This window comes from Hibiscus syriacus, unplaced genomic scaffold (genome assembly GCF_006381635.1).
Source record: "Hibiscus syriacus cultivar Baekdansim isolate YM2019G1 unplaced genomic scaffold, ASM638163v2 tig00000764_pilon, whole genome shotgun sequence".
NCBI classification, from domain to species: Eukaryota; Viridiplantae; Streptophyta; class Magnoliopsida; order Malvales; family Malvaceae; genus Hibiscus; species Hibiscus syriacus.
The window spans coordinates 1,050,945-1,195,123 of NW_024061820.1; the positions used below are offsets into that span (position 1 = coordinate 1,050,945).

At 33.9% G+C, this 144,179-nt stretch overlaps 11 protein-coding genes, 1 long non-coding RNA gene, 1 other non-coding gene and 5 pseudogenes across 17 annotated transcripts; 11 read left to right on the plus strand and 7 right to left on the minus strand.

The window, feature by feature from the left end:
• Positions 1-7,717: 7,717 nt before the first annotated feature.
• On the plus strand, positions 7,718-14,264 carry LOC120215828 (protein RIK-like). Of its 2 annotated transcripts, XM_039213377.1 has the most exons (12): positions 7,723-7,951; positions 8,604-8,817; positions 9,440-9,541; positions 9,653-9,687; positions 9,775-9,850; positions 10,048-10,179; positions 10,271-10,348; positions 10,842-10,935; positions 11,079-11,196; positions 11,299-11,833; positions 13,493-13,727; positions 13,875-14,264. In XM_039213377.1, the coding sequence occupies exons 1-12, from the start codon at positions 7,875-7,877 to the stop codon at positions 13,994-13,996; spliced, it is 1,818 nt and encodes a 605-aa protein (XP_039069308.1). In that variant the 5' UTR covers positions 7,723-7,874; the 3' UTR covers positions 13,997-14,264. The 2 variants fall into 2 exon arrangements, with proteins under 2 accessions (XP_039069314.1, XP_039069308.1); XM_039213383.1 differs by lacking the exons at positions 13,493-13,727; positions 13,875-14,264 and adding an exon at positions 12,746-13,272 and having other exon boundaries at positions 7,718-7,951; positions 9,638-9,687.
• A 1,248-nt stretch (positions 14,265-15,512) lies between these two features.
• On the plus strand, positions 15,513-16,209 carry LOC120215844. Its single transcript, XM_039213389.1, has 3 exons — positions 15,513-15,745; positions 15,846-15,954; positions 16,127-16,209. The coding sequence occupies exons 1-3, from the start codon at positions 15,558-15,560 to the stop codon at positions 16,169-16,171; spliced, it is 342 nt and encodes a 113-aa protein (XP_039069320.1). The 5' UTR covers positions 15,513-15,557; the 3' UTR covers positions 16,172-16,209.
• A 716-nt stretch (positions 16,210-16,925) lies between these two features.
• On the plus strand, positions 16,926-17,797 carry LOC120214831. Its single transcript, XM_039212635.1, has 2 exons — positions 16,926-17,497; positions 17,590-17,797. The coding sequence occupies exons 1-2, from the start codon at positions 16,926-16,928 to the stop codon at positions 17,795-17,797; spliced, it is 780 nt and encodes a 259-aa protein (XP_039068566.1).
• Positions 17,798-23,024: 5,227 nt separating this feature from the next.
• LOC120214448 lies at positions 23,025-24,533 on the minus strand (annotated as a pseudogene).
• Positions 24,534-28,284: 3,751 nt separating this feature from the next.
• LOC120215855 (F-box protein At5g39250-like) lies at positions 28,285-30,527 on the plus strand. Its single transcript, XM_039213393.1, has 3 exons — positions 28,285-28,369; positions 29,323-30,188; positions 30,224-30,527. Exon 2 carries the CDS (start codon positions 29,422-29,424, stop codon positions 30,169-30,171), a length of 750 nt encoding a protein of 249 aa, XP_039069324.1. The 5' UTR covers positions 28,285-28,369; positions 29,323-29,421; the 3' UTR covers positions 30,172-30,188; positions 30,224-30,527.
• Positions 30,528-56,203: 25,676 nt separating this feature from the next.
• Positions 56,204-60,500, plus strand: LOC120215866 (probable galacturonosyltransferase 14). Its single transcript, XM_039213401.1, has 6 exons — positions 56,204-56,754; positions 58,177-58,232; positions 58,343-58,498; positions 58,711-59,301; positions 59,411-59,713; positions 59,965-60,500. Exons 1-6 carry the CDS (start codon positions 56,544-56,546, stop codon positions 60,247-60,249), a joined length of 1,602 nt encoding a protein of 533 aa, XP_039069332.1. The 5' UTR covers positions 56,204-56,543; the 3' UTR covers positions 60,250-60,500.
• A 198-nt stretch (positions 60,501-60,698) lies between these two features.
• TRNAC-GCA lies at positions 60,699-60,770 on the minus strand. Its single transcript has one exon. It is a non-coding gene; the product is annotated as a tRNA-Cys (tRNA).
• A 3,791-nt stretch (positions 60,771-64,561) lies between these two features.
• On the plus strand, positions 64,562-66,255 carry LOC120215892 (membrane-anchored ubiquitin-fold protein 2-like). Of its 3 annotated transcripts, none has more exons than XM_039213436.1 (4): positions 64,562-64,639; positions 64,969-65,252; positions 65,487-65,648; positions 65,734-66,255. In XM_039213436.1, exons 2-4 carry the CDS (start codon positions 65,120-65,122, stop codon positions 65,787-65,789), a joined length of 351 nt encoding a protein of 116 aa, XP_039069367.1. In that variant the 5' UTR covers positions 64,562-64,639; positions 64,969-65,119; the 3' UTR covers positions 65,790-66,255. The 3 variants fall into 3 exon arrangements, with proteins under 3 accessions (XP_039069367.1, XP_039069360.1, XP_039069355.1); XM_039213429.1 differs by lacking the exon at positions 64,562-64,639 and having other exon boundaries at positions 64,960-65,252; positions 65,734-65,824; positions 65,916-66,255; XM_039213424.1 differs by lacking the exon at positions 64,562-64,639 and having other exon boundaries at positions 64,960-65,252.
• Positions 66,256-66,401: 146 nt separating this feature from the next.
• On the minus strand, positions 66,402-68,695 carry LOC120215877. Of its 2 annotated transcripts, none has more exons than XM_039213410.1 (6): positions 68,315-68,689; positions 68,076-68,225; positions 67,489-67,747; positions 67,187-67,405; positions 66,965-67,107; positions 66,402-66,748 (listed from the first exon to the last, which is right to left on the minus strand). In XM_039213410.1, exons 1-6 carry the CDS (start codon positions 68,618-68,620, stop codon positions 66,449-66,451), a joined length of 1,377 nt encoding a protein of 458 aa, XP_039069341.1. In that variant the 5' UTR covers positions 68,621-68,689; the 3' UTR covers positions 66,402-66,448. The 2 variants fall into 2 exon arrangements, with proteins under 2 accessions (XP_039069341.1, XP_039069345.1); XM_039213414.1 differs by lacking the exon at positions 66,402-66,748 and adding an exon at positions 66,760-66,804 and having other exon boundaries at positions 66,912-67,107; positions 68,315-68,695.
• Positions 68,696-69,562: 867 nt separating this feature from the next.
• Positions 69,563-83,425, plus strand: LOC120215933. The gene is made up of 3 exons (XR_005525001.1): positions 69,563-69,573; positions 72,360-72,367; positions 83,303-83,425. It is a non-coding gene; the product is annotated as an uncharacterized LOC120215933 (long non-coding RNA).
• Positions 74,806-76,562, plus strand: LOC120215915 (annotated as a pseudogene).
• Positions 81,076-83,400, plus strand: LOC120215924 (annotated as a pseudogene).
• A 1,591-nt stretch (positions 83,426-85,016) lies between the features above and the next one.
• Positions 85,017-87,914, plus strand: LOC120214841 (annotated as a pseudogene).
• Positions 87,915-89,482: 1,568 nt separating this feature from the next.
• LOC120214459 (vesicle transport v-SNARE 11-like) lies at positions 89,483-92,056 on the plus strand. Its single transcript, XM_039212350.1, has 6 exons — positions 89,483-89,565; positions 89,665-89,790; positions 90,916-90,974; positions 91,063-91,251; positions 91,350-91,520; positions 91,821-92,056. Exons 2-6 carry the CDS (start codon positions 89,697-89,699, stop codon positions 92,010-92,012), a joined length of 705 nt encoding a protein of 234 aa, XP_039068281.1. The 5' UTR covers positions 89,483-89,565; positions 89,665-89,696; the 3' UTR covers positions 92,013-92,056.
• A 7,466-nt stretch (positions 92,057-99,522) lies between these two features.
• Positions 99,523-101,545, minus strand: LOC120214467 (pectinesterase 31-like). The gene is made up of 6 exons (XM_039212359.1): positions 101,268-101,545; positions 101,093-101,197; positions 100,613-100,690; positions 100,226-100,413; positions 99,978-100,151; positions 99,523-99,886 (listed from the first exon to the last, which is right to left on the minus strand). Exons 1-6 carry the CDS (start codon positions 101,511-101,513, stop codon positions 99,724-99,726), a joined length of 954 nt encoding a protein of 317 aa, XP_039068290.1. The 5' UTR covers positions 101,514-101,545; the 3' UTR covers positions 99,523-99,723.
• Positions 101,546-122,037: 20,492 nt separating this feature from the next.
• Positions 122,038-122,686, minus strand: LOC120214851 (pectinesterase 31-like). The gene is made up of 3 exons (XM_039212655.1): positions 122,532-122,686; positions 122,419-122,448; positions 122,038-122,200 (listed from the first exon to the last, which is right to left on the minus strand). The coding sequence occupies exons 1-3, from the start codon at positions 122,684-122,686 to the stop codon at positions 122,038-122,040; spliced, it is 348 nt and encodes a 115-aa protein (XP_039068586.1).
• Positions 122,687-127,660: 4,974 nt separating this feature from the next.
• On the minus strand, positions 127,661-129,879 carry LOC120214862 (annotated as a pseudogene).
• Positions 129,880-139,294: 9,415 nt separating this feature from the next.
• LOC120214476 (probable calcium-binding protein CML46) lies at positions 139,295-140,016 on the minus strand. Its single transcript, XM_039212369.1, has one exon. The coding sequence runs from the start codon at positions 139,876-139,878 to the stop codon at positions 139,321-139,323; it is 558 nt and encodes a 185-aa protein (XP_039068300.1). The 5' UTR covers positions 139,879-140,016; the 3' UTR covers positions 139,295-139,320.
• Positions 140,017-144,179: the final 4,163 nt, after the last annotated feature.

Here is a 144,179-nt window from a genome sequence, read left to right on the forward strand (position 1 = left end):
TCTTTACTGGCTTGTGTAGCTGCTACATATTCTGCTTCTGTTGTGGATGTAGCCACAACTGACTACAATTTTGAAACCCAGTTTACAGTTCCACCAGCAACTTTGAACACATATCATGTAGTAGATTTGCTTTTATCCAAATCCCCTGCATAATCAGACCCATTGATAAGTAAGTTTGATCCTTCGTAACATAATGCAAAATTTGAGGTTCCTTTGATGTATCTCAGGATCTTTTTTACTGTATTCCAATGTTCTTTGCCTGGATTTGCCATGTACCGACTAACCACTCCCACTGCTTGTGCAATATATGGTCTTGTGCATATCATAGCGAACATTAAACTTTCCACTGCCGATGCATACGACACTCAAGACATCTCCATCCTCTCTTTTTCACTGCTATGACTCATACTGGAGGATAATTTGAAGTTAATAGGAAGATGGGTAGAAATTAGCTTACAATCTTGCATGTTGAATCGTGATAAGAGCTTCTTCAAGTAATTCTTTTGTGAAAGCCAAATATTTCTATTACTTCTATCTCGGTGAATTTGCATCCCTAGAATCTTGTTTGCTGATTCCAAGTCCTTCATTTCAAATTTCCTAGCCATTTGTGCCTTCAATTATTCAATATGATATTTGTTGGGTCCTGCAACCAACATGCCATCCACATGCAACAACAATATAACAAAATTATTATCACCAAACCTTTTGAAATAAGCACAAGGGTCTGCAATAAGTCTGTTGTATCCAAGGCACATAATGAAGGAATCAAATCTCTTATACCAACACCTCGGCGTCTGCTTTAGATCGTACAGAGATTTGTTCAACCTACAAACCAAGTTCTTCCTTTCTTCTTCTTCAAAACCTTCAGGCTGGAGCATGTAAATCTCTTATTCAATATTTCCATGAAGAAAATTTGTTTTAACATCTAGATGCTCTAGATGTAAGTTCAATGTAGCACACATTACCAAGACTACTCGAACTGTTGTTAGTCGAACTGTTGTTAGTCGAACCACAGGAGAAAAGATTTCATTGAAATCAATACATTCTTTTTGAGCATATCCTTTGACCACCAGTCTTGCACGATACATCTCCACTTGATCATCTCCATTTCGCTTAATTTTGAAGACACATTTGTTACCAATTGGCTTCATTCCTTGTGGTAGTGGCACAAGGTCTCATGTATTATTTTTATGAAGGGTTTCAATTTCTTTTTGCATCGCTGTAACACCCCAACCCGTACCTAACCCGGATACGAGTCCGAGATGACACATTGACTTTTTAAAACCAAATTCTTAACAAAATACAGAACATTTGGACTTATTTTAATAAAATACGATAATATAATGTTGAATTAAGCTCTTTATAACCAATTTAAAAAATACGTATTTATGAACATTACTATATTGTATGAACAGTGCCATGAACATCAATGAACAATGTCGTGAACAGTAATGAACAGTTAAAAAATTTGAATATAAATTGTGTATCGATGCACTGCTACAGTACTTCCGTAAAACGTTCATAAAACTCGTAAAAATTTAACCGTTCATTACTATACATTTACATTTACATAAATTCGTTTAAAATATTACAAAACTTGATCAGAGCATAAATACTTAAATTACCGACTTGGTTTACATGACAACCTATTTTCACATAATAAGACATACTACTTAATCTACTTCTGATCTGACTTTCAAGTGGAGATATGTTGTTCTGCTAAGCTTATCTTTGATCTTCCTGCTTCTCAGTACCTACGTGTAAATCGCTTACACGCTAACTCATAGACTTAGTGAGACATATAAATATAATAATAATGCATTCCTTATGAATATAAACATGCAATCTATACATTCAATCATGTCATATACAATTCAATGTAAACAATAATAATATGGTAACATATAACTATAATAATGCAATTACCTTTGATAACCTTTTATAGGCCCATATACATTTCTGAGAACTCAAGGTATTCGAGTACATTGAGGTTGTGCACTATTATTGTCACCACAACTCGTATGGGGTCCCACTAGGGGCATATGAATTTTGTCCCGAATGACCTATGTACTGTATTTGTCCCGAATGACCACTCCTTAAGAACCATATACATATTCCAATGGATCAAATATGTCTCAAAAGACCCTATAAATATTCCAAATGATACATATATGTCCCAAAGGACCACGTAGAATCCTCGACTCTTGGCATGCCAACTATATCTATAGCTCTCATATCGTATACCATGGGCATTATTCTTATGTTTCATATGTTCATGTACTCATGTCATTTCTCTTGTGATCACATAGCCCATATCAACTATCATATCACATGTGCATTTGAATCTTTTCACATATATCATTTATCAAATCATATGAACATATATACTTTATGCATGTATCATAATAATTATCATGTATGCATGCTCATAACTATTGTACTATGAAAATCAACATAGGAATTAGACTTATCACAAGTCTTATTCCATTGTACCATATTTATAGTATGCACTCACCTATATATCTTTGCCTTTTCCTCGATCGATCTTACTTGTCACTTGTTCCGGAACTTATTTAGGCTCAATATCTACATAAATATAGTTTTCAAGACAATTATAAGAAGCCTAAACCTTATAATTCGATACTAATAACTTGAGCTAATTTAATGAACCCAAAAATTCAGTTTTCCTTTAGGGGTGTACCGATGCACTATGGATGCATCGGTACCCAAATTAGGTTCGAAATTCTCATGCATCGATACACCCCTTAATGCATCGATGCACCTTCAAAATTTATCTTAGTGTATCGGTACACACTCATAGTGCATCGATGCACCTGCCCAGAATAGACTATTTCATCCGAAAATCATCAACACTTCACCCAAATTTTCATGTATAAAATCCTTATTATGCTACTAAATTCATCTATAACAACTTTAACCAATTCTTACCATTCCAACACCTTATAATCTTCCACATTTCATCCAAATTCTTAAGGCTAAGAATCATACCAAATTTTCCTTGTTATCCAAACTTTGATTTAACACTTATAACTTCTTATTCACACGTATGACATGTCAAATTTAGTTTTAAATTCAACTTATCAAATATATTCCAAAAACTCACTTAAAACCCATTTTCTTTAATCTTTCATAACTTCTTCATCTTTTGATTATAAGATAACTTAAGCTTTCCTTAAGCTTAGTTATCATCTAATGATCAAAACGCAATCTTAAAATTAAAAAATAATTAGCTAAACCGAAAACTTACCTTTAATGGATACCTACGGGGAGAAGAAGAATGAGAAGAAGATAAGCTTCCAGATGCTCATTCAACCCCCATGCTTATCTCTTAAATAAGAGATAAATATCTTTTTCATGAAAATATCACCTTACCCTTCATACTTTCATTCCTCACAATTTAATCCAATACCAGAATTTATCACTTTAAAATTCTGAACTTTTCAATAAATTCTACTTTAATCGCCAACTTTTGAATTTTTAAAATTTGGTCACTAACCCATAGTTTGAGATGTTACAATCGCCATCATCCACAGTGAAGCATCTGAGCTGTTTATTGCCTACTGGTATGTTGATGACTCATCGTCATCTGTTAAAAGGCAATATGCAATATTTCATTCTATAACATAATCTGAGTGCCAATTGGGACGTTTTTTCACACGATCTGATTGACGAGTTATTGGAGCTTCAGAACTCTCTGGTTCTGTTCATCATGTGTTGGTTCTGCTTCAGAAGAATCTCCTTATTCAAACTCTTTTTCCACATGTATCTGTGTAGTCTATGACTTTTCAGCGCTATGATCGTATTCTTTTCTTTGTAGTTTATCTTCTACAAATATAACATCCCTGCTGATGATCACTTTGCGGGCAATGGGATCCCACAAGCGATACCCTTTACACCATCAGCATACCCCAAGAATTTGCATTTCCTGGATTTTGGATCCAGCTTTAAAATTTCTTGGGAGTTGTAAATCACGTACACAATACTTCTAAATACATGGAGGTTTGAATAATTAGCTGGTTTACCAGTCCACATCTCCATTGGTGTCTTTAGCTCTATTGCAATTGATGGAGCTCGATTCACCAAATAACAGGCGATATTGACTACTTCTACCCATAATGATTTTTCTAGGCCTACATCCCTCAACATTGCTCTTGTTCTTTCTAACAAGGTTCTGTTCCGCTCTGCCACTTCATTTTGTTGAGGAGTGTTCGCCACTGTGAACTGTCTTTTGATGTCTTTCTTCCTACAAAAGTCATCAAATTCTTCACTTGTGTATTCTCCTCTATTATCTGTTCTAAAACACTTGATCTTATTTCCATAATCAAGTTCCACCCGCGCTTTGAAGTTTTTGAAAGTGGAAAACACATATGACTTATTCTTAATAGGGTACACCCAACATCTCCTGGAGTAGTCATCAATAAATGAGACAAAATATTTTGCTCCGCCTAGGGATGTAACTGGTGCTTGTCATACATCAGAATGAACCAATTCTAGAACACTTTTGCCTCTAGAATTTGATGTGTTGAATTTCAACCGGTGTTGCTTACTTGTTATGCAATGCTCACACAAAGTAAGTGATATATTTGTTAAGCCTGGAAGTAGCTTTTGCTCCACAAAGACTTTTATTCCTTGTTCTGACATGTGTCCAAGTTTCTGATGCCATAACATTGTAGAATCTGAACTACATGAGGCAACAGAGGCTTTTGCTTCTAGCAAAGTCTCTCCCTTCAGCATGTACAAGTTTGCAGTTATATTTTCGCCTTTCATCACCACAAGCGCTCCACGGAACATCTTCATGATTCATTTCCATGTTTCAATCTTGCTTGCATTATTATCCAACAATCCATAAAATAATAAATTTTTCTTCAGGCCTTTCACGTGTCATACATCTCAAACAACTTTAATTGTTCCATCATACATATTCAATTTGATGGTTCCCACGCCAACGATCTCTAAGGCATGATCATTGCAACTATACACAGATCCTCCTAAGACAGGTTCATAATGATGAAATTATTCTCTTCTTGAGGTCATGTGATATGCTGCTCATGAATCAATGAGTCATGTATCTGCAAATCTCTTTCTGCCTTCCATGGTGGTTGACGCTTCACAACATAGAGCATCTCCATCGTCTGAAGTGTTTGCGGCATTGTCTTGTGGATTGGAGTTTTTGCCTAGACTCCAACAATCCTTCTTCAAGTGACCATTTTTCCATAATTGTAGCACTTTAAATTCTTTTTTCTTCTCGACTTTGATCTACTATGTTTGTGACTGATGCTTTGGCCACGTTCTGTTGATCTCCCTCTCATCGTTGTCAACGTTTCTGCTTGTTGCAGATTTACTTGTCTATCTTCCTTGTTTTTGTGCCGATTTTCTTCTTGTAGAACAACAGTTGCAACGTCATCGAAGACTAGACTTGTGACATTAATGTTTGTCAAGTTGATGATGAGTTGATCATACGAATCATGTGACTTTGAAGTAGAAGTTCAGCACGTTCTTGTTCTCCTATTGTACATCTTAAGGATGTAAGTTGAGAAAATAAATTGTTCAGCGTGTTTAAGTGCTCCGTCACTGAAATAGATTATGGCATCCGGAGAGTGTACAATTTCCTCTTAAGGAAAATTTTATTGTACAACGATGTGGCCTCGTACAGTTTGGTGAGATGATCTCATATCTCTTTAGCTGTCTTCTTCTCTTCTATGCTTGACAATACTTTATCTGCTAATGCTAGATGAAAGTTTGTCATATCATTCCTGTCCATTTCGATTTATTTGTTGTCATCTGTGAAATCTATCGGCCTTTCACTGATAGCTGCTAGACAACCCTCTTTCCTCAGGATGTCATTCATATTTAATTTCCACAATGAGAAATTTCTCCCATTAAACTTTTAATATCAAGTTTCGTTGTCATAGCTTCTATTACGGATAGCTCCCACTATTTCACTATCGTAAATAGTTCTTTTGAACCTTCAAAGAATGGGTAATATTTTCTTACTTTCTTATGTTGGAGGATCTACCTTTTGGTGGCAACCACAAAGACAATAAGTAGATATTACACACTCAAATCTGGCTCTGATACCAATTGTTGCGGAATACGACTATCGGATAGAGCAAAATCACAACTGATAATTTGAAAAAATAAAAATAAAGATAAAGAAGACACAAATTTTACGTGGAAAACCCCTAAATAATATAGGGTAAAAACCACGGGCAATGATAGAAGAATTTCACTATGAGAAAATATGAATTACAATTTCTCTCGATCTAACAAGGAGAAAACAATAACAATTCTCTCTTGATAAAAAGGAGAAACAACTCTCAAGAAAACTCTCTAAATTCTCTAGTATTGGGAGAAAACTAGAATGATTTGGGATGATTTTGAAGTTAAATGAGATATGGTATTTATAGTTGAAGCTTAAGGACTAATATTGTAAATACCCTAAAATGTAGGCACTAAATTACAATTATCTCTTACCAAATTTTAACCATATTAGCTGCCACTTTTGACTATACATTTTCGGTGGAATTATATATATATATTTTCCAACTTTCACATTCCACTTGCACATTTGGTTGAATTGATTTTCAACATCTTTGTCTACTCCATATCTGTCACAATCTCTTCATTTATTCGAGAATTGGTAACGAAACTCAACCTATTGGTTCTGTAATTCTCCCACCCCAATCCACAATTTCCCTGTTAGAAACTTTCTGGATCCGCAGATAGTCTAGTGCTTGAGCTACTCCACAAAATATATTACGCCTTGTTTTCCAAGTCATGTATGAATTCTCTGAACCTACCATCTCGATGTGGGATATGAATTTGTCGAGGCTTCCGTCCGAAACGGATCATAAACTAGTTCATTTTTTTATAACATCATTCAATCAGTTTCACCAGGTTCTTATGATAGAGATTGTCTATACAAGTCACTTAAACCAGGAAATCTTGCTTCTCATGACGTGAATTCTTCGAAATTCTTTTCACAACCACTGTCTTGTTGCCAAAGGTTCCTTTTATAAACAGTGTCAAATCCTCCCTTCCCAAGCTTATTCATCGAATTGTAATTTCGTGTCACGAATTCGAGTTCCTTCAAATTGAGTTTCTGAGGGGCTATAGATGAGTTTTGAATCATTAACTCGATATCTGGATCTTCAACCACGACTAACACTCTCTTGTGCCCATTTTTCTTATTACATAATTTGTAGAAGTAGAACACAAATGATCAATAGAGATGCGAGAGATCCAAATCCATAAATAATTGACTTCTCTTATTAACTTGGCAAGAATCCACTGTCGGTGAAGCCGAAAACCCACACAAACATCTTTGAGAACCGTACTCAAGGTTTTATGTTAGGAGGTAAACTTCTAAAATTCTAAGGGAGAATAAAATACGTACACAATTATTTAATCTCTAGACAGAGAACAATATTCACTTTAACTATTAAGATTACTTAATGATTTTAATATTATTTTAATTTTAACGATAAAAAATCTATTTGTCATGATATTTTTATTGATTGATTGAATTATAATATTTTAAATAATATGTTTATAAGTAAACTATTAATTGGGTAACTAATTCAGTAATTTTAAATTTAGCGATGGTATAAATTACATTTGACCGATAATATATTACACGTGACATTAACGCGCCATTAATATCAGCTCTCACCTGCCCCCATCAGTTTAGATTCTGCGCGAAAGCTCCAAACTTTTTCCGCCAATATGATGCCCCAATTGAAATCAAATCCCTGAAAATAATAATAAAAAGCTCGATCTTTAATTAGAAATTTGGAAGATAACAACACCGATTTCCTTTTCTTTGATTGAAATTCTGAAAATTTTGGAAAGAGATGACGGAGGACGGTGGCGCTAGGGTTTCTTCTGATGACCCGACTGTAAGCAACGGTGCTTCACAGACAAGACAAAGGTATATAATTCATTTTTGTTCTCTCTTAAATTTCAATTCTTAAACCCTAATTTTTCCAAGTACTCAATTTCATTCAATGACCCGACTGTAACAGACAGTGAGTCACAGACAAGACAAAGATATCGAATTTCTTTTTGTTTTATTGTAAATTTCAATTCTTAAACCTTAATTTCCCCATTGATAGTTCTTTTTTTTGGAATTAATCAAAGGAATTATTGAATTTCATGGTTCAACTGGTTTATTGGAGGTAAATAAGTCATCTCAAAAGATGGAAAATGTTGTCAATTCCAGTTGAACGAATTGAAGTATTTATTATTTTTGCCTAATCGAGGTATTAGTTTAATGATAATTACAGAGGTAAAAGAAAATATAGTCGGAGCAAGTTATTGTCCCGGGACTATCAAGCATAAGAGCATCTACCGTGATTATCATTTCTTTGGGGGAGGGGGTGTTTCTTTTTTAATCGGATTCTGAAAATATTTATCATTAAATTTTTAGTAATTGTACTACATCTGTCCTTTCAATTTGCACAACTCTCATAAATACTTGTTACCAAACAAATTATGGAATTTCTTTATGTAGTTTGATTTTTATGTAGCAAAATAAGCCATGCCTTGCAGTTACAATTTTTAATAGTTGGATTATTATGTAGGAAAAAGAGAAAGTGGGATCAGCCTGCAGAGGCTTTTGTTTCGGCTGGATTTGCTATCCCATTTACCAACATGGGAACTCTTGCTGGCATGCCACCTCCTGGCGTAGCTCCAGTAGCAGGCACCTTTCTGCCAAATATACTTGCTGCAAGCGGTGCAGCTGTTACCCCATTTTTTCAACAGCATGCTGCTCCAGTGGTACCAAAACAAAATCAAGTACGGAAAATAGATTATGGCTTTGCTCAAAGAAAATTCATTGTCACCTGACATGTGCATGAGGCTTGAGGATGATGATTATGGCAATAGTTTGTTCTGTCTTATAAAATGTCATTTACAAATATATTGCTTTAGGTGTCAGTTGTTCTTTGCTATTTGATTGCATTATCACTGATAACATAGTACTTAAAATGAAATTTTGTACATTGATAAGTTTGGGTAGTCAATATACCTGAGTCCTGACTTGTGAGAGCATAAATGGTTTCTTAACTAAAAGAGCTCTATTTTTTGGATTTAGTATATAAGCATATGGACTAAATATATTTAGCGGGATGTGTACTGATTGTTTCTTCCCTTCCCTCTTAATTGCTGCTAGTGTATTTTTATGGATATTTCTGCCTGGATGGTTACATATTTGCAATTTTGATCTGGTCATTCAATCAAAATGTAGTCATAGGCTATCCCAAGAAGTCTCATATAGTCATATGCCCGGGAATTTGTATTTTTGTCTTTTTTAATGATTTTTCTGTACATAAACATGCTAAAGTGTTTTTTAATTGTATATTTTCAAAATTTTTAATTGTATTATTTAATTTTGCATCTTGTTTATACAATTTTATAGACTAAGATCCAGGATGAATTAGTGATTGCTAGAGAAATTGTAATAAATGATGCGGAATCTTCTGTTCGGTACAAGCTCACAAAGCGCCAGGCACAGGAAGAGGTGAATGTCTTTTTCTTTGCTCAACAATATAGAAAAAAGGGTTTTTTGTTGATAAAATAGGAGATATAGTTCTTTTGTTAAATTTTGATGAGGAAGTTCGTCATCTTTCAGATTCAAAGGTGCACTGGTGCTGTGGTGATAACTCGGTAAGTTTCATTAAGCGGGTGTGCAGAAGCTTTTGAACAATTATTTTTCGTGTTGTCCTTTTATTCCTTGACATGATTGGTATGCAGGGGCAAGTATCACCCACCAAATGCTCCACCTGATGGTGAAAAGCCTCTCTATCTTCATATATCTGCCGCCGCTCATGTAAGTGTATTCTCTTCATCTTTCCAATCATTTTGTTAGTCATATAGTGAAATTTCTTTGTCTTCATGAAAGCTTTTGCATATATGCTTTCTTCTATTGTCAGCTTGTGGTTGACATAAAAAATAACATTAAAAAACTAAATAGTTGGTCTATTTAAAGAAAAGAAATTTACTAAACTTGTTTAATTATCACTGCAGTTAAAAGAAACAGCGGAGCGAATTTTAGCAGTAGATCGTGCGGCTGCAATGGTTGAAGAACTGTTGAAACATGGTCAGAGCTCACAGGCAGTGCCTTCCCCTTTTAAGGAAGCTGTTATGAACGGTGTGAAGGTATGCTTCAACTGCAATCCGAATTTTATTAAGCTGTGGTATTTAGATAATCGATTACAGGATAAATCTCTAATGACACCTGGTTTCTCAGATGTTGAGCACATGTGTATATTTGGGCTTTGATGCAGACCCATCACTAAATGTTGCTGCACGTATTCGTGGACCAAATGTGAGATTTTCATCTACTTCAATTTTTCACTTTCACTAATCCTTTAAAGGGTCATACGCTGCTCTCATATGTTATCTTGATGTTTTGTTATGCCTAGTTAATGGTCATGTTTTTGTTCTATATAATCTTATAACTGTCTGTGAACTGTAGTTGCTCTTCTATTCTACTACTAGATAGTATAATTAGATGGTGATACAATCTTTGTATAGTTAAATGAAAATCAGCTATCTGATGTTAAGGGTGTGGTCTAATTCACCTTCCCGAAACAAACCTTTCACTGCAAATCCTCTTACTAATGTGCACACATCTGTTATTTGTGTCTTGTACTGATTTACTTGTTTGAGTATTCTGTTTAATCAGTTTGTTTAAAGTTTTTTTTTTATTTCGTTCATTAAAGATGAGAGATTCTAACGTTTGAAGCTCTCTCTCACATCTCCATGCAATTGGGGGAGCATGCTTTTGTGTTGCTGGTGGTTCGGTTTTGTACTTGCAGGACCAGTATATAAATCACATTATGAATGAAACAGGAGCAACTGTCACGCTACGAGGATGTGGTTCTGGAAACTCTGAGAGCCTGAAGGGTGAAGGTACTTTTATGCTGTGTAAAATACAGCTCCCTTTTCTTTTCTTATTTCTTTATAATTATAGGCAAATCTAAGGATTTATGCTGTTACTCTATGATTTTATTTTCCTAATATTATAGTTTTATCTGGTCTTCTTGTGATTGCAGAAACACAGCAACCACTGCACTTATTCTTGTCCAGTAACAATCCTAAAAGTCTTGATGATGCCAAGTGTTTGGCAGAGAATCTCATGGACACTATCAGCCTAGAGCTTGGTGCATCCAGGTAATCAGGTTTCTGTTTTGCTGAGGGGTGGTGATTGTAATTTTATAGTCTTCTTGTTGTCATTTTGAAATGGAGTAACCTGTTTCTTTCCATCTATTTTAGGATTTCTTCAAGTAAGGTTTATGGTGCAGTTCCACCTCCACAGCAGTTGTTGACTGGAGTTCAAAGTTCTACAACCGAACAAAACCTAAATGCTAGTTCAGCTGCTGGTTTGACGTCAATTCCAGTTCCTGCTCCAGCTTCACCTGTTTCAGTCCCTGGAGTCACTACTGGTTATTCTCAAGGGATTGCTGTGGGGCTGCCTAATTCTGGGCCAATCCAAGCAAATTCAGTTGGTTATCCACAGCCTTTGGTGACTAGAGGGACAAGCTACATTGGATATGGTGGTATATACCCCCAAGCAACACCATTGCAACAGGTAGCATTAGCTCTTAGACAACCATCTCCAATCTCATCTACTGTTGTACCTGCAACGTCTGTAGCAAGCACGGCTGTTCCTATAATGTCATCTGTCAGTACGGTAACCAAATCAAGTGTTAGTTCTACTTTACACATAGAGAAAGAGCGACGGCCTCCACAAAAGCGGAAGTTCCAGGAGTTACCAGCTGGTTCAAAGGGCTCTTCAAGACTCAACCAGGTACCAGTACATTTTCTGTTAGTTTCCCTTAAAGCGAAGCTATGACGTATTACAAATTAATATTATTTGAGTGCCATAATGGCCAAAGATAAAGTCTTACTCAATTCTGGTTTCTTGGTTCAAATAGTGTACAAGTTCTGGTTCATGGCAGTCTGCTGTAAGTACTATATTCATTTAGAAATCCTAGGGCAAAGAGCATTACCACTCGCAGTTCTTGTACTGAATTTTTGTTTTGGGTAGGGGGTAGGGATCTAGAATTTGGGCTTCTCTACTTGGAAAATGGCTTTTGTTTAGTGTTGAGTTGACTACTAATAATTTAGGACCATTTGTGATTGAAAGTGGTCTGGCTCATGCCAGATGGTCTACTCTACTTAATAAATGTTGTTAATGCAATTAGAAATTTAGAATTCTGATACGTATCCTTGAATTGGCTTTGACACATTTTTGAAGTTTGAGCAAATTTTATCTTAGATTAATTAACTTTATAATTCATTATTCATTTAAAGTAATATTTTTTTATTAGTCCATGGCTCGAAGCTTTCTATTTAGAGTAGAAGTATATTTGTGAGCGGAGGCATTTCCATGTAATTGGTGGGTAATGTTAAGGACAATGGTTCCATTTTGCAACCCTTTGCATATGTAGTTCTCAAGTCAATCAGGTTTGTCTGCATATGTGGCCATACATGATGTCATGATTGCTACATGTACTGATTCATGCTACATTGCTACTTTTCCCCTTATGTTTATGCATTCACCTGCTTCAGTTGCAGTTTCACCCTTGAATATGGGAATAAACATTATAGAGAGATGGGAGACCTTTGCAAGTGAATGGGATTAAATGTAGTACTTTGCATTTATGCTATTGGATTTATGATTATATTTTCTACTGACTTTCTCTGCTTATCATTCCAGGTATTTTCTCTGACATTCTAGGAAGCTAATAGGCTGATACCGGACCTCTGTTAGGGCCATTGGTTTGTATGTTTCACAGGGTTTTCAGTTCCAGAGGAGAAATTTGATGAGTTTTTCCTGCTTCAAAACCATGATCAGGGACCACTTCAAGAGTTTTTTACTCTTCGATTGGGTGTATAGCTTCATATCATGCAGTTTGCATTTATGTCGTCGTGTCTTCACATGGTTAGCGTTATAGAATGTGCAAGCTGAAGTTTCATTTAAAGGCTCTTTGGTGTCATTATGGTGTAGCATTTTTGTTTAGGATTTAACATTAAATCGGAAGCTCCTATTGAAAATGCATGAAATACATTTTATTAAGTACATAAGCTGACAACAAACTTTGTGCCACTGCAACCATTATTTGTCCACAGTGACACTGTACATGACATCTGACATCTGACACCTTTTATTTTTGCATCTCGCCACAAACTACCTTAGTTCTTGATTTGAGAATTTCCAGGCACAATGTTGGCGTATAGCGTTCTTATATCTGTTCAGTGAAGACATCAAGGGTCAAATTAACTAACTAAATCTTGGTCTTTCACTAATGCCATGTCATTTTCCCCCTGATACAGGACCTTTGTAAAGATTCTGTTGTACCCTTGAGATCCTAACCTTCTTCTTTTTCCAGATATTTCTCATTAACTATTATATTACTTCTATTGAGAAATTAGGCTTGGATTGTTTCTGTGCAACTCATTGCAGGTATATGAATCTTCAAATCCAAACAAGCCATTGGGAGACTTAAGAGTGAGAAATGTATCAACTATGCCTGCTCCAAAGAAGCTGATTAATCCATCAGCCAATGGAATGCCACCACCACCTCCAAAAGCCGTGATGCCTCCGCCACCTCCACCCAAGTTCACGTCATCGAAACCACCTGGGAAATTGCATGACAAGACCAAAGATAACAATAAAGCTAAACTTGATGCTGTCCCTGGTAGGGTTGATTCCTAAACTGGCTATTTTAAATATTTATCGATCTAAATTTACTTTCCTGTAACGAATAGTTCTGTGATGTTGACTAATATCTAGTAAATGGTTTCTTGCATTGGGCAATTTATAATACGTACCAAAATTGTTTCAGACACGCTGATGCAGTTAATGACATATGGGGACGAAGATGATGATTCCGAGGAAAGCAGTGAAGAGTCCCTAAATAGTAACTCCAATGCAAATGGAGTTCGAAAACCATTCTGGGCTTTGTGAGTCCTCCGTCCGAAGGCTTCTATCAAGTCGGTAACAAGCACATGTTTTGCTTTGATTCCTTTGTTATCGATACTCGACGACTACTTATCGAGTGCAAACAAGGTAAAGTAACTCCAAACTATGGCATTGAGATTGTGTTGCTGCATTTAGAAGTTGAAAATCTGATAGAATTTGTGTTGTATATTGGTTGTAGTTTGCCATAAATGTAGTCTATTTGTTCCTTTAGTGTCTTGATGAAATGGGAGAATCTGTCCATCAAAGCTTTGAACTTGTTTTTTTATTGTAATGAAAGCTTTCATTCATTTTGGTGTCAAAAAGTAATAGTAACTTGATCAAATGTCAAAGCCATATGATCAGTTGGTTTGCCTTTTTCATAATCTCAACCCCTCATTTGCACTATCGGTGTACGGATTCATTTTAAATTGATTCAACTATTAATATATTAGATTTTTTTATTAATGATTGGTTGATATAATGAGTCTGAACATTATTGAAAAGGATGATATTATATTTTCAGTGTTAGTTTTTTCCTTCTAAAAAGTGTATTTTATTTTAGGATAAATTATAAATTTCATCATCCAATTTTATTCTCACTAAAGTTAAAAAAATCAATTTACTCATTGATTTTTTTATTTGCTTCTATTTTGGTATTTCAAGTGTTAAATCATTTAGGAGGGTGATATGCAAGCCACGTTGTTAGTGTGGATTTTTTTTTTTTTAATGAAATTCTTGTGTTTGTTATTTTTATTTATTTAATCTTCTAAAGATAATTTTTATAGTTTCATCCTTATGTTATATTGACACTGTAATTATCATTTTTTGGTGTGGTCTTCGATTACTTAAGATATTAATGCACTTGTTTTATTTTTTTACTATTGTCAATTTATATTTTATCTAAATCATTTTAAAACTCATGAAATTCAACTATAAACACAAAACTTGTGAAATCTTAAACTACTTTGATCTATAATACCCACCATCCAATTACCGTAAAATCAAGATATACAACTTGCTTCTTCCTCCTTCACCTCTTTGTCATTGAGATTTAGAAGAATATGATTCATCATCGAGAAATCAAAGGAAATTCGAAACTAAAAGTTTTTTCATTAAAAAAATTAAGAGATCATTTCATATTTTTAAAAGAAAAATATCCACTCATATTTCATGCTGGAGTGACCAAAATAAGAATAAATCGAAAGTTTAGTGAGTAAATTGAAAATGGTTAAACTTTAGTGAATAAAACAAGAGTAAGAAGGAAGTTAGTGATGAAATTTCTAACTTACCTTTTATTTTATTTACATTTTGAATTTAGATAATATAATTTAAAAATTAGACCGATTGCAATCACTCCCGACTTTCCATTTTATTTATAACATAAATTCACTCTTTAATTCAAAGCTTTCAATTCAATCAACCCATTTCTTCAACCCCACTTAAATTCACGTCTTTGTATTGATCTCGTTTCAATGGCGGAACAAGCGATGGAAAAGCCTTTTTAACACTTCAACTCGATGAGAATGCTCAGGATTCAGCCAAAGATTTGCAAAATAAATGCTTTAAAATGGTCGAGCAAGTGATCGAAAAGCCTTTTAACAGTTCGACTCTGACTGAAAGTGGTGGATTAGAGAATACCCCACCGCTCCAGGACCAGAAACGCGACGAGAATCCTCAAGACTCGGGCAAAGACCCGCGGAAAACATGCACCCCAGATAGGCTCAAACTCTCCAAAGCCTTCAATTATCCTGAAAGGTATGTATCTCAATATATATATATATATGGTTTAAAATCATCATCTGTTTTATGAATTTCTATGTGTGAATTCTTTGTTTCTTTTACTGGTTTGATTCAGGTACAGAAGTCCGACTGATTCCATTATGTCGCCTGTTACTAAAGGTATTCTTGCAAGAAACAGGAAAGCTGGAGGTTCACTATTACCACCTAGTATAAATCAAACCAAGGTAATGATACTCTGTTCCTGAGCGACCATTTTCAACCATTTCGTACACCAGAGATTTATTGCTTGTGAATTCAATAATCAACATGTTTATAATTTTGATAGGTGAAGTGTATATGACATGAGTAGTTTTATTCTTTTTTTCAAGTTATTTATTGTGTTATTCGATGTTGCAGATTCATGAATTGCCTGCTCAAGATGTTGGTCTTTCTCAGAACTGAACAACTCACGGTTGCTGTTTTAAAAAAACCAGATAGATTCTTGAACCTGATGAATTTGTCTGAAATAGTGTGTTCATGTCAAAATAAATGCTATATATGGGATGTAATCTTTTTCTTTTAATGCATTATTTTCCCCTTTCATAGTCTTCTTTTAAAAAGTTACAACAAATACATCCACCAGATAATACATCTAATAAAATAACTATAACCAAAATCAATCATTATAATAATTAAAATATATTTAGACCGAACGACTCATTTTTTTTTTACTAAGCTAAGGTGATTACATATTAGTATCTGTTTTAAATGCTCTCGATCGTTTAACAATGAAAGCTCAATCACCCTTATAGTCGCCGGTGCTCGAACCTGCCTCTAAGAACCCCTAAAATATCAAAATTCTCCCAAAATCAACTACTATCAAACTAGATCATTCTGGCTCAAAATTCTCATTGAACTGAATGTTGTTAATAAGATGGACTAACAACTTTCCAAAGTATGAACCCTATTGTTTTGGTTTAAAGTGAAAACCGAAGAACCTAACTCGAAATCTTCTCTTTGCCTTCCGTTTTTAGGTTTTTAACAGCCCCTTCATTCATAGTTTTCGTCTTTATTCTCGCATCTTCATTAGCTTCTCATCATAAATCTTTGAGTTTTGAGTGAGTTTATATTGGCGTTTGATTCATTTAATATCGGAAAAATATGTGTTCTGTCATAATTATGTGATGTTTGTTGTTTTCATTTTGTAATGCAGAAAATGGGAACTGATCATAGAGTTGAAGTTAAATCTCTTTCAAGGAATGCAAGCTTTTCATCTTCTCCTCGGAACGGAAACCTCAAAAATTCCGAACTCATCGAGTCATCGACGCCCTTAAATGTTCCGCCGACTAGTTCAAATGAGCAGTCCTCGGAACAAGCACCGGCAGGGTGCGTACGGAGTCGGATACCGTCGTCCATTTTCAGTACTCAACCTGGAACACCAACGGAATGGAGCATTGCTTCAAACGAATCATTGTTCAGCATTCATGTTGGGAATAACAGCCTCTCCAAGGAGCAATTTCTTTCGTTGTATAAATCCGGAGAGTTAACCAAGTTGGACGAGCAGATCATTGCCCAAGGTGGCGCGATGCCTTCACTGAAAGAGCTAGAAGAGATGGCGGCTGCGGAGGAAAATGCAGGAAAGGGTTGTTCTGGAGCCGAAGAAACGCCGAAGACGGTGGTCGGAACAAGTGAAGTTGCAGAGGATGATGATGGTCACAACAAAGATGGCAATGACGACAGCATCTCTGGTCTTTCTGATGAGAGCACTTTTTCCTTTGCATTCCCTGTGTACGAAAAAAAAAAGCCACCATTTTCTCCACTCGAAAGCTTGCATTTTTTTGCTTATAAGTTGCATGAATATATCAGTGAAATCGTTTCAGGTTGAATGGAACCGAAGATGAAAGGCTGAGCTCGGTAAATATCCATCAATACAACCAACAATTAAAGATACAATTGTATCTAGTAAAGCAGCAGCAAGAGAAAGAGCCGGAGCCGGAGCAATGCATTGAAGAAATGAAACCAAAAACTCCACAAAATGGTAGAAATCAAAGCTGGTTTTCCTGTTTCCGTTGCTGCAGATATCCATGAGTTTTGCTTTAAAAGAATATTCTGCCTATCTGCTCATTCAATGGCGGATTTTCTATCCTTCCAAACAATCTTTAAACATTTCCCAGAGAAGGGAAAATCCATTGCGTGTAGTAACAATGCTATATTAATTGGTTTCTGGTGTTGAATAAAAGAAATTTGTGTTGAGATTTCGTTGAATAACCATTCATTTTCTTTGTTTGTACATTATAAATTTCAACATTGATATTGGGATCATTTTGATTCTTAATTTTTAACGTCCAACATTAGTCACCGACATGATTTAACCAACTGCTTATAAAATATTTTGTTTATTAAATTATCATATAATAAAACTATCATCACCCATATTATCCGGATATTGGTAATATTTTTAATGGACTTTATGATTTTATAAAATTTACATATAATATATAATTTTTTTTTTAAAATAGTTTTAATATTAAATATAATTTAACCAACTGCTTATATAATATTAATATACTTTTCGTAGAATAAATATAATTTTAATTTTAGTATATAATTTTTGTGAATATAATAGTGATATATAATTTTTGTGTTAAATGTATAGTTGTTTCATTAACTACATATTAATATAAGGTTTTCGTATTATATAATATTGATGTACATATTAGTTAATATGTTTTGATATGCATGTAATATCCATATTAATTACAATATATTTTGCATGGTAGAATATAATATACTAATATAATAAAGTTTACTATGCTAGTCCATTTTCATTTTATAGAATGATAGATCCAATTTTGTAAATAAAAAACTGCATTACATTACATATGTTGCCCATTTACAAAAATTTAAAGGCTTAAATTTTAAGCCTACTTTGTGCAAAAAATTATGAAAACCCTAATTTTTTTGATGTAAAATGAGAGGGAAAATTTTGACTTTTGACTTGAATGAGAATAATGCATTAAATAGTGAGGCTCATTACATTTATGATGGTACAAGTTTCTAGAAATGTCACGACATTCATCCAAGTGAAAGAAACACAAATAAATTAGAACCATTCATGAAGACTTCATCCAAGGGCTACGGGAGTGCTACGTCATCATCGGAAAGATGTCATCATCGGAACGTTGCCAGCACGACAAGAACTACCTCGCCATCCTCCATGCTCCCATTGTTGTTATTTTGCACCGAAAAAATCATAAAAATTGTTAAAGCGAGAAGGGAGTTTCTAGCATCTAAAAAACGACATTTGTTGGAAGAAACAATTGTAACAAACTTTGAGCGGGATTAATAACAAACCAATGTCATTTATTAGTATAAATGAACACTAATCACACTATAATAAGGGAGAATTAACAAAGCATCAACTACACTCAGGCAAATGAGGAAAAACAAGTGAAAGGTAAGAAGTATACCCTTGTCGGACTCTCGCCGGAATATCATCGGAAGTTCGGGATTGCTTGAAGGCTTGCACCGATGGTTAGCTCTATTTATTGATTTGGTCCTTTATTTATTTCAAATAAAATGGAGATTTTGAGGATAGCACTGCCGTGCGTGAATATTGCCGGTGGCGGAGTGGTAGCCGGCCCAATATCGGTGACCGGAGGACATTGGATGTTTGGTGGTGGTTTCGGGTAGTTAGGAGGTTGAAGTTGGGTGGTTTCTCTTGAAACTGGGTTTAGTGTTAGGATATATGAACACTTTAGAATTTGTGGAGGTATTCTTGGGATTTTAAGTTGTAGATCTAAAAAAAACAAGTTTGAGTTTTATTTTGGTGTTGATTTTGGATCAAAATGAAGAAAAAGGGATGAACAAGGATGATGTTCTTGAAAAATATGATTTTGATCTTGAAAGAACAAGTTTTGGGGTGGTTTGAGTGTTTGTATTGGATAAAACAAGGTTATAAGATGAGTTTTGGTATGAATGTAGGATGAATAAAGATGAACATTGAAGAAAGGAGAGAGGAACAACTGAGAGAATTGGGAGAGAGTTTTTTTAGGTGAGAATGAGTTTTAAAATTTGTGCTTTTATTTTAGAAAGAAATTTTGGAAAAATTGCCTCATAAATTCCCTATTGTACCTGTTTTTTGGTTTGGAGATGTGACATTTCATTTCATTTATTTATGTCACCGTCAAATTGCAACTTGTGTACTTTAAATTGTTTTTAGTGCAATTCAGTCCCCAAATTGTTCCATGTGTTTTCAAATGTGTTTATTTCTGGTATGTATACATTATGTTTTTTAATTCCTATTTTTTAATTTGTTTAATTATATGCTAAAGCATTTAGATTTTAGGTTCTTTAGTTTTAGTCACTTATTAGATTTAATTAAACCTTTAAGTTTAGTTTTTAAAAAAAATTTAGAAACTCATTTTTAACACATAATTGATATTAATTAAAAACATTTGTTTGTTTTCTAATATTAAAAAGGGCGCTCCTAAAATAACTGGACGTTCAATTTTAATATTAGTAAATAAATAAACATTTTCAAGTTGTTACTTAAAGTTAAATTAGGTCCCATTAAAATTATCAATTCCTTTTTCCTCAATGATTTAATTAAGTTTTTAATTCTTAGTTTTTTTGTTGTTGCTAAAGTCATTATTTTTTATCAAAAATTTAATGTCATTCTTTTAAACATTTTTTCAATCATAAAAAATCCCCTAAACACAACTAGGGAGTTACTTTATTCGTTAATTAAAAAATAAACAAATTGTATCATATTTTTAAATTTTCTAAAATATAGAAAATGCCAACATTGTTTCAAGTAGAATATAATAAATAATTTCCTTAACACAACTAGGGAGTTACTTTCTTCATTAATTAAAAATAATAAGAGACATTTTTAATTTCTTAGAAAACCAAATAATTTTCTAATATTCTTATTAAAACATAAGAAATAATTCTCTAAACACAACTAGAGTGTTGCTTTCTTACTTAAATAGAAATAAATAATAATAATAATAATAATAATGTTTTTCTCTAAAAAACTTTTAAATATTTTGAGGATTAAGAGATTATAATTCAAATTCTTAAATTTCTAATAACAGGACAACAATATAATTGACGGTACCGATTTTGGGTAATGTGGGGTGCTAATTGTTTCCCGAGCATAATTGACTCCCGAACCCAGAATCTCTTAAAACGCAGACCACTCGTGTCTTTTTAAATTTTTTATTAAAATTATTTAAAAGGGCGATTTCTTGGATTTTCAACCTATCTAATCTCAAATGTGGATGTCGACTCTAACCTTTTCCAAATATTTTTAATTTCCGTCAAACACGCGACTCCTCAAATTCTCGCCGAGCGAAGAAGTTTGTCATGACAAAAACGAATCATTTTTTGACATATTCCAAAATGGCGCCATGGGATTCCCCAACTCTGCCACAACATTCGACTGCAAACCCATATCAGATAAAAGACATGATCCGATGCATTAATCCAATGAATCAACTCCTTCAGCTGTTCAGGCATAACCGGGAATAATCTTTCAGCTAACTTCACTACCTGCTTCCTGCTGTGTTAACAAAGCTGATTTTGATGGATTGTTTGGCCAAGTTTCGGGAGAGTTTCATGAGAGGAATGACATGGCCTTGGTCTGGATATGGGATAACCAAAACATGTGGTTTTCCCATTTCGTCGACCGTTTTTTCGTAGAATTGAGAGCTCGCAATCTGATTTATAGAAACAATATTGAGCCATTATCCATTTCCAATGTTGATCTTTGTAGGAAGTTCGTTGGAGAAGAGGTTCGTACTGTTTTCTTACAAAATAATGTTATTGTCTAACGTCATAATACCCTTAAAATTCTGTGTCTTAAATAATATCATTTTTAACATTAATACATGAATCAATACGATGTCATTTTGTCCATGTCATCTTGTCTAAAAAAACATGCATTATTCTTGGATGCTTATGAACCCTCTCTCTTCTCATAAAACTTTGAACCCTATCCTTGTTTAATACATGATGCAAGAATTTTAAATTCTCCGATTCTCTTCCAACTCTCGAAACTTACGATGGAGGTAAGAAAGTAAGAAGAACACGTTGAAGAGAAAGAAATTGAAGGACATGGTGATGATTCAGAAGGGATTTTGCACTATAAATTATAAATACATTCAGAAAATAATCAGGCGAAGAGATTTTGCTAACAACAAATGACACACCATAACTAATTCTGATTGGGATTAAGAAGGTCAATCATAGATTAAATTAAGATATTTGTTAGTATGTTGAAAATCGAAGAAGTAGAACACAATATCAAGATCTACTGCTAAAACTGAATATAAAAGCATGACTTTGACAATAACTATGTTGGTAGAATTGAAGGTTCTGATAAAAAGAAGCTGGGGATTGAACATAACGCATCATCCCTTGTTAGGATGAAAGCATTACAACATCAATGTAAAACAATAGTAAAAGAACGAACATCAAAATTTAATGTAAAAAAAAACCCTTTTGAAAATAAATATGGATTGAAGAAGAGAATTTTCACTAACATATAAGGAAGACATGATTTGAGGAAAGGCAACTTGATATCTAATCTTAAAAATAATGTTATTTAAACGTTCAATTACTTCAATTAAGTAAACTTTGGTGACCAAAATCCAAACCCTTCAACAATTTAAGAACCGCATGTACTGTTTACCCTAAAAAATTTATGTATTAAAATGAACAAAAACTGATAATTTAGGTACTAATGCGTTAAATTTTTAACGGTGAGGTACTAAAATAAAACAAAAGCTAAAATTTAAATATAATTTTAAAAAATTAAAAATTTATATAATAAAATAGACTAAAATTAACAATTTAAATACTAAATACATAGTTTACCATATATTTTAATATCTCCCGCTCAAAATGAAAGATCGTACTTGTTTTCCATCTTAAAATGAAATTTGTCACTGTATTCTATGGTCATTATAGAAGTACAATTCAATAATCACACACACATACATATATATATATACACCGACAACAAAAAGTCTTAATCTTATTTTTAATTCTTTTTTAAATGAATCATAATATAACATTAAAAAAATTAATTCGTTTTTAAATTAAATCATAACAATTAATTATACAAAACATAATATATCACAAAATTTAAGAATATGTAAAAAATCACATAAAACAAAATATCATGTGCATAAATTTATAATATAAAAATTATAATCATAAATTGTTGGTTTCACTGAACCAAAGAAGTCAGAGTTCTGAGCACATAGAGAAGGAAGATTATTGTCAACCATGATCGTTCCTTCAGTTCTTTCAATTTAATCTTTCGACCTCTCAATATTTCTGACATATTTGTTGCTATCTATGATTTCAACCACCCAACAAAATCTTTGAATATCTGATCAGAACTTCCACTTTCAGCGACACTTTTGGTAACCCTTTGCTTCAGTTCAACAGCTCTGGTTCTGATATCATCATCACCGACCAATTGTTCCACCTTGCTTTAAATCTCTTCTTTTCCGATTATCCCTCTTTCATCCCTTTCGAACTTCAGTCCGATCTTCCAGATGTCGCAAATGTAGCTCTCGTTCAGGAACTGGTCTGCAAAGTAAGGCCAGCACAAGAAGGGAACCCCATTGCTTACACCTTCAATGGTGGAATTCCAGCCGCAGTGACTTATAAAGCAAGCAATCGAAGAATGTTCCAATACTGCTCCTTGGGGTGCCCAACTCACCATCTTACCTCGATCTCCCACTCGTTCGATAAACTCCTGTGGGTAAACATGGTGTTTTCCCTCTGTAATATCTTCTCTGACGACCCAAAGAAATGGCCTGTTGGTGAGTTCAAGCCCCAAAGCCAGCTCTTGGAATTGGATTTCACCGAAAACCGTGAAGCTACCGAATGCAACTTATATGACTGAAGCAGGTGATTGTTGATCGAGCCATTGCAAACAAGTTGGATCCTCGTGCCAGAAATTCCCCGACAAGTTTCCGAGCCGATCGGAGGCTGGAAGAGGGCCGATGGGTAGGACTTTGGGAACCAAGTTGAACCCCTCAGGCTCCAATTCCAAACTTGAGTTGCAAACTACCCAATCTGCTGTTTCGACAGCTTTGTTGTTCCCCCATGAAGTGTGGAACATGATTTTCTGTGTTGAAGGAGAGGTATCAATGTTAAGCCACAGAAACTTGGCTGGGTGTATAACAGGCGTCATAGGTGGCAACTGAAACATTTTATCTTTCACAAGTGGAGTGCCTGAAAAACACATTCAATATTTATTTTCTCCATCAGCAATATCCAACAGTACTACAAACCAGTTAAAAATAAAGACAGGGTCTTCCCATTTTCATCAATCAATCCATCGTCAATATACTTTGGGATACCTAGAAGCACCACTAGTTGGAACACCGAAGCCGGCCAAAATGCGGCCATCGAAATCCCCCAACTCCACCGCAACATCAAGTACAAACCCGATGCTTAAATCAGCTAAAACACACGAAATCTTGTCTTCATGCGATGCATTAATCTTATGAATCAACTCCTTCAGGTGTCCCGGCATAACCTGGCCTAGTCTTTCAGTTAACTTCCCCTTCTCCCTCCTGTCTTCCCCATCTTCCAAAGCATTGGGTACCGAAACTAGCCGAAGTAAGCCGTTTTCGGCGACATTCTTGCCGAATGCGTCAATGACTCTCTTGTGATTAAACTCTGTGTTGACAAAGGTGATTTTGATGGATTGTTTGGCCAAGTATTTGGAGAGATTCACGAGAGGAATGACAAGGCTTTGTGCTGGACATGGGATAACCAAAAGATGTGGTTTCCCCATATCCTCGTGTTTTCTGTGTGTGTAGAATTGAGAACTCCCAATCTGATTAATAAGAGCAATGTGTGGTCATTATTCATTTCCAAAGTTATCCTATTGATTTCGGATTCATACTTAAAAGCTGTACGATAAATTTTATTTTGTGTTAAACTATGTTAATCGAATTTGAACAATTATCGAGTACATAAATAATTACGGATCTAACCGTGAACTCAACTAATGGGAAAACGAACCTTGTTTGTTTGGTGAGGAAGACACATAATTGTAGAAGAAAGGCAGGGTATTTTGTTAATGGAAAAGGAAATGTTGAAGACAGCACGCAAGCACACAACGAAGAGAAAGACAACCGAACTGGATGAAAATAGTGTAAAACACTCGTTTTTGTCCGGATCTTTTTTTATTTAATTTTTTTTTTATTATTATTATTAATGTTATTATTATTATTATTATTAATAATTACATATTACAACATTTTGCAGGTCAATCCCGAGGCCCAAACCAGAAGTCCACTGGAACCCAAATCACTGGCACAATCCAGCAGATAACCCTAACCCTAAAACAAATTAGGATTTTAAACCCTAAACCAATCTCCAGCCGCTGCCACCGTTTAGACTTCCAGCCGCCGCCGTGTGACTCTTCAGATTCCAGCCGAGCTTCACCCCGACAGCTTCTGACGCCGTCGTCGTCCTTCCTTGCACCAAAACAGTAACAACATACATCCAACAGTGACGAGAATCAACATCAAGTCAGAGAATGATTATCCTAGAAATATAGGATATTATTATCTTATTTTTGAGGCCTCACATCCATCGACAAATCAACATGCAAAGCAAGATAAAAGGAAGAGGATAGAAGGATAAAGGGGAGCATTCGGTGAGAAACCATTCGGGGAAAATGAAAAATATAGAGAAAAAATAAAATACCCATTCGAATCCCAAACAAAAAAAACAGAAAACTAAAAAAAAGGGGGAAAAACAGAGGCATTCGGGTTTTGGGGGGAAAACCAGAAAAAGGAAAAAATAATAGAAAGAGGGAGAGGGAACTTACCATTCATCACCGTTTGTGGTCGTGACTCTCATCGGGAGAGGAGGAGCTTCATTGAAGGTAAAAATGGCCATTATTTTTGCACCAGTTTAGGGATTAGAGGGGTTTGGGTTTTATTTTTGAGTTAGGGTTATTGTTAGGGTAGATGTTGGTTGGTGAGAGGTATCGATTGGGGTCCCTGATCGTTAGTTTTGTATCCCGTGGCCACTGTTTCACGGTGGCCGGGGCTTTGGCTCAGTTTTCCTTGGTGGCGGGGAAGAAAAGAAAGGGAGAGAGAGGGAAAATAGAGATGAGAGAAATGTGAGAGGCTTCAGTCGAAGATCAAATAAAATAGGGTATTTAAACAACCCAAAACGACGCCGTTTAGGTGCTTTAGGGCAACTCTCAGCTCGTCGTTTGGGTAAACCACGTAGGGAGGGTCCCTATTTTGTACACGTTTCATTTCACGTTTCATTTTAGTCACTGAATGAAAATTTTCATTATTATTCGGGTTTTATTATTTGTTCTTATTTTATTTTAGCCATTAAAATTTGTTAGTATATGTGGTATATTTATACTGATAGCCCTTGATTTGTCATTTGATTCCATTGTTATCCTTCATGCATACCAGTTTGTAAAGTTATGTATTTTGTGCTTTGGTTATTATGTTCAGCCTTGTATTTATTTTAGTCACTATTCCTGATTTAGTATTGACTATTTGGGGTTTATTTTTAATTGATCTGGGTTGTTTCTTCCTTTTAGTTTTTTAGTCCCTAAATCTACTATTATGGATTTTGATATTTTATTTTCATTTTATGTAGTCATACATAGTTTACATATTATTATATATTAATGAAATTCCTATATATAGGAGTATTAAACATGTTAATAAAATGAGTTCATTAGAGTTTTCATCTGTATGTATGTTTACTTATATGTATATCATTGCACCCTATATGCGTATTATTGTTTCATGTATTCTTTGTATGGTAGGTAGTTTATTTACCTATGTTTCAATATGATATATTTACCAAGTATTATTATGTTTTCATGAACAAGTATATATATGTGTTTATGTAAATAAGATAAATGTTAGTCATGTTGGTATTAAATACATTATATTGTTTAAATTTTAATACGTGTATATATTCTTTGTTCATTAAATGCATCTCAATTAATGTTTAAATATATATATATATATATATTCCTTTGTTAGTTAGTGTCAATCGAATATTTTCAAGAATACGAATTCGTAGAATTGGCGTGGAAAGTATCACTTGATCGAAGTGGTACAATCCGATACGACGTTTGAACGAAATGAGCCTTAAAATAAATCTATTTTATTTTATTAATTAAATATTTTATGTGAATGATTCAATGTTTTTATTAATTTATTTTTATGCAATTATCGATATTCATTTGATATTCGATTTTTTTTATATCAATGAGGAGAGAATATTTTTTTACTGTTAAGAAATAGACGAGTTAGCTTTCCCAATGGAGGATTGCTTATCTAGAGATTTCTTTTCAAGATAAAGAATTTTCCCTAATAATATAAATCATTTGAAGTAAATTAATTATATTTCAATAAATGGATCTTACTTTAAGTATCGATTCAATTCATAATTTTCATCATTACGACAACGTGTAAGCGACATAGTACCAATTTTGGGCGTTGTGGGGGTGTTTATCTTTCCCCATGCGTAACCGACTCCCGAACCCGTTTTAATAGAATATTTGTAAATGCAGACCAGTTTTTTTTTGTCTAAAAATAATTTTTATTAAAAAAAATTTTAAAAGACGTTTTTTAGGTATTCGACCTATCTACTCCAAAGGTTGATGGCGACTCTATTCAATTTAATTCAAATTAATCCAAAATCGCCCAATTTTCAAAATAAAAGTCATAATTGTTTTTTAAAATAATATTTAATTGTTTTACCTAAAAAATGGTTATGACAAGTAGCAAAGGAGTTTACCCCTGGAAGCAGAGCATTGCATATTTGGCCTAATCCATCTGCAACAACATTACCACCTGCTCGCCTTGTTTGCATTAAGGAATTTGTTGTTGTCCTTGAAATTATAAGTTTGAGTATAATGTATGTCTATAGATATTTATTGTCAAATAATTGTGAGTTACTTTTAAACATATAGTATCTACAAAATTTCACTACATCAGTTTTCTTAACATTATAAAAAATAGTTTATAAAAGTAATTTTGGGAGTCCAAAACAATTAGTGTCGATGATGGCTGATGTTGGCCGACAATTATGACGATGAGTGGTGACCGATGACATGAGATTTTTATTGAATTGAAAGATAAAACTAATATTTTATCTAAAATTTAGATGTCAAAATGATATTTTGTTTAAAGTTTATGATTAGATTAATATTCTTATTTAAAGTTCAAGGGTCAAACTAAAATGAGTGAACACATCAGTGATTAAAATGTAATAATCAATAACATAAGTGATTAAATTTTAATAAATCAATAGTGTAAGTGACTTAATATAATTTTTATAATTTGATATACAAAATGTAGAAATATAAAAGTTAAGTGACCAATCCAATAATTTACCCTTTGATTAATACTAATCCATAAGCAAATTATTTATTTTGTTGGAGGCTTTGTCTTATCAATTTTTTACTAACCCCTCTCTCTCCCTTATATTATTTGTTCGGTCTTTCTGTTACTTCTTTTTCTCTAACCTTCGGGTTTTTTCATGCCTATTTTTCAACGCCTTAATAGTAATATAAATAATAAGAGACCAAAAATCACATCTCCTGAAATATCTCTCCAAATTCCACCAATAAATCAGGTAAATAATAACTCTTACTAGTTAATATGCTGCGAATCTCCTAGCTTCGTTGCCTTTTTTTTTTCTCCATCTGTGGTTTGTTGATTTCTTTTTTCTCTCCGTTTTTCGTTCTTTTTTGGTGAAATTTTCGCGTATGAATTAGAAAGTTTGGATTTTTTTCATATCATGTAGCGGTAGGGTTTGTTTTTGTTTCTGGGTCTGTTTTACATTTAGTCTAAGTTATGTTTTTTCCCTCGATGTACTATTTCTAGGGTTATATTTATGAATATGGGTGGAATTTGAATTTGGGTTTTGTTTTAGTTGTTTGAAGTAAACTTGGGTTCTGCTGGAAATTTTGAGCTCATAATTATCTGAGTTTTTGAGGTTTAATATTGTGAATTGTAGAGCTCGAAAGGAATTATACGGCGTAGAATAGTCGTGCTCAACCCCAAATTGGCATAGAATAGTCGTGCTCAACCTCGAATTGGCGAATTATTATGTCATTGAAGTGTTAGTTTTGGTAAATTGAATGCTTTAAAATCACTTTCTGTGTGTGTTTTGTTCTGTGCATTTGTGTATGATGTATCTGGCTAGTGGTAAAGTTAATCGAGTGGGTCTAAGATCATAGATTTATGTTTCGGTGTCCATGAAGTTGACATTGTAAAATTCCATTTGCATTTAGAGGTTATTGATCCGGTCTGGTTGTTTTCAAGTAAAATACATTTTTCGGGAAGAGAATTTGTCTTTCTTATCCTTTCACAGACTTGTTTAGGACAGACCTTGTTTCCTGAAATAATGTTTTAGTTTTGAACACGGTTGCAATACCCAATATGTCATATTTTCTGTTGAATGCATCATTTGATGTTTAAGGCACCATGATACGGACATCTTGCTGTACAAAAGTATGTGCAACATTCATGTTTTGAGCTTAATATCGATCCATTGATGCTTTGACAATTTTATTGTTTTCACAGGAAGCCCTCAGCTACTCAGCTTTTAGTTCTTTTACACCTCTGATTTGCTGGAGCAAATTATCATATTCCAGCTTCTGATGGTCATTTTGCTATCCGAAAATGTCATTAGAAGAAGTTTTCAAGGTTGTTTTTCCCTTTTTAGATGGCGTAGACCTTGCAGCTTGTATGTTGGTTTGTAAGAATTGGAGACGCATAGCTAAAGATGATTACTTTTGGAAATGTGTATGTGCAAAGAGATGGCCTTCGATTTGCAAACGGCCCAATCCTCCCACCGTAACCTACTATAAACTGTATCAATCGTTCTATAAACGGCAGCATCAGCGAACACTTCTCCCTCCAAGACTTTCCTTCGATGACTTGGAATTCTACATTGACATTTGGAGTGAAGATAAACTGATTTTCTCTGATGTTGTCCCTGGTCCTGTCCTCCAGAGAGGAATCAAGAACTTACCAGCTGGAATTTGCAACATGCTCAAGTTTCATCTCGAGAGTCCCGAGTACAAGATGATCTTACCTGTTGACCCAAGTTTCACCGTTCCTTGGAGCCAGACTGTTAGTGTTTCAGTGCTCGTGGGGCAGAAGGACACGAATAAAGTTGCTTGTATAATTAATAAATCACTGTTTGATTACATAGATCGTACAGCTTCCAGGGCTCTAGCTTTCGACTACCTTGTCTTCTCTCCCAATTATCCCTTTATTTCGGGAATCCGGGCATGGATCTCCTTGCTATTCACAGAAGATGGAAACGACGGTGCCATGAATGTTTTTGGCATTGAGCTGGACTTTTGTGATGCTGCCAATTCTAGAGAAGAGGTATTGTGGCTATTAGACATGCTTGATTGGAAATGAATGGTGGAAAGCTTGGCGTCCGGGACCAGGCACAGGGAAGAAAATGAAGTAGAGATGTGATAATAATATGTTCAGCCTTCACTGTGCTTTTCATGGTGGATTCTTTCAACATATGTTATTCGGATTCCGAAGATCATTGGAGATTCTATATCCATGTGTTAATAGTGAGCATGGAACACGAATGCTTCAAGAGAAACGAGGAGTTCGAGCAACATGACTTTCAACTGGAAATAATTCAAATGCCCTTGCACTCCTGGCTCAAGTAACATCATTGTCTTGCATGTTCATAAGTCTGTACATTAGCACTATGGTGTATTCATTTCAATCAATAAATATGAACAGTTCTTTGTATTTAACTTTCTGCGTATTCTGTGGATCATAATGGCTGAATTTCTCAAATAATGCATTTGAAAAAAAATATTGTTCGAATAGGGCACTCTCGAAATTATTTCGTGAAATAGATGAATGCTAAAGTAAACCCGAAGACGCATTAGATTTCAAGCGACTTATACACAAATTTGGGATATTTTTCACCAATTTCATTCTATGTAAATGTACAAAGGGTAAATTACACAATTAATCATTCAACTTTATTCTCTCCCCAAATTAATTAAATGCAATTGCACTTTTTTGGACAACAATTTCAATTAGAAATTATGTAAGTACGATGTTGGTTTCTTTAGTACACAAATTCAATGCTAGAACTGATGGATCAAATTGACTTCCATATAACAACTTGAACAATGGTCGATGAGTTATCAAAATAGGAGTAAAACAAAAGTTGAGTGATTAAATTGAAAAAATTAAAAGTACAGAGTGAATTTGGAGAGAGAGTAAAGTTGAATGATTAATTATGTAAGTGAAAAAATATGGGAGACACATTGCACTCCATGCATCTCCAATATTTTTTTCATGTACAAAGGGTAAATTACACAATTAATCATTCAATTTTATTCTCTCTCCAAATTCACTCATTGTACTTTTATTTTTTTAATTTAATCACTCAACTTGTGTACTAAAGGGTAATTTTTTCACTTTTTCATAAATGTACAAAGGGTAATTTTTTGGGAGTCCAAGCATTGAATTTGTGTACTAAAAAAATCAACATCGTGCTTGCATAATTTCTAATTGAAGTTGTTGTCCAAAACAATGTAGTTGCATTTAATTAATTTATTTTTATTATACCCTAAATTAGTGGGGGTCATAACTCCCACCTAAACCCAATTTCAATTAGAAATTTGTGTACTAAAGAAAACAACATCGTGCTTACATAATTTCTAATTGAAATTATTGTCCAAAATAGTTCAGTTGCATTTAATTAATTTATTTTTATTATACCCTAAATTAGTGACGGTCATAACTCCCACCTAAACCCAATTTCAATTAGAAATTATGTGAGCACGATGTTGGTTTCTTTAGTACACAAATTCAATGCTAGAACTGATGGATCAAATTGGTTTTCATATAACAACTTGAACAATGGTCGATGAGTTATCAAAATAGGAGTAAAACAATCCATGTCATTGTAGAGTGATCAAAATAGGAGTAAAATAAAAGTTGAGTGATTAAATTGAAAAAATTAAAAGTACATTGAGTGAATTTGGAGTGAGAATAAAGTGGAATGATTAATTGTGTAATTTACTCTTTGTACATTTACAAAAAATATGGGTGTAAGTTGCTTGGACTCCAATGCGTATTCGGGTTTACCGTAACATTCACTCTATTTCACGAAATAATTTCGAGAGTGTTTTATTCGAATAATTTTTTTTTCCAGCTGTATTATTTGAGAAATTCAGTTGCGGATCATATCTTGCTTTTTAAATATTGATTAAAGACCAAAGAAGAAGAGAACAAAAACAAAAACAACGGGAACTGTGAGCTCTCCAATCGAAACAAAACATCATATGAAAAGGAAAACCAAGTCATCAAGACAGAAGCTGAAACAAACACCTAATCGATAAGAAGACTGCCCAAATAACAGATTTAAAATAATTCAATCTTTATTTAATCATTTTTAAATTCCGATCCATTACATGAACAACCTTTCAAAAGTAAGTCTAAATTAGCCTTTCTTAATATCCAAAGCAATTTTTTCTTGAATTAATTTTTTTGTCCCGCAATCTGGATGAACAAAATTTTAATAACATGCAGAAAAGTGTGTATGTGGCCTAAAGAAGTGGTCAATCATTATCAGTTGAAAATTTATACATAAATTTAAGGACGAGTCTTCATGCTCGACAATAAATGAGCATCATTAACGATGAGCATTATTAATTTAATTTATAAAAAATTAAAATTCTAAAAAGGCTCAACGTATAATTATAAATTAATTTAATTTATAAAAATTTAAAATTTTAAAAAGGCCCAACGTATAATTATAAATTAGTATGATATAACTATGCTAATCACTTGTTTAAGTATGATATAACTAATGCCTCCCCAAGTCATGAAAAGTTGAAAACCGTGCAAGTTTAATTGAATCTAGGTGCAAACACTCATTTTCGTTCGAGAGATTAAGGACTTTTATATAGTATATAATATATAAAATAATTTCAAATGTAGTTTTTTAAAAATATATAATATATATTTTTGAAAACGTATAATATATAATTTTTTTAATATTTTTTGAAAATATATAATATATAGCTTTTTAAAAACGTATAATATATAATTTTTTTAAAATATTTTTGAAACGTATAATATATGGTTTTCTAAAAAATATTTTTGAAAACGTACAATATATATATTTTTAAAAACGATTTTTGAAAACATGTAATATAATATTATATAGTTTTTATTTTTATTATATATTATTATTTAGTTAGTTAGTTCATTTTTATTATTATTTTTTATTTCAACCCAGGTCTAAGTCCAAGGTGTAACTCCTCAATATCGGGTTAGTAATTTAAGTGTAAGATAGTAACACCCCTAACTCATATTCGACCCGAATACAAGTCTGAGATGTCACATTGACTTTTCAAACTTGGATTCTTAAAAAAAATAGAGATTTAAAACTTTCATTAAAACAAAATACTTTAATTTACATAAAAGAGACCACTTAATACAAAATCGATCAGAGCATTCATAATTAACCACTTATTACATACCAACACTCTATACACAACAAAATATCCACTTTGTCAATTACTTCTGATCTGATTTCTTAGTAATGTTGTTGTCCGTGCCACTTCTATTCTGAATCTTCTTATTTCTTTGTACCTACGTGTAAATCACTTACACGCTAAGTCATAGACTTAGTGAGGCAATAAATGAATATGCAACAATATCTTCATGAATATGCATTCTTACCATTTCCTTCATGACATTTCAATACGCATATATCTATTACACAATAACATATATAATCATATCATGCATGTATGAAACTTGCCTTCTTGTACCACTTTCACTTTACTTTGAATTTCAATTGCCCATGTATATTATTGAGAATAGAGGTATGTGAGTACATTGAGGTTGTGCACTAATGATGTCACCACAGCTCGTATCAATTCCCTCATGGGGCACCGAACCTTAGTTCAGTATTCATCCCAGAAAACTTCTAACTTCTGATACATTCTTTGGAACTTCCCACTCCAGAATAGCTTTAATCTTTTTGGGGATCCACTCGAACTCCTTCTGCAGAAATTACATGTCCAAGGAATGTCACTTTATTCAACCAAAATTCACATTTAGAAAATTTAGCATAAAACTTATTGTCTCGTAAAATCTGTAAAACAATATGTAAGTGTGAATTATGCTCTTCTTCTGACTTTGAATATATTAAAATATCATCAATAAACACCACAACAAACTGATCCAAATAAGGTTGGAATATCCTATTCATTAGATCCATAAAAGCAGTTGGTGCATTCGTAACTCCAAACGACATCACGATAAACTCATAGTGACCATATCTTGTTCTAAACGCCATTTTTTGAAATGTCTTTCTCTTGAATCTTTAATTGATGATAACCCGATCGTAGATAAACTTTTGAGAACACTGAAGCTTCCTTTAATTAATCAAATAAATCGTCAATTCGGGGAAATGGATACTTATTCTTGATGATCACTTTATTGAGCTGTCTGTAATCGATAGAAAGACGCATTGATCCATCTTTCTTTTTAACAAATAGAACTGGAGCTCCCCAAGGTGATACACTTGGTCTAATAAACCCTTTGTCTAGTAACTCCTGTAATTGAATCTTTAATTATTGCAACTCTTTTGGAGCCATCCTGTATGGTGCCATTAGAATGGGCGCTGCTCCCGATATTATCTCAATCTGGAATTCTACCTCTCTGTCCGGAGGTAAACCTGGCAACTCTGCAGGAAATACATCGGGAAATTCTCTGACTATAGGAATTCCTTCAATCCCTTTCTCCTTGATTCTAACATCCAACACATTAGCAATGAACCCTTGACATCATTGTAGCAATAACTTCTTCGCTGACATTACTGAAATTACATTTGCCAATGGATTCTATTCTTCACTAAATACCACCACATCTACCCCTTCTAGACTTCTCAGCGTTACTCTTTTCAATCTACAATCGACATTAGCGTAATAACGATATAACCAATCCATCCCAGTATCACTTCAAATTCGTCGAAAGGTAATTCCATCAGATTAGCAGGGAATTCAATTCCTTGAATTCGTATGGGACATCCTCGACTCATCATATTTACCCGAGCACTGTGTCCTAACGGATTCGTCACTATCACCTCATTGCTAGTAGTTTCTAACGAAATGTTCAATTCTTCCACTAACTTACTTGTAATGTATGAATATGTAGACCCCGTATCAATCAATACAATAACACCTTTGTCAAACAATAGAAAGGTACATGTTATAATATATGGGTCATCACAATCCTCATTGGTCTTGAGGTTGTACACTCGAGCAGTGGAGTGTATCTCCTGTTGAGCAGAGGATTCCGATTGATTTCTTCCTCTGCCTCTACCTCTTCCTCTCTGGCCTGTAGAAATAGATCTCTCTGGCTGTGTAGATTCACTGGTTAACATTGGACAATCCCGAACAAAATGCCCAGCGTCCCCACATCTAAAGCAGACTCCAGAAATCATCCGGCATATCCCTGAATGATTCTTTGCACAATGTGAGCATTGTCTGGCTTGACTCTGATTAGATCTCCCAGCTCCAGATCCCACTGACTGAGTTTGTCTACCTCTCATATGATTTAATCCTTTAACAGAGGATGCCACTGACTCTGATCTAACTTGGGGTCGAAAACTAGCATCTCTGCCCCTTTTTGATGGTACAAAACTCGAAAAAACACCCGTTCTTTTGACTATCTGAGCTCTTGAATTTTCAAACCTCTCGTTCTGAGCTCTTTCCAGAGCCTTGGCACAGTTGACTGCCTCTTGAAACGAGGATAAATTCAAGACAATTAACATTTCCTTCAACCAAGGACATAACCCCTCTACAAACCACTCACAAGTATCCTTCTCTGTAGGAACTAGCTCGGCAGCAAAGCGACTCAACTTATTGAATTCACACTCATACTCATATACAGTGTGATTCCATTGCTTCAGATTCATGAACTCTTGCTTCATTTGACGAACAAATTGATCTCCGATGTACTTATTCTTGAATTCTTCTAAAAACAATGACCAAGTTACTTAGGCGTTAGACATCCTCAATGTAACATTGATCCACCAGATCCTTGCTTGTCCTCTCAACAAGGAAATTACTCCATCCAGCTTCTCAGCATCGGAACAATGAAGTCGCGTAAGCATAACCTTCACGACATTAAGCCAAAGGTCCGCAGTAAAAGGACCTTCATCGGCTTTCCTCTAAACTCTGGAGCTCCTAATCCCTTCAACTCTTTCGCAACATTCATTTTTGGAGTTGAAGTAACAGGAGGTTGGAAACGCGTCAATACCGCGTCTAACGTTCTAAAGAATATATCTTCATCATTTACAGACATTCTAGAGGATGTATGTTCTTCACTCTGCCTGGCCAGGGCAGATGAATTACTGCTTTCAGCGGGTCTATCATATCTCGTTTCATTCCTAGAACTACCTCGTCCGGACATCTATAAAAATACAACCATATAGTTCTATAAGCAAAACATCATACTTACTATTCCATCAGATCAGAAGTTTCCACTATTTTATTGGTATGTATACATTATCAGACACTCTAGACTCCGATTAATGCCGAGAATCGACTAAACCGTAGCTCTAATATCATTAAATGTAACACCCCTAACTCATATTCGACCCGAATACAAGTATGAGATGTCACATTAACTTTTCAAACTAGGATTCTTAAAAAAATAGAGAAATGTAAAACTTTCATTAAAACAAAATACTTTAATTTACATAAAAGAGACCACTTAATACAAAATCGATCATAGCATTCGTAATTAACCACTTATTACATACCAACACTCTATACACAACAAAATACCTACTTTGTCAATTACTTCTGATCTGATTTCTTAGTAATGTTGTTGTTCGTGCCACTTCTATTCTGAATCTTCTTATTTCTTGGTACCTACATGTAAATCACTTACACGCTAAGTCATAGACTTAGTGAGGTAATAAATGAATATGCAACAATATCTTCATAAATATGCATTCTTACCATTTTCTTCATGACATTTCAATATGCATGTATCTATTACACAATAACATATATAATCATATCATGCATGTATGAAACTTACCTTATTATACCACTTTCACTTTACTTTGTATTTCAATTGCCCATGTATATTATTGAGAATAGAGGTATGTGAGTACATTGAGGTTGTGCACTAATGCTGTCACCACAGCTCGTATCAATTCCCTCATGGGGCACCGAACCTTAGTTCGGTATTCGTCCCGAAGGACTGTTATATATGTCCCGTAGGACCACTACATCCCGAAGGACTATTATACCCTCGACTCTTGGCATACCAATTACACCTATAACTCTCATATCGTATACTATGGGCATTATTCTTATATTTCTCTTGTGATCATGTAGCTCATGTCACTTACTTCATGTTATGTTCTCATATTACATATCATATCACATGTGTATTTGAATCTATTCATATATATACATCATTTATCCAATCACATTAACATATATATGCCTTATGCATGTATTACAATAATTATCATGTATGCATATTCACAACTATTGTACTATGAAAATCAATATAGGGATTAGACTTATCACAAGTCTTATTCCATTATACTATACATATAGTATGCACTCACCTTAGCTTTGCTTTAATTCGATTCTAATCATTTGATCGTTCCGAAATAAGCTTACTTTTAGTATCTACATAATCACACATGGATTTATATCAGTATTATAGCTAATATACTCTAATGATTCACTGTTTAGATTAAGATAAATGTCAATTTCCTCTTTTAATGAAGGTATGCATCGATGCACTACTTGTGCATCAGTGCATAAAATGCATTCGATGTTTTATTATTAATGGAATGCATTGATGCATGCCTTATTCATCGATGCACTAATTGCATTCGATTTTTTATTTTAAAAGAGTGCATCGATGCACTACCTGTGCATCGAAACACTTTCAAACAATTTATGGGTTTTAACCTTGATGTATCGATGCACTATGAATATGCATCGATGCACTCTGCCCAGAATCCTCTTTTTGAACCCGAAAATTAATTCATTTTGTATTAAATCCTTCATGTTTAATCCCCTTTTTCATTCTTAACTCTAGTACACATCCTTAAACCAATTTATACTCATTTATTTCATCTTAAACCTCCAAATTCTATCCTTCATATGTAATTCAAAAATTACATCAATAATTCAACATGTTTGAATTCCACTTTTAACACTTTGTATATCTTAACTAGATGGATGACAAGTCAAATTTAACTTTCAATTATAGTTATGAACTTTATTCCAAGATTTCATTTAAGAACTTCAAATCTTAAATCTCTCCTAACTCCATCATCCTTTGATGTTAAGATAACTTAAACTTTCCTTAAGCTTAGTTATCATTTAATAATAAAAAACCAATCTTAAATTTAACAAGAAACTCAATAATCAGAAATCTTACATTTGCTTTGGTTCACACGCACAAGGAAGAAAGAAGAAGAAGAGAACTCTGGAAGCCTTGGGTGTTTTTTTCCCTTCCACCCACGTGTATCCTTATATATATATACTTATCATTTCTTTAATTATTTTTCCTTGCAATTACTCTTTTATTCTTCCATTCCTTATTCATTTCAATTCCATCCTAAACAATAATTTACATGTAAATCTTTATACTATTCATTCATTTTATTTTAACCACCAAATTCTGAGACTTTACAATTTAGTCACTAACCCGGTATTGAGGATGTTACAAAGATTTTTAAATTCAGTGGCCAAATTAAATAAATTGAAAAGTGAAGGAATTAATTGGAAGATGTTGGTGTAGGATTAATTGGCAAATGAAGGAAGAGTAAAAGGGTCATTGAACAAAGGGATGAATAAAATATTAAATTGGGTTATATTATAAACCCACGTGGGGCTTATGTAGGAAACAAATGTTTCAAGATTTCTCTCATTTCTTCTTCCTTCTTTCTTCATCTTCTTCTCCAAAACGTGAAGCACCCAAGCTCAAGGTAAGAATTTGAATCTTGGTTGTTTCTTTGATTTTTGGTTTGGTAATGGAAGTTTGGACGTTATATAAGCTAAAAGAAAGCTTATATGACATTAAAACAACAAGATAAGTGTTTTAAAGATGAATTTGGAAAATGAGTTTTTAGATGAAATTTTGATATGACTGAGTTTTTTAAGTTTGAATAAGATTTTTGACTAGTCAAGAGGTTAATTAAGGAATATGGAGTGTTAGAATTGGATTTAAAACATGTTGAAAATTTTGGGATGATTCTTAGCTTAAAGAATTTGAATGAAGTATTGGAGATAATAAGGTGTGTGAATGATAGAAGTTAGTTAAAATGGTTGTAGTTGAATTTAGTGGTATGAAAGGAGTTTTGTATGAGGAAATTCAGTGATGAGTTGATGAATTTTGGGTGAAATTTTCCAGAACGTAATAGGGGAACTGATACCCCCACAGTAGGGAATCGATTATCCCCTAAAGGAAAAATGAAATATTAATTCCTTAAATTTGTTTAAGCTATTAAAAGTTAATTTCAAGGTTTAGGCTTTTAATAATTGTCTCGAAAATTATGTTTATGTAGATATCGAGCCTAAACGAGTTTCGGAATAATCAAAGGATTAGAATCGAGTCAAAGTAAGCAAGACTAAGGTGAGTGCACATACTAGATAGAATTGTATGGAGGTAAGACTTGCGATAAGTCTATCTCTGGTAGTTGAATTCATGATTTCATATTCATGTACATGCATCCATATATATATATATATATATATGATACAATGATTTCATGCATAATTCATTTTTGCTTAAATATGATATTATATGAAAGAATGTAATTGTTAGAGAATCAATCCAGGTATGTAAAATAATGAAAGTGATTATAAATGTGCATGTGAAGTGAATTATGTGTTTATATGAAAAGTGATGAAAAATATATGAAAATGAGAAATGTATTCATATTTAAGTCCATGTTATTGAATATGGGAGTTGTAGGTATAATTGGCATGCCAAGAGTCGAGGGATATACAGTGGTCCTTCAGGACATAGTGGTCATTTGGGACATATACAGAGGTCTTTCGGGACATAGTGGTCCTTTGGGATAAATATTCAGTGGTCCTAGTGGGAATTTATTCGAGCTGTGGTGACAACATTCGTGCACAACCTCAGTGCACTCATTTACCTCTTGTTCTCAATAATGTACATGGGTAATACAAAGATAAAGTGAAATGAAACTTGCATAAGACGATAAATTTCATATATGCATGACTTGATCATATATGTTGTAGTGTAATGGATACATGCAGGTTATAATGTTACGATTGAATGGTAAGAGTGCATGTTTCATGAATTCATTATTATATATTTAATTATGCCTCACTAAGTCTATGACTTAGCGTGTAAGTGATTTACACGTAGGTACCAAGAAACAAGAAGAGCATAAATAGAAATGGCAAAGACAACACCATTACTAGAAGATCAGATCAGAAGTAAACAGCAAAATATGTATTTTGTGATATAAAGTGTGTTGGCATGTAATAAGTTGTTAGTTACGAACACTCTGATCAACTTTTCTAATGTTTTGAACGTATTTATGTAAATGTAAATGTATAGTATTGTAGCAGTACTGTAGTAGTACTGTAGCAGGGGAATCAGTTCCCTATTTGCAATCTGGTATTGTTCAATACTATTCACGGTAATGTTCATACCGTATTTTACTGTTCATAAATACGTTTTTTGCCTAAAAATTTTTATATCAAACATAATTTAATAGAATATTGTGATATTTTCTTAAAAAGGGTTCAAATATTTTGATATTTTGTAAAAATATCGTTTTTAAAAGGCAATGGACATCTTGGACTCGTATTCGGGTCGTGTACGGGTTGAGGGTGTTACACAAGGTCAGATTCAGGTAGTCCAAGTCCAAGGGTCCGAAACAAGCCCAACCGAAGCAAGCCTGGCCTAGTAAGCTCGGTAAGGCCCAAGCCCGTCTGTCTGACCCAACAGAGGGTTAGGGTTTCGTATCAAACCAAAGGCACCATACGGGGAGCGCGGGTGGAGTCACGCGCCCGAATAGTTTGAGAATCGACCGGATTTCTCGGCCCCTGAACGTGAAATCAGAACAGCAACGACGTGCCAAAAGATTGGTCAACGCCTTGAGATATCCAGGACCACAACGGCCGCCCACAAGGCTATAAAAAACCTCTGGTGAAGCCAAGAAAGAACACAAGAAAAACCGAGCAGTCAAATACCAACATAAAACACAAGGAAAAACCAATCGAGAAACAAAGCAACAAAAAAAAAATAAAACCACAAAAGCCATCAATACAAAAAAAAAGCAACGTCTGAAACCCTAAAAGGCTAAAAGCCTTTCGAAATCGAAAGCAAGGAAAGAAAAAGCTTGAAGCTTTGTTTCGTGGGAGAACACCGAGAATGTGGAGAAACTCCATTGAAGAGGAAAAGACGTCGAGAAGTGGAAGGACTCACCGGAGAAGGTAAAAAAATCGAGAGTCTTTTGTAGATCTATGTTTTTTGGGGTCGATTTTGGGGATTTAGGGGTTAGATTTGGTTTTAGGGTGTAAATGGGAACACTTTGGGGGAGGTTTGTAATTTTTTTGGCCACCGGAAGCAGTGACCAATGCGGCGGTTTTTATAGGGGGAATTTTTTTAAAAAAGTGTATGGAATGATTTTTTTTTGTGATTTATGTGCTATTTATAGGGAGGGCTTATATCTATTACATTTTTTAAAAAAGTGTATGAAAGTTATTAAGATTAAATTATTTTAATATATTAAATTTTTAAATATCGAACTTGAGGTATTTTTGGAAGGTTAATTAGATAAACTACCTATTTGGTTATTTATCTATTACTCGGTTTCTGTTTTGGTAATTTAATTATTATTTGTTCAAAATCATATCTAACTAACATTACGTTAAGATTATGTTTTGCTCATTTATTATTAAAATATTAATGGTGATATTGTTGTATTATTACAAAATAATGTTATGTTAATATTAAAAAAATAGAAAAAGACTTTCGGATTTGTGCTGAATGCCCGCAGCTAGGGGTGCACAAAAAATCCGAATATCCGATTTTGCGAAAAAAATATCCGAAACCGGATTTGGGAAAAACCGGTTTTTTTTAACCGGATCGGATTTTTTTAAACCGGTTATTTTAACCGGTTTGGATAAAAAAACCCAGACCGGTTTTTTTACCGGATAAAAAACCGGTTTGAAAAAAACCGGTTAAAAAACCGGTTTTTATCCGAAAAAAAAACCGGTCTGGGTTTAAAAAACTAGCCGTTAATATAGCCTTTTGTGACCGTTTTTGACCTTTTTTTCTTTAAAAAATTACCATTTTACCACCCTAAACATGTATAAATAGGTTGGGGATGTATTTGGTTGATTACAACTTTCTCAAATCTTATTACACAACACTTAAACATCTCTCAAATCTTAGTTTTGTAATTTTTTGTTCATCATGAGTAACACTGCTGAATCTTCCGTCGGGGGAAACCTTGAAGTCGTGAGAGTGATCGAACACACTCGAAACAAAGATATTTGGGATCACTACGATTTATGTGAGATGTCAAATGGCTCGAGGAGGGCGCGTTGTAAACTTTGTCTAAAGTTTCTTGCATCGGAAGGAAACACAACGTTGAAGAACCATTTGACAAAATCATGCAAGACACTTCGCTCAAGATCGGATCCTAGTCAATCGAATCTTACACCGCAAGGTGGTGTTTTTGTTTACGACAACGAAAAATTACGAGAAGCGTTTACAAAGTTCGTGATTACAAAAGCATTGCCGTTCGACCACTTTGATGATGAAGATTTCACGACAACAATTCAACAACTAATGCAACCACGTTATACTCAAGTAAGTCGTACTACCCTTAGAAGAGATGCTATAAAAATGTGGCGTACGGCGAGGGAAAAAATGATTTTAGGATTCCAAGAACACCGTTATGATGTGTTGCTTACATGTGACGTTTGGAGTTCCTCTCATAATACCGGAAATTCTTTTTTAGCCGTTATGTCACATTGGTTAGATCAAGATAATTGGCAAATGATGAAAAGAACAATCGCATTTGAATTATTCGGTGAGCCGCATACCGGTACTAATTTATTTACACTTTTAAAACGGGTAATTTGTCTTTATAAATTAGAAAATAAAGTTTTTTCTATATCCTTTGATAATGCATCGAATAATACAAACGCGGTTCCAAGATTGAAAATATTACTTTCACCGATTTTAGACGGTGCGTTTTTTCATACCCGTTGCGTTGCACACATAATTAATTTATCCGTGCAAGCCGGTTTGGAGGTTATTGAGCCAATTAGATTAGAATTTAAAACAATGATAAAATCGATTCTTTGTAACAACAAAAAAAGACTAAATGATTATAAACGATTTTGTAAGTCTGTTAATAAAAAAGCTTTGGATCCTAATTTGGATTGTCCAACTCGTTGGAACTCAACTTGGATGATGATGCATACTGCCTTAAGGCAAAGGGAAACATTGCAAACATTTCACGATCGGCTTTTCGAGAGGGGTTATGTCCCAAACATTTATCCGGATTCGAGTTGGGAAACTATAGCCAAAATAACCGATTTGCTTGAGGTTTTTAAAAATGCAACAACTTTTTTATCCGGTGTTTATTACCCTACTAGCCCGTTGGTTCTTAATCAAATATTTTTGTTGGCTACCCGACTAAATGACTTTGAATTTGAAACCGAAGTTTTTCAAGAAATTAGCTTTGCAATGAAGGAAAAACTTTTAAAATATTTTAAGGAGATTCCCCCCATTTTTACTTGTGCCGCCGCTTTAAACCCAACGTTAAATGTTGGTGGGGTTGAAACACTAATTGAACAAATTGCGTTTACTTTTAATCTAACCGATGATGAACCCAACTTTGTCCAAAACCAAATAAATTATTTTAACAAATGTTTTCGAGACATGTTTGCAATTTATTTAACTAAATACAGATCAAGTAGTGTAATACACGATCAAATGAGAATGAATGCGGAATCATCTAGTAGACGTCCAAGTAACATAAATTTGAATCTTTTTAACACTCTTGTAAATTCTCAATCCAAACGATCACGTACTACCACCCCAAGTAGCGAGTTGGGAAATTACATGTCATGCGATTTTCTATCAAAAATGACATTTGAAGAGTTTGAAAGTTTGGATATTTTGGCTTGGTGGAAAGAAAAGGAAGCACAATTTCCGATTCTAGCCGCCATGGCCCGTGATTTACTAACCGTCCAAGCTTCTACGGTAGCTTCGGAATCCGTTTTTTCTGTTAGTGGCAGGGTTATATCACAACGGAGATCAAGACTAAGTCCCGAGTCGGTGGAAGTATGCATTTGTTTAAAGGATTATTTGGATGGAGTGGCTCGTAAGCAACATATCACCACCCTAGAAGATGCAATTGATGCCGATTTGGAAGCAAACTTACACATTGAAGAAGTCGAACTTGGAATATCCCCTCCAAACGAAGAAGGCGAAGATGATGAAGAAGAGATGGCAATGTAGTTTATTTTATAACTTTATTTCAATTATCGTAAACTTTGTTTCAATTATCGAACTTGAAGTTTTTAAGTATTTGAATTTATCGAACTTGGAAGTTTTTAAGTATTTGAATTTATCAAACTTGGAAGTATTTAAGTATTTCAATTATGTTGAGTTAATTAAGTATTTCAATTAAGTATTTGAATTTATCGAACTTGAGGTTTGATGCTTTCTCTTTGATTCTCTCTTGATTCTAGTTGTTTGATGTTTCTTGTCTTTGATCAATGGCTTCTAAGCTTGCTTAAATACACCTTGAATCACTTCTGAACGTTAGTGATAATTAATGAAGATAATATAACCGTTTAAGTGTGAAAACATTTAATAAAAATGCTTGGAGCATGGGGGAATCGGTACCCTCTCATAGGGAATCGGTTTCCTCTCATAGGGAATCGGTTTCCTAAGTGTAAAATTCAAATATTTCGACCGTTGAATAGGGGGAATCGGTACCCCTATGGGGGAATCGGTTCCCTCCGAGCATTCTGGAAATCTCGGAGTCAAACCATTCAGTGAGGAATCGATACCCCCTTGGGGGGGAATCGGTTCCCTATGAGCAATCTGGAATATTAAAATCGGTTTTTTTATAACCGGTTTTTTAAAAAAACCGGTTTTTTTAAAACTGAAACCGGTTACACCGGTTAGGATATCCGACCCTCCAAACCGGTTAGAAACCGAACCGATTATTTTATAAACCGGTTTTTTTTTCTATGGGAAAAAACCGGATCGGATAAAAACCGATCCGGATCGGATTGAAATCCGAATTATGTGCAACCCTACCTGCAGCCATGCTGGTTTGGTGGACGAGGGTTTGGATTTGTTCAATTTCATGCTTACAAACTACCAAATAAGCCCCAAAACTGATCATTATACTTTGCATTGTCGACCTTCTTGGCCATTCTGGGAGACCGGATGAAGCTTTCAATATCATTCGGACAATGCCATTCGCACCTAATCATCCGTTTGAGGTGCATTGCTCGGTGTTAAAATGTTCTTAAATTTTTATATGAAGTTCAGAGGTTAAAATAAAATTTTATTCTTTCATTAACCTTTTTATATTTTTAATTTTGTAAAAAAAATTATATAAATTTTATGAATTTAATTTTTTAAAGAAAATATATAAATATTTTCTAACTTGTAAAAATATATATATATATATATATATATATATATATATATATATAAGGACAATTTGGTCAAATATACATTCCAATAATCTTTTATTCCTTTAACCAAACATAATAATCTTACATTCCTGCTAAACCAGCAAACACAAAATACAACATTCCAAGTAATCATATTCCCTGATAATCTTACATTCTCACTGGTAATCTTGTATTCTGTGAATCAAACGCACCCTTAAATTCTGAACTCTAAATCCGAAACTCTAACCCTTAGACTCTAAATCTAAACCCTAAACTTTAAATCCCAAAAAAACCAAAATATGAAAGAAAAAAACATGGGAGACGCATTGCACTCCGTGTGTCTCCCCAAATTTATATTCGAGTAACAGTGTACTCCATACGTCTTAAACTGTACTGTATCAAATACCTTATTTCAGAATATAATTCCAATTGACCATTATTCAAGCCAAAAAAAATTTCAACAAATTATCTAAAAATTTATCCTGGCTGTGATTGTTTGAGATACCAATCTTGATAACTAACCCAAACGAGACAACTAAAATAACAATTACTAATTTTAGTTTGATTAATTTATAATTTTTTTGATTTTTTAAAATTTAATAGCATTTGAGACACATAATTATTAAAATTAATATTTGAAATCAAACTGATCGAATACTAGCATAAATTTATTAGTCATTAAATAAAATATTTTAAAAGTAAAATTAAGAAAATAATACCTAACTCAAAAAATAAATTTAGTACTAAAGATGATTGCTTTACTATCCAAAGGTAGGGGAGTTTGCGGTCGGTTTGGATCGGTTTTTGGTTAAAAATTCAACCGATTTGAAAGTATAAATGTTTGCGGTTTATATCGATTTGGATGTTTCTAAAAAAATCCGATCCGATATAATTAAGTGCGGTTTGATTCGGTTTGGATTTATGCGGTTTTTAGATTCTAATTTTTCAAAATAATTCAAAGCAACAACACTGCTAACACATTGCTTTTTTTTGAATCCAAGCTTTGAAATTAGCCAACAATTAAAAACACCGCAACAAGAAATGACATAGAAAGAAAGCAATAAATGTATCAGCTAACCTGCAATGATGCACTACAGAGGAAAAATTGTTGTTTCAGACGTAAAAGCTTCCCATTTTCAGTAGCATCTCCAGGATACAAAACGGGGTTTTTACATAACTGACACCGTTTGATTATAATTTTACTTTTATGACACCGTTTGACCAATATTTCCAGAACTAGCACCCTTTCTGCTGAATTGGCAAAGGCGCGTCCCCGGGGGCGCGCTTTACCCGTGTTTTTCGCTGAGTTGGATGCCACGTGTGAAAGGCGCGTCCCCGGGGACGCGCCTTTGCCAACTCAGCAGATACGTATTTTATTATATAATAAATAGTTTATTTTTATTATTATTATAAATTAATAATATATTATGTAAAATGTTTCGATTATAATGTAAGAATTATCAAGTTTCGAGTATTTTTGATTTTGATTATCGATCTATTAATTTTATCAGTTAATTATTTAAATGTTATCAATTAATATAGTCATCTCATATCAATATTAACGAAAATATTGATGCATAAGTTAATAAATTAGTATAATTACATATTTAATCTTCAAGACTTACATATTTTAAAATTAGTCTTATTGAAATTTAATTTAATAAATTTAATCCTCTAATCAGAACATGAAATGTGTCATCGTATACATAATTTTTTTAATAACTTTTAATTTGTTTAATTTAATATTTTTCTCTACTTAGAAGGTAGAATTATTATTATATTTTAAAAAAATTATAACTAATAATATTAAATATTATATTAAATAAATATATTAAATATTTATGTATTTAAAAGTTAAAAAAAATTATTTAGGTGTACATACATTGACAAATTATATAAATGCAATAACATTAAATTATTAGAAATAAAAACATTCATTTAAAAACTTTAATTACATAAGAGTTAACGGTTATATGATGATAACAGAGCTGGACATTTTTTTCTATTGTGCCCGATGTTTCTACAATGCCCACATCGTTTTTGTTCTGTTGACTTCTCCCGAATATCCATATCACAATGTATTCTAGTAGATTTTGGACGACCTGAGTCCCTCAATAGCAATGGATCTGGTACAATTGTAAGCCAAGTTTGAATCTCATTTGGGTCTCTTTCGTTTCCTATGGGCGGAAACTCAAATTCATATACCTTGAAAACTTGTGAAAGTTGGTATACGGGATCAACATAATTTTTGTAGTCCAAATGCGAATGTGAGCAAGCAGCAATGACATGAGAGCATGGATATTTGAGTACTTGAAAGAAACCACAATCGCACCACCTCTCTTGCAGATTAACTCTGAAAGAGTTAGCTTCAATCCCTTGCAGCGGACGTGGCATTTCGGTTACACGAAACAATTCACGAGTGCGAGAAAAATTTGTAACTAACATCCCATTTGATGTAGCCATTTTTTTCTGTAAATCGGCTACTAGTCTTGGGTGGTAAATATGTCCGTTTTGCATCCAAGTAAGAGCTTGTCCACCGAGTTTTGCAAAGAGTTGACCCAAACGAAAATAAGTCGTTTTGACCAACGACGTGACTGGTAAATGACGCGCCCCCTTTAAGGTTGAATTTATTGCTTCAGCCAAGTTTGTTGTCATATGACCATAGCGATACCCCCCGTCATATGCATTTGTCCACATTTCTTTGCTGATGTCCATAATGTACTCGCACCCCTTCTTATTTTTGCCAAACAGCTCTTGTAGCATCGACTCAAACCTTTGAGGTAAGAGTTCGTAACCTAAGCCATTAGGAATATGTAATAGTTAATATGAAGTATAAATAAGTAATAAGAAATTGATAGAAAAATTGGGAAAAAGTAACATACCCATCCGCACGACTAACTGACGTTCATCGTTCTTCTTGTATTTTCCGTAATAGTTTGCAGCAATATGACGGACACAATAACGATGTTGAACATGTGGAGGTCTATACATTGTACCCAAAGAGTCCATTTCTGCTTTTATCCCGGCTCCTCGGTCTGAAATAATGCATAGTCGTTCCCTGGTGACAACATGTAAACGTAAATTTTTAAGGAAAAAAGCCCAAGACTCAGTGTCTTCTCCTTGAACGAGGGCAAACGCAACAGGAAGAATATTGCGGTTTCCATCTTGGACCACAGCCAATAATAAAACTTGCTTGTATTTCCCATACAAGAAAGTACCATCAATTTGGACAATTGGTTTACAGTACTTGACTGCATTAATACACTGAGGGTAAGTCCAAAAGACTCGGTAAAATTGGCAGCGATCGCGAACCATTCGATCATTCACGTAATGATGTTGAGTTTCGAACTCAACAATTGTCCCGGGATTAAGTCTTTGCACAACATGAAACCAACTGGGCAGCTCGTTGTAAGAGGAATCCCATTCGCCATGAAGTTTGCAAATGGCATTCTGTTTTGCCAACCACGCTTTTTTATATGAGACAGTGTACCCATATTGTGACTGTATAGCAGAAATCAACACTGCAACAGCTATATGAGAGCTTTGCTTCACAATGGGCATGATTGCTTGACAAATAATGTTGGAGTCCAAGTTGGGATGATCCTGGTTTATACCTGTTGCACAACATGTATGAGGACCGTTGTATCTGGTTAGTTCCCATAAGTTGTTCTTCCTCTTCCTCTTTGATACACGGACCATCCATTGACATCCGTTGTGACGTTGGACGCAGTAGCAGACATATTTCTCCGTGTTAGATCGATCAACTCGGGACTGAACTGAGTTACGAATATTGTAACTCTTTATTGCCATCATTGCTTCCTCCTTCGATGCGAACTCCATTCCAATATGTAAATTACCGTCATTGACTGATGATTGAAGTCCATAGTTGCCAACATCAGAAAGATCTGGAAATTCAGGCTCATACATTGCATCATAATCAGACTCATACATATGTGCAGGAAGTTCGGCTGGTGTTGTATTTATCGGAACGTCATCCTCGTCATCATCAGAATGTACGTTAAACTGTGGTGAGTCAGGTTCAACGAATAATCCCGTTTCAGCACCATCTGCACCTGGCTCCCGAAGAGGTTCTTCTGGTGGAGATGAGGGTTCCTCCGATAATCCAATGTTGAGGTCAAATAAGTTCCCGCTTGCGTGTCCTCCCCTTGAACTTGAGGCCATTGTATCATGTGGGATGTGAATAGACTGTCGTCTCGTTGGCATTTCCATATGTAAGTCGAAAACATTGGCAGATGAATGTCTGCCCCTTGAAGTAGAAGAGATGTTGCCATATGGATTATTGGTGAAGCCACGTGGGTTGAGATCATAAGCAGTTGCAGATGAATGCCTTCCTATTGAACTTGATGGCATGGTATATGGCGTTGGATCCGCCATTAATGATGTGAAATCATTACAGATAAGTTGTGTCGGGCTATCAACTTGATCAGTTTGATATGCAATGCCAAAGTGAGAGGAATATGAGAGACCACGAGTTACACGAACCTCAATAAAAGTGGCATACATTTCAATAAGAGATTGTGAACTCCCCATATGAGCATCAACCATCATAGAAACATCATCATCGTTTGAAAGCTGAAATGATGTATACGTGAGCGGAAAAAGTTCAGTAGGAAATCTGTATTGAAGTGAAGATAGTCTTCTCTGGCCTGCTACACGAATCTTTAACAAAAATTTTGTCATTAACTCCTCAATTGTGATGTTTCTCTTCAAGGTTAAGGGGATATAATGATCTGACTCAAAAATAACCCCCTCTTCAGCTTCCTTAATTTCTCCATCATACAAAACAACAGCAGAAAGACGACTCATTTTCAGAGAATTTGAGAATTTAGAGTTTGGGAATTTGAAAATTTGAAAGATTGTGAACTGAAGTTTGTTTTGAAAGTTTATAATACGTTGCATATATAGTGTCTATAATCGGTTCACTATTCACATGAAGGCGCGTTCCCGGGGCGCGCCTTCCATTATTTCGTCAGAGAATATTATCATTGCCCTATTATGTCATTCATGTCCCTCGGGGACACTAGATATATCAGTACCTATTATTTCACTATTCACATGAAGGCGCGTTCCCGGGGGCGCGCCTTCCATTATTTCGTCAGAGAATATTATCATTGCCCTATTATGTCATTCATGTCCCTCGGGGACACTAGATATATCAGTACCTATTATTTCACTATTCACATGAAGGCGCGTTCCCGGGGGCGCACCTTCCATTATTTCGTCAGAGAATATTATCATTGCCCTATTATGTCACTCATGTCCCTCGGGGACACTAGATATATCAGTACCTATTATTTCACTATTCACATGAAGGCGCGTTCCCGGGGGCGCGCCTTCCATTATTTCGTCAGAGAATATTATCATTGCCCTATTATGTCACTCATGTCCCTCGGGGACACTAGATATATCAGTACCTATTATTTCACTATTCACATGAAGGCGCGTTCCCGGGGCGCGCCTTCCATTATTTCGTCAGAGAATATTATCATTGCCCTATTATGTCACTCATGTCCCTCGGGGAATAACTTAAATTTAACTTCTTTTGAAAGTTCAACAAGTTAAGAATAACTTAAATTAAAACGTTATGTGAAGTTTGAATAAATTAGATAAAATGTTATGGATAAATTGAATAAATGTGAAGTGATAAGTTGATTGTGACATTGAAATTGTATGGAATGAGCATTGAAATGTGACATTGAATAAATTGCCAATTCACCCCCCTCTTGGTTGATTACGTCGATCGATGAACTCAACATAAGTTGATTTTAATGTATACGTTTTAATATATATGTTAATGATAAAATCATATGTATGGATAAATTTAATTTCAATTTAAGTATTGTGAACTATAATTGGAATATAACTTTTAATTTCGAATACAATTGGAATATTAAGTTGAAATTTAATGTTAAATTTCGAATACTATAATTTATATTTTAAATTTAAATTTGAATAATATTATTTTTATTTTTATTTTAAATTTCGAATAATATAATTTGTATTTTAAAAACATTTATCAAACATTTAATGTTAAATGTGAATAAAAAATAACATTAAAAAATATGTATGTAACAACCATGAAACATTTAAATAACATAACCAAATTACATAAAATTCTGAAATTTAATTATTTAAATAACATTAAATATAACTGGATCACCGATGTCGTCTTCTCGAATGAGTTCCACATGGCGGTGGTTGCCTATTTCGTGGAGGATTTCTTCGTGGAACTTGTTCTTCAGTCTCCTCATCTTCACTATCATCATCAGCAGCATTTCTTCATTTGGTGTAGATGACGCTGAAGGGGCTGAAGGGCCTGTATAAAATAACGACCCTGGAGGAGTGCTAGTAACAATCCCACCGCTCCCCGGGAACTGTGGAAACTGTGGAAACATTGGCATCGATGTATGTGATCCAGATGAAGATTGAGGTGTCTGCGGAGAAGCACCACCAGCCAAATAAGATGCATATGAAGCATATGCTGGATCATTAAACATAGTCGTATATGCACCTCCATATGGTATAAAACCCTGCGGGCTAGGCATGTAACCTGGCGGCTAGGCATGTAACCTGGCGGGCTAGGAATGTAACCCTGCGGGCTCGGAATGTAACCCTGCGGAGATGGCATATAAACTGGTGGGCTTGGCATATGAAGTGGAGGGCTGGGCATGTACCCCTGCGGCATCGACGAATAAGGATGTTGTGGTGGGACTGATGCAGAACCGGTAGCGCCTTCTCTCCGTCCACGCGTCGGGGGACGATGATATTGAGACGGTTGACGTCTTTCTCGGCGCCTAGGAATGTTAACCCCTCGTGCTTCCGCCGAAAGTAGAAACGGCTTCCCATTTTCATTAAACCAGTCCATATAGTTATCCGTAACCATATGACCAGTTTCAGCGTAATATTGTCGATGGGCCAACAGTGTATATCGGTTCTCCCAAAGCGCAATCCAATCTCTGTGTCTCACCACCCAGTTAACATCTTTCTTCCCCGTCTATCTATGTTATGCACGTCGTCTAAATTTCTAGGAGCTCCAGGAATATATTGCGTACAACCATACTGACGGAGCACGCGATCAACTGGATGCCACTCAATAATAGCATAACATATAAGAGGTATAACCGATATCCATACCTCTAATGACCCACTAAGGTGGGGTGGGATGCAAGCTTTCACTTCATCGCTCGCATAAGGTATCCACTGAAACTGAAATATAAATATACAATTCAAATAAATAAAATATTCTAATTATATCTAATATTTTAAATTAAAATATTAATAATTAAACAAATTTAAAAACATACCTCAGACCCAGCTTTCGTATCAATAAGTAAACGAATTTCCTCTAACCCAGTAGGTATACTTTTATGGTCCTTACATTCATCGACCACCTATGAAATATAATATAAACTAAATATCACCCTATTTAATTGAAAATATTTAAATCAAAATTTAGTTCGAAAATTACCTCAACAATAAGGGGAATACGTATGGTTCATTCACGATCGGGCATAAGAAAGGCATGCGGAACCACGCCCATGATTGTAGAAGCAGAAGACATCCACCGATAGCAGTTTTCTTATAATTCGTCGCCCGACACATTTCTCTAAAGAGAAATGCCAAAACTGCAGCACCCCAACTATCTTCCAGCTTTATCAAAATCGATCAGATGCCGCAACCACATACAATGCACCTGGTTGCGAGATTTGTCGGGCATCAATATTCCTCCAATTATTCGTAGAATATATGCCCGAGCACATGCCTTTGCTTGATCCTCTGAAGCATTTTCATTTAAAACCTCAAAATTAGCTTTCACCAAGATAAAGCTATTCTACCTCCATTAAACTCTGGCGGAGCAGCTCCAAGATAATCAATGCACATTGATTGCCAATCACCATCCGCCATACCACACATCATATTTCCGTCGACGGGAAGCCCCAGATGCATAGAGACATCCTCCAATGTAATTGTTGCCTCTCCACATGGAAGGTGAAAAGTGCGTGTCTCGGGCCTCCACCTCTCAATCAGTGCAGAAATTAGGACAGGTTCGAGTTTGCAACCGCCTATAATTGTTGCAATATACCCGAACCCAGCAGAAGCCAAATATGGCAAAATACGTTCCGGTGTCGGTATACGTGGATTTTTAATAAAAGTTTCTAAAATACGATCAGCATCCTAAATATATATATTATAAAAAGTAAAAATTAATATAAATTCATAATAACTTTAAAATAAAAATAAATTTAAATATTAACATTAATTATAAAAAATTACCATATCGCTAAAATGTCTGGAGATATGATCAATATCCAATCGCAACAGCATTTCGTTTTCCATTATAACTGTAGACAAAACAATATAATTAGCAAAAAATTAATAATTCTAAATAAATAATATTATATAAATATTATTTTAATAAAAAAATAATATTTACATAAATATATTAATATAAAAAATAATAACTATTTAAAAAAATACTAACATAAAAATAAATTTCTTACCACTAATAACAAATTTAAAACTCAAATAGTTGGAGAATTTGAGTTATATAAGAGAGGAGAAGATGATTTTGGTGTGAAGAATGAGTGAGGGTTGAGGGGGTTTATATAGGGGAGGAGGAGGGGTAGTTAGGAAAAACGGATGGGGGGCATTTATGACATTTAATGGAAGGCGCGTCCCCGGGGATGCGCCTTCCACACGTGTCTGCTGATATGGCAAAGGCGCGTCCCCGGGGACGCGCCTTTCACACGTGGCATCCAACTCAGCGAAAACACGGGTAAAGCGCGTCCCCGGGGACGCGCCTTTGCCAACTCAGCAGAAAGGATGCTAGTTTTGGAAATATTGGTCGAACGGTGTTAGAAAAGTAAAATTAAAAACAAACGATGTCAGTTATGTAATTTAGCCATACAAAACAACACATATATGCAAGTACAAAGTCCAACATTGTTCGAAGAACTATAAGCAAACTTAGCAGAGTTCCATTCAGGCCTTAGAACAGCTCTGAGTAGAAGTAAACCAGCATCAAAAGAATTGCATACATTGATTATTGTTCCTCAAACATTACAAGTAATACGAGTTTGATGAAACCAAAAACAAGAATCATTCGAATCAGCTAACCATAAAGATAAATTTACAGTGAAATCATTATTCTCACTAATCAGAATCCATTAAACAAGGAACTCTGAAAATATAAAATATTTTCAACACAATTAGCTAGGAGCTAAAACTAAAACCAAATTAAGATTTGTTGAAGGCACTAAACTTTTAAAGAAAATAAAATTACACAGCTTAAAAGAACTTGGGAATTAGGATATTATCGAGCTCGGACATAAAAACACTTACCCATGGTAAAGAAATGACAATGCTTCAACAGTTCAACATGTCCAAGAACCAAAATTTTCAAAGACTAACATGGACAGACTGTAGGACAAATGTAAGGAAATGACATAATAATTGGTAAAAATTCATGGAGCACACAGCTAAACAAGTAATAGGAAGAACTTCATTATGCTAGACTAATGCAACGGATAGAAGAGAAAATGGCAATTTTAGATGATTAAGAATATTATATTTCTTAAGTAACAAAATACATGATTTTAATTTTATATGCTACCAATTATTTTTGTTATGTCTTCCATTTATTTATCGAATTGAATAACGATAATATTTCAATAATTAGGATGATGGAACTGATGAGATTAAAGCAGCGGCCAAGAACGAGGGAGATGAGAAGCCTTTATCATGTGAAAACAACAAAGAGTTGCAGAGTCTAACCACAGAGAACGTGCAGATTTAAAAAATGAAAAGGAAAAACCATAAAAATCAAAACTTCAAAAAGAAAAACAATAACCCATTAAACCAAACAACCAAAAATTTCATGAAAGGAAAAAACAGAGAGGATATCTTCAATTTCATCTGACCATCAAACAAATATAAACATTAAAAACGCACCTAGAAGGCTCACCAAACGTATAAAACTGAAAGACCTTGATCGATCTGAAAGAATCTTAACGAGAAGATGAAGGATTATGCCAGAAACCTCGGATGAAAAAAAAAGTTGTCTTGAGCTATTCTCCTCTCCTTTCTCAAGAAAAGTTCGGTTTTAAGTGAGGGTACGAGGACGAAGCCCGAACGCCCCCGACTTGACTTGCTGTTCAAAGGGTAAAAGGACAGAGGAAAGGGAATAGGATGAGAAGAGGCAGAGTAAATTAGGAAAAGTGGGCTAGGGTTTCAGTTTTTAGCCTGGAACTTGAAACGGTGTCGCAGGGAAATAGCTAATTATCGGTTCGGTTTGGATTGATTCTGAATTTTAAAATTGAAACCGAACCGAATCGATCGATTTTAAAAAAAAAAAACTAAACACACTAAATCGATTTCGATTTTTTTTTGTTATCAGCTTTTTAGATCAATTTTCGATTATTTTTTTGGATTGGATTAGATTTGAACACCCTTATCCAAAGGTCAAACTCATCCCCACATTTATCTGGCTCTAAATCAACATCTTGACTCCTCAAATTCAATTTTTTTTATTAAAATATCTGATTCTCATTTCTTCATTTTTAATAAAATAAAATATTAATTTATTTAATTTCTAAATGAAAATTCAATTTTGATGAATTGATACACGGATTTGAAAAGCTCTATTGGAACCAAAAAGGGTAAATTGCCTATTTTTCCTTATTCATTCTTGTCCTTTCCATCTTGATCCATGGGAAAGCAACAAAATAACAAAGTTTAAGCTTCAAAAATCACGACCCAGACTAAAAAAATTGAGAGAAAAGAAACCCAAATTTTGGTGGGTGTTAAAAATCCAATGCGGTGGGGATCTTTGTCAGAAGAAGCAACAACAAAGGTGAGATCCTAAAAAAATCAAAGATTTGATCTGATGGTGGTAGGGGTTGGATTGGATGTGGAGAGGAGCAAAGTGAGAGATTGTGAAGAAGCGGCAGCTGGTTTTCATACTGAAAAGCGAGGGAATGTGTTCTTGGATAGAGTAGAGAAGATTTGTTTTTATGTGGTGGGGCCGCATAGAGAAGGATGCAGCTTCACATCTCGCCTAGCATGAGAAGTATAAAGATATCAAGCAACAATGGGTTTACAAACTTAATGAAGATCAAAGTGGCAGCTAGGCATATTTCCTATCGGACCCTGTTCCACACCATTCTCATCCTCGCTTTCTTGTTGCCTTTTGTCTTCATTCTTACTGCTCTTGTTACCCTCGAAGGTGCCAACAAGTGCTCCTCACTTGGTACCCTTTCTCTTTTAATCTCGTAACATTCTTTTTCTTTTCTTTTTTGTTTTCGGTTAGATCTTCGTTAGGCTTGATTTGGTTTTTCTTTATGCATTTGATGTTAATTCTATCATCTATTAGGCTTTTCTTGGAATCTTAATGATCCGATCATTACTTTGTTCATATGCATTTGGTTATACATTTGATTTTGGTTGATGTTGCGATGCCTTCATTTTCTGGATTCATATCAATATGGTTTAGGGTGTGTATGAATCTAATTGGAAAGTAAGAATCTGATAGTTAAGATTCCTATAAAAGCCTAAAAATCTTTGGTTGATTTTTATTGGTTCATATTGGAACTTGGTTCCTCTGTTATCTTCATATAATCTTGATTTAGCTAATATGCTAATCCGTTTGTTTCTTGGAATCTTGGATTACCTTGATCCCCATTTGTTTATATGTGTGTTTAATCACGCACTGATTTAGGGGTCAGGGGCAATCTTGCTTTTCTTTTGTTTGGTTCATATTTATGCTGCTTTGATTTTTATTGGTTTGCTTTCAAGTTTCAACCCGATTTAGTGTGTGGATGGAGCTAATCCGTTAATATGATGGTTGATTTTAGATTACAGATGGATTAGGATATGTGGGTTGTTATTGGACATGCTTACTTTGATCCTTAAACACCTCTTTTGCCATATATTTTGATGGTTAATTTGTATACATTAATGCTGAAATCTAACAGTTATTTATATTGTTATAAGATCCCAATATAGTAAAAATAGATTTCTTAATGAGTATATTGGTCTTAATTTTAATGGTTGGTTTGAATCTCAGGTTAGTGCAGTTCATTTGTTAATAAAAATGCTTTGGGTATCAGATAAGTGATTCAGATAACTTATGCAGATAGTTCTGGAAGTTCAATAGCATTTATTGCCTCATGGTCTCGGTTAACATATATTTTAACAATTTCTAATGTCTATAATTTGGTTGGATTGGCCTCTGAAGTTAATGGTTATTTTATTTTATAACTGTATGAATTCTTTTGCCAGTGGATTTACAGAAATTAGCATCAGTTTAAAAACTATATTTCTTTGGGATAGTTCAACTTCGGACTAGATTTTCAAATTTTCACAAGTATATTTATGTATTTAACGTTTAAATTTGAGAACTTATTTTCTTGATGGAAAGACCTTTGAAGTTGATCAGAACTGGATAATCCAGACTTATATAATAGTGCCCTCATTGATGCTTGAAATGGGTTGCTTGTGTTATATGATTTTTCTGGTCAATGCATTTTAGTGTTTGTATAGAGTAAATTTGACTGACCATTGAAGAACTTGACTCACTTTCTTGTCGGAATCTTAGTGTTCATATGGTCTTTTATTGTTTATAATATTATCTTTGGGTCCATGACTTTTCTACGTGTTCTACTATGCCCAGATTGCTTAGGCAGACGCCTAGGACCGAGGTTTCTTGGGAGAGTTGACGATTCAGGAGTAAGTATCCCATTCCATACAAGAACTGTTCTTTTGGATTTGTCTTATAGACAACCATTTATCTATGCTTTTAACTTGAGTTTTTTATGGTTACAATGCTGCTGCTGCAGAAACTAGTTAAGGACTTTTATAAGATCCTCAATCAAGTAATCACTGAGGAGATCCCTGAGGGTCTAAAGCTTCCAGATTCGTTTAGTCAACTTGTTTCTGAACTGAAGAACAACCAGTATGACGCAAAGAACGTTGCATTCTCGTTAAGAGCAATGGTATTGCCACACTGCATAAAGATAGTTACTTTGAAATCACTTTTATTCTTCTTTGAAGTTATATTATCCTTTATATATTTAAAAAGTTGAAAAATGTAAAAGTTCAGAAATTAAATATTTGTATATAGATTCATTATGGATTCTAATTTTCTCATAATATGTAAGCTTGGTGAACTTATACTTGGTTATTTTTTTATTGTCTTTTTACACAGATGGAGAAACTTGAAAGAGAAATTAGGGAATCTAAATTCTCAGAGCTGACCAATAAGCACTTTGCTGCAAGTTCTATACCAAAAGGCCTCTATTGTCTTTCTTTGCGTTTAATTGAAGAATACTCTACCAATGCCTATGCACGCAGACAACTACCTCCACCTGAGCTCCTCCATGTGCTCTCTAATAGCTCTTACCGCCACTTTGTCTTGTCAACAGACAACATATTGGCTGCATCTGTAGTTGTTTCTTCTGTTGTCCAGTCGTCAGTAGAACCTGAAAAGGTCGTCTTTCATGTCATCACTGACAAGAAAACTTATGCGGGTATGCATGCTTGGTTTGCACTAAATCCAGTAGCACCTGTCATAGTTGAAGTGAAAGGTGTTCATCAGTTTGATTGGTTAACTAGAGAGAATGTTCCAGTGCTTGAAGCTGTAGAGAGCCATGATGTTGTCAGAAATTACTATCATGGCAATCATATTGTAGGGGCAAATCTCTCTGATACTTCTCCTCAAACATTCGCTTCAAAATTGCAGGCGAGAAGCCCAAAGTACATATCCTTGCTCAACCATCTTAGAATCTATTTACCTGAGGTAATTAGGTGTAGCTATAACAATTTCTTTCTTGTCTTACATGGACAGTTCCATTTATAGCACAATGTCTTTCCTCCTAAACGCCTGTTTGATTGTATGTTTCTAACAGCTCTTTCCAGACCTCGACAAAGTAGTTTTTTTGGATGACGATGTGGTGATACAACGTGATTTGTCTCCACTTTGGGAGATTAATCTACAAGGAAAGGTTAATGGAGCTATAGAAACTTGTAAAGGTGAAGATGAGTGGGTCATGTCAAAACATTTCAAAACCTACTTTAACTTTTCTCATCCCCTTATAGCCAAGTATTTGGATCCTGATGAATGTGCATGGGCTTATGGAATGAATATACTTGATCTCCGTGCATGGAGAAAAACAAATATAAGAGAAACATATCATTTCTGGCTGAGAGAGGTAACTTATCACGTACCAAGTTTCTTGACTATTTCCGTGAAATATCATCATTGCTGTTGTTCCTTAATATCCGATGATCTATATGGGGATGGGTTCTGATCTTGGCATGTTTCCTTAAGGGCATTGTTTCTAACTAAATGAATTCCATTTCGTTTTGAATGATATTCAAGTATTAACTTGGATAACAGTACTTGATTGATTAGTATTTGGTTCTTATAGTTTTACTCTGATTGCTGGCTTGGTTGTGTCAGAACCTGAAATCAAACTTGACCATGTGGAAGCTTGGAACTCTACCACCTGCTCTGATTGCATTTAGAGGCTATGTTCATCCTATCGACCCATCGTGGCATATGCTTGGCTTGGGATATCAGAGTAAGACCAAGATCAAGAACGTGAAGAGAGCTGCAGTTATTCATTACAACGGCCAGGCAAAACCATGGTTGGAGATTGGCTTTGAGCATCTTCGGCCGTTTTGGACCAAGTATGTTAACTACACGAATGAGTTTGTTAGGAGCTGTAACATTTTGCAATGGTAGTTAAGCAAATAGACGGTTTAGAAGGAACGGCATACGTAGAAGAGACACAAGCAAGTCGAGTGGGGTTAGTTTTATGGAAGCCTGAACATTTTTTGAGGCTTATTTAAGAAGGTGAGATTACAAATTGGCCAAGAAAGCAACACTTTTGACAACAGGATTGGTTCTATTAACATTTTTTTTAGTAAGGACCTGCTGGTTACGTAATTGGTTCTATTAGTTTGTAACATAGCAAGCAATGATTCTCTGGGTGGGTAAAGGGTTCTCATATTGCTTTTCCTATATACTTCTTTGGAATAAGGTGCAAAATTTACAGATTAGAAATGCTTCAATTGATTTGGAAAGACAACTTTGACTATTTTTCCCCTTTCCCATGACAAGATATATTCTTTTATTGGTTTCATTATCATTGTAAATTTGTTATTTAAATTTAAAAATAGTATGGCCAACATAGGGCCCAACCGGACTTGAACCGGTGACACCTTGATTTGCAGTCAAATGCTCCACCACTAAGCTATGGACACTTCTAGGGTTGCACTTAATTCGGATTTCAATCCGATCCGGATCGGTTTTTATTCGATCCGGTTTTTTCCCATAGAAAAAAAACCGGTTTATAAAATAACCGGTTCGGTTTCTAACCGGTTTGGAGGGCCGGATATCCTAACCGGTGTAACCGGTTTCGGTTTTAAAAAAACCGGTTTTTTTAAAAAACCGGTTATAAAAAAATCGATTTTAATATTCCAGATTGCTCATAGGGAACCGATTCCCCCCCAAGGGGGTACCGATTCCTCACTGAATGGTTTGGCTCCGAGATTTCCAGAATGCTCGGAGGGAACCGATTCCCCCATAGGGGTACCGATTCCCCCTATTCAACGGTCGAAATATTTGAATTTTACACTTAGGGAATCGATTCCCTATGAGAGGGTACCGATTCCCCCACGCTCTAAGCATTTTTATTAAATGTTTTCACACTTAAACGGCTATATTATCTTCATTAATTATCACTAACGTTCAGAAGTGATTCAAGGTGTATTTAAGCAAGCTTAGAAGTCATTGATCAAAGACAAGAAACATCAAGCAACTAGAATCAAGAGAGAATCAAAGAGAAAGCATCAAACCTCAAGTTCGATAAATTCAAATACTTAATTGAAATACTTAATTAACTCAACATAATTGAAATACTTAAATACTTCCAAGTTTGATAAATTCAAATACTTAAAAACTTCCAAGTTCGATAAATTCAAATACTTAAAAACTTCAAGTTCGATAATTGAAACAAAGTTTACGATAATTGAAATAAAGTTATAAAATAAACTACATTGCCATCTCTTCTTCATCATCTTCGCCTTCTTCGTTTGGAGGGGATATTCCAAGTTCGATTTCTTCAATGTGTAAGTTTGCTTCCAAATCGGCATCAATTGCATCTTCTAGGTGGTGATATGTTGCTTACGAGCCGCTCCATCCAAATAATCCTTTAAACAAATGCATACTTCCACCGACTCGGGACTTAGTCTTGATCTCCGTTGTGATATAACCCTGCCACTAACAGAAAAAGCGGATTCCGAAGCTACCGTAGAAGCTTGGACGGTTAGTAAATCACGGGCCATGGCGGCTATAATCGGAAATTGTGCTTCTTTTTCTTTCCACCAAGCCAAAATATCCAAACTTTCAAACTCTTCAAATGTCATTTTTGATAGAAAATCGCATGACATGTATTTCCCAACTCGCTACTTGGGGTGGTAGTACGTGATCGTTTGGATTGGGAATTTACAAGAGTGTTAAAAAGATTCAAATTTATGTTACTTGGACGTCTACTAGATGATTCCGCATTCATTCTCATTTGATCGTGTATTACACTACTTGATCCGTATTTAGTTAAATAAATTGCAAACATGTCTCGAAAACATTTGTTAAAATAATTTATTTGGTTTTGGACAAAGTTGGGTTCATCATCGGTTAGATTAAAAGCAAATGCAATTTGTTCAATTAGTGTTTCAACCCCACCAACATTTAACGTTGGGTTTAAAGCGGCGGCACAAGTAAAAATGAGGGGAATCTCCTTAAAATATTTTAAAAGTTTTTCCTTCATTGCAAAGCCAATTTCTTGAAAAACTTCGGTTTCAAATTCAAAGTCATTTAGTCGGGTAGCCAACAAAAATATTTGATTAAGAACCAACGGGCTAGTAGGGTAATAAACACCGGATAAAAAAGTTGTTGCATTTTTAAAACCTCAAGCAAATCGGTTATTTTGGCTATAGTTTCCCAACTCGAATCCGGATAAATGTCTGGGACATGACCCCTCTCGAAAAGCCGATCGTGAAATGTTTGCAATGTTTCCCTTTGCCTTAAGGCAGTATGCATCATCATCCAAGTTGAGTTCCAACGAGTTGGACAATCCAAATTAGGACCCAAAGCTTTTTTATTAACAGACTTACAAAATCGTTTATAATCATTTAGTCTTTTGTTGTTGTTACAAAGAATCGATTTTATCATTGTTTTAAATTCTAATCTAATTGGCTCAATAACCTCCAAACCGGCTTGCACGGATAAATTAATTATGTGTGCAACGCAACAGGTATGAAAAAACGCACCGTCTAAAATCGGTGAAAGTAATATTTTCAATCTTGGAACCGCGTTTGTATTATTCGATGCATTATCAAAGGATATAGAAAAAACTTTATTTTCTAATTTATAAAGACAAATTACCCGTTTTAAAAGTGTAAATAAATTAGCACCGGTATGCGGCTCACCGAATAATTCAAACGCGATTGTTCTTTTCATCATTTGCCAATTATCTTGATCTAACCAATGTGACGTAACGGATAAAAAAGAATTTCCGGTATTATGAGGGGAACTCCAAACGTCACATGTAAGCGACACACCATAACGGTGTTCTTGGAATCCTAAAATCATTTTTTCCCTCGCCGTACGCCACATTTTTATAGCATCTCTTCTAAGGGTAGTACGACTTACTTGAGTATAACGTGGTTGCATTAGTTGTTGAATTGTTGTCGTGAAATCTTCATCATCAAAGTGGTCGAACGGCAATGCTTTTGTAATCACGAACTTTGTAAACGCTTCTCGTAATTTTTCGTTGTCGTAAACAAAAACACCACCTTGCGGTGTAAGATTCGATTGACTAGGATCCGATCTTGAGCGAAGTGCCTTGCATGATTTTGTCAAATGGTTCTTTAACGTTGTGTTTCCTTCCGATGCAAGAAACTTTAGACAAAGTTTACAACGCGCCCTCCTCGAGCCATTTGACATCTCACATAAATCGTAGTGATCCCAAATATCTTTGTTTCGAGTGTGTTCGATCACTCTCACGACTTCAAGGTTTCCCCGACGGAAGATTCAGCAGTGTTACTCATGATGAATAAAAAATTACAAAACTAAGATTTGAGAGATGTTTAAGTGTTGTGTAATAAGATTTGAGAAAGTTGTAATCAACCAAATACATCCCCAACCTATTTATACATGTTTAGGATGGTAAAATAGTAATTTTTTAAAGAAAAAAACGGTAAAAAACGGTCACAAACGGCTATATTAACGGCTAGTTTTTTAAACCCAGACCGGTTTTTTTTCCGGATAAAAACCGGTTTTTTAACCGGTTTTTTTCAAACCGGTTTTTTATCCGGTTAAAAAACCGGTCTGGGTTTTTTTCTCCAAACCGGTTAAAATAACCGGTTTAAAAAAATCCGATCCGGTTAAAAAAAACCGGTTTTTCCCAAAACCGGTTTCGGATATTTTTTTCGGATATTCGGATATTCGGATTTTTTGTGCACCCCTAGACACTTCTGTTAGTGAATAAAAATATATTTTAATGATTCTTTTAATCACTAATTACTTTCTCCTTCTAAATTATTTTAATCATTAATTTTTTTTAAAGAATTTATCCATTTTGTACTCGGATTTGATTATTTTAATGATGTAAAAATTTTGAGATTTAATCATATAATATCATTTTAAAGTACTATATTATCAAAAGATAAAAGAGTTATTAAATTCAAGATAGAGATAAAAAAATTAAAAAATATATTTTTTACAAAAAAAATCAAAATTCAAAAGTTGTTTATTAAAATATAATGCTAATCTGATCGAATATCAAAACCCAATGGTTGTGATGTTGCATGCTAGACGTAGGTTAGAATTTACTTTTAGTTTTATCTTTAGAAAAAGTGAAATTTGTCCAAATTCCACATCTCTACGAGAACAAGACAAGAAAATGGAAGCATTGACCATAGATTTAGAAAACTCCGAGACATCCTCGTTTGTACAGATTTATTGATTTGATCTAATGAATTATATCAAGGCGCCCCAATCGGCTTTTCTTGTTCTTCAAAGCTTGGATTTTCAGCCAACAAAAACCAACCCAGATCAGTTTTGGAATCAAGTAAGATAACCCATCAAACTTTTCCACTGCTTTTAAGTAATTGTTGGAATTTGGCTGGTTTGCTTCTCTTAATTTTGAGATTTTCTCTTCTTTAAATATGGGTCGACGCTTTACTTATTTGGTGATTTTTTATGTCTTGAACTGTTTTTTCACGTCCTTTAAATATTTTGTAGTGGATTATGTTCTATTTATGGATTTTACCCATTTTGGTTTACTTTGAAACAGTTATTCAAATCTCTCTTGAAGTTGCTACCTATTATAGTTCCCCTGCATATCTGTTTTCACCTTGTTTCTGAGTTGAGTGATTCAATTTTCTTTTTTATCGAAAGGAGTTGCAGATGCTGGTATTCGAAGTTTGAACTGGTTGAATGCCACTTTGGGTGTCTTTACAGCATTCCAGATTGAGGTTTTTGTTTACACTAAAGGAGAAGGGGCCAAGTAAAGATCTTGAGGAGTTGGGAATTTTCAAGTTTCCTGGAGATGGCTGGTGTACAAGATCAATTGGAGATCAAATTTAGATTGACCGATGGATCGGATATCGGTCCTAAAACCTTTCCTGCTGCTACCAGTGTTGCAACCTTGAAGGAAAGTGTTCTTGCACAATGGCCTAAAGGTTAGTTCGAATCCGAAATTTATTTTTGATAGACAGACTTATCAAGTTTTTGTATCTAAATGTATCAGTTCTTCATCTAATTGTCTTTTGATTATTGTTTCATTCATCCATATGGGTTGAACTAGGAAGATCATGATATTGGTTTTTGCAATTTGTTTGTATTGCTGGTTGAATATTCAGATAATATAAACTATGCAATAAAATATTATCTTATGCTAGAAAAATTCATGGCAGAGAAGGAGAATGGTCCAAGGACAGTGAAAGATCTCAAGTTAATCAGTGCTGGAAAAATATTGGAGAACAACAGAACACTGGAGGAGTGCCAGATCCCTCTTTATGATATTCCTGGCGGATTGACGACGATGCATGTTGTCGTTCAACCTCCTTCAGAGAAAGGTACAGCTATTATCTGTGGGGATCCAAAAATTATAAACTGAACTTTTTCATATGCAGTTTTGGATTAACTTTCTTTATCAAGCAGAAAAGAAGGCAACAAATCAAGCACAACAGAATAAATGTGTCTGTGTCATATTGTAATCTACGGCTCCCGGAGAGGATGGCGTCATTTTCATGTGGTTTTCCGTCACTCTACTCTTCCTATTGCAGCTAACATAACATAACCCTTGGTTTTTAAACTAAGTTCCATCCAAAGTTTTTCTGCAGATGATGAGTGCTTGAACTGGTATAGAAGATCAACTTGAGGTGTTTTCCGATTGATGAAGTTGGTCAGCGTCTTGCAGATTTATCATATAAGTCATGTTTTTTGCTTCCAGTTTATACCTTACTTCTTTAGCCGATCACCATCCATCCATTCCGTTCAATTTTTCTCATTTCATGTTATCGAATCGCTGATTTTGTCCAATTTCATACCACCAAGTGAATTTTTTGTGTTTCTGATTCTTCTTCCCTTGTACAATATCGCCTTTTATCTTGTAATTGAACTCATGTTGGTTGTCATACTTTTTTTTACCGATTATAAAGATTCATGTCGACCTTTAGCGAATGCTGCCAATATTTCATCATCTCATTTTTGCATTTCATTTCAATTAAACAGTAAAATCTCAAAGAAGGGTAATAAAAAAATCTTGTTTTTGTTGTCCTTAAGATTATAAACATGTTTGCATAATTGTGAAATGGTATACGATGATGTATAAGCTTAGACATATCTAAGTTCCTGCGGGTTAAGGAGCTACATGTCATCGTTTCCGACCTGAGACCGTCTTCTTAACAGCTCCGACGGACACTAAAAACTCATCGAGGGATGATAAGGTCCTCATATCATCTGGTGGGAAGTAACTGGCTGCCTTCCCCATGAGTGATGTGAAGAGAAGAGAAAGTGAAGGCCGAGTCACATAACGCTCACCCAAAAGATCATCAAGAAATGCAAATGCAGCTAACAGTTCGGCTCGGCCTGCTTTGATCGGTCCTGCGAAATGTGCAGGGATTATCCTCTTAAATTTCCAGTCCCTTGCAATGCCGTCAATCCAATCCCGAACCTGACTTTCAGAGAAGGATGAAAGATAATTAAACAGTTACACCCTAAATCAGATCACTTGGAAACATAAACAACAACTACGCCAGGGATTCTTGACAGATGAAATAATCTCTTCTGGTTTATGCAGTAAGAAAATCAGAGTCGCAAAGATATGAGTTGGACACGGAAAAATGTCAAGCTCGGGTTAACATAGATCAAAAGGGCTCTTAGTTCTTACCTTTTCCGGAACTTTGCTAAAGACTAGTGTCTTTACAATTGGAGAAACAATCAACTTTTGAGACATCTGCGCAAAACTAGCCTTTGGTTCCAAAAGATTCGACGGACCGAGGAACAGTATCTGTAGAACCATTCTTTCCCATCCTGTGACATACTCAAGCTATATCAAACTAATTTGAAAAATATTTGAGCTCTTCAAAGTAATTCGACATGTTAATCTAACCTTTTTGGCGGTTTATTTCATTGTCAACAACTGGTTCATAAATAACTTTCTTCCCTTTGCTAAGAATTTTTACTGCCAATCCATTTTTGGCTGATGCCAAGAGGTACTCTTTGTTGATACACTCCGGTGGCTTTTTCGGAACATATATGACAGCGTCTGTAACCAGAAGTGTTCTCGAACGTTTATGATAGAAAGCAACCTCTACATATGGTCCAATCCCTGAAATAGTTCAAGGAAATCGAGCTCGAACTTGGAACATCTTTAGATATATAGTTGAAAGCAGCAGTTCATATTTAACTTACCAACTTCTGGTGAGCTCAGAACTTTCTGTTCGATCTCATCTGCCCATGGAGTCGATGGATCCTCGTTTTTCAAGATTTTGGCACGAAAAATCCCGAAAAACTCGAGGGGTAAATTCAAGGGCCAGCTCCACTGCCTCGGTGCCACCCAAACTTGAGCCTTTGGAAATTTTCTAGAAAATGGACCCACGAAAATCTTATGCTCGTATGCAAATGTCGGCAGGACAATGTATTCTACTGGAGCTCCTAATTCCTTCAGAAGCTGGAAAATAACAGACAAATCCCCATTCCCTTGTTAGATAATGCATAACAAGTTCGTTAAAGAGCAAAACCGGAGTAGAGGTCAAACCAGTGATGCCTTCGAGTCACCAGTTCATTCGGTCCAATTGTTCGGACCGAATGATTAACTATAGAACTTGTGGTTCTGTGACAAATGACAGACAGTAGTTGGTTCATGCCACTATTCGCTAAGGTTTTCATCAATGAATTTTCTTGTTTTCATTTTATAGGATTCATTTCCTACTCAAAGCAGCTGCAATCAAAATCGAAGCATAATCGAAAAACCGAGAATTTAGAGAGGAAAAGTGAACCTCGATGCACTCTTTGGTAGGAGCAATAGGTGCATGAACCCATAGGCCCCCAGATTTCAGTTTGATGACTGTCATTCGAATGTTTGTGGACACACTGCTGAACCCTAAAGCTTGCTCTTGCTCGAATAGCCATATAGAGCCTTTCACAGCCTAACAAAACAATAAGAAGAAGAAGAAGAATCAGACAATCAGTATAAAAAAACTTTGGTATGACATTAACTAAAGAAGAAAAATCTGACCTCAGTCCTAGTAGTGCGCCTGTTAAGAAAAGGGCCAAGGGGGAAAGGAAAGCCAGTGATGTTAAAGTAAAACCTGTTGGCGGAGCCACCACTATTGCTTCCAGCTGTGACGGCGGTGGAACCTGAACCAGCTGAAGCAACCACCAAGCTGAAATTACAATCTTTTTGCTGGCTTCTTCTTGGTTTCAATTGTAAAGAAAATCCCTTCAAGGAATTACCAAGGAAACTCGAATTGGAATCTCTTAAAGGGATTGGACTCTGAAAAAGAGTTGATTTTGGAGAAGAAACAGCAATAACTGCCACCATTTTGTTTTCCTTTTGGGAATCTTTGTTTAGTAAATTTGGCAGTTTTAACTTGAAACAACAGCCAGAAAGTTCTTGCACGGAGGAGAAAGCCAAGATGCAATGCAATGGATGTAATTATGGGACATAGTTCCGACACGTGGAGGTTCATAGTCCAACTTGGATTATGTGAGGACGGAAAAATAATGGAACAGAAGGAATCAAGAAATTTAAGAGATAAAATACCTATTTAGTGATGCCTTCCTTGCCTATAGGTCGTGGAAAAAATATTTTTTTCATTTTTTGAATTATAATTTTTTATTAGTATGAAGACATTGTAAATTCTTGGGGTTTTTTTTTTATTTGTCTGAACACGACATGAGGTCGTGAGGTCTTTTTCATTTGTCTGAAGATGTCATGTAGTCGTAGAATCTTTATATTTAGCTTGAAGACGCTTGAAGCACGTGACGTCTTTATGTTAGTACTCTTCAATTCACTCTAAATGGAGAAATAATCTCCGAGGTGAATTATATTGGGAATTAAAAAATTCTACTTATATTATCTCAACCATTATACCATTTAGTGATCCACTTGATAATACAAATTCATTTTGATAACTTAATTATTTTTTTAAAAGATTATTATATTTTAGTTTTATTTCGATCCTCGACAATTAAAAATTAACAGTGATTTTGACATATTACAATAAGGTAATATCATATTATCATTAGAAAAAATAACATATTAGCAGTTTTCTTTTATTTTCAACGTGACCATAAAAAACGTAACGTTAGACATGATTTAAAGAAATAATTAAATAATCAAAATAGAATTGTATGAATAAATAGATACTAAATAGGTAGTTTATCCTTAAATATAAAACAACTACAAAACAACATTGGAAATTGTAAAAAGGACTACCATACCTACGAACCTCCTACAAATTTCAGTTACCCCAACGGTAATTTTGTTGACACGTTTTGACCTTTTTTCTTTCTTTCTAAATTGCCTGGATTTGCTTCAAATATGGGGATTGAGAATATGGCGTCGAACTTTCATCCAAATTAGAATAAAACACCCAAAAATCCACTTATCTGTGCTGTCCTTCTTGTTGGATCATAAACTTGATCCATTATGGGAGCCTAAACTCAAACCCAAACTAAATTGATGTCATTGCTTATATCATTTAAGTAAAGATGTCATTGCTTACATCATTTAAGTAATGATGTTATTGCTTACATCAATTTAGTTAGGTGAGAGTTAGGTATTTGTTGAATTTGTAATGGTTTAAATTAATTTATTTGTGTGGTGTAGGATTATTCTTGAGTAGTATAAATACCCCTCCCCATTTTAGTTTTAAGTATCAAGAAAAATTAAGAGCTTCGAAGTGAGTGAAGAAGCAAAGTCTTATAAGAGTGAGTTGTAGTTCTTGTTTTTGAGTGAGAGTGCTCTTGTAATATTTGTTTGAGTTTCAATAAAAGTTGTTTGTATGAGTGTTTTATTTCCAACAAAGTGGCATCAGAGCGAGTTGGAAAGATCGAAGGTCTCGACGAGAGAAATCCGAAGCCGCCAGAATTTTCTCAATCTGAGTTCTGACGCACCACCACGCACCGCCGGAAGACTGTTGCCAGAAAATCGAGTTGACTCACCGAGTTGACTCACCGAGTTGAGCCGAGTCAGCCGAGTTGGAGCCCTTGACCGAGTTGTCCAAGTCTCTCCCAAGGTTTTTTCGGCGTTCCAGATTCATCCGTGCAATCGAATTTTACAAAATCTCATTATATTGAGAGATATGGCAAATGGTATGGCACCATTCCAAGTTCCGACACTCAACAACAACAACTACGACAATTGGAGTATCAAAATGAAGGCACTTCTTGGATCATAAGATGTGTGGGATATCATAGAGAAAGGCTATAACGAGATTGTGGATGATGTTGTTTTTGTTACTCTTACACCAGATCAAAAGACAACTTTGAAGGATTCAAGAAAGAGAGACAAGAAGGCTCTCTACCTCATCTACCAAGCATTAGATGATGATGATTTTGAAAAGATTTCAAGTGCAAGCTCTAGCAAGGAAGCATGGAAGAATCTGCAAACCTCTTACAAAGGATCCGAGCAAGTGAAGAAGGTTCGTCTCCAAACATTAAGAGGTGAATTCGAATCCTTACACATGAAAGCATCTGAGTCTATTTCAGATTATTTCTCAAGAGTAGTAGTTGTTTCTAATCAATTAAAAAGAAATGGTGAAAAGTTAGAAGATGTGAGGATAATAGAGAAGATACTCCGTTTGTTGGATCCCAAATTTGAGCACATCGTCATGACAATTGAAGAAACTAAAGACTTGGAAGAAATGAAGATCGAGCAGCTCCAAGGATCATTGCAAGCATACGAAGAGAAACATAAGAAGAAGCATGAGTTTACTGAGCAACTCCTCAAGCTGCAACTCAAGGATATGCATGAGAGCCAACGCAATGATAGAAACCAACGTGGAAAAGACAGAGGTCGAGGTCGTGGACGAGGCTGGAATTACAACAACAACAATTCCAGCAACAACTATGAGAAAGGAGAAAGCTCAACACGAGGCCGTGGAAGAATCAATCCGAACTCAAGGCATGACAAATCTCAAGTTCGATGTTATAATTGTCAGAAGTTTGGGCATTATGCTTCAGAATGTAGAGCTCTCAACAACAAAATTAAGGAGAATGCCAATTACGTGGAAGAAAAAGACAGATGGCAAAGAAACTCTTCTTTTATCACGAAAGGAAACTGATGGTGGCCAAGCAAATTCCTGGTATCTTGAGAGTATTGCAAGCAATCACATGTGTGGAAGGAAATACATGTTCGTGGAGCTAGACGAGTCAGTAAGCGGAAATGTTTCGTTTGGAGATGATTCCACAATAGCAATGAAAGGGAGAGGTAACATTCTTATTCGTTTGAAAGATGGGAGACATCAATTTATTTCAAATGTCTACTATGTGCCCAATATGAAAAGTAACATCTTAAGTTTAGGGCAACTGGTAGAGAAAGGTTATGATATTCATATGAATAATTATAATCTTTCTATAAAAGATGATAAGAATAATTTCATTGCTAAAGTACCGATGTCAAAGAATAGAATGTTCTTGATCAACATACAAAATGATGTTGCAAAGTGCCTGAAATCTTGCTACAAAGATGCATCATGGCTTTGGCATCTTCGATTTGGGCATCTCAATTTTGGAGGTCTAGATCTGTTATCTAAGAAGGAGATGGTGAAAGGACTACCTCGCATCAACCATCCTGACCAGCTCTATGAAGGGTGTCTAGTCAGGAAACAATTCAGGAAAAGCTTTCCAAAGGAGTCAGAGACAAGAGCCAAGAAGCCACTTGAGCTCATCCATACCGATGCGTGTGGACCGATCAAGCCAAGCTCTCTCGGTAACAGTAACTATTTTCTTCTCTTCATTGATGATTTTTCAAGAAAAACCTGGATATATTTCTTGAAACAGAAGTCAGAAGTTTTTGAAGTCTTCAAGAAGTTCAAAGCAGCAGTGGAGAGAGAGAAAGCGGTAGAAAGATCAAAGCCATGAGATCCGATCGAGGTGGAGAATTTACTTCCAGGGAGTTTCAAGAGTTCTGTGAAGCAAATGGAATTCGTCGACCAATGACAGTTCCTAGATCCCTCCAGCAAAATGGTGTGGCAGAAAGAAAGAACAGAACAATCCTCGACATGGCACGAAGCATACTCAAAAGCAAGAAACTACCCAAGGAATTTTGGGCGGAGGCAGTAGCGTGTGCAGTCTACTTGACAAACAGATCTCCAACAAGAAGTGTATGGGGAAAGACACCGCAAGAAGCATGGAGTGGAAGAAAGCCTGACATTTCCCACTTGAGAACCTTTGGAAGTATAGCCCATGTTCACGTACCAGACGAGAGAAGAACGAAGCTTGATGATAAAAGCGAGAGTTTTATCTTCATCGGCTATGATATTAATTCGAAGGGCTACAAGTTGTACAATCCAAACAATAAGAAGTTTGTGATTAGTCGAGATGTGGTTTTCAACGAAGAAGGAGAATGTGATTTTAACTCTCATACAGATGACTTCAATTTCTTTCCTCAATTTGAAGAAGATGAGCATACAATGAGGGAACAACTAGATGAATCTCAACAAGAGCTTGCAACTCCACCCACTTCACCAACATCAACCACTCAAGGAGACTCATCACCTTCGTCATCGTCAAGTGGGAGTCAAAGTGAAAGAGTTGTGCAACGCACAAGAAGCCTTAGAGATCTCTATGAGGTAACTGAACGACAAGATAAACTTACATTATTTTGTCTGTTTGCCGATTGTGAATCAGTGAGCTTTCAAGAAGCGGTACAAGAAAAGAAATGGAGAGATGAGATGGATGAAGAAATCAAGGCCATCGAGAAGAATGACACATGGGAACTTACCTCACTTCCCAAGGGACATAAGGTGATAGGTGTCAAATGGGTGTACAAAACAAAGCAAAACGCCAAAGGAGAGATTGAAAGGCACAAGGCGAGGCTAGTTTCTAAAGGCTATAGTCAAAAGGATGTAATTGACTATGATGAGGTATTTGCTCTTGTTGCTCGATTGGAGACTATCAGACTAATCATTTCTTTGGCAGCTCAAAACAAGTGGAAGATACAACAGATGGATGTAAAGTCTGCCTTCCTAATGGAGTTCTTGAAGAGGAAGTTTACATTCAGTAACCATCAGGCTATGAAGTAAAAGGGCATGAAGACAAGGTGTTGAAGTTGAAGAAGGCTCTTTACGGGCTAAAACAAGCACCAAGGGCATGGAATGGCCGAATCGACAAGTTCTTCCAAGAGAATGGCTTCAAAAAATGTCCCTACGAGCATGCTCTATATATCAAGATCAAAGATGAAGATATTTTGATCGTGTGTGTCTATGTGGACGATTTGATCTTCACTGGAAGCAACCCAAGCATGTTTAATGAATTCAAGGATGTGATGATGAAAGAATTCGAGATGACAGACATGGGGCTCATGGCGTACTACCTTGGCATTGAAGTTAAGCAACAAAATGATGGAATTTTCATTTCACAGGAAAGCTATGCAAAGGAGATACTGAAGAAGTTCAAGATGGAGAACTGTAAGCCAATAAGCACACAGGCAGAATACGGGATCAAGATGACCAAACATGAGAAGGCGAAAGTGTAGATCCAACATTCTTCAAAAGTTTGGTAGGAAGTCTATGCTATCTAACTTGCACAAGACCCGATATTTTTCACGCAGTTGGATTGGTTAGTCGCTACATGGAATCTCCAACAACCACCCATTTTAAAGCCGCAAAGAGAATTCTTCACTATCTGAAAGGTACAATTGACTTTGGCTTGTTCTATTCAGTTTCTAATGATTACAAGCTTGTTGGATATAGCAACAGTGATTGGGGTAGAGACATAGATAATCGAATGAGCACTACTGGATTCGTATTTTTCATGGGAGATATTGCGTTCACATGGATGTCAAAGAAACAACCGATTGTCACATTGTTCACTTGTGAAGCGGAATATGTTGCTGCTACCTCATGTGTTTGTCATGCAATTTGGCTTAGAAATCTATTAAAAGAGATAGGTTTGATACAAGAAGAGCCTATCAAGGTTTGTGTCGATAACAAATCAGCCATTGCCTTATCAAAGAATCCAGTATTCCATGATCGAAGCAAGCACATCGACATTCGCTACCACTATATAAGGGAGTGTGTTGCAAGAAATGATGTGGAAGTTGAATACGTGAAGTCACAAGATCAAGTTGCCGATATTTTTACCAAGCCACTGAAAAGTGAAGACTTTATAAGATTAAGGAACTTACTAGGGGTCACAAGATCAAGTTTAAAGGGGGGTGTTAGATCATAAACTTGATCCATTATGGGAGCTTAAACCCAAACCCAAACTAAATTGATGTCATTGCTTACATCATTTAAGTAAAGATGTCATTGCTTACATCATTTAAGTAATGATGTTATTGCTTACATCAATTTAGTTAGGTGAGAGTTAGGTATTTGTTGAATTTGTAATGGTTTAAATTAATTTATTTGTGTGGTGTAGGGTTATTCTTGAGTAGTATAAATACCCCTCCCCATTTTAGTTTTAAGCATCAAGAAAAATTAAGAGCTTCGAAGTGAGTGAAGAAGCAAAGTCTTATAAGAGTGAGTTGTAGTTCTTGTTTTTGAGTGAGAGTGCTCTTGTAATATTTGTTTGAGTTTCAATAAAAGTTGTTTGTGTGAGTGTTTTATTTCCAACACTTCCATCAGAGGATGTAACAGAAACAATACGGAAAATGGTCATCAACATTCATCTCCTGGTGGTGGCCTCCGTGAAGCATCCAAAGCATTTTACTTTGTTTTTGTTTTCGTAAAAAGACCACTCTTGATCTCCCGCGTCAAATGTTTTCTTACCTTTCGGCAAGTTCTAGGATCCGAAACTTGGTGTCCAAGAAAAGAACGCGAATCGTAGTCGGCGGATACGATCTCGACATGTCTTACATAACCTATCGTGTGTTGGCAATGTCCTTCCCCGCTGAACGAATGCGGGTGGTGTATTGGAATCCTCTATGGCGGGTCAAGTCTGTGCTGGAAATGAGACATCAGGGGCATTACAACGTCTATAACTTGTGAATAGAAGAAGACTATGATCCATCACACTTTCATGGTCGAGTAGAGCGGTTCCCTTTCGATGACAATCATGTTCCCACTTCGAAATGATGAAGAAGTTGTGTGAGAGTGTTCATTCATGGCTATCAAAGGACCCTAAAAATATTGCAGTCGTGCATTGCATGGTATTAACTCGTAAAATTGAACATATTCGTGTCAAACACATATCCCTATCTACCTGAATTTCTATTCTTCACTGAATTTGCAGGCAGGCAAAGTTCGAACAGGCTTAATGGTATGTACCTACCTTGTTTACACTGGAATGTCAGCTGAGTAAGCACTTCAGTTATACGCCCAAATGCGGACCACTAAAAATGAAGGGGTAAGTAACTATTTTGCTCCGACTCTTCATTTACTCGAAATACTTCGAATAACATAGCTCTTGTATATATTTCATTGCATCAACTTGCTTTTGAGGATTTTTTTTTGTGTTCAAAATTGTTGCACTTTTGTTGATAGGTTTCTATTCCAAGCCAACATCGTTATGTGGGGCACTGGGAAAAAATACTTTTTTTTCCTAGGGGAATTGGCAACGGACCTCCAGAAGTGAACTTGCCTCAACCATGCAGTCGAGAATTGCGGAGGATTTGGCTTTACGATACAGTTAATACCAACTCTGTCTTCTTCGTTGTCTCTGAGCTCCAAGAGGTTAGATCATTTGTAACATCAAGTAAATTCACATGTTCAAATAAAGTGCCATGATATAAACTGAGCTTGGTTTCACGTTCCTATAACCTTATACGGTAGATCCCGGATCAGATGTACCGCCCACAGGTGGAAGTTGCCAAGAGTTGCAGTCGAGAAATCAAAAAGGGATCCGAAGGGAATTGCAGTCCTAGGTATTTCTTGTCATACGTCGAAGGGGACAAAAAAGGGGATGCACCGGAATCGAAAGGACCTCGTTTCGTAGTCCAAATGGACACAGAAAGTCCAGTGTTGTATCAGAAGAACTGTCTTGACTATTGTTTCACAAAACCTGTTGAAGTAAGTCACTTGCATCTATATACTATCGAAGTAAGGTGTGTCAGAAGGTGTGTCACGGTGTCCTTTGCCGAGTCATCCACCGCTTACTATGGATATCCATTACCGATTTCCTCTCCATTTTCATCAGCTTCGAAATATCATCTTGGTGAGTCAGAAGGTGTGTCACGGTGTCCTTTGCCGAGTCATCCGGGGATTCATCTTCTAAAGGGGCTACTTCTTGTAAACCCGAGAAAGACCTCGTTCGGGTTCTACTAGAACTAATTGGACTGCATAAAGGAACTGCATTTAAACCCAAAAAACAGAAAAGAATAAGGCATTGCATTTAACTAATAGAACATGAAAATAAGAAACACAAATATGGGTTTTGCAAATAACATAAAAAATGAAGGTTTTATTCAACGAAACGTACCTGAAGTAAGGGGGCAAAGTGAAAGAGGAAGAGAGAAGGGTTTAGGGTTTAAGTCAAGTTTAAATGAAGATTAGATAAATACGTATGGATTAAACTATTGCAAGTACTCATTCTTTTTATTCGTTTAACAATAAAGGTTATAGACGAAGTATACGAACTTAAGATCTCTAAAATTGACCCTCATCTTTTTAATCATTAAGATGTTTGATTCGTGTAGAATATATATTTAATATTGAATATATGAAAGGTATATATTTTTTTATATTTCTTAGTGTAAAATTTAAATTGATAAAATATAATTATAAAGGGCTATTATTTTACCATTTTAAAATACAACCAACAGAAAAATTGAGAGGCAGTTAACATTTACAGATGAGACAGCTTCTGGAACCTCATTCTCAACTACCACGAAGAACCCGCGATTCAGTCAGTTATTTTTCTTTTTTTTTATTCTAAAATGTACATTTCTGTGCATATATATATATATATATATATACACACACATATGCTTCGTACTTTGCACAGTGAACTCATTGATTCAAAGCTTCGAACATCTGCATTCTTTACTACCTTTCAGTTGAAGATCAATGGAGGTCAAGTTGTTGAGTGCTTCTTCTCCACCTTCGTTTTCTGTTCCTGGAGCAACCAAGTTTTCAAGACCCAGTCTTGTTTCAACTTCACCAACCATAGAATTCCCCATCTTCAAGCTCCAATGCCCTGCCAGATCGTCCAAGAAAGATATCCAATCTGTTCATGCTTCCTCCAAATCTATTGGGTATGAAAAATAATTAACCCTTAGGGTTGCTCTTATATTGTGTGCTTAAGTTAAGTACCTGCATAAAGGTGTTCAGTTGGAGGCAGGGCCGGTCCAATGAATTTTAATGTCATGGGCGAGATAATAATTTTATGCTCCTACACTTGTACCGTATAATAAACAAAACATAAATAATTTTTTTAAACAAAAATGTAATATAAATTATAGTCAAACAATATCGATATTAACACTAACTAAAACCTAACGGCTACAAATATCACCTAAAACAATGCCTTCGTGTATTTTTTGAAGCAAAAACCTCTATTATTTTACGATAATCAAAACTTTGTAAAAATTGACTTTCGATGTTTAGAATTATTAATCCGTTCAATCTATCTTGAGTCATCGTGCTTCGAAGATAGGATTTCAAGAACTTCAATTTTGAAAAATTTCTTTCCGCGGAAGCAACCGTAACGGGATTTATAATGTTATTATACTAATTCAATATTTTTAGTAATAAATAATTACTTTTAACAAATTTAAATCGATAAAGTTGATTATGAGTCAATTTGATTTGAAACTAGAAAAACATTTAAGTCTAATTTGATTTGACACTAAAAGCTAGAAAATGCATCAATAGGATCAATAATGCATTGCGGTCAATAATTAGAACACTATATTCTACTCAAGTCCGAAAAGAGCTGAAAGTATCTTGCGACTTTCCGAAGGCTAGAGAAGAAGTTGATGAATTTAATCTTTGTAACCGGTGGAAGAAGCATAGTATTGCCATGATTCCAACAAAATACGGCGCATCATTTACAACTAAGTTCTTTAATTAGGTATCATGGAATATTTTTTATTTAGGGTTGTCTTTAATCAGGTACTATGCATGTATTTCTGTTGCTTGTCAAGATGACTACAGTTTTCCTACTTAAAAATATAACAATATACAAATAAAGTATCTTTTCAATGGTTGTAGGCGGCAGCTCTTGTTAATGTCTACACTGATGGAACTGTTTTAGTTACACATGGTGGCGTTGAGATGGGGCAAGGCTTACATACAAAAGTTGCTCAAGTTGCTGCATCTGCCGTCAATATTCCTTTCACTTCAGTCTTTATATGAGATACAAGTACTGACAAGGTAGAAAACTAAGATTGCAATTCAACAATCTTTCTTTTTTATGGTTTATTTGATTTTTTGCAATAAACTATTTGTCTAATTCCATGTTGCATTCGTCTTCTGCTGGTCAGGTTCCTAATGCTGCTCCAACAGCAACTTCTGTTAGTTCTGATATGTATGCCCCTACATGCTGCCCTGGACCGTCGCCCATCTGGCACATGTATTGGGTCGACCCTGGTTAGAGGGTTTTACTATGGTTTTAAAAATATGGTTTAAACTGTTACTGTTTTAAAAAGATTTATACCATTTTCATCGATTTTTTGTTGGAACACACTAGACATCCTTTTTTGATTTCCTGAAAATTCGGTCCTCTGAATGTTTCGTATGAACTGAAATCTTCATGGCTTTTACTTTAAGAAATATAAGTGAAACCTCAGCTCATCCCGAAAACCTGTAGACGTCTAAATAGATAAAGAATTTTTTATGTTTGACTATTATTTGCATGCCCTTCAGCATCACTTGTGTTGAAGAATCGGGTAAAGAAAAACGAAAGAATACGAGAATTTTAACGAAGTTCAGCAATGTGCTTACGTCATCGGTGCGTAGGCGGCGCTAGAAGTTTTATTCAATTTCTCATAGGTTTAGGTTACATCTCTATTTATAATAAATAAACTCTGGTACATATTTACAAATATAACCCTGTCATATTTACCGGTATATTTATGAGTCATACCTAACAACTTGATAGTTTTGTATTACTAAGCTTCCCAAAGCTCACTATTTTACTCATCATTTCAGGTTAAAAGAATCAAACCAGTGCAGCTATCGACTTCAGTAAAAGAGTTCCACCGATGTTGTTTGCGGAGTATGGTGTATGTGATTAAGGGGCATGTAGGTTGTATTCTATTTTTATATCTAAGTCTGAAAATCTGTTTTATTTTTGGATATTATTAAATTCTATTTTTAATATATAAATTGTTTTATGATATTGTGCACTTTAACATAAATTTTAATTTTCTGGATTTTTACGGTGAGTCACTCTGGTAGCCCTAACGTGACACCTTGAATCGGATCGGGTCATCCACATCAGTATGTGGATGTTACACTTTTTTCTCTTTATTGGTAACCATTAGCCGGCTATTTTGCTTAAAAACCCATAAGCAGAAGCAAAACCCAATTCACTAGGTTGTTCATGGACAATTAACTGTACCATTTAGCCTAAACAGTCGATTAACTGTTAAAACGGTTATGAGATTTTTTTAACTGTAACATAATCCTTAAGAAACATTTAATCACTAACGGTTAACTATTATTAACGGTTCGGTTACAGGTTAAACCGTATGTTAACCTATTACAATTATTTGTCAAATTATTTCATAATTCATACTACAAAAAAATATATAACTTAACATATACTTACACTGATGTAAATGAATAAAATAAAAAAGTGTAGCACTTAAACATACTTACATCGGTAATTATGTACATCTCCAAATATCTTAGTACTTAACAATAAACACATAATTATATTGGTGTACTAATATTTTCATATTTTCAAAGAAATAAAAATTAAAATGATAAATATATATATATATAAAATTATTTGTATACAATTTTTATTAAACATATATATAAATTATAAATAATAGTAAACTATATTAAGTTATTTGTGTAAAAATCTAATAAATTAGAAATATATAATTATAAATTTAATTTCTTAACGGTTAATTGTTTATCAAAACTTGTAACCGTAACTTTAACCGTTAACCATCATTTTTAATGTTTCGGTTAACTGAAATCGTTTAATATTAATGGTTCAATTAATTAACCTATTAAATGTAACGGTTATACCGGTTAACGGTTACGGTTAACGGTTTAATATTAACTGTTTCGGTTAATTTCTTTTTTCTCTTAAGGTCGGTTTCATGAAAGAGACAAAAATTCATCTAAATATTAAATGTTCTAATACTTCAATCTCCTTCGATGATCAGCCTATGAGGCTAATTTTAAGGCATGATAATCTTTTGAAAGAATACTTTTAACCATTTAAATTTTGAACAAACCTTAAATCCTTAAAATCCGAGAAAACCTCAAAATAGAGCATTAAAATTTCAAGTCTTTGAATGAATGTTTGTCAATTTTAAGCGAGTTTTATGAAAAAAACTATTTTGAGATGAAAAGAGAGATGAGAAATACTAATGTTTTGACACTAATTTTACAACAAATGACAGTCAGTGATTGATAGATAATGACAATAACTAAATGACAATGACTAAATTTATATAAAAATTAAAATTTTAAAATGTAATGAAAAATCGATGCATAAATTAATAGTTTACTTGTTAAAATTAAAGTAATATCTGTGATAAAAATGATATTAAACTTGGAAGTTTAATGATATTTGGTGTGATTACCTTATTTACTGTAATGAGACTTTTTAAAAGCAAACAAACTATTTAGATATTCTTTCATTTGTCTTTCACTCGTTTCTTGCTTATAGTTTATAAACAGCGTAAACTTTTTTTTAATTAATCCAAGAAAATCCCGTTTCGAACAACATTCCTTGAAGCTCCGAATCTTTGCTCGTCAGTGTTCTCCGATCCAAACAAAGCCAAAGACGAGGCAATTCCGATCCGATCACGTGGTTTTACACTTACTTTTCACGATTTTTAGCCGCTTTAATTTGATTGATTTTGATTTTTTTTTTCTGAATTTTTTGTTTCGGATTTAAGGAAGAAAAAATGGATGGATCGGGAGGAAGTGAGGTGGATAGTGTATCTAATTACAGGCTTGGAAGAACGATCGGAATCGGTGCGTTTGGAAAGGTTAAATTGCTGAACATGTATTGACTGGTCATACAGTAGCTATTAAGATTCTTAATCTCAGAGAGATTAGGAGGCGGGCAATGGAGGATAAAGGTTTATATTTTTTTTCAAAAAAAAAAAATTGTTAAGGAACGTATGTTCGCGCCTTTTTTGTGTTTACTATTTTTATTAGTTGGTTTACTCACGTGATTTATATTTTTCTGAATCATTTTTTGAAGTTTCCTTTAGTATTATGTTTGAAAACGTGAATTTGCAAATTTGTCGCTCAACTTAGTTTGTTGAGTAAAATTTGAGAACGAGATACTACATTAACTAGAAATTATAGTTAAGTATAATATGATTATATTTTATTTGGCGCAGTTGGAAGAGAGATTAAAATCGTGAGGTTGTTGATGCACCCTCACATCACACTAGTCTACGAGGTCATCGAGACCACAACGGACATTTTTATGGTTGTGGAATATGTCGAATCCGGAGAACTTTATGATTATATTGCAGGGTAAAGAAAGCTTGAGGAGGATGAGGCTCGCCACATTTTTCAGCAGATAGTTTCTGGGGTGGAATACTGCCACAGAAATATGGTTGTTCATCGAGACCTTAAGCCCGAAAATATACTTCTCAATTCCAGATGTAATGTCCTGAAGATTGCCGATTTCGGGTTCAGCAACATATGAGAGATGGTCATTTCCTCAGAACAAGTTGTGGCAGGCCCAAACTACGCTGCCCCTGAGGTAGGAGTCTGTGAATTTAGAAATCAACTGTTGAGTTCTTATATGTTATGATGGCATTTTCTAATGTGCGTGCAATGTGGATCTCTATTGTTATAGATTATTTCGGGTGAACTATACGCCGGGCCTGAAGTGGATGTATGGATCTGTGGTGTTATATTGTATGCTCTTCTCTGTGGCAGGCTTCCTTTTGATGTTGAAAACTTTTCCATCCTGTTCAGGAAAATAAAGGCAAGTGATATCAAATTTTCATTTTCTTTGATTGCATATTTATCTGCTTATCTGGTCTTCTCTTTGTTCTCATTGTTGTTTCTCTTTCGACCCTATTTAGTGTTCACTACCTGCTTAAATGCTGAGATTGTCAAGTTAGAATTTGCATTTTTTTGTCCCGCATAGAGAAATATTCATTCTTCCAAGTTATTTATCTGCCGGTGCTAGAGATTTGATCTCGGGGATGCTCGTAGTCAATCCAATGAGGAGAATGACCATTCCTGAGATCCGCCAGCACCCATGGATATTTAGCTGTTCCCTCACCGGATACAACTCAACTAGCTAAAAAGGTCAATACCAGTTGATATCAGGTTCTGTACTGCTATTGTAGCACTTGTTAATGTCATATGCTTGTTACTGATTAGAACATGATTCAGATTGATGAGGTTATCCTTCAGGAAGTGGTTGGGCTGGGATTTGGAAGGAACCATTTGGCTAAATCTCTTCGCAACAGAGTTCAAAATGAGGTTTGAACTTCTCAAACTCCCATTATTTTTTGGCTTCATGGATTTGGGTAGTTCCTTATTGCTTATGTTCCAGGGAACTGTTGCTTACTACTTACTGTTGGATAAGTACAATGAAGTCTCCAGGGGCTATCTTGGAGCTGAGTTTCAAGAAACTATGGTGCTCTACTTGCACTTTTGTTTCATAGAGTTGGTCTTGCATACAGAGTTGGAATTCTTATTGGTTTTCTGAATCTTTATAGGAATATTCAACGGTCTCCATCCGATGGAACCTACATTGTTCCAGCAGTTGGATACCGTCTTTCGGGGTACACTACACATGAAGCAATGAGTTTAAGGAGCCCCGAGAGGAAATGGGCACTCAGACTCGAGGTTTAGTTCTCGATTTTCAATCGATAGTAGTTACATTGGTGATTAAATATCAAAAAACGTGGTTGACACCTTAAGTATGCACCGATGTTCGTTTACACGGGCAGTGTTTCTTATTTTTTACAGTCTGGAGCCCGTCCTTGGGTAATGACGGAAGTTCTGAAAGCACTGCATGAAATGAGTGTGCGTTGGAAGAATATAGGGCATTATAACACGAAGTGCAGTGGCTTCCCGATCTTGATGAACTGCAGGTAATATTTAACCATTGAGAATAATATGATGGTTCTGTTCTGGAGCATATAAATCTTCTTCAAGATTTCCATGAAGAAAAGCTTTTTAAACATCTAGTTGCTCTAGATGTAAGTTCAATGTAGCACACATTGCCAAAACTACTCGAACTGTTTTGTAGTCGAACCACAGGAGAAAATATTTCATTGAAATCAATACCTTCCTTTTGAGCATATCCTTTGACCACCAGTCTTGCACGATACCTCTCAACTTGATCATCACCATTTCGCTTAATTTTGAAGACCCATTTGTTACCAATTGGCTTCCTTCCTTGTGGTAGTGGCACAAGGTCCCATGTATTATTTTTATGAAGGGCTTCGATTTCTTCTTGCATCGCCATCATCCACAGTGAAGCATCTGAGCTGTTTATTGCCTCCTGGTATGTTGATGGCTCACCGTCCTCTGTTAAAAGACAATATACAATATTACCTTCTATAACATAATCTGAGTGCCAATTGGGACGTCTTCTCACACGATCTGATTGACGAGTTGTTGGAGCTTCAGAACTCTCTGGTTCTTGTTCATCATGTGCTGGTTCTGCTTCAGAAGAATCTCCTTGTTCAACCTCCTTTTCCACATGTATCTGAGTAGTCTCTGACTTTTCATTGCTATCATTGTCTTCTTTTCTTTGTAGTTTATCCTCTACAAAGATAACATCCCTGCTGATGATCACTTTACGGGCAGTGGGATCCCACAAGCGATACCCCTTGACTCCATCAGCATACCCCAAGAATTTGCATTTCCTGGATTTTAGATCCAACTTTGAAATTTCTTGGGCGTTGTACATCACGTACACAATACTTCCAAATACATGGAGGTTTGAATAATCAGCTGGTTTACCAGTCCACATCTCCATTGGTGTCTTCAGCTCTATTGCAGTGATGGAGCTCGATTCACCAAATAACAGGCGGTATTGACTGCTTCTGCCCAGAATGATTTTTCTAGGCCTGCATCCCTCAATATTGCTCTTGTTCTTTCTAACAAGGTTCTGTTCATCCGCTCTGCCACTCTATTTTGTTGAGGAGTGTTTTCCACTGTGAACTGTCTTTTGATGCCTTCTTTCTTGCAAAAGTCATCAAATTCTTCACTTGTGTATTCTCCTCCATTATCTGTTCTGAAACACTTGATCTTATTTCCAGAATCAAGTTCCACCCGCGCTTTGAAGTTTTTGAAAGTGGAAAATACATCTGACTTCTTCTTAATAGGGTACACCCAAAATCTCTGGAGAGTCATCAATAAATGAGACAAAGTATTTTGCTCCGCCTAGGGATGTAACTGGTGCTTGCCATACATCAGAGTGAACCAATTCTAGAACACTTTTGCCTCTAGAATTTGATGTGTTAAATTTCAACCGGTGCTGCTTACTTGTTATGCAATGATCACATAAAGTAAGTGATACCTTTGTTAAGCCTGGAAGTAGCTTTTGCTCCACAAGGACTTTCATTCTTTGTTCTGACATGTGTCCAAGTTTCTTATGCCATAGCATTGCAGAATCTGAACTACATGAGGCAACAGAGGCTTCTGCTTCTAGCAATGTCTCTCCTTCAACTGTACAAGTTTACAGCTATCTTTTCACCTTTCAGCACCACAAGCGCTCCACGGAACACCTTCATGATTCCTTTCCGTGTTTCAATCTTGCTAGTATTATCCAACAATCCGTAGGATAATAAATTTTTTCTTCGACCTTTCACGTGCCGCACATCTCGAACAACTTTAATTGTTCCATCATACATCTTCAATTTGAGGTTCCCACGCCAACGATCTCTAAGGCATGATCATTATAACTATACACAGATCCTCCTGAGACAAGTTCATAATGATGGAACCATCTCTTCTTGAGGTCATGGTATGTTGCTCCGAATCAATGAGTCATATATCTGTAAATCGTTTCTTCCTTCACGGTGGTTGACGCTTCACAGCATAGAGCATCTCCATCATCTGAAGTGTTTGCGGTATTGCCTTGGGATTGGAGGTTTTATTTAGACTCCAACAATCCTTCTTCAAGTGACCCTTATTTCCACAGTTGTAACACTTTAAATTCTTCTTGCTTCTCGACTTCGATCTACCATGTTTGTGACTGCTACTTTGGCCACGTTCTGTTGATCTCCCTCTCATCGTTGTCATCGTTGTCAACGCTTCTGCTTGTTGCAGATTGTCTGTCTTCCTTGTTCTTGCGCCATTTTCTTCTTGTAGAACAGTAGCTGCAACGTCATCGAAGACTAGACTGGTGACATTACTGTTTGTCAAGTTGATGATGAGTTGATCATATGAATCCGGTAGACTTTGAAGTAGAAGTTCAGCACGTTTTGTTCTCCTATTTTACAGCTTAAGGATGTAAGCTGAGAAATAAAGTGTTCAGTGTATTAAGTGCTCCGTCACTGAAGTAGATTCTGGCATACGGAGAGTGTACAATTTCCTCTTAAGGAAAATTTTATTGTGCAACGATGTGGCCTCGTACATTTTTGTGAGATGATCCCATATCTCCTTAGCTGTCTTCTTCTCTTCGATGCTTGAAAATACTTCATCTGCTAATGCTAGATGAAAGTTTGTCATAGCATTCCGTCCATCTCGTTCCATTTGTTATCATCTGCGAAATCCCCGACCTTTCATGATAGCCGCTAGACACCCGTCTTTCCTCAGGATGGCCTTCATCTTTAATTTCACATGAGAAATTTCTCCTATTGAATTTTTCAATATCAAATTTCGTTGCCATAGCTTCTTTTACGGATAGCTCCCACTATTTCACTATCGTGAATAGTTCTCTGAAACCTTCAAAGAATGGGTAATAACTTCTTACTTTCTCATGTTGGAGGATCCACCTTTTGGTGGCAACCACAAAGACAATAAGCAGATATTACACACTCTAATCTAGCTCTGATATCAATTGTTGCCGAAGACGGCTATCGGATAGAGCAAAATCACAACTGATAATTTGAGAAAATAAAAATGAAGATAAAAGAGACACAAAATTTACGTGGAAAACCCCTAAAATTATTAGGGTAAAAATCACGGGCAACGGTAGAAGAACTTCACTATGAGAAAATAGGAATTACAACCTCTCTCTCTACCAATGAGAAAACAATGATAATTCTCTCTTGATAAAAGGAGAAAACAACTCTCAAGAAACTCTCTAAATTCTCTTAGTATGGAAGAAGAAAGCTAGAATACTTTGGGATGATTTTAAGCTAAATGAGCTAGGGTATTTATAGTTGAAGCTTAAGGATCAATTTGTAAATACCCTAAACTTTAGTGACTAAAGTTTGTAATTTGCCCTTTCATTTTGTCAACAATTGAGGCTGCCTTTTTTTTCACACTTTCGGTGCATGTGCACCGAATTGCATGCTGACTTTCAAAAGAATCCGGAGAACTTTATGATTATATTGCAGGGTAAAGAAAGCTTGAGGAGGATGAGGCTCGCCACATTTTTCAGCAGATAGTTTCTGGGGTGGAATACTGCCACAGAAATATGGTTGTTCATCGAGACCTTAAGCCCGAAAAATATACTTCTCAATTCCAGATGTAATGTCCTGAAGATTGCGATTTCGGTTTCAGCAACATAATGAGAGATGGTCATTTCCTCAGAACAGTTTGGCAGGCCCAAACTACGCTGCCCTGAGGTAGGAGTCTGTGAATTTAGAAATCAACTGTGATTTCTTATATGTTATGATGGCATTTCTAATGTGCGTGCAATGTGGATCTCTATTGTTATAGATTATTTCGGTGAACTATACGCCGGGCCTGAAGTGGATGTATGGATCTGTGGGTTATATTGTATGCTCTTCTCTGTGGCAGGCTTCCTTTTGATGTTGAAAACTTTTCCATCCTGTTCAGGAAAATAAAGGCAAGTGATATCAAATTTTCATTTCTTTGTGCATATTTATCTGCTTATCTGGTCTTCTCTTGTTCTCATTGTTGTTTCTCTTTCGACCTATTTAGTGTTCACTACCTGCTTAAATGCTGAGATTGTCAAGTTAGAATTTGCATTTTTTGTCCCGCAGAGAAAATATCATTCTTCCAAGTATTTATCTGCCGGTGCTAGAGATTTGATCTCGGGGATGCTCGTAGTCAATCCAATGAGGAGAATGACCATTCTGAGATCCGCCAGCACCCTGGATATTTAGCTGTTCCCTCACCGGATACAACTCACTAGCTAAAAAGGTCAATACCAGTTGATATCAGGCTTCTGTACTGCTATTGTAGCACTTGTTAATGTCATATGCTTGTTACTGATTAGAACATGATTTCAGATGATGAGGTCCTTCAGGAAGTGGTGGGCTGGGATTTGGAAGGAACCATTTGGCTAATCTCTTCGCAACAGAGTTCAAAATGAGGTTTGAACTTCTCAAACTCCCATTTTTTTGGCTTCATGGATTTGGGTAGTTCCTTATTGCATTATGTTCCAGGGAACTGTGCTTACTACTACTGTTGGATAAGTACAATTGAAGTCTCCAGGGGCTATCTTGGAGCTGAGTTTCAAGAACTATGGTGTCCTCTACTTGCACTTTGTTTCATAGAGTTGGTCTTGCATACAGAGTTGGAATTCTTATTGGTTTTCTGAATCTCTTTATAGGAATATTCAACGGTCTCCATCCGATGGAACCTACATTTGTTCCAGCAGTTGGATACCGTTTCGGGGTACACTACACATGAAGCAATGAGTTTAAGGAGCCCCGAGAGGAAATGGGCACTCAGACTCGACGATTTTCAATCGATAGTAGTTACATTGGTGATTAAATATCAAAAAACGTGGTTGACACCTTAAGTATGCACCGATGTTCGTTTAGACGGGCAGTGTTCTTATTTTTTACAGTCTGGGAGCCCGTCCTTGGGTAATCATGACGGAAGTTCTGAAAGCACTGCATGAAATGAGTGTGCGTTGGAAGAATATAGGGCATTATAACACGAAGTGCAGGTGGCTTCCCGATCTTGATGAACTGCAGGTAATATTAAACCATTGATAATAATATGATGGTTCTGCTTTGTCGTAGTTTTACTGAGTGCTTACATAGTGTTTGCCGTGTGCTACGAATGTGAGCAGCTTTACAATCGGGAGAAGTATCTGCGGATCTCAGAGGGTTCAGGGGCCACAGTATCTCTTCTCGATCTTTGTGCTAAATTCCTTGAACAGCTCTGGCCTCTGGGTCCTTTAAAATTACAAGGCTGCATTTCTCTTATATTTTTGACTTTTGTAGTACCCTTATAATATATATAAAAAAACAAATCTTTATTTACAAAATATTATTAACTAATATACTACTATTGATATCTTTATTCATTATTTCTACGCATGATATTGATATTATAGTTAATTTTCTTTCTAAAAATATATTAATAGATAATTTTAATATACATTTAAGATCTTGAAAAAACTTTTAAACCACTCAATAACAAATTTCGTTAAATAATGCATAAATGGCATGTATTCCATTCTATAGGCATTTGATACCAAAACCCTTTTCTTATGATATTTTCTTTCCCAAATCTTTTTAAAATATTCGTTGTTTAAATATTTAAAAAAATTCGTATTAATGACCAGGGATGAAAAAACAGTATTGGATAATATTTCAAATTTAGAATAGTTATAAAATTACATAAGGCACTAAAATTATGAGTTGAGTTAATTTTGATTATATTTAATTATTAAATTAAATTAATTAATAATTTATATATAATTTTATGTTTTAGTAAAAAGGTAAAAAAAATGTATTAATTTATTAAGTTAAAATCAATTTTATTATTAATCATATCAGATACGACGAAAACCCGTCCTTAAGGTATAAACGCTTCTTCCTAAAATCTAGTAGAGCAAATACTAATGATACCGAGAGCTGTACATAAATGTAAAACTCTCCACCTATAAGACCACAAAACTTTTATAACATGTCAATCACAGACGTCAAACTCCAAAGCAATCACATCACCGACGGTGACTTTATCATCACTCATCCCCCCACAGGCCACACAAAGTCACAAACGAAACGATAAACAATAAAAAACGAAAAACGCTGTCGTCGTCTACTTTTTTATTATGCAATGAAATACTAATAATCGAAACCACCAAGCCACGACGATTGCGACTCAGGTTCTCTCTCTCATTATCTCTATTTTCTTTACTTTATAGTATTTGAATTTTGATCTGATTTAAATCTTAATTCCTGATTTCTTGTTGTTGGTTTTGAAGAGAATTTTTATTTTAGATAAAGAAATCAAAAGATGAGTGAAGTATTCGAAGGATATGAACGGCAATATTGCGAGCTATCGGCGAATCTTTCCAAGAAGTGTACGGCTGCTGCTGCAATCAGTGGAGGTTGTAATTTCAAATTTTTCTTATTAACGAATTTTTTTTTGGGTGTCAATTTCTTCATTTTCTTTTTTTAGCGGAATTTAGCGGAATAAAGGATTCTCAGCTTAATTTCTGCTGCTGATTAAAAAATAGGAGATATGAAGATGAATGAAAGAAGATCAGATCTTCTTTATCTCTCATTGGATTTTTAAAATTGATCTAATTTGATTAATTCTCGTGATTTTCATGCTGCTTATTTTCAGATTGAAGAATGTGATATTTCATAGTTTTGTTGATTCTCTTGTAACTTTGTGTGAGATATCACAGGGATGAATTTGAACTGCCTGAATTTTAAGCATTAAACATGGAATTAAGAAAGGAATTCTGAAGTATCAAGTAGAATATATGTTGTGATTGGAATTAGTTCAAAGTTAATAATAAACTACCATGAATGAATAATAGTTTTGGAGTTAGCGTACATTGGTTTATCATTTTTTTGATGTGCGATGGAGTTTTCTTTTGTTCTTTAATTGGGTTCTTTAAATTGTTGTATTATTACTTGCAAGTAGAAACCGAAGTGGAAAGTTATATGAAAGAGTTAGGTAGATGTATGGTTACTATATTACTTGGACTCGGATATTTTGTGTATTGGATATGGGTATGCATACGACACGGATATGCTCAATTTTTTTTTCAAATTTTCCATGTATTCCACACTAATGTCTGGATTTCCTCTGGATACAAGTGTCTGCCGCGGGTACTACAAGAAAATTAAAGAGTTTGAGTAACATAGGATGGTTGAGATAAATACTTCTTAGAAGATGAAAAGAAAGAAAATGTTTTGGGCCTTTAAACAATGTCATCAAGCTGATCAGTTTCAGGGTACCCTGTTTAAGGAAAAATAGCTGGGGAGATGTTGAATCATTGAATAGATAAAGGAATTTGATAGTAAAGTGTTTGGTAGACACAAAATTAGGACGTGAATCTAAATAATATGTGTTTCCTTTTATCGAGTAATTTGTTAGGTTAGTTTTTACATTTGTAATATGCTTGATGAGAGTTTTTTTTTTTTCATTTTTTTCTAGCTCCGGCCTTTGTAATTGACCAATTGTTTTCACTTCAAGTTATTAATTGTTTTTCTGTTTGCAGAGCAGAAAAAGCAAAAAGTTTCTGATATAAGAGGTGGATTGGAAAATGCAGAAGAACTGGTAACTGGTTATTTCATGTTTAGATACCCCTATCTGGTCTTTATTTTCTTTGGCTATTTAACTTTGATGTTTTTTTTTCCTTTATCAGATTCGGAAGATGGACCTTGAGGCAAGAAGTTTGCAGCCAAATGTCAAGGCTATGCTTCTTGCTAAGCTAAGGGAATATAAATCAGACCTTAACAATCTGAAAAGCGAAGTTAAAAGAATTGCATCTGGTAATTTAAATCCAGATGACCGAGATCAGTTGTTAGAGTCTGGAATGGCTGATGCGCTCACCGTATGTTTTCGTTCTTCTAACTTTTAACATGCCGTGGTTGGCCATGGTCTGCTTTCCTTGCAATTAACTTTGATTACTTATAGATGAATATGTAATAGGCATCGACTAATCAAAGATCAAGACTGATGATGACTACAGAACGGTTGAATCAGAGCACTGACAGAGTTAAGGACAGTAGAAGAACCATGCTTGAAACAGAAGAGCTTGGTGTTTCAATTCTTCAGGATTTGCATTCGCAGAGACAGGCTCTCTTGCATGCTAATAACACGGTACCTCTTCTATACACTGGTTTTCTCTGTTGTTCATGACCTCCAATTTTCTAACAGAAGTATGAATCTTTTAACAATGTTTTTCTTGTATTCGAGTTGTAATTTCTTTCAAGCTCTATATTACAACCTTGGTATAGCATCTCATGACCTCCAATTTCTTTCAGCACAACGTCGCTCGAGCATGTTACATCGAAAGCTTATATGATACTGAACCTTAGAATTTCTGGCTTCAAATTATATAATGTTTGATGGTAAACCATTTTGGATGTGTATTATTTGGGTTTTTGCTTTAATTGCCAGCTTCACGGAGTGGATGATAACATTGGCAAGAGTAAGAAAATTTTGACAGCTATGTCAAGGAGGATGAACCGGAACAAGTGGATTATTGGGATCATTGTTACAGCTCTTATCGTTGCTATCGTCATCGTTTATACTTCAAACTTGTTAAATAGGTATCCTGCATGTTCACTATCTCGGTTCTGGTTGTTTTGACGTATAATTTTACTTTGCTTCATCAATCCAGACTTGGTTTTGTTCATTCATCTCAATTATGGGTTGGCACTTTTTGATTTATAATTGTCCGTATATTATATTTCGTGTTTTATTTTGGCCCCTTCGGGTTAAATACTGGACAAATTGGTTCATTTGCATTTTGAAAATAGTAAGGTGATCTCTTTGTTAAAATTCACATTCAACGTCGCAATCATTTAAAAAAACAAAATGACTTTTTTAATACTCTGCTTATATATATATATATATTAATAATTTAGTTCTTAATCATTAACAATTCAAAAAATTATTATTAAAAGCTTAAACTATCACCGATTAATGATTTTTATAAATTCTTTATATATTTAAAATCTAAAAATTTAATTTGGCTCTTTATATTTATATTTAAATTTAATATATAATATTTTATTTTTAAAATTGTATATAAATAATTCACATCTTATATAATTCAACGTGTAATGTATTGTTTTTTAAATGATAATAAAATTGAATTAATATTATAAATGATTAAATTTATCCGAATTCAGTGTTGTACTTATTTGAATCATTATTTGTAAATAAAAATAAAACAATATTTTAACATATTATTTTAATTTTTTTACAGCAAAGCAAACATCATGTATTTGACAAGGTTTGGATGAATTTATAAATAAATAAAATCGCAAAGATTCCTTTACAGGTTGAGCTATTCAAATAATCGAACTAATTCGGTTAATCGATCGAATCAAATTAGTTCGATTAATTTGGTTCGGTTACCGAATTAGTTCGGTCGGTTAACGGTTAAAAAAAATTTATAATTCGGTTAACGGTTAATTCGGTTCGAATTCGGTTAATTAACCGAATTAAACGAAATTAAATTTTAAATATTAAATATATTATATATAATATATGGGCTCAGTTCAAATCATTTAAAACTCAATTAAAGATCCAATAACTTTTAAGCCTAAATCAATATTAATTAATTAAAAAATTATATACAATTTTTATTTTTTAATTATATATTATTTAAATTAATTGTAAATTGTTTTTTTAATTAAAAAATATTAAATATATTATATATAACATATGGGCTAAGTCCAAACCATTTAAAACCCAATTAATAATTTAAGATCCAATAACTTTTAAACCTAAATCAATATTAATTAATTAAAAAATTTATCTGAAATTTTTATTTTATAATTATATATTATTTAAATTAATTATAATTTTTTTTGAATTAAAAAACATTTAATTTTTATATAAATTAAAAAATTTTAAAAAAAATTCAGTTAATTCGAAAATTAACCGAATTAACCGAAATTTATTCGGTTCGGTTAATATTTTTGAAAAAGAATTCAGTTCGATTAACGGTTAAAAAAATTCAATTAATTCGATTATGATTAATTCGATTCAGTTCATTTTTAACAGAATGAACAGCCCTACCCAATGGTAGAGCGCATATTTTACATGCGAGAGGCACGGCCTTCGATCCCCTGCATCTCCATTAATATTTTGATTTACCTTTTTCATATTCCCAAAATATGTTGTCTGTTTCCATCCATGTTTGGGCTTAATTAGTCCTTACGGAGAGGTTCAAAACAGTAATAAAACCATTTTTGCTTCAACGCAACATTGGTTTACAAATTTTGAAGTTCGGTGTGTAGACACTAAATTTTGCCCGGATTCTCATTCGATCATTTTATTAATAATAGCATATTAATATTTTATTAATTCTTAGTCACTAAACTTTTATAAAGCTTTCATTTAGGTCTCCCAACTTTTAAAACTTGCAATACAGTAACCCAATATTTAGTCCATTTGCAATATGGTCCCCCAACATTTAGTCTGTTTGCAATATGGTCCCCGAGCGTTTGACGTCGTTACACTTTCGTTAGTACATTTACAATATGGTCACTAAACTTTTTAGGCACTTGCATTTAGGTCCCCCAACTTTTAAAACTTGCAACACAGTCTTAAATTTCATTTTAAACCCTAAATTCCTTTTCGATCTCGAATTTCCTTTTTCGCTTCTCTCTTCTCATTTCTAGCGTAACTTTTCAGTCGGGGATGTATGGGAAATTCTAATCTAACTTTGAATTATGTGGAGGTGTTGACTTGAATAAGGGTCCATTGAGAGAAGACCCGACCAAGGGACTATCGGGACCATCAACGATTCAAGGTGTGATGTTAGATACATGTCATCTCAGGTGAAGCATAGATGTTCGATGAAATGCTTATGAAAAAAAATGGGGTTAGAAATGCATAGTTGACAAATACTACTAAGATGAACTAAGTATCATTGTTGAAAGTCACCAACAAAGTTGGAATTATTTTCTATAAATGACATATAATAATTTCTTCGTTTAATTCTTGTGCTTAAAGATTTTTCAATAGATGATCAAATATAATGAAATCCCAAACAGCGTATTTACCTCAGTCTTTTTAGCAACTCGAAAGGCATCATGGTAGGGTCAAGTAGTTGCTCCAAATATACTACTCTGTCATGATGCCTTTCGAGTTGCATGCATGCAGAATTGTCTTCTAAAGCTATAATTCAATACAATTCAATTGTAAAATTTCCAAAACATGTAAAAAAATTTAATTCGTTCACGATATATCAGTCCCATAATCAACATGAACTTATTAAAAAGAATACGAGCTCATAGGACGCCGAAAACCATAGGTCGGATCAATACAATTCCAGTAAGCTAGTACCAGCAGTCTCTCGGATTGAGCATGGCGATTTCACTATGTTGATACTCACAACCAATTCCCTGATTTAAAGAAAATCAAACAAGAATATCAAAAAAATTTAGCCTAGGACCCTATTTCACTTCTATTCTGATGGACTGAATATTTTTCTTAAGGAGTACTAAAAGTTTTGATTAAGAAGAAATAAAGAAAATTAGATGGTTTTGGTTCAAAACTAACATTGAATATCCAGATCATTGACATGTAGTTCCAGAAACATAAAAATTTCAACAAAAAACACACAATGCGAGTTGAAAATGGGAGAGTGTGAAAGAGGAAAAGCTTACTTTCGGATAGCCCAAAAGAGAAAATAAATACCTTCTTGTAAGTGAGGGGAAAGGCTAAGAAATAAAGGCAATCGGTGTTGCGTTCCAGCAATTCTTCCTCCATTGTTTCTTTGTAAATAAAAAGCTGAAAGACAGAGCACTGTTTGGGTTTATAATTTTACATGGCGGAAAATTGAAGAACAAAAACCAAACGAGAGGTGAATGCGCTGTTTGGGATTTCATTATATTTGATCATCTGTTGGAAAATCTTTAAGCACAAGGATTAAACGAAGAAATTATTATATGTCATTTATACAAAATAATTACAGCTTTGTTGGTGACTTTCAACAATGATACTTAGTTCATCTTAGTAGTATTTGTCAACTCTTCATTTCTAACCCCATTTTTTTCTCACAAGCATTTCATCAAACATCTATGCTTCACCTGAGATGTCCTGTATCTAACATTACATCTTGAATCGTTGATGGTCCCAATAGTCCCTTGGTCGGGTCTTTTCTCAATTGACCCTTATTCAAGTCAACACCTCCCCATGATTCAAAGTTAGATTAGAATTTCTCATGCATCTCCGATGAAAAGTTACGCTAGAAATGAGAAGAGAAACGAAAAAAGAAATTCGAGATCGATAAGGAATTTGGGGTTTAGAATGAAATTTAAGACTGTGTTGTAAGTTTTAAAAGTTAAGGGACCTAAATACAAGTGCCTGAAAAGTTCACTGACCATATTATAAACGTAACTAACGGCAGTGTAATGGCGTCAAACGGTCGGAGACCATATTGCAAACATACTAAATGTTGGGGGACCATATTACAAAAGGTTTAAATATTAGGGGACTGTATTGCAAGTTTTAAAAGTTGAGGGACTTAAATGAAAGCTTTAAAAAAGTTCAGTTACCATTACTAAGATGTTCACTTGCACAAGAATTGTTATGTATGGGAAACAAGTTGGAGCATCCCGAATCAAGTTTCTGAAGATAAGCTTGAATAATTGGGGCACACTAGGAGTAGAAAAAAGAAAAAAATAAAGGAAATTCCATCATGCATTAACTATATTGTTTTCTGAATAAATGTTATTTCTTTTTAACCGATATATATATATATATATATTACATTTTTATTCACAAATGTATATTTTACTTATTTAAAGAGAACACTTCTAAGTATTGTATTATATATATTTCATAAGAAAATGTTATTATTATCACTATAAAATTTATGAGGTTCTTTGTTAATTATTTGATTAACCTATGGAAGACCTCTAAAAATTTGGAGTGTCCTTTTGAGGGTTATTTGAATAAAAATAAATTTTAATATTATTTATTATTTATTTATACTATAGGGATTAAAGTAAACATATTTTGAATTTCCATATATAAATATTGATTGCATTATTTTTTATCATTTACAATTTATCTTTTTTTTTAGGGTAAACTACACGGAAGACCACCAAACTATGGTCATAAATCGATCTTGCTACCGAACTATTTTTTCTCTCAATTCGACAACCAAACTTTTTAATTGAATCAATCAGACCACTCTCCGTTAAAAAAAGCGGACTTGCTGACGTGTCCGTTAATAAAAATAGCATAATTTTATATTTGGTCCTTAATATTTACATATTCTATCAATTTAGTCACTATTTTAATTCAATTAAATAAATTTAACTATCCAATTAGAATATGACACGTGTCAATACATGATTGGAAGATTTTATTTATGAATTTTAAATTATTTAATTAAATGTTTTTAACCAATCAGGTGGTGACACGTGTCACTACCCGATTGAAATGGAAAATTTAAGAACCAATTTGCGCCCAAAGGGATTCAAACCTATGCCTTTGGGGGAGAGTAGCTAGATGCCCAAATCGCTGGGCCAAAGCTCTCTAATGATTTTAACTTACGACAATTTGTATTTGACTTGTAAAAGTTTTGTTAATTATAAAAAAAATAAACAAATTATTTGCTTAAATAAATTATTTTTTCTTTAACTGTTAACCGAACCGAAATTTATTTGAAAATTATTAATCGAACCAAATTAACCGAATTTATTTTCTTTAACATTAATCGAACCGAAATTATTTGACCATTAATCGAACTGAAATTTATTTGAAAATTATTAACTGAACCAAATTAACCGAATTTTTTTCTTTAACATTAATCGAACCGAAATTATTTGACCGTTAATCGAACCAAAATTTATTTGAAAATTATTAACCGATTTTTTTTCTTTAACCATTAATCGAACCAAAATTATTTAACCGTTAATCGAACCGAACCAAATCAATAGATTTTTTTCTTTAACTATTAATCGAATCGAAATTATTTGACCGTTAATCGAATCGAAATTTATTTGAAAATTATTAACCGAATAAAATAAATTTGGGTTCGATTAACGGTCAAATAATTTTGGTTCGATTAATGGTTAAAGAAAAAAATCGGTTAATAATTTTCAAATAAATTTCGGTTCGATTAATGGTTAAAGAAAAAAATTCGGTTAATAATTTTCAAATAAATTCCGGTTCGATTAACGGTAAAAAAAAATTTGGTTAATTTGGTTCGGTTAATAATATTCAAATAAATTTTGGTTCGATTAACGGTCAAATAATTTCAGTTTGATTAATGGTTACACAAAAAAATTCGGTTAATAATTTTCAAATAAAATAATTTTTCATTAACCATTAATCGAACCGAAATTTATTTGAAAATTATTAACCGAATCGAATTAACCAAATTTGTTTCCGTAACCATTAATCAAACTGAAATTTATTTAACCAAATAATTTATCCGTACAAGTCAAATATAAATTTTTGTAAGTTAAAACCATTGTGAAGTTTTGGCCCGGTGGTTTGGGCATTTGGCTACTCTCTCCTGAAAGACGCAGGTTCGAATCCTTGGGGTGCAAATTGTTTTTTCAATTTTCCATTTCAATCGGGGTGGTGACACATGTCACCACCTGATTGGTTATAAAATCATTTAATTAAATAATTTAAAATTCATAAATAAAACCTTCCAATCATGTATTGACACGTGTCATATTCTAATTAGATAGTTAATTTTATTTAATTGAATTAAAATAGTGACTAAATTGATAGAATATGTAAATATTAAGGACCAAATATAGAATTATGCTATTTTTATTAACGGAAACGTCAGCAAGTCTGTTTTTTTTTAACGGAGAGTGGTCTGATTGATTCAATTAAAAAGTTTGGTGGTCGAATTGAGACAAAAAATAGTTCGGTGGCAAGATCGATTTATGACCATAGTTTGGTGGTCTCCCGTGTAGTTTACCCTTTTTACATTTGATATTTCATCCTTCTTGTACATGTCATTTATTACCGTTGTATTCATAAATCATGCATTTATTTTTGTGTTTTTAAATATTCAAAGACAATGTCGTCTCACTTCGTGGATTAATGAAATTACGTCCAACATAACTGAATTTCAATTTTCGTTAATCTACGTAGTAATGGGACATCATTTTTAAACAAAGTCGAGTGAATAAAATATTTTATCAAGTCATATGTTTGAAAAAGAAATTCACTCATTTTTTTAACTCGTCGAAATATAAGGATTGTAATTTAAATTTTGAATTCAAATTTGTAAAATTTCACGACTTAGACAACGTATGATCGAGATATACCAATTTTGGGCGCTATGGGGGTGCTCAACCTTCTCCATGTTTAACCGACTCCCAAATCCTTAAAATGAATTTCTGATAATATGCATACTAATTTTTGTCTTAAAAACGACTTTTCTTAAAATTATTTTAAAATACATTTTGTAGGTATTCGACCTACCTAACCCAAATGTTTTGGGACGGCGACTCCAAAATTTAAGTTAAATGAAAATTCAAATCTTCCATAATAAAATAATAATTATTTTAAATTAATTTATTTATAAAGAAAATGGTTATGACATGGTGAATATTCCATAATCTGCAAGCAATCAAGCTTCCATGTCCCTCATTCTCTGCCATTATCTTACAATACCACAGCTCTCTACAATTAGTTGGTTCACTCAATCAACAATACCATGGTTTACAGTTGAGACATCATCTGTAAACATGTAATATCGTATCTTTTTAATATTTAAAAATAAATATTTTATGAAGTGATGATGTATAATTTTGATCTGATTAGTTTTACTTTCCATCTGATTATAAAAATCATATAGTTTTCAAAGCATCAGTTATTGATAAAAATGTTTACTGAATATGATCACGTGGAGGTTTGGATCTTGCGCCCACACAGTTTTACCCTTTTCCCATTCGTCAAAATACATTACTATATATCATCTTCCCATGTTAAGATGTATAGCAAACACAGATGACGAAGTTTCTCTAATATCAAAGATGCAATGTTGTTTACGAGTAGACGTTTAATCAAATTTTAAACATGTTCTGTATTTCAGCCAATGAATATTCAAACAAGTCTAATAAGAGTGAATATCATATATTGTTTAAGAAAAATGCAGAAGATAAAAAAAAAACTTTTTATTGGGAACAATGATCAAGATAAAAGTGGCCAAAGCAGAGATCTTCAATGCTAAACAAAGCATTGAGTAATGTTTTCCTAGCGCCTTAAGACTATGCTTAAAATGGCAGCAAAGGAAGGTTTTATTCTAATATATAAAGGGCAAAACTCCACCAAAGCATTTGTTATCAACTCATGCAAGCTTCGACTAGGCATTAACTGGGACTCTGTGGCCCATTTTCTGACAAAGCCAAGATTTTCCCGGATCGGTGTCGATGAATTTATGCACAAGGAACTCTTCTGCTTCTTGGTCGTTCAGCTCTTTGGACCACGCCACCCTTTCATTCCTATGAGATCCTGGTCCGAAACATCTGCAGTTTCAATACGAACCATTTAGATTCTGGGTTCATCTTTCAGAATCTGTTATGCACGGTCAAAATTTATTGATCCACGAAAATATACCTGAACTCGTAAAAGCAAGCGCTCTTCTCCTTTTCAGGATCTTCCCAGTTATTCCAACCTTCCTTTTTGATGCAGTTATCAATGAAAGTGTAGGCAAAGAGCACCCTTCCAAAGGGTCCCCATGGCCTCCCTAGGTATGCATACCCCGTCTCTCCGTTTCCGGTTAACACACACCTGCATCCATGTCACAATTTGTTCATAGGCAAAATTATGCAAGTAAAGTAGACTTTTGTTTAAGGATTATGGACCTCAGGAAAACGTAAGCGGTGGTTTCCTCGGCAGTGCCACGTTTGTGGGCGGTGACAAAACCAGGTGACTTGCAATGGAGATGACAATGTTCAAAGAGAGCCGTACTGTTTCCGAAAATATAGTCCACGTTTCCTTCGATGTAGCAATCCCTCAAGTATTGTCTTCCCTTGTGCAGGTAAAGAGTGTCCTGCAAATGTTCAACAACATTTTAGCTAAATTTACAACTTAATCAACACAATTATACTTGTATATTAGTCATGAACCATTGCTATACTATGTTAATTGGACTCGAATGAGAGTATCGGATATGAATATATATATCTTGTTTTTAAAATTCTTTTAAATGTATTTGGAGATTTAATATAAAATGAGAAGGTAATTAGTACCTGCCAGCCCAGAAATCTGCAACTGTAGAATACACACCGATCTCCTGATACTCTCATTGCCACAGCTTGGTGTGAACCCTGTAAGAAACAAAAACATTAATGAAATATGAACCATGTCCCATGTTCATATGCCGGATTGGAGTGTCCAACACTTAGGCCTGGTTGTTGTCTCATCTGTTAATTAGTTAGTTAATTGGCTCTTAACTGGACCTTTAGCATTTGGGTTTAAATATTTGTATCGGGTTATTGGAGCCACTTAAGTATTTCGTTAATCCATTGTTAATAATCCAATATTCTGATATCCACTTTGTATCTAAAAAACCCTAGCCACATTTTCATGTTTATAACCCTAAAATGCCGCTCATCTCCTCCTCCCATTCTCAGATTGATCACCAGCCGCTGTCCGTCCGGTCAACGATGCCTCCTTTTTCACATATACTTTGAAAATAAGCATAAAAAATGAGAAATTTAAGATTTTACCTCTGGAGCGTTATTTTCAAAGGACATGTTTTCAGCAATAAAATCGCTTCCTTCCACAATCACACTCCCAGAAGCAAACGTTCCTTTTCCAATCACACTCTCATCCTTGGAAAAAGAAAACCCAATGAACAATCATCAGACAAGGAATAACAAGAGGAAGGGTTCTATTATTTACCAGGTGATGATCGGTTTTAGTAGCGGTGTTGTTCCATGTAAGAATGGTGTTCTCAGCTCGGCAACCGATCATGGTGATCATTTGCCTGTCCTTGGGAATGAAAACGGGTTGCTTGTAAATACCAGGTGCCACTCTAATGATTGTTCGAGTCTTGCTTTTCGGTTCCACTGCGTCTACGGCTTCCTGTACCGTTTTGTAGTCGGCGCTGCCGCATTGTGACACCGTGATTACCCTTGGTTCCGCCATTGATCAGATAACAAACAACCTTTTCTTTTGTATGTATGCTTCTGCCAAAAAAACAAAAGGAAGGTTGTGTTTTATAGTGTGTTTTAGGGCTAAAAATGGTGAAGGGTTGATTGAATAGAGAGCGTAAAACGGAAAAAATGACAGATATGTTCTTTCTTCTTTTAGTTTTCTTATTGAAGGCTTAATCCTAATATTTATCTTAAATTGCATTTTTTTCAATTTAATCTTAAATTTTTAAGACTCAACGCATGTCAATAATAACATTGAAATCATTGGGGAATTCCCGGAGTTCATAGAAATGTGTAATTTGGAGTAAAGATTAATGGTATTATTGAAAATGCCAAATAATTAGACTCGAAACATAAGCTTGAATTGCTTGGTAAGTTGCATAATTAGATGGTAAGATATGGATTTAAAAACTAACCGACCAAGTTGAATTTTTGTCATTTAGTGTAAAATTATAGGTAATTAGGTAGTTGATTTCGTTTTTAAAACAAAAGGTGATTAGAAATCTGTTTTAGACTGCTAATTTAGTCCGCCACGTGAAGAGAGAAGGGACAAAACTAGTTGGGAGCCGAGCATTCATTGAATGCCTATGTTAATTGTGCTTTTCAAAAACATGTATGACAACATGTTTATTTGTTTACGTTAAATGAATAAATTGAAAGGCCAAAACAAGGTAAAATTGGACAAATAATCTTGATGTAATAATTACTTAGGTTTTTAAGGCAAATAAAAAATTAATTAGTAATCTATTATATTTATCCTAGTGTCTTGGAACTCGTTATATAGAGGTGATGACTTTTAATAAAATAAATATTTTTAGAACTTGTTACATCGATGTGATAGATTTTAATAAAAAAATATTTTTTCAGAACTCGTCATGGGCACATAAGTTTTAATAAAAACAGTACTTTTTTTAAACTCATCACCTCACATGATGAGTTTGTTCTTCACTATAGTAAATATTATAGATCTAAAAATAAATTTTAAAGTGTTATATTGGGCTAAATAAATTTTCCGCATTTATTATTGCACTAATTTTGCCCAAAAAGAAAATAATAAATATGTTAAATAAAAAAATAAGGGTAAATTACACATTTAATACCTAAATTATCAATTTAGTCTTTTTCAACACTTAAACTTTTAATCTTTTCAAAACAATACCTAAAGTTTAGATTTTGTTTCATTTTAGTACGTCTGTTCAAAATTTAACGTTAAATTTTTGAAAAAAATTGAAAATTTAGGTACTAAAATTGATACTTTAGGTACTAAACACATTAAATTTTTAATGGTGAGATACTAAAATAAAACAAAAATTTAATATTATGTATGATTTTAAAAAAATAAAAATTTAAATACTAAAATAATCAAAATTAATAATTTAAATACTAAATGTATAGTTTACCTTAAAAAAATATAACAACTTTATTTAAAACAATATGAACTATACGTGTTTAAAAAAAATGTTATCATGAGTGTTGGGCATAAAAAAAACACATATATAAATATAAATATTATATTTAGCCCCTCAATAAATATATATTGAAAACATTATATAAATGATTAATATTTAATATTTAATTAATATGAGATAAATTTATTGAATGAATGAAAATGAAGTTTATACACATATAATTTATCGTCCAACCCGACAAATGTTTCTTCTTCCTAGTCTCTAGATAAAATGTGTTTAATTTTTTTATCATCACTCTTTCTTTCATTTTAGTTCTTAGCAATTAAGTTGGGTTGTATTTTATTTAAAATCTATGAAAATATATTTGATCAGTCGTAACTTTCACAGTATTCAATAAAATTTTAATTATTTATTAAACACATATGTTATATAGGATAAAGATACTATAACACCCTCAAACCGATACAGGTGACAAGATCGATCCAATTGTCACATTAGGGTTACAAGAACATCCACACTAAAAAAATATGGAGAAATTTAATTTTTTTTGTTAAATCATTAAAACCATAAAACAATTTATCAATACAAATATCAATTCAAAAATCATTCATACGTTAAAAATAAAATTCAATAGTATCCAATATTAAAACAAGTTTCGGACTCTAATATAAAAACAAATGTAACCTACATGCCCCTAGTTACAAGTGCACCGTACTCCGCATTCAATGCCAAAGGAACTCTCATTACTGATATCAATAACAGCACAGAGTCATTTTCTTTAACCTGAAATGGTAAGTAACAGAGTGAGCTTTAATAAGCTCAGTAATACAAAACTACTAGATGAATGCAATAGGCCATCAGGTATAAGGTAAAACATAAATTTTCTTAATGAAACAAACATCATCAGGTTCTAGCGATGAGCTCAGATTTTATTAATTATTTCTTCAGGTAACAGTCAAGAAATTACAATTTGAAGGAAATATGCAGAGAGACGGATTCAGTAGATTAAGACGAGGAGTTTAGTGTGTTCCAACAAAACCAGAAAAAGTGTACAAATCTTTTAAAACAGTAATAGTTTAAAACATATCTTAAAATCGCATTAATACTATCCAACCAAACACCAAATATGCAGTTCCCTAGAACTGCATCCATAAGGCCTTACCCTTGGCTCATTGGGCGTAGGAGCCAACCTAAGAGAACATCTTGAGGCCTAAAAGCCTACCCAAGAGAGTTTCTTGGGGCCTCGAAGCCTACCCAAGGGTCACCTTAGGTCCGTAAGGAATTACCAACTTGATCAAAGCTGAACCTCCATACTTCATACTCCTACCCAAATAGTATCCCAATCAAACGGTTCATATAGTAAACAGTAAATTCCATGATTCATAAACCATGCATAATTATATTTTCCAGTGAAAACATGTAACTAGAGAGCATATATTAAGCAACCATAGTTCATAAACGATAAATCAATAAATAAGAATATTGAACAGTTAAGTTATTTGTAAATCTACCAGATAACAATTCACATTTCAGAACAGATAGAACAGTCATATAGTACACATGGAACACACTAGATGATCTAGTTATTTTCTAGAGGAACTTGTTAATTATTAGATAGGGAAAACACGAAACTTCTGTAAAGTGATAGAATTTCATAAACGAGATCTTTATTTAATAGCTAACGGATTAATCAGTCATTTAGAAATTGATACATCATGATCATAAAGTATTCATATATATATATATATTAATTGTTGCATTTCAATCATTTTAGATCTTTGAGATATTCTGGTATTTAACTCAATAGGATAAAATGATAATTTACAATATTCCATATTTTTAAATTATCAGCTTTCGAGTCCAATCGAGCTAAACATTTTTCATCATTGTAGTACTTAACAAGACTCTGGTAGGAACACTTCACGAATATTGATTTCTTCATATTGATTGTATTATGTGGTCGAACAAATCCACCTTCACAAATCTTCATTTAACAAATCCTGATGAGGCATAAACATATTCATACGGTAATTATTCTAACTCTTGAATCTTAACAATAACAAGCATGGCTGATATTCTTAGGTCGTGCTTCAACCTTCAAGAGCGATACGACCTTTAATTTTATTAGTATTTCCAAAATTTATCCAAAGGTATTCCCTTATTCGAAGTGGTAAAGGAATTTAAATAATTTAGAACCTCAAGGATATCTAAGTTATTATGAAGCTCAAGGTTACGTCGGTCATATCAGAGCTCGGAGTATTTTGATCAAGTCGAAGTTCATGGGCATTTTGGAATTAAGGGGTATTTTGGTCATTTCATCCAATTCACTTTTTTCATTTATTTCAATCATTTCAAAAATTTAGACATAAAGAGTACTTCTGATGAATTAGACTTATGGTGCTTACTCAAAAATCAGAAATTCTAGGTCCAATGTCTTCTCTGAAGTTACGAACTGGAATTTTTTGATGAATCAGAAATGTTATTGAGTTAAATATGAATTCTTAGGAAATTTTTACTATAAGGGTCAATTCGCGTCATTTTTACCTTTCAATGGTAATTTCATAATTTCTTATACATGTATTTTTTGTCATAAAATCTTTAACGGGAATAATTAGAATTTAAGGATTATCAGGTTAATCACTTTACTGGTTAATCACTGAGCTTGGAATTATTTCTTATCAACCTTATAGTTTCTTATACGAGTAATCTGAGTCTTATTCAATTTACTTATTTTTTTACCATATTTAGGTTGAGGTTATAAATATTAACTACACACATGACCAAATGTTTTTCATCCATGCATTAACTAATACCAACATGATCCATATATAAAACATGCAAAAGGTAGTAATGTATTATCTCAATTTTCAAATCACATCGATCAACCATTTAAATTTCTATTCAATCACTCTCAAACCTGAATCGTGTTCAAATTTGATGAAAATGACCTCAAAAACTAGCTTAGGACGTCGAAAAGCCCGAAATATGTCTTTTTCAAAAAATAGTCAATTATACTGCCAGAAACACCTTATACTCAAATTCGAGCTTATTAACTTTGATTTCAAGCTTCTAGTCTTCTCATGAACTCGAACCATCTCTATTACGAAATCAAATCCAAATAATTTCCCATTCCTAGAGGACTAACTTGGTGATTTTCCCCTTTTCCCATTTCATATTTTCTTCTCCAACAGAATACTCGTCAATCCATTTGCAGGAAATCATAGGCCGGTCACCGATGACCACCGCGTTGAGGTGCGACGAGGAGCATGATTTCAATGGCACCGGTGGTGGGAGCCATGACCGTCCGGTTGGTGACGAATCGGTGAAAAATCGAGAAAGAGGGCTTGAATTCTGATGAATTTTCGAGACCTCTTCCACGGCTAACAACAACGCTTCACGGTGAGAGGAATGTTGGGCTTGGGTCGCGAGACGACGATGATCTCACTGATAGAGACAGTGCACGCCACGACTGACCGAAGATGAAGTTGGCGATGACAGGCAAAGGTGAAGTTTTATTGGTTTTGGGTACTGGTTTTGGTTTTTTTTCTTCATGGCGAAGAGGATTGGTTACTGCCATCTCAATCTCTGTTTATAAAATAATTTTAAAAATTTAATCTTGAATAGTAGCTTAGCCTAGGTGATAAAGGCATGACTTAATTATTGTAAAAGGTCATAGGTTCAATCTCATTAAATAGCTTCTTCTATTTTTTTTTTTTTGTAGTTACGCCTAAAAAACGGTTAATATACGGCGTGATCGATTAAACAAGTGATCGGTTAAAATTTAGACCGATTATGTTATATTATTTAACCGGAAATATTATAAAATACAATAACATACTAGATAGCGCTTATATAATGTAATAGGTAGCGCTTATATTGACCTATTTTATAAGTAAACCGGTATATTTATACCGATAGCATTACAAATTTACATATTACATTATAATATGTTGAAAGTGTCTATATTTTTTTATAAAAAAGATCGATACTCTTTTTAAAGTTATGTAATTTATGTTTCAATTTTTTAATAGTGTTTCATGTTTTCCACCTACAATATTAATTTAATAATTTTATTTGCACAAAAAATTATTTGATTATTTTGATATTTTATAAAATAATATTTAGAATTTAAATTTAACAATATTAACCAAAGATAATAATAAATATGTAATATATATGTTTATTGTTTTTAATTTAATAATAATATATATCGTAACATAAAAAATAAATCATTAGACGCCTATAATTACTAAATTAATATCTTAAAACTCACTCAAAAGATAACCTTAAATTAATGTTTTCCACAGTGAAAAAAGTATGGACACTTTTATAAAAATGATAGATACTTTACAATATAAGCACTACCTATTATATTATATAAACGCTACCTATTACATTATATTAACGCTACCTATTACATCATATTTTTACCTATTATATTGAAAGTGTCTATAATTTTTATAAAAAGGATCGATACTTTTTTTAAAGTTATGTAATTTATGTTTCAATTTGTTTTTAATAGTGTTTCATGTTTTCCACCTACAATATTAATTTAATAATTTCATTTGCACAAAAAATTATTTGATTGTTTTGATATTTTATAAAATAATATTTAGAATTTAAATTTAACAATATTAACCAAAGATAATAATAATTATGTAATATATATGTTTATTGTTTTTAATTTAATAATAATATATATCGTAACGTAAAAAATAAATCATTAGACGCCTATAATTACTAAATTAATATCTTAAAACTCACTCAAAAGATAACCTTAAATTAATGTTTTCCACAGTGAAAAAAGTATGGACACTTTTATAAAAAGGATATATACTTTACAATATAAGCACTACCTATTACATTATATAAACGCTACCTATTACATTATATAAGCGCTACCTATTACATCATATTTTTACCTATTATATTGAAAGTGTCTATACTTTTTATAAAAAGGATCGATACTTTTTTTAAAGTTATGTAATTTATGTTTCAATTTGTTTTTAATAGTGTTTCATGTTTTCCACCTACAATATTAATTTAATAATTTCATTTGCACAAAAAATTATTTGATTGTTTTGATATTTTATAAAATAATATTTAGAATTTAAATTTAACAATATTAACCAAAGATAATAATAAATATGTAATATATATGTTTATTGTTTTTAATTTAATAATAATATATACCGTAACGTAAAAAATAAATCATTAGACGCCTATAATTACTAAATTAATATCTTAAAACTCACTTAAAAGATAACCTTAAATTAATATTTTCCACAGTGAAAAAAGTATGGACACTTGTATAAAAAGGATAGATACTTTACAATATAAGCACTACCTATTACATTATATAAACGCTACCTATTACATTATATTAACGCTACCTATTACATCATATTTTTACCTATTATATTGAAAGTGTCTATACTTTTTATAAAAATGATCGATACTTTTTTTTAAGTTATGTAATTTATGTTTCAATTTTTTTTAATAGTGTTTCATGTTTTCCACCTACAATATTAATTTAATAATTTCATTTGCACAAAAAATTATTTGATTGTTTTGATATTTTATAAAATAATATTTAGAATTTAAATTTAACAATATTAACCAAAGATAATAATAAATATGTAATATATATGTTTATTATTTTTAATTTAATAATAATATATATCGTAACGTAAAAATAAATCATTAGACGCCTATAATTACTAAATTAATATCTTAAAACTCACTCAAAAGATAACCTTAAATTAATGTTTTCCACAGTGAAAAAAGTATGGACACTTTTATAAAAATGGTAGATACTTTACAATATAAGCACTACCTATTACATTATATAAACGCTACCTATTACATTATATAAGCGCTACCTATTACATCATATTTTTACCTATTATATTGAAAGTGTCTATACTTTTTATAAAAATGATCAATACTTTTTTAAAAGTTATGTAATTTATGTTTCAATTTTTTTTAATAGTGTTTCATGTTTTCCACCTACAATATTAATTTAATAATTTCATTTGCACAAAAAATTATTTGATTGTTTTGATATTTTATAAAATAATATTTAGAATTTAAATTTAACAATATTAACCAAAGATAATAATAAATATGTAATATATATGTTTATTGTTTTTAATTTAATAATAATATATATCGTAACGTAAAAAATAAATCATTAGACGCCTATAATTACTAAATTAATATCTTAAAACTCACTCAAAAGATGTACATACCTAAATATGTAATTATTGTACATACCTAAATTTAATGATAATATATACTTGTAGTTATTGTACATACCTAAATATGTACTGCGAATTTAATGTTGTACCCACCCTTTAACTACCAATACCAATACCACATCCTATTGAAAGCAGCACGACTGAAACATGTTCAAAATGAACCTTTGCTTACATCTCCATCAACTCCTGGACCACTGAACTTGCACAACAAAATTTTTGCCATGGATAATACTGATGTAGACAATGTTAAGCCAACCGAGGAATGCTATGAAGTACATAATGTTGATGAATCTGACAGATTGGTTGGTCAGCTCTTCTGTTCACGTGATCAAGCTTGGTACTTTTACAAGGGATTCGCACGAGAACATGGGTTTAGTGCACGTAAGGGAACAACACGGCTTGACGTGGAAGGGAATGTGAAGATACAAGATTTTTGTTGTTCCAAAGAAGGGTTTCGAGTATCAAAAGTCAATATTGTTGATCGTTAACGTGCTCATAAGCCAGTCACAAGAACATGATGTAAGGCTAGAGTCGTAGTTACAGCAACAAATACAAACGATCAGTGGGTTATAAGTAAGTCTGATCAGAAACATAATCATGCATTGTGCACACCTGCTATGACACTATTTATGCATTCTAATAGAGCTGTAAGTAAGGCTGATATCGATGAGGCAACAACATTGAAAGAGGTCGGTGTTGGCACGTCACAAGTAATGAACTATTTAACGCAGCAGGCAGGGGGCTATCATAATGTTGGATTTACACATAAAGACCTCTACAATGCACTTCAAAGAGGTAAAGCAAAGGAAATCGTCGATGGGGATGTGAATGCGCTTATTGCCTACTTTGATTATAAGAAACATGATGATCCCGGGTTTTTTATGACATACTCGGTAGACGAATCGGGGGCATTGTATAATCTTATTTGGTCGGATTCTACATCGAGATCGGATTACACATGCTTCAGTGATGTAATTGCGTTCGACACAACGTACAAAGATAATTTGTATGGTCGACCAATTATGCCTATTGTTGGTGTCAATCATCACCATAACACAATTGTGTTTGCCACTGCCATAATCGCTGACGAGACGTCTCAATCTTTCGAGTGGGTGCTACATAATTTTTTAGAAGCCATGATGAATAAATCACCTATTTCCGTTGTAACCGATGGGGATAGGGCAATGCAGAGGGCTATCAAATCTGTTATCCCTTATGCTAAGCACTTATTATGTTCTTGGCATCTTTCTCGCAATGCACAAGCTAACATTGGTGACCCAAAGTTTACAGTAACATTCTCAAAATGCATGGCTTCCTGGTGGACAACCAAGGAATTTGATATTCAATGGCGTTCGGTTGTTTCAGAATTCAACGTCCAAAAGCATCCATGGGTGATTGAGAAGGGAAATACACGACACTTATGGGCACAAACATATCTAACCGGTCATTTCTTTGCCAATATTCGCTCAACACAAAGGTGTGAGTCTATGAATGCTTCACTAGCTATTGCACTGAAACACAAGAAGACATATTTAGACGTTGTTCGTGTAATTGAAGATGGAATTAGTAGAATGCGTATGAACGAGTTGAAAGCGGATTACTTAAGTTCCCATACGAAGCCCTTCCATATCACAAAACTGGTCGACCTTGAAAGCCATGCCGCTGCGATTTTTACCAGCGAATCTTTTCGTGTGTTCCAAAATGAACTTATACGGGAGACATTGTACCGGATTGAGGCAGAGATTAAGTCCTTATCAGATGAATGTCAACATTATATTTTGTCAAAGTACGCAGAAAAAAATAGGAAATTTGAAATTAGTTTTGATCCTCGTACGAAAACACTAATTTGCTCCTGCAAAAAATTCGAGACCGTTGGACTTTCGTGTCGCCATCAACTTCACATTTTGAAGCACTTGGACTACACATATTTTCCCGGAACTTTGATTCAAAGTAGGTGGACTAATGATGCGAAGGCATCTGCACCCAGCTATGTTGATTTGAATGTGTCTCCAGAAGTGATGCAAATGGCAAGGTTCGCTACTCTACGTTCAACGTCAAGTAGGTTATGCTACATTGCATCAAAGACAGACGAGTCTTTCAAAACCGCAAGAGATGAGATGAAAAAACTAATAGAAGAATTAGAAAACTCGTTTGGTTTGAATGATTCAGTCAACCAGAGCATTGTAGTAAACAATGTTCGTGACCCTCAACGAAAACAACGCAAGCGAAAAGAAGTGCCGAAGAACAAGGTCGAGAAGAAAATTAGGCCATGTGGGTACTGCAACGGTGAGGGACATAACAAACTAACATGTCCTCAAGTCAAGCTCAGTTTGAGTACAAGCACACAGCCTACATCAACTGATTTTTTCGAAAGTGTAAATGTCAACACTTTTTGACAATGTATCGACACATATTTCTTCCAATCTGGACATAAAGTTCTGACACAATATTAAAAAGTGTCGATATAGGTTGTAGACCTATTCGCTCATAAAACTGGTATATTTATACCGGTTATATTACAAAATTATCTATTACATTATAATTCTGGGTTCCGATGTGTAAATGTCGACACTTTTTGACAATGTATAGACACATTTTTCTTCCAATCTGGACATAAAGTACCGACACAATATTAAAAAGTGTCGATATAGGTTGTAGACCTATTCACTCATAAAACCGGTATATTTATACCGGTTATATTACAAAATTATCTATTACATTATAATTCTGGGTTCCGATGTGTAAATGTCGACACTTTTTGACAATGTATCGACACATTTTTCTTCCAATCTGGACATAAAGTACCGACACAATATTAAAAAGTGTCGATATAGGTTGTAGACCTATTCGCTCATAAAACCGGTATATTTATACCGATTATATTACAAAATTATCTATTACATTATAATTCTGGGTTCCGATGTGTAAATGTCGACACTTTTTGACAATGTATCGACATATTTTTCTTCCAATCTGGACATAAAGTACCGACACAATATTAAAAAGTGTCGATATAGGTTGTAGACCTATTCGCTCATAAAACCGGTATATTTATACCGGTTATAATACAAAATTATCTATTACATTATAATTCTGGGTTCCGATGTATAAATGTAGACACTTTTTGACAATGTATCGACACATTTTTCTTCCAATCTGGACATAAAGTTCCGACACAATATTAAAAAGTGTCGATATAGGTTGTAGACCTATTCGCTCATAAAACTGGTATATTTATACCGGTTATATTACAAAATTATCTATTACATTATAATTCTGGGTTCCGATGTGTAAATGTCGACACTTTTGGACAATGTATCGACACATCTTTCTTCCAATCTGGACATAAAGTTCCGACACAATATTAAAAAGTGTCGATATAGGTTGTAGACCTATTATCTCATAAAATCGGTATATTTATATCGGTTATATTACAAAATTATCTATTACATTATAATTCTGGGTTCTGATGTTTTTTCAATCGACACTTTTTTAAATGGTATCGACACATTTTTCTTCCATTCTGGACATAAATTACAGACACAATATTAAAATGTGTGAAAACTTTATTGTGGATATCATGGAAAACAATGATATAGTCATGTGTTTCGATACATTTGCAAGCAGATGTAAAATACATTAATAACTAGTATTGATATTTCAACATTCCTCAAATGTATATGTATACATAGAAGCAAATATGGAATAATTAATGAAAATATACACACAATATAATCACACCAAAATATAAATACACAAGAATGTTCAAATAATGTACCGACAAACAAAATTAATCCGATGAAAAAGGGTTATTTCTAACGAAGTCCGGAACATTAGAGGCCTTCAACAAATTTTCCAAATACTCTCGTATGTTTCCGCCTTTTTCTGAGGACATACATAAATAATTTCAATTATCAAACTAATGAGGTGCAATTTTACTAACAATAAACTAAATTCGTATAAGCATGAATAAATTTGTGTCATACCTAGAGCATTGTCGTTCGAATGGGAAGCAACGTCAAAGGTATGTGGACATATGTAATTGTATTTCTATATAAACACATAAGTTGTTAAAATAATCAATGTCTGAACACCTGTTCAACTGGAAAAACATATTGCATAAATGCAACTTACCGGATTATAAATCATTTTTTCCGCTAAATCATCGACCAAAAGTGTATTTAGCTCGTTAAAATCTGGACACGCGTTCCAAACATCATTGAGATCTTTACAGTAGGTAACAAAATCGTATGTTTTGCATTTTTTTATCCTGTTCACAAACAGTCGAACATAAATATGTAGGAATCATAGACAAAGAAAAGTCAACAAACTGTAATGACATTCATCTTACCCACACGAATAGAAAATGCTTAGAAAATAAAGGTAGTTTCTCAAGTACACGGTCGACGTTATGCCTGAGATTGTAATCAAGTTTGAATGTTAACATTCAAATGTATATTAACGATTTTGACTACAGTAATTCAATTGCTCCAAACATGTTCTAACCTCATCTTTTAAGACCAAAGGGCAACAACAAAATTGTCGACACAAAATTGCATAAATTCAAATAATCCTCTTATGAGGACAACATCTACAACATGAAGAAAATGAGATTAAAGTTCTACGCTTATATGTTAAAATAATGGATACAAAAGAATAGAATTAAAACATGCAGGCAGTCTTGGGATGTAGGCAAGGACACCATTGAGATCAAAAATTAAAAGTTTTCTTGAAGGCGGCGTTGCAGACACGATATACTTGTTTGGATCATCATCATCATCATCGTCGTCGTCATCATCTTCATCGTCAGCTTCATCGTCATCATCATCGTCATCTTCATCGTCAGCTTCATCTTCATTGACCGCTTGGTTGTCCACATCTGTTAAAAGAAAATAAAATACAGTTCAGAACGTGTAAATGTTTAGAAACATAAATAATGAATTACCTAACTCGTTTGATGTTGTTGACGTAATTCGTCACGCAACATGGAGACTTCATGTTGCAATGATGAAATATCAGATCGCATTCCACTCACAAGGGAATCAATATGCTCCCGAAAATTGACCATGTATTCCATCACGATCTTAATTGTGACATCCTCTGCAACTGGAGCTTCTTCCATCATTTAGTCTCCACTTGGTTTCTCTTCTTCATGGCCAACGGGGTCCATTTCCTCCCTCCCTTGATCTAATCCGACCTCCTTGACACGCTTCCAACCGAGTTTTTCAACAAAATCATATACCGCTTTTTTAATAAATACCATGTCAATCTTGCGGGTTAATCGAACAGGGGCGTCATGCGAAAAATCAACTTCCTTCTTCTTCAACAGATGGGTGATGACACATCCATATGGTAGTGTAGTTGAAATTGTTGCTCCATTTGTGACCATATATACAATTGTATTAAATATGAGTTTTGCAATGTTTGGAGCCGTTTTGGATTTATACTTTGCTATCCACCAATAATCACTGTCTCGAAGCGTTGAATGTTTTCCCCCACTAGGCCGGATATACCATGTGAGCATTTTGTGAAGCACTCTCGACTCTACATCGAGGTGAATTGGGCTATTTCTAGCAACCCGTTTAATTGTAGACCAATCTACACCATTTTCATCTGAATCCCCTTTATTCGCTACACTTAAACCCTCCGCAATAGTTTCTGGAGATATATATATATATATATCCTTCCCCATGACATGTGTATTAATTCCTATTATATTAGTCTTATTAGGCTCGTGCTGTAAGGAAGCATTGTTGTAAAAGACTCTAACTAGGTTGGGATAATATCTTGGTTCTACACCAAGGAATTCAAGCCAACCCCAAGATATAAATGTGGATTTAAAACTAAATGCATATTTATCATCAAACAAGAAACCCAGGTCAATGACACGTTCGGGGCGAATCTTCCTTACTTTAAAACTCGTCTGCCATCTTTGTTTCTCCATATCGGATCTAAAGTTCAGAGTTTCGAAGGACCTGATTTCCTCAGAAGAATCATTTGTTACAAAAGGAGGTTGTGGTTGAGAAGAACTGGGTTGAGAAGAGCTTTGAGAAAGATCGCGCTTCTGACGCTAACGTTTTGGAGCCATTTTGGTTGGATGCTATTACAATGGAACACAAACACATTCAGGAAAAAAACTCCAATATAGAAATCAATCAAACCCATAAAATATCGATAAATTTACCTGAATATCTGATCGTCACTTATGATAACGCTAGAAGAAAGAGGAAGAGTTATCTTCTACCTGCTTGCCTTTATGTTTAGGGGTTTTTCGATTTAGAGTACTATATATAGTGAACGGTGGAAAAACACTTGATATTTAAATTAGTATCGATAAAACATTAAACAGTTTCGATACATATTATATACCAATTCTCTCATAAAACCGGTATACTTGTACCGGTTAGATTGAAAAAGTACATATTACATTGTACTTTTGGTTTTCGATGTTTATGGGATCGACACTTTTTATATATGGATCGACACTTTATGGTTGCAGCCTGTTTGCCATTCATTCTGGACCAAAAATATCGACACAAACTAAAAAAGTGTCGACACATTATTTAGACCTATTATCTCATAAAATCGGTATAATTGTACCGGTTAGATTGAAAAATTACATATTACATTATACTTTTGGTTTTCGATGTTTTTGGGATCGACACTTTTTATATATATGGTTCGACACTTTATGGTTGCACCATGTTGGCCATATTGTAAATTTGCCTTTTACTTTAAAGTATCAACATGATCCTTAATGTGTATAAGAAACATGTACAACAACATACTGCTAACTTTTCTCATCTCATTCATAATTATATTCACATACAAAATTATAAATCGTATACAAAATTATAAATCTTATACAAAATTAACCCTACATTTACATCATTGCATCCTTTTGTTATTCTTATGTATCATGGCAGTTTTTTTTATCTCCTGTCTTCGTTCATTTTGATTGTGGCTTACGAGATCGTTTAATATTCGCGATCGATCACACTCTCCAACAACCTATATTCAAATTGTCAGAACGTTAAGTATTGTAAACTACATCATTCAATCTACGACTTTTAACAATTTTACCACAAACGAATTTTTCTTTCCACTTACAAAATCACCAGTTGCCCCTGTAGAACCGATTGATTCCATCCACATCATCACATACATGCCGCAATCATGTCTGTTACAAAATTTGAAAACCACACATGTCAATTATGATGAATACTGCATAAATTAAGCTTTCTATTTGTGATAACATCTCATACCCATTCAATTGCTTATTCTTCTTATGCTCCACAAATTTGAAATTTTTCAAGGGATACTTTCTTAGAGATCCACATGATTCAACCCAAATGCGTTCTTATTATAAGAATCTAATATTTAATCTGCATTAAAAGAAGAAGTTATGATCCAAAAAATTATGCATTATAATTTATATAATGTCCTTTCATACATACATACATACCAATCTCTTAGCATCCTTCACTCTCTGTTTAGCTGCTTCAGTTGTAAACATACTATCATATATTGTTGCAACACGATCTACCATATCCAACACCAACAGATACCAATGTGAATTATGGTAGTTTATTGTGATCATGATCTGCAACAAATTTCACACCCAATTGACAAAATTCAACATTCTATATCCGAAAACATCATTTGCAATTGGTATGGTGTCTTACCTTCTCACAGTCGGTGAATTTCACATAGTTATTCAGTATGGGACCCCAGAAGGTAGCAATACTCTCAACACTTTCTTTGTTGTTGGCATCCAACGCCTGCTGCTGTAATTACGCAACAAACATTATTAATTTACCGTCTATAACACTATTTATCTCCATTTATTAATTTAACTCACTGCTAAGTGGTATGGAAGGTAGCCAATCCTCCGGAGTGACTTCTGAGAATCGTAGCATACTGTCCAGGCGAGCAAATCAATAACCTAACAAAATTAATTACACAATCAGAACATATTCAATAAGTTTTAACATTTTCTACTTTCTACTTACCACACTGCCAACCCATTCCGTAGGCTTCAACGTTGCAACGTCGTATACACTAGCGAATTGATTCCCATTGAGATTACAAAATATCTGTATGAATCATTAGGATTAATATGTTGTCATGAAATATTTAAATATAACTCACAAAGCAATATATTTCACTTACTTCGATTCTAACTCACTATTCCATAAATAATCACAAATTGCAGCTTCGATGTCATCAATTCTGCTTGGAATATCCGCTTTTTCAACCTACAATTTTGCATACAAATTTTTGTCACAACAACATAATAAAAATCAAATTAAGTTTTCTTTTATTCAACTTACCTTCTGCTTCTTCTTTTGGGGTGCAGGACATTCCGAATCCAAATCTGCTGCTATAACAATCTCCGGTGTATAAATGACATCGACTTCCTCCTCATTTCTTCCATCTTTTCTTCCTCCTCCTCTTTCTTCTTCATATTTTTTCAGTTCATCGTATTTTTTTTCTACATAGCTCTTCATCTCTTTTATTTCACCCTTCAATTGATCTCCTTCATCCAAGTATTTATCAACCACCCCCTTCACCCCCGTAAGTTCACTCCTCAATTCCAAAACCTCCTTCACCACTCCCTCAAATTTTTCACCTGTCACCATCTTAATATCACCCCTTAACACCCCAACTTCTTTCACCACTTCACCGCTCAACACCTCTACTTCTTTCACCACTCCATCTATTTTTCCTTCCACTACCCCCTTATGCCTCTCAAGTGTATCTTCGACTCTATCAAGTTTCTCTTCGACTCTTGATTTTCTTTGCATGATATCAAATTAGATTTTTTTGATATCAGCCAATTCAGACATCAAAATATCGAAGTTACTATGTTTTCCCTCACCGTCGTCCCACTCACTGTCATCCCCCAATACAACCATCCCTCCTTTCTTCTCCTCTGCCTCCTCTACATCCTTGCCAATAACCTTCAAAATTAAATTACAATATTAAGACATTGATTATATTCTTAATATTATTTAATTACATTTATTACCCTTTCTTTCTTCTTCGCTCTATCCAACTTCAACTTCACCATCACTCTAACCACCTCTTCCTTCCCCCATGCACGGATGCGTGCCACTCCGGTTCTTTCATAAGCCGGCACTGCCTCACAGCCCGACCAAAAATCGAACAGTTCAACCTGCATTTATAATAAAATTTATATTTTTATATAAAAACACAAAAAAGTTCTTCAACTCATTTACCTCTAAGATTGCTATGCACCCTTTGAGGTATCTCTGGCTGCCCTTTTTAAAGGTGATTATTGATTCAATCAATCTCGAATGGATATATTCAGCCCAATTGAATTCACCCTTCAAGCCTTCATCGCAAATGAGCTTCATATGTTCCTTGTTCGTTGACGTATTACCCGTTGGACAAAGAAAGATACCGACAAGGTATAATAGAACTCTGGCCTTCAGCTCATCCCAACGTAAGATCCACTTTTTATTTCCTCTTCAATTTCAGCATATGTCACCTTATGCTTCAAACCATATTTGGAGGCAAGTGCTTTCCAGTCCTTACTCTTACAGACTTCTACAACACTTTTGCCTTCATTTTCTACCCCCAATACGGCTGCAGCACATGGGATCCCGAGAGGAAATGAAAAATCACCATACTTAGCAATACATTGTCTGACATAAAATTGTGCCATCAAAGATCGACACAATTCCCTCCGAATAGGTCGATCCCTTACTCCTACTAACGATCCAAAATCTATTTCTCACAGCACATTCAATTGACCCTTCTCCTTAAGGTGTTTAATTAATGAATTCACCCTTTTAATGCTACATCTTGTCTACACTTCCTACATTTTTTAACAATATATAATGTTATAGTTCTTATATATTTTGTATCAACGTATTTACAAGTTTAATGAATACCTTATTTTCATGTGCTTTCCTCCGTTCTTTGTATTCTTTACTATCATTCCTTGACTGTGTGATGTAAGGTTCCTTTTCAGCATCACTCATTGAATTCCATTTGGACCTCACATCTTTTGTCACCTAATATTAAACATAAACGTTTCTTAATCAATACATTAACACTAAATACTACTCAATGTCAATTTCATTTTACATACCGAACCGCTCTGTGTGCCATCTTCCTTCATCCTTTTGCATTCGGCCATACTGTCAACATTTAAAATTGTAATCAATTTAAAGTTTATCAATACTTTAATCCAATTACCATTTCAACAATAATAACAAAAAGACATTGATACTTACTAGAAGTACATATATCCACCCTTTGGTTGCTTTCGAGTCTCGGCCTCAATTTCAAAGTCATCTGCTCCACCAACAATTTTCCAACCCATTGACTCCATTTTTCCTTCATATCAGTTACGCAAATCAAATTATTTGTTACATACACTTTATTCAATATACAAATATAGATAACTACTCTTGTGGTAAAACGGTTTTCTTCAAAAGAATTTGAATGGCCACACCAAAATGTGTCGGGACATTTATACAACCTATAATATCATTTTCTACCTATAATATTTAATAAAAATATCGACATTTATATTTTTCCTTGAATATCACTTTCTACCTGCAATCGATCCCAAATGCTTCTTTACTCCAAAACCCCAAACAACATATAAAAACCCTATCGCGATTACTGTAATAATAAAAAATTAGGGTTTCGACAACATACTTTTCGATTCGACTGCAGCAACAAACAAACAAACTTCGCTTTAGAAACGCCTTCTGAAATGCAGCAACAATTACGCTTCGATTTCAAAAACTCGTCCGTTCTATCTATTTTCAGAGGATATTTAGCTATGACCTTTATATTTTCATCGGATATATTATTTATATTTAATCGATACAAATACAAAAGTGTCGATACTTTTATGTCAGGTGTCGATACTTTCGAAAGGATAATTACCTATTTCTTTGAAAGTGTTGATAATTTATTACACGTACTTACGAAAGTAGCGACACTTTCAATATATCTGGTATCATTTTACCGGTTTTATCATTTTGATACCTGTTTTATCATATTTTTACATGTTATATCGTTGTGGATCGATATATATTTTTTAAAATATCGACACATTATAGGCGCTAAAATGCTTCTCTTTTAAATTCACAAAGTGTCGATCCTTATATAAAGTATCGACACTTTCAATATATTCGGTAACGTTTTACCGGTTTTATCATTTTGTTACCGGTTTTATCATATTTTTACCTGGTATATCGTTTTGGATCGATACATTTTTTAAAAGTATCGACACTTTATAGGATTTAAAAACTGCTTCTCTTTTAAATTCATGAAGTGTCGATCCTTATATTAAAGTACCGACACTTTAAATGTATCCGGTAGCGCTTTACCGGTTTATCATTTCAATACTGGTTTTGTCATAGTTTTACCTGTTATATCGTTTTGGATCGACACATTTTTAATTTGGATCGACACGAACCGACAAGTTAAGTTTGTCGGTTGCACAATTTTTTTAATATTTCTTCATGACTTAGACCTACTACATTATTATTAGACAACATTTCCGGTAGCGCTAAACCGAATTTGTTAAATATCTTTTAATGTATCCGGTAACGCCGTATATTAACCCGTCTTTCCTGAGACAATCCCCTTTTTTTTCCCTTCATTTTTTCAATAAAAGGGAAGGGCAATATCAAACTTGGGTCCTTGAACTTTCAGGAATTTTGAAAATTGCCATAAAAATTTGAGAATCATATAGTTTGGTCCCTTAAAAATTTGTCCCAACTATAGGGTGTGACAGATATATCCGGTTAATTATGTTGTAGTAAAAGATGTTATTTTTTATAAGGTTTGTACTATAAATAAGTAGATAAAATATATTATTTTTTTCATTTAATTACTTAAATATTTTTTTATCAAAATAAGTGCTTTAAGTTTTTTTTTAGTTAAAATAGGTACCTAAAGTATTTTTTGATTAAAATAGATACCTAAAGCATTCAATATTTTTCATCTAAGTTCTAAAAAATTTGACATGCGATATTAATTAAAAAAAATACTTTAAATATTTAGTGAAAATATTAAATAATTTAGATACCCATTTTGAACCCAAAAAAATAAGTGTCAATTTAATTAAAAATATAACTTTATATATTTTTGATAAAAAAATATCATAAGTACTCGGATGAAAAAATGATATGTTTTAGGTATTTATTTTTCATAAAAGGCTTTTGATAATTAATTGGAAATGAGTGTAATTTGTTTAGAGAATTTCGAAAGTACAAGGTATAGAAGATAGATTTTCTCATTTTTAAACTCTATAATCCCTTAAGCCTTCATTAAAGTTGGAAGCTACAAACAAGTTGTTAGAGAACAGCAAGGGGAAGGGTAAGTCAGTTAACCAAGTTCATTTTTAATTAGCTCAGGGCATTTCATTAAATGAGATTTGGATATTTGTTCTTCATTTTAATAATTGTATAGATGATTTTATATCAGTTTGTTTGCAATAATCCTTTCTGTGTTAGATTATTAATCAAATTTTAAACAAGTCCTGCATTTCAGCCGATGAATATGCAAATAAGTTATTGTAAGACTACGAAAAGTGAATAACGTGTATGGTTTAAGAAAAATGTAAAATTTGGATAACATGGACGAAAAAACTTCAACTTTATTGGGAACAACGATTAAGATAAAGTTGGTCAAAACAGAGATATTCAATGCTAAGCAAAGCATTGGGTAATGTTCCTAACGCCCTTTAAGACTATGCTTAAAATGGCAGCAAAGGAAGGTTTTATATTAATATATAAAGGGCAAAACCCCACCAAAGCATTTATTATCCAACTCATGCAAGCTTGGGCAGTGAGTTCTAGGCATTAACTGGGACTCTGTGGCCCATTTTCTGACAAAGCCAAGATTTTTCTGGATCGGTGTCGATGAATTTATGCACAAGGAACTCTTCTGCTTCTTGGTCGTTCAGCTCTTTGGACCACGCCACCCTTTCATTCCTATGAGATCCTGGTCCGAAACATCTGCAGTTTCAATACGAACCATTTACATTCTGGGTTCATCTTTCAGAATCTGTTGTGCACGGTCAAAATTTTTTGATGCAAGGAAATATAGCAAGCGCTCTTCTCCTTTTCAGGATCTTCCCAGTTATTCCAACCTTCCTTTTTGATGCAGTTATCAATGAAAGTGTAGGCAAAGAGCACCCTTCCAAAGGGTCCCATGGCCTCCTAGGTATGCATACCCCGTCTCTCCGTTTCCGGTTAACACACACCTGCATCCATGTCACAATTTGTTCATATGCTAAATGATGCAAGTAAAGTAGCCTTTGTAATAGGGTGTTTAAGGATTATGGACCTCAGAAACACGTAAGCGGTGGTTTCCTCGGTAGTGCCACGTTTGTGGGCGGTGACAAAACCAGGTGGCTTGCAATGGAGATGACAATGTTCAAAGAGAGCCGTACTGTTTCCGAAAATGTAGTCCACGTTTCCTTCGATATAGCAATCCCTCATGTATTGTCTTCCCTTGTGCAGGTAAAGAGGGTTTATACTTGTATTATATATTAGTCATGAACCATTGCGATACTGTGTTAATTGGACTCGAATGAGAGTATCGGATATGAATTTATATCTTGTTTTTAAAGTTCTTTTAAATGTATCTGGAGAAATAAAATGAGAAGGTTATCAGTACCTGCCAGCCCAAAATCTGCAACTGTAGAATGCACACCGATCTCCTGATACTCATTGCCACAGCTTGGTGTGAACCCTGTAAGAAACAAAAACATTATTGAAATATGAACTATGTCCAATGTTCATATGCCGGATAGTTAATTAGTTAGTTAGTTAGTTGTCTCTTAACTGGACCTTTAGCATTTGGGTTTAAATATTTGTATCGGGTTATTGGAGCCACTTAAGTATTTCGTTAATCCATTGTTAATAATCCAATATTCTGATATCCACTTTGTATCTAAAAACCCTAGCCACATTTTCATGTTTATAACCCTAAAATGCCGCTCATCTCCTCCTCCCATTCTCAGATTGATCACCAGCCGCTGTCCGTCCGGTCAACGATGCCTCCTTTTTCACATATACTTTGAAAATAACCATAAAAAATGAGAAATTTAAGATTTTACCTCTGGAGCGTTATTTTCAAAGGACATGTTTTCAGCAATAAAATCGCTTCCTTCCACAATCACACTCCCAGAAGCAAACGTTCCTTTTCCAATCACACTCTCATCCTTGGAAAAAGAAAACCCAATGAACAATCATCAGACAAGGAATAACAAGAGGAAGGGTTCTATATTTACAGGTGATGATCGGTTTTAGTAGCGGTGTTGTTCCATGTAAGAATAGTGTTCTCAGCTCGGCAACCGATCATGGTGATCATTTGCCTGTCCTTGGGAATGAAAACGGGTTGCTTGTAAATACCAGGTGCCACTCTAATGATTGTTCGAGTCTTGCTTTTCGGTTCCACTGCGTCTACGGCTTCCTGTACCGTTTTGTAGTCGGCGCTGCCGCATTGTGACACCGTAATTACCCTTGGTTCCGCCATTGACCAGATAACAAAAACCACCTTTTCTTTTGTATGTATGCTTCTGCCAAAAAAACAAAAGGAAGGTCGTGTTTTATAGTGTGTTTTAGGGCTAAAAATGGTGAAGGATTGATTGAATAGACAGTGAAGCGGGAAAAATGGCAGCACAAATATTATGGACTTATTTTAGCATATTGTTGCAGAAGTTTGAGCTATGTTTATTTTTAACTTTTCCTTACTTTTTTTGTTTTATTTTTTTTATTGGAGGTAAGGATGGTAAATGGATGGTCCGGTGGGACGGATGAGGATATTTTTTTCTATCTTTATATTTATTTAATACTTTATTTATTACCTATGCATTATCTACAATTACATATAAAATTTTTAAATTCACACTCGTCTACACAGACAATTCTCAAATGCACATCCATACTAAATATATAACTAGATATTCACCATTCATATTGTACCTACATGTACTCTTCCATATCCGTATGGTAACAATTTCACAAATTATATAAACAACAAAACATAAAATAGACATGTTCATTAACAAGTATAATATAATAAATTAAAGATTGATTGAGTTTATACCATAATATTTGATTAAATTACAAGTTATGTCCTATAAAATTTTAATATTTATCGAACAATCTTTTAAATTATACTTAAATTCATAAAAGACCCGAAATTCATATGGTGAGTAATTAGTTGACGGGCATATGTAGGACAGGCAGATATGGGCTAAATAAGATCTTAAACCCATCATGTACCTACTATCATATCGAGTATGACTTTTATATCCATACCCGTCCAATGCCAACTAATTTTGTACACATCCTCATCTAAATTGGAGCGGGTGCGATGTGAGGTGAATAAGGTCTCAAACTCATCACCTCTCCACTACTCATAAAGGGTTTGAATTTTTACATCCACACCTATCTACTGTTCATTCAATTTATACATATCATCTTCTCAATTGAAACGGGTATGATAAAAAACCATGAAATTATATTTGACTGTCATCCTAATTGAAGAATATCATTAATCATGCCCTACAGATGTGGACCATATGTATTACCCAACATCATGCGCAGGGAAAATAATAGATAAACCATTTATCCAAAATAGTTGAATGTACTGTAAAGTTTGGATTTCAATCATTGTAATTCATTTTCATTCGTATCAAAAGTAGTGGGAACACGACAGCTTTCATAGAGACGACGATAGCCTAACCTTTGTACAAAGACGATGGGATAAAGTGGGATACTAACAAACAAGATTCAATGTATTTTGCATGAAATATTTTATACAATTTTTCTTTAAAAACAATATTTTTGTCATGTAAATAAGAAAGAGGCCAAATAAACCACATTCCCAACCACCTTATCCATAATACGCACCCCTTTATTCAAAATAATAATAAAATAATTATCCTTGAAATAGTTATATATTTAAAAAAATTATATACGTTTCAATTTTAAAATATTAATTTAAATTTGACTACGATTGGATTAATGGATAACTCAATCCTAAGACGTATCTATCCATATATCATAGAGCAGGTAACACCACGAACACATTAAGGGGGCGTTTGATTGGCGGTATATTGGATTACCGTGAGAATGAAATGTCATTCTCCCGTTTGGTTGGTAAACATTTCCAGTCCCTGGTAATTTTTTATTCCTAAGAGTGGTATTTTGGGGTATATTACCAAGAATGTGAATACCCCTTCTCTTAGGTATTGTTGGATTACCAGTGTTTTTGACTAAATTGCCCGTAATTTTTTTTTTCAAAAATATTCTCATTCTGTCATTGAATAAAAAAATCTACGAAGGTTAAATTACAAATTTATCCTTAAACTATTTTAAATTTACAAAAAAAAGTCTATAATTAGAATTTTATATGAAGTTCAGGGGTTAAAATAAAATTTTACCATTTCATTAAACCTATTTATCTTTTCAATTTTGTAAAAAAAATTATATAAATTTTATGAATTTAAAATTTTAAAGAAAATATATAAATTAATTATAGTAATATGATAGTAGAATTCAACTTGTTAAAAAACAAATATATAATAAGAACAATTTAGTAAAATATACATTCCAATAATCTTTTATTACTTTAACCAAACATCGTAATCTTACATTCCTGCTAAACTTGTAATCTTACATTCCTGCTAAACGAACAAAACACAAAATACAACGTTCACAGTAATCTTATTCCCGCCAGTAATCATATTCTCACTGGTAATCTTACATTTCGTGAACCAAACGCAGCCTAATGAACTGTTCTTTCCAAGACAAACAAAATGGAGTTAAGGGTCCAAACATAAATTTTAAAAAACCTTATGTAAAATAAATTTTACGTAACTTATTTGTTTTAGACTTTCCAATCTTTAAATCATATATCACAAAGTTTAAATTCTAAATTATAAAATCTTAAGTTTTAAGTCATGGATCATAAACTATGAAATTATAAACCCAATACTATAAAATCTTCAACCACGTACCTTAAATTGTAAACCTTAAAATATAACTCTATAAGCTTTGAATAGAACGAATGACATCAAAATGAACAGTGTGTAAAACAAATTTTATGCCGCACGTACATGAAAAATTCATATATTAATCTGTAGACAAATATATTTCTACATAAAAAGGTGTATATATGATTAATTTCGGGATCTAATACCAACTAAAACAAAAATAACGTTTATTGCCCATATATTACAAATTTAATTTCCAAATATATATGACAAACAATGTTTGTTTTCATAATAGCCGTCACTTACTGTGGAATGCCCTGCAAAATATATATGACACTATTTGAATCACTTTCAAGAGGGGAAAAGTTTTGACAGCAACACATCGAGGGGGATTGGTTATTATAATGAAGTCAATTCCATGTAAAATGATTTTGATTGCTTGCACTGAAGACCTTCGAGAGAATTTATTCTTTATTAATTCTAATATTTATTCCTTGGTGGATTTGTTAGCTTTTATATTCGTTTTTTAAAAGAGTGTTTGTGTTGATGAATATTATCATGTATGTCAATAAATTATTTTTTTTAATATATAATGTATTATTTTAATAGTTTGAGAAGATTATAGGTTAATATCCGTTCAGAATCTTTACTAGTCACTGACAAAGCACACACTCTAGAGATAATAACATTCTCTTTTATCGTTAAGATCGGTAAATAAATTTATGTAAAGTGCAATTTAAATATATACAAGTATACATATTTTAGATAGGTATTTATTCGATAATCAGCAAACTGAGTTAAGGATAACTCTCTATGATTAAATTTGTCTAATTTTAAGTACATGATACCCGACAAGAGTGGGACTGCCTTACGGCATCTAGTCTACTGGATAATGTTAACTCACAATTAAAGTATGAGTACTAACTTATAATAAATTATAATTAAAGAGGTAATCTTTTCTAAAATGTAAAAATTAATTTTGATAAGTTAAACCTAGAAACTAAACTCAATTTTGGACAGCCTAATATTGTCTTTACAAAACAAGCACAGAACACATAATGAATAGAAAGGACAAGGAACATGTGAGGTCTTAGACCCAGTTATGTTGGGTGATTATTGGTTTTTCCGGTAATATTTGTTTTATATATAAACAATTTAATGTAAACAAATATTGGATGAGTTATAGAATTTAGAGCAGATTATCAGTTATCCTTAATCATGATGAACTCTTGGTTGGTGGCCTAACATGAATCAATGAGGAACTTGCTATTGCTAAATGATCTATCAGAAAAAGGCTAAACATTAACATGATACAGGGTTATTTATTTGATACATCCAAACTAAACAAATCAAACTTATGTATATTGTTTTAATTTTTATTTTTTAAATAATTATATATTCGTTTATATATATATATTCAACACTGATTCTAAATTCGAATAAAATATATGAAGGCTGCCTTGGGGGATAATAGTGAAAACCTTGAACAAAGTTTTTAACTACTTTGAACACATTCATTTTCTTTACTTTCCTACTAATGTTGAAGTAGTCAATCAATTCACATAATCTATATGACAGTAAATTCTTGAATCTTGAAGTTGTTTCAATCTATTTACAAACTTGATTGTTTTTAATCTTCAAATTCAATAATTCCAGAAGCAACCGAAGTCTACTGGTCCTGCGGAGCATGAAGGATCTTGAATCATTTTCCTGGTTCGAATTCGATACGGTTGAATCCTGGGAAAACTCTGGTTTCAGGTTCTGCTTCGTGCCCCTCCATGACTTTGGATTAACATCTTCAATAAAGACTGATCTTGAACCCAGAAATAATCCGGGTACTGCAAGCCCCCGATGATCGGGTTGATTTGGTGGGGGTTGGTGTATGAAGAGTTTTGGAGAGAATTTGCTGATGATGAAGAAGGTAGAAAGGAAGTGTCGATCATTTCTTCCGGTGCTTCACCTTCATCCATCGGATCGGAGAGCATGTCACGTTTGACGTCTCGCCGGCTGCGACGGTTCTCGGTGACGAATCCATCAATGGAGGCAAACCTGAAATATGTATTTTTACATTGGGACTCTTTTGGAATACTCTACAAATAACCCACTCGTTCTGCAAACAAAAACATGAATCAAGATACCATTGAAGAGCCTCGATAATCGTTAAATAACAGAGGAAAAAAACAGAGACGTGATTTGTTTATGTAACCTGAGCTGTTTTGGGGAGATTGTAAATGGAATATTGGCCTTCTAAACGGAATTCGTGCATGACCCAATTGGTTTTTCCACCTTTAGGTGCTCTCCCTGTGTAAAAAACCAAAGTTTCTTCATCCCAACAAGTGATTTCCCTTCGAAAATCTCTCTGTCTTTGCCCGTGGCTTTCCAATAACCGGCATCGGTTGCCCTGTTCGTTCTCAGACCAGTCGGGTATTTCCGGTCCCGAACGCAGAAAAAATACCACTCTTGCTCGCCCATTTTAGCTCTCCTGTCATTTCAACAAACACGAAGCAAACATTTTAAAAAAAAGGATCAAAATCAAAGTTATGAAAGATGTAGAGAGAATTAAGAAACTTACGAGGCAAATCCCAAGGCTCACAACTTGTTCAAATCGACCTCACCAATGGCGATACAAGAGTACAAGGTGTTGAGAACTTTCTTGGAAAGGTAGTGAGTTATCAACTCTTCTCGGTGGGTGGAATCGAAATCCCGGAGGCAACTCCAGTTGTTCATCTTCGTTCCTAAAACTGGATATGTTTCCATTTTTAACACCTGAAAACCTTGTATGAAGAGAATCAAGGAAACCCAGTTTAATTAGAAAACAGAGAAAGAAAGCCAAAAAGTGAGGAAGAAAGAGGAGAAGATTTGAACTGAAAACCTTCAAGTAGAAGGTGGCAATGGTGTTGAGAAGGAAAGGAAGCGGTGCGAGCAACGAGGAGGGCCCTAAATACTGGTTTTTAAGGGAGGAAAGAAGCGTGGATTGTAAGGCACTTGTGGATAGTTTCAACTTTCATACCCTCTTATTTTTTGCAAGTGTTAACGTCATTAAAACCAAAACAGGAACTGTTAAGTCCAAGTTAAAAAGATAACTTAGATATCTATTTTGATAAAAAAAAAATGTAATTTAAGTAATATTTTTATCAAAAATATTTTAAGTACTTAATTTTTTTTTTCAATTTTAACAAAAGATACCAAGTTTTCTTAAAGTTTTTTCATTGATTTAGTTTGTTATCATATGGTCCTTAAATATCCCCAAAAACGAATGCAATGTTTTGGAACCATCACTTGTCAATTAACAAATCAAAACAGATTTTGATTAGCAGTAGTTTGGGGATGTATCAAGTACCACAGTTTTAATATACGGTTAAGAAAAGACGTTATCAGAAACATTATTATTTTTTTAACATTTTCGATAAAGTGTTACCTAAAACATTATTTTTTCTACCGAAAATGTTAATATTAGGTTCTATCAGAAATTAGTTAACAACTGTAAAAAAAAAATAATGTTTTAGGTAACACTTTACCGAAAATATTAAAAAAATAATATTTTCAATAAGATATTTTCTTAACCGTATATTAAGTTTGTCGTATAACAGAACTATCCCGTTTGGAGATGTCTCAAGTACCCAGTAGTTTCCATGTGAAATAACTTTGATTTTCGTTTGACAAAAAGAGAATAATAACAACCTCCATTATAACATTACCTATCCAAGTTGTGTTCATATCAAGCTGGCGAATGCATCTAACGAAACTCGAAATAAAAATGATAAAAATGTGGCCTGTGGTCAATTATTAGGATGGCATGAGCCAAACAAATTGAATTTTAGTTAATAAGATTATCCAACAGTTGAAAATATTGATTTTGTTTGGTTAGCAATAGCTTGGTACAATCCCAAAGGTTGGGATTCGTCTAAAACATAAACTCTGTCTGCTCACATTTAAGCAGAAAACATCTTTAAATCCATACTTAGAATCTGTATATTCGTATTACCCTAATTTGTCATTTGAATCATGTTTAAAATATACAAGTGATTCAGATTTAAGAATTTGAGTTAGTAAGACTAAGTTCGAATTCTACTAGTGTCACTCTCTTGATGAACATTCTGTAGATTCCTATATAAATCTCTATTAGGTCTTAGATATGCTATGACCCTGGACTGGGGAGTCACCCTTGACCTAAATTTATTTTACCCAAAAAATAATAATAATTTATATACATCTGAAAAGTTTTTCGTTAAAATAAGATTTTTCGGTTTAATACAAGAAATTTTTTAACAAAATTTAAAGATATTAAATATTCACTTTTTTATGTTTTAATATACTTGCATTGACCGTTTCTAAAGGGTTTTTTTTTTTATGTCATTAAAATAAGAATAAGTTAATCCTTACCTAAACTACTCTCGCCATCCTTTGGTGATCGTTATCAACACTAAAAGGACTGTAATGGCCTTGTGTAAATTTCATAAACATGAAATTGACAAGGACATTCAAGGAAGTTAAAACATAGTTTTATGTTATGATAACCAAAAAATCCATTTTCCCGATAAAGACGAACTTATTTCCTTTCCAGGAAAAGTTATAAATGATTTGAGAGTGGATCAATGTGCGCGTGGAGGAGTTAGCTAATTTGCGGAGTTTCATCCATCTTGGGAACTTTCAAGATCTAACGGCTAATATTTAAACGAAGTCAAGGTTTGACTAGTATCCGCCACAGAAGATCCGAGAAAAGATAAGCGTTAAAAGTACAGTTCGGTTTGATAGATCTAATCATTATCAAGACCGCTATGTTTTGACACCTATTAATTAAACAGCACATAATTGGTGTATACTATTTTAATGTAGGTTACATAAATATTATAACTTTGTTGTATACTATTTTATTGAATAAAAATTAAAATAATGTTATTAATAATCATTTTAGTTAATTACTCACATATACTATATTTTTGTTAAATGAACCTTATGAACAAATATCGGTATAAAAGTTATGTTAATGTCATCGATTCAGTATTTTAATTAAGGTTTATACTATTTTTTTTAATAGAAGCTGCTATTATATTATAAAGTGAAAATATTTGAAATTACAATAAGAATTTATAATATCATCGTAACTAAATACATATTTTGTTAAATGAACCTTATTGAACAAATATCGGTATAAAAGTTATGTTAATGTCATCGATTCAGTATTTTAATTAAGGTTTTATTACTATTTTTTTTAATAGAAGCTGCTATTATTATTATAAAGTGAAAATATTTGAAATTACAATAAGAATTTATAATTATCATCGTAAACTAAATACATAATTTGGACTTTTACAATAACATTGAAATTAGTCACTTTAGATCATATAAGGACCATATATGGAAAATGTTAAAAACCAAGAGGCTTGAACAAAAATAGATACGAATAAATCTGATTGCATCGGAATACGAATCACAAAAGGGAATTAATCAATTGAAATACCACCGAGAACTGCAGATCAGAGCCGAGCGTTGTGAGAAACTATCCACAAACGCAATTCAATCTAAATGTCCATATTAGGAAAGATCAATAAGATTTCGAATAAGCTTCATCTTGATCAATCGTGGCATCGTCAAATCCAACCCTGAGAAAACATAAATAAAAGAACGAACAAATGACCAAGTAAAAATCGAAAAATGTATCACAAAGACAGAGATAAACGTGTCACGAAGACAGCAATAAACGTGAAACACAGACACAATTATTCTTATTAAAAAAAATAAAGAGAAAATAGAACCGGTGGTCGGTAACCAGCATCAAAGCCGGTGTCGCCGCTGGCTAAAGAAAATCAAAGAAGAAAAAGTTGATATGATATATAAAAACGATACAAACTCAAAAAAAAACAAAAACAAAAAAGAAGGCAGAAGAGAGAGAGAAGCTCATTAAAGTTTTATGATTTAAAAATTTTATTTTAGGAACAATTATGATTTTGTTATAGTGGTTTCTAATGGAGATATATAGTATATATTTAGAAACATAACAAAGATGTTATCTTGACTTCATGTTAAAAAGGTCATCAACTCAATTTCATGCTTTAAGGTTTAACTTGTTATGTGTCATTTAATTGGTTGTAATTAATTTTATTTTTTATTTTTGTTAATGTGCAAATTACTACATTATCATTTTAGTTCATATAGACATGTCATGTTAGTGATTTTATCTACATGAATATGCTTAGTTAGTAAGATGTGTTAATCGTTATTTGAAGGGATGCTCATTTTGGTAAACCCCGTTGAAAAATAACAATAATTGGGCTACATCATCATCCATGCTCTTATAGGTGGTTTGGACGAGGGCTACCGAGCGAAGAAGGCTTAGGAAGTTTGTCGGCGCAAGCAAGATAAGGTCCCTTAGTTCAAAGTCATCTGGAAGGTCTATCTTTCCCTCAATACTTGTTCATATCTTGACTAGCTCTCCTTGATCATTTGCCAACAAAAATCTTGTATGCAACATTGAGGGGTCACATTGGCCCTAATTGTGTTCTTTGTGATTATGGTGTTGAAAATAAGAATCGTCTTTTTGTTGAATGTAGTTTCTCTAGGCAAGTTTTATTTTTTGTTTTACGGGCTTGTCATGTTGATTGGTCGATGTATAACTGGGTGGCTATGATGATTTGGGTTCAAGCTTACTATATTTGACAGGAGAGCAATGGTAGATTACACGGGATAATCCTCGACAAGTTGAGTGTATTATTCTACAGATAAAATATACTGTCAAATTGAGGTTGAAGGGATGTGCTAAGGTTGCTTTTCCTTCCTCTGCGCTTAGATTTTCTTTTCTTTGGCTTATGTTTCTTATAGGTGTTACTGATGTATAGTAGAGTTCTTTTGGATGAATAAAATTAACATTTATCCAAAAAACTCAATTTTCATACATGAAAAGAATCTTTTATCTCAAAATGAAACGTTGGAGGTTAAAATACGTTAAAAAATCAAGTTAAAATTAAATTGATCACACGATGACACGTGGAAAACATAGCTAAAAAATGATAATCCCATTGAATAGATGGTTAATTAGGGAGAATATTAGGCATACTTTTATAGGGTGGAAACACTTGAATGTCTTGTTCAAAGATTCTAACTTTATGACATTGTTTGAAGATATGAAGCCAATAATTGTAGCGATCACAATCTAACAATAAGATTACACTCAAAATTATATGATTAGGAAAATTTTTATAATTTTTATACAAATTATAATGTATAAGGTTCTAGTTTTAAATCGTGAACAATTATACTTAAATAAATTTAAATTTATAATGTCTTAAATATTGCAATAATTAATTTTAATTTATTTACTAATATAATTTTATCCGACTTCCTGTCACGTAAAAAAAAATTCTTAATTGAACTGAACTATGGTCATAGAGATTTAGTTATGTAGGGTATAGGCCTCTAAGTTTGACTTTCACGAGGGCCTAACATCTAGCTCATCACATTGTGAATTCCTTTATTAAAATTTGATAGATATAATAATCCACTCCCTTTAAAATATTATTTTTAAAGATTAATTAAAAATTATATTTAATTCCAAGATGCTAAATATTAAATAAACATATGATTTATTCACCCCAAATACTTTCCTTAAGACTGACAAAATAAATATAATTTGTATCAAGTGTTTTTCTTTTGAGTTAATCACTAATATTTGATTTATTGATCAACTAATTTAAATCGGATATTGTAAAGGTGAGATTGACTTTCCCAAATCAATTTATTTCATTCATAAATGTCAATATTTAAACATTTGATCTTATTTAAGATATTTAATGCGTCGTCCACTGAACCAAACTAACTTCTGGTTGATTGTAAAAGTGTTTTAATCCATCACTATATCGTGCCTAGGGATGGCAACTCAACCCGAATCCGACGGGTTCCGACCCGACCCGATCGGATCGGATTTTTTAAAAAAAATTTCGGGGTCGGGTCGGGTTTTTTTAAATGCACTGTTCGGGTCGGGTCGGGTCGGGTTTAGGGTAAAAAAATCCTACTCGACCCGACCCGAAAAATATATATAATTTTATCTTATATATTTAGGGATAATTACAATAATATCCCTCCATATATAATTTTTTTCAATTAAGTCATTGTTTTCATTGAATTAAATTTTTTTTTATTATTTCGGGTCGGGTCGGGTCGGGTCGTGTTTCTAAGTCATATATTCGGTCGGTCGGGTCGGTGAAACATAATTTTGTCGGTCGGGTCGGGTCGGGTGGAGAACCTTTCTTCTCGGGTCGGGTCGGTGGCCCAAAAACCCGACCCGACCCGACCCATTGCCATCCCTAATCGTGCCAAACATTTACCACTCAATATATATACACACATTTAACCACGAACTTAAAGGCCGCCCTTTAAACAACATTATTTTTCTTAAAATATTTTTCTAGTAATCTGAAATAAATATAAGGTAGTATATGTTCAAAAATAACTCTCAATCATTTAATATTAAACACTCACATCTTTATATTCATGGTATTCAAAATCAAGACCTTGAGAAATAACAGTAATTTCTTTACCATTAAAATTGCTTGATCGGTGCCCCTTTAGACGGCATTAGAATTGACAACACGTTGGTTTATGCGGGATTTTATCTACTTTTAGCGTCGCATAAGATCTACAAGCGTTACCAATTTGATATTTAGTGACATTTTATTTAAATGCGCCGGGGAAAATTTTATAACATTGCAGAAGCTGCCATCATTTTTATGTGAAAACGTCGCTGATAACCAAATTTGTAATAGCAGTTCTTTGTTAACCTTCTAGAGTAGCTTCAAGTTTTATCCATCACTATTTACTAACATAATTTACATAATTTGTAAGTGAATCATACAAATATGTATGCTAATGATTAATATGTTGGCAATTAATGAACTGAACACCAATCCCTCGAGTTGTTTAACCGAGTGATAGTTCCCCACAAAATCTCAAGGGTAATAACTACGACTTCGTCAGTACAAGTAAATAAACATGACAATGACAAATCCATGATCTAAATTAGAAAGCAGAGGACAATATTTAGACCCTTTAGGGTAAAAAAAATACTTAACCAGTGACGTGAAAACATGCAAACTGTTGAAATAATCAAAATATAATCGCCTTATTTTATTGTTTCCCCCTCTGATAGAGTTTAAAAATATTTAAGAACAGTTTGACACTGACATAACTATGTTCCAAGGCGAAGTAGACAATGACAAGGCTTTCCCAACCTTATTGTCATTTTCCTACACCAAACTATAGGTGTTCTGTGTGACATTTACGATGTTTAGAATTATACATTAATGTATCATCATGCTCGTTTGTTAGATATATTTGTTCAATTTTATCTAAGTTTGAATTTTGATATTTACTTTAAAAATATTATTTATATATAACAAAGTATGTAACGACATTAAATTTAGTTAAATAAAATCAAAAGGGATTTACCTGTAAGCAAATTGGTTTAGGGTTGTGAAACTATATATCCTTTAGCTATTTTCACCATAATCTAGCATGAGAAAATGAGACAATGACATAGCCAGAGATGACCTGCCGGTCCATGGGTTACATAACTCTAGAAACCAATGCTGAAAACCAATTTCAAAAGTAAAATAAATCAATGTTAAATTAACAAAGTAACGAGTATGTTATAGTTTTTAATATGAATATATATTAGCAAGGTGATGTTAAATATAAGGGCCGGCAAGTCATCCTTGGCTGCGTCAAATATAACCTCATTTCCACATGCAAGACTTTGGATGAAAAGTATTTCTGTACATGGCAATGATTTGATCCCTTTGAACCAATGAAATCAAACCCAAAATCCCGTAAAAAAGATGAAGAGATATAGGACACTTTCCCAAAGGAGAGAAGGTATGAAACGTAAGAAAAAGGACCTAACTATCAACATTCAAAGAGAGAAAAAAAGAAAAGACAGGGAAGAAGAAGTGGGGATTGGAGGAGAAAGTTGATGATGACAGAAGAATTGGTAGAGTTTTAGTTATTATAAAGGATTGAGCATAGTTTGTGTGGCATAAATGGAGGAAGTGAAAGGAAATAATGGGGTTGCTTTTACACAGGGAAGGCAGGTTTGAAGTGAGTGATGGTGGTTTTAGTGTCCATTAGGGTATAAGAATGAAGGTGAGTAACTGGGAGTAATTAGGGAATGGATGTGACCTTGCATGGGGGTGACACAACCAAGAGATTTTTAGGTTTTAAGATCAGTCTTTTTTCATTAACAGTCGAACTGATTTTTCTGACTTCTTGTTACGACTGTCATTTAAGAGTGGTCAGGTTTTGCAGTCTCCTAATTCAATTCATTAACGATATCCTTTACGTTGGAAATTTTATTAAACGAGTCACCACATCATCTGTAATCTTAGTTAATTATATTTTTCATCTCATTTTTTTTTGTAAGTTAAATCTTCATCCAGAAACGTTCACAAGATTTTATGTTATGTGACTAAATTGAACTTATAAAATTGCAGGGTCGAACTTGAAGTTATAAAATTATAGAGGGCTAAAATATAATTTTAATAGAAAATACATAGAAAAATTTAAAAGTACATGGTAATTTTAAATTTTTAGGAGGCCGACCACCTCCGCTTACGGATGATATGGTGAGCCGGAAGCAAGAAATAATTTTTTGTTACTTTGGATGATAAGAGTTTGATATTTGTTAGGGTAAATTATAGGAATAGTCTATTTATATATGTATATTTTTATTTATTAAATTTTAAAAAAATTAAACAAATACATCTGGTCCGTTGATTAAAATATTTATATTTCTTTTCTCGTATTTTTAGTTCTCATAAACCATGAATTTTAAACCCACTAAAAACACTTTTTATCCTTCTTTTAGAGTTTCTTATCCCTGTCCCCTTTACTTAGAATTATATTTAGAATTTATCAAATAAATTTAAATACTTAAGTTTTTATAATTTTCATTATTGTCAAGGGCGAAACTTTATGGGGCCACCAGGAGCCTTGGCCCCGCCAATTTTTTAAGTATTAATTAATATTAAAAATATATATTTTAAAAAAAATTAAGAAAGAAAATTTTATTAGGCCCCTTCAATTAAAACAATTACATTTATGAAAAATAAAAAAATATTTTAACCCTGCTATGATAAATTTCTAGTTCCATCCATGGTTATTGTTTTATTAAATTTTGGTCATTGGGATGTTAAATGTCATTAGCTTTGTAATCCTCTAGATCCGACCTAGACGGTACGACCGAATCTATGCGAATAAAATACATATAACGTAATTGAAATCCGTTACAGTGAATAAAATACATATAACGGTAAAATATATAAACAACGGTAGGGTTTATACGGTAATCATATATATATATCAACATCAGAAGTTCGTATGAAAACATGTTCGTAACAAAATATCGGTAATACAAATACATATAAACATCAATAAGAAAACGTGTCATCAAAATATAATAGAAATGGGAATAAGAGAATATACAGTGATACAAAAACTTGACATGATCGTGAACCGTATGAATCTACTAAATTAGAAGTGTCGGACCTAGTCAGCCCTCGATCAGGAGAATCACGAGTACCTTCATGAAAAAATAATTCCAGATCAATTCCATAATCAAATCCCAAATAAATATGCAAAAATGCTAAAAATACTAAGCATTTTACGGGCTTGATTTGGGACTTTCGAATCAGAATTTAGCAAAACGGAAATCAGACTTAGGACATCGAAAAATGTTAAAATGAAGGTTTCAAAAAAGTCAATATGGGTCAACTATCAAAGTCAACGTCGGTTAATGGTCAGCAACGACGGTCAACGAGGTTAACGACTATCAACAACTCAACTTGACTTGGTCTGGTTCAGTTGGGCTGATCTAGTTGGGTCGATTTGGGATTTAGGTCGGTTGGGTTTGAGACGGTCAGGAATTGGGTCAGATCAAATGTGGGTCGGGTTGGATAGATCAGCGAGTCGGATTGACCCGCTTCTAGAAGACCACCAGGTGGTGGACAAGCTCTATGTGCGGTGATGCGTGGGGGCACGTGCGACGTCTAGGGGAATCAGAAAATCCTAAAAATTATTTAAAAGCATTTTGAGACACCAAGCTTGGTTCACAACGATGAATGACGAAGATCTCAATTATACTAAGTCAGGAACTTGTTATTGCTCGCCATCCACATACTGACGATGGAGATTACAAGACAAACATCGATAAACTCAAAGCAATGCAAGTATCACGATGTTGTGGGCGGTGTCCAAAACCTAACTACACTCGTCGATGAAACGCCATTTAAACTTTCTTGGAAACAAAATACTAAAAAAAGGAAAGTGTAAGGAGAGAGAAAGCTTGAGTTTTCAAATAAGGAATTTTTTAGGTTTTGGGGTTTTAAACCATCCAAAATGAAAATGGCATAATAATGCATAGGGTCCTCTAGAATATCCTGAATTTCCAGTTTGGTCTGAATTAAAGTAAAAAATTCACTTTGATCCTTGAATTTACCCAAAATTTCAATGTAATCCCTATAATTAAATTAAGAAAAATTTTAGCCCCGAAATTAGGGTGTGACAAACATAATGACGACATTCAACGTTTCAGTGATCAAAACTTAATAAAACAATAACATAAATTATCAAAACTTAAATTTTCTAAAATTGATGAATAAAAGTGTACAAAATAAATGATCATTTTATGTAATTTATCCAATTTCTTAAGATATTGTGTTTTGTAAGTAGAGTAAATAATTTTGAAGATCTTTATTTTATCATCAAGGATTTAACGTTTGAGATGGACGACATTTCCCATTTACTAGTAATCAATCAAACCTCCATAATATCTCGCATACAGTCTTCAAACTCCTTGATAAATCTCTGTGTAACATGTAACCAAATTTCAATTGCCCAGAAAGAGTTTGAGAGAATACCCCAAAGAAATTTGGTTTCATGGTGTTCCCTCATGGCAGGGTATCTGCAGACTGGGTTTTCGTTGGAAATGTTAAACTTGTTCAAGGATATAATTTTGGTGGATAGTTTGAGGCCCAAGGAGTATGTGATCAATTCAGGGTTGATTTTGCATTAATGCATTGAGAATATGCATTGATAAATATGTATTCAAAGTCTTCTGTATATGTATGTTATTAGACTGATTTAGAAAAAAGTTATCTCCATTAATTTTACAAATTCCTGAAAATCTATTCTGCCATCACTATTTACATCAAACTTATTGATCATTTTGTTGCAATTCTCAATCTTCAATCCTTCCTTCAAACCCAAAACACACACAACTCTCTGCAACTCTTGTGCATCAATGAACCCATCTTTATTCACATCAAACACATCAAAAGCTTCCTTCAACTCTTCCAAGCTCGGCTCTTCTTCTTCAAACAGCCTGCAAAGCTCGTCACTTTCTTTGCTGCAAAAAATCCCCAGATTCCCCATCACCTTCTCCACATCTTCTCTGCAAACTACAACACAATCTTCCTCGTCATCAAAAGAAGCTTCTTCGGTTGAACAATCAAAATTCTGGGGTTTCTCCAAATTTGATGAGGCCTTTGAGCTGCCATGTTTGGAATGTGGGAAAGACAAATAACCTGAGAAGGAACTTTTAAAGGTGTTGTAACATTTCAAGCTAAGAAACAAGAAGATCATACTGATATCGATGAATGGAAATAGGGTATAGTCTGAGTTTGTTGATGATGTCTCCATTTTGTAAGACTAGAAATAAAGAAAAAGGAGTAGTAGTTGATTTTTTGAATTGTGAAAGGAAGTGTTGAAGAAATAAGAATGAATGAAAGATTGGATTTTGATGGAAAGGTGAGGTTTGGGATTGGGGGTATTTGAAGGAAGCTGAGACGGCAGGTAGAGGTGGTCGAGTTTTTCAAAGGGGAAGTTGCCTAGGATCCAATCAAGAGACCAGCTAGGAAACTTGGTGGCCTTAGCTGCCTTTGTCTTATTTACATGGAATGTGTCTGGTTTGTTGCTTGGAACTTGCCGCTATCCTACATTGCAGGAAATGGTCTTTGTCAATGGCTATTTTGTTTTGTCTTTCTTTTCTTGGGTAAACTATAAGTTTAGCAAACTTTCATTTTTTTATAAAATCATCTATAATATTTATGTTTTATTTCATTTTAGTACTTTGATGTTAAAAATTTAATGGTTCTGTTATACGTGTTATTTTTTATAGGTAAATTACACCATTCGTCAATTAACTATATTTTCACTCTTTTTTTGTCATTAAATTTTATTGTTTTCTAATTAAACACTTAACTTTTAAATTACTTCTATTTTAATCACTCTAACTTATTTTATTATTAATAAAAAGTTATTTTATTAATAATTTCTATGATGTGTCATCTTTTAATTATTATTTTATTAATATATGATTAAAATAAAAAAGGAAGGGTCGAGTTCGAGAGGTAGATAAGAGTGAGTCGTGAGGGTGGAGTTGGTTTGTGATTTAGGATTTGTGGTATCATTTTTGGGTTTGAGTGTAATTTTAAATTTAATTTTTTATTTTAATTATATATTAATAAAACAGTAATGAAATGTTATGTCACAAAGAATATTAATAAAATAAACATGAGTAATTTAAAAGTTGAGTAGTTTAATTGATTTTTTTTAAATTTTAGTGACTAAAATAAGAGTGAAAAGATATTAAGTGATAAATGATATAATTTATCTATAAAATGTCGCGTAGAACAGTTCCGTTAACAACGAGTACTAAAATGAAAAAATGTTAGGTATGATTTAATAAAATAAAAGTTTAAGTACTAAGATAGAACGAAAATGATATATTAGGTGCTAATCATGTAGTTTACCCTTTTGTATTTTATTGGGGATGAAGGTTCTTGGAAGTGAATATTGACGTGGAATAGGCGGTAGTTACATACATTTCCGTTTTCCATTATTATTTTATTTTACGACTTTGGACAACATACTAAGTCATCAAAATAGTATAAATTATATCTATTACTTATTTTACATTTTAATTATAAAATTACATTTTTTTTTATAAAAACATCACTAACATTGTTTTTTTAACTAGTGATCATCTTCAAAATGTTATTAGAGAAAATTAAAATTAAGATAATATTTATTTAAATATAACTTTTATCTATTTGACATTAAATGTTCATACTTTTGATATTCATAGTATTCGAACTCACAACCTCAAAAAATAACAATTCATTTAATCTCTTATACCACCAAAGTCGCTTAGTTAATGCAATTTAAATTTATTATGAATTCATATTTTTTATGATTAAATTTTTTATATATTAAAAAAAGTCTCAAAACTTGCATATTTTATCTAAAGATATTATGATCTAGGTCGATATATATTGTGATTATAAGTCCATATTTTGATTAACCCTACTTGTCCCAGGATATACTCTCTTTTGTCGATAGTTCTTCGACAAAGACATCTATTGAACTGCTAAAAATTCAAAACAAACCAGAGCTGAAAATTGCAGCTACACTTAACCCTACACATGCATACAATTATAAAATTTTATTGTGACAAGACAAGCTGTCATTTTCTTGTCTATTTTTATGTAACGCGAAAGGGAAAATCCATGGATTTTACAAGAAAAAGAAAACAACCCTAACAATGTGCTTCTGTAATTCATTGAAACATAATTAAGCCGATCAAAACAGAAGCATCACTGAAACTCAACTAGGGTTGTGGAGGAAGGCAAACAATGTAACCGGTTCGGGGGTTAGTATTTGGCCCTGGTTCTTTATAATGTTAGGAAATAAATCGAGTACGAATAATTTCCCTATAACCAGATTAGTGAGAATGCGAAATAAAAGCGGAAAAATAATACCCGAAATTGATAACGAGTTCAACCAATTGTGTTTACGTCTCCGGACTGCTGCAGATATTTTACTAAAAGAGAAAATTTACAGGTGTTTACAAAACACTCACTACTCACAAGAAAACTCTATAGTATTGGGAGAAAGAAATGATTTTTGGGATGGTTTTGAAGCTAAATGATCTAGGGTATTTATAGTTGAAACTTAAGGACTTAATCTTGTAAATACCCTAAAGCCTAGGGATTAATTGTGATTATCTCATTATCATTTTCAACAAACATCTACCAAACTTTGAAAAATTATTTTTCAAAAAAACATTTACCAAACTTTGAAAACCATTTTCAAAGAAACATTTACCAAACTTTGAAAACCAATTTTTCAAAGTTGATTGCCAAACTTGAAAACCATTTTTAACAATACTTTCAGCAATCTCCCACTTGAAGACTGATTTTAATCTGTCTTCACACCTCGATCATTGCAGCAGCATTTCTGGTCTTGTTAGTCTAGCATACCAACTGAAGTTGAACACAACTTCAGTTTGTCCGTGGTCACCGTCTTTGTCAACATGTCTACCGGATTTTGAGCTCCACTAATCTTTTCAAGTTTCAAAATCCCATCTTCCAGAAGAGACTGGATAAAATGATACCGTAATTGTATGTGCTTCGTCCTGGAATGAAAAGACGGATTCTTTGCTAGATGGATAGCACTTTGACTGTCGCAATACAAGACATTGTTTTCTTATTTCTTGCCTAACTCTTCCAAGAAACTTTAGAGCCAAACCATCTCCTTGCTGGCTTCCGTAACAGCGACATATTCTGCTTCAGTTGTGGAGAGAGCAACTATCTTCTGTAGTTGAGAAACTCAACTCACTGCAGTACTTCCTAGAGTATAGACATACCCTGTAGTGCTCCTTCTGATGTCAACATTTCCGGCTAAGTCAGTATCTACATAGCCTGTCAGTATCGTATCTCCACCTTTGAAACAAAGTGCTTTGTTTGTGGTACCCTGCAAATATCTGAGGATCCATTTGACTACTTCCCAATGTACCTTGCCTGGATTATTCATGTACATGCTAACAGCTCCCACTGCATGAGCAATATCTGGTCTGGTACAAACCATGGCATACATCAAACTTCCAATTGCTGAGGCGTACGGTACCTTCACCATGTGTGCACGTTCTTCATCCGTCTTTGGTGATTGTTCTTTGGAGAGTCTGAAATGAACACCTAAAGGTGTACTTACTGGTTTAGCATCTTGCATGTTGAACCTAAAGAGTACTTTGTTGATGTACTCAGCCTGTGATAACATCAAAGTCCCCGACTTTGTGTCTCTCTTGATCCTCATCCCAAGAATCTGCTTTGCAGCGCCAAGATCTTTTATAGCAAACTGCTTTGACAATTCTTGCTTCAAGTGTATAATCTCTTGCATGTCTGAGCCTGCAACGAACATGACATCAACATACAACAATAAAATAATGAAACTGTTGTCTAACCTCTTGATGTAGCAACAATGATCTGCTTGGCATCTGGTAAAACCACTGCTACTCATGAAGCTGTCAAACTTCTTGTACCACTGTCTAGGAACTTGTTTTAAACCATACAAGCTCTTCTTCAATCTGCATACCAGGGTTTTCTTGCCTACCTCTATGAAGCCTTTTGGCTGCCTCATATAGATTTCTTCCTCCAAATCACCATGAAGGAAAGCTGTCTTTACATCTAACTGCTCAAGATGTAGATTTTCTGCAGCTACAATTTTCAACACCAGTCTGATAGTAGACAGTTTTATGACTGGAGAGAAAATTTCATTGTAGTCAATACCTTCTTTTTGTTGAAAACCTTTGACAACCAATCTTGCTTTGTAACGTTTGCTCCCATCGTGCTCTTCTTTGATCCTGTAAATCCACTTGTTGTGAAGCGCTTTCTTGCCTGGTGGTAATTCAGCTAATTCCCACGTCTGATTTGACATAAGCGAGTCCATCTCATCTTTCATGGAAGACTCCCACTTGACTGAATCCTCCACTTGCATTGATTCATCATAGCACTCTGGTTCACCATTGTCAGCCAACAACAAGTAGTGCAAAGAAGGAGAATATCGCTGGGTTGGTTTAGGAATTTTGGAGGAGCGTCTTAGTTCCGGTGTGCCTGGTTCTTCTTGAACTGTTTCAGGACTGATTTGAACATCATTTCCAGAAA

Bases quoted from the DNA above. Each gene is read 5' to 3' on its own strand.
- LOC120214476 (XM_039212369.1), bottom strand. From the start codon at position 139,878: ATGGAGACATCATCAACAAACTCAGACTATACCCTATTTCCATTCATC.
- LOC120214851 (XM_039212655.1), bottom strand. From the start codon at position 122,686: ATGAGGGATTGCTATATCGAAGGAAACGTGGACTACATTTTCGGAAAC. The intron at 122,449-122,531 runs GTCCATAATCCT...ACATGGATGCAG, and splicing joins ACCGCTTACGTGTTTCTGAG to GTGTGTGTTAACCGGAAACG. The intron at 122,201-122,418 runs GTATGCATACCT...TTGAAACTGCAG, and splicing joins ACCGGAAACGGAGAGACGGG to ATGTTTCGGACCAGGATCTC.
- LOC120214831 (XM_039212635.1), top strand. From the start codon at position 16,926: ATGGGAACTGATCATAGAGTTGAAGTTAAATCTCTTTCAAGGAATGCA. The intron at 17,498-17,589 runs GTACGAAAAAAA...AAATCGTTTCAG, and splicing joins TTTTCCTTTGCATTCCCTGT to GTTGAATGGAACCGAAGATG.
- LOC120215844 (XM_039213389.1), top strand. From the start codon at position 15,558: ATGGTCGAGCAAGTGATCGAAAAGCCTTTTAACAGTTCGACTCTGACT. The intron at 15,746-15,845 runs GTATGTATCTCA...GGTTTGATTCAG, and splicing joins GCCTTCAATTATCCTGAAAG to GTACAGAAGTCCGACTGATT. The intron at 15,955-16,126 runs GTAATGATACTC...TCGATGTTGCAG, and splicing joins CTAGTATAAATCAAACCAAG to ATTCATGAATTGCCTGCTCA.
- LOC120215866 (XM_039213401.1), top strand. From the start codon at position 56,544: ATGCAGCTTCACATCTCGCCTAGCATGAGAAGTATAAAGATATCAAGC. The intron at 58,499-58,710 runs GTATTGCCACAC...CTTTTTACACAG, and splicing joins CATTCTCGTTAAGAGCAATG to ATGGAGAAACTTGAAAGAGA. The intron at 59,714-59,964 runs GTAACTTATCAC...TGGTTGTGTCAG, and splicing joins ATCATTTCTGGCTGAGAGAG to AACCTGAAATCAAACTTGAC.
- LOC120214467 (XM_039212359.1), bottom strand. From the start codon at position 101,513: ATGGCGGAACCAAGGGTAATCACGGTGTCACAATGCGGCAGCGCCGAC. The intron at 101,198-101,267 runs GTAAATAATAGA...TCTTTTTCCAAG, and splicing joins CTAAAACCGATCATCACCTG to GATGAGAGTGTGATTGGAAA. The intron at 100,691-101,092 runs GTAAAATCTTAA...TGTTTCTTACAG, and splicing joins TTGAAAATAACGCTCCAGAG to GGTTCACACCAAGCTGTGGC.
- LOC120215892 (XM_039213436.1), top strand. From the start codon at position 65,120: ATGGCTGGTGTACAAGATCAATTGGAGATCAAATTTAGATTGACCGAT. The intron at 65,253-65,486 runs GTTAGTTCGAAT...AATTCATGGCAG, and splicing joins TCTTGCACAATGGCCTAAAG to AGAAGGAGAATGGTCCAAGG. The intron at 65,649-65,733 runs GTACAGCTATTA...TTTATCAAGCAG, and splicing joins TCAACCTCCTTCAGAGAAAG to AAAAGAAGGCAACAAATCAA.
- LOC120214459 (XM_039212350.1), top strand. From the start codon at position 89,697: ATGAGTGAAGTATTCGAAGGATATGAACGGCAATATTGCGAGCTATCG. The intron at 91,252-91,349 runs GTATGTTTTCGT...AATATGTAATAG, and splicing joins GAATGGCTGATGCGCTCACC to GCATCGACTAATCAAAGATC. The intron at 91,521-91,820 runs GTACCTCTTCTA...TTTAATTGCCAG, and splicing joins TCTTGCATGCTAATAACACG to CTTCACGGAGTGGATGATAA.
- LOC120215877 (XM_039213410.1), bottom strand. From the start codon at position 68,620: ATGGTGGCAGTTATTGCTGTTTCTTCTCCAAAATCAACTCTTTTTCAG. The intron at 68,226-68,314 runs GTCAGATTTTTC...TTGTTTTGTTAG, and splicing joins GGCGCACTACTAGGACTGAG to GCTGTGAAAGGCTCTATATG. The intron at 67,108-67,186 runs GTTAGATTAACA...AGTATGTCACAG, and splicing joins TGAAATAAACCGCCAAAAAG to GATGGGAAAGAATGGTTCTA.
- LOC120215828 (XM_039213377.1), top strand. From the start codon at position 7,875: ATGACGGAGGACGGTGGCGCTAGGGTTTCTTCTGATGACCCGACTGTA. The intron at 10,936-11,078 runs GTACTTTTATGC...TTGTGATTGCAG, and splicing joins TGAGAGCCTGAAGGGTGAAG to AAACACAGCAACCACTGCAC. The intron at 13,728-13,874 runs GTAGGGTTGATT...AAATTGTTTCAG, and splicing joins TAAACTTGATGCTGTCCCTG to ACACGCTGATGCAGTTAATG.
- LOC120215855 (XM_039213393.1), top strand. From the start codon at position 29,422: ATGTCATTAGAAGAAGTTTTCAAGGTTGTTTTTCCCTTTTTAGATGGC.